Genomic DNA, 144179 nt, shown 5'->3' with positions numbered 1-144179 from the left:
CACATGCTGGGACAAGATTCAGTATCAGGGCATAATGTGCCTTCACCACAGGCCACAATTAGGTCACCTCGGAGCCTTCTCTTCTGCAGACTGAACAGCCCCAACTCCTTCAGTCTGTCCTCATAGGAGAGGTGATCCAGCCCTCTGATCATCTTTGTGGCCCTTCTCTGGACACGTTCCAGCACCTCCATATCCCTCTTGTAATAGGGGCTCCAGAACTGGACACAGTACTCCACGTGGGGTCTCACCAGAGCTGAGTAGAGGGGGAGGATCACCTCCCTCGACCTGCTGGCCTCACTTCTCCTGATGCAGCCCAGGATCTGATTGGCTTTGCGGGCTGCAAGTGCACATTGAGAGCTCATGTTGAGCTTCTTGTCCACCAGCACCCCCAAGTCTCTCTCCTCAAGGCTGCTTTCCAGCCAGTCACTGCCCAGCCTGGATTTGTGCCTGGGATTGCCTCGACCCAGATGCAGGACCCTGCCCTTGGTCTTGTTGAACCTCATGAGGTTGGCTTGTGCTCACCTCTCCAGCCTGTCAAGGTCCCTCTGGATGGCCCCCCTTCCCTCCAGCGTGTCTGCTGCAACACACAGCTTGGTGTCATCAGCAAACTTGCTGAGGGTGCACTCAATGCCACTGTCCATGTCACCCACAAAGATGTTGAACAAGACAGGTCCCAGGACTGATCCCTGAGGGACTCCGCTTGTCACTGGCCTCCACTGGGACATGGAGCCATTGACAGCCACTCTTTGGGTGCGGCCATCAAGCCAGTTCCTTATCCGTCTAGTGGTCCACCCATCAAACCCATATGTCACCAGTTTGGAGACCAGGATGTGGTGCGGGACAGTGTCGAAGGCTTTGCTCAGGTCCAGGCAAACGACATCAGTTACTCGCCCCTCCTCTATTAATTTTGTCACCTGCTCATAGAAGGCCACCAGGTTGGTCAGGCAGGATTTGCCCTTGGCAAAGCCATGCTGACTGTTCCCAATCACCTCTTCACTATTCTTCTGAGCCAATAGTGCCTCCAGGAGGATCTGCTCCATGATGTTTCTGGGCACAGAGGTGAGACTGACTGGCCTGTAGTTCCCTGGTTCCTCCTTCTTGCCCTTTTTGAAAATGGGGGCAATGTTTCCCCTTTTTCAGTCTGTGGGGACTTCCCCAGATTGCCATGACTTTTGAAATATAATAGAGAGGGGTTTAGCAACCTCATCTGCCAGTTCTCTCAGTACCTGTGGGTGTATCCCGTCGGGTCCCATGGACTTGTACACTTTCAGGTTCTTCAGGTGATCACGAACCTGATCTTCACTTACAATGGGCAGTTCTTCCTCCCCGTCCCTGGCATTGTCTTCCATAACATCAGGAGTGTGGCTAGAGGCCCTTGCAGTGAAGACTGAGGTAAAGAAGTTATTAAGTACCTCAGCCTTTTCCTCATCACTTGTGACCATGTCACCATTTTCCTTTCTGAGGGGGCCCACACCTTCCCTATTCTTCTTCCCATTAATATACCTGTAGAAGTTCTTAGTGTTCCCTTTAAACTCCCTGGCTAGATTCAATTCGAACTCTGCTTTGGCTTTCCTAACCAGGACTCTTGCTGCTCGGGCAGCTTCCTTATATACCCCCTGTTCTAGCTGTCCTTCTTCCCACTTCCTGTAGAGTTTCCTTTTAAGTAATAGTGTGTCCAGTAGCTCCTTGCTCATCCAGGCAGGCCTCCTAGCATTCTTACCTACTTTTCTCTTTGTTGGTATACAGAGCTCCTGGATACAGAGGAGGTGGTCCTTGAATACTGACCAGGTGTCCTGGGTCCCTCTTCCCTCCAGGGCTTTGTCCCACGACACTTTGGCTATCAGATCCCTGAAGCGATCAAAATCTGCACGCCTAAAGTCTAGGGTCGTGAGCTTGGAATACTTCCTCCTGATTGCCCTGAGGAGATTAAATTCAACTGCCTCATGATCACTGCAGCCAAGGCTGTCTCTGAGCCTCACATTGCTTACCAGCCCTTCCCTGTTGGTGAGAACAAGGTCCAGCATAGCACCATTTCTTTATGATTCCTCTACCATCTGCTTGGATCTGCTGGTCAGGTGGCCTGTAGGAGACCCCCACAGTAATATCTCCTTCCCTTGTCTTGCCTTTAATTTTAACCCATACACTCTCAACCAGCTCATCATCCCTCCGCAGGTGGAGCTCCACTGATTCCAACTGGTTATTGACATAAAGGGCAACACCTCCTCTCCTCTTCTCCTTCCCTGCCTATCCTTCCTAAAGAGTTTATACTCATCTATCCCTACATTCCAATCATGGGACTAATCCCATCAAGTTTCAGTAATATCCACTATGTCGTGGCATCCCAGCAGCACAGTGGCCCTTAACTCATCCTGTTTGTTGCCCAAGCTGCACGCATTTGCATAGAAGCACTTCAGCTGGGCTGGCCCTGTCCTCCTCTTGTGCCAGTTCCCCTTGGCGTCCACAGAATGTCCTGGTGGATCATTCGTGGCTTGGCTCAGGACAGCAAGTTGAGAGCCCTTACCAGCTCTCCTTCGCTCTGCTGCTGGTGAGCTGCCCCTCTGTTTGTCACTGGCCAGCAGGAGACTATTAACCCCTTCCCCCTTCAAATCTAGTTTAAAGCCCTATCAATGAGCCCTGCCAATTCCTGCCCCAGGATCCTTTTCCCCCTCTGGGACAAGTGTGTCCTGTAAGTTGTTTTCAGCTCTGGTGCCTTGAAAACCAATCCATGATTGTGGAACCCAAAGCCCTGTCGATGGCACCAGCCCCTGAGCCATGAATTGACCTGTCGGCCCTTCCTCAGTGTTTCCTCATCCATTGCTGACGTTAGAGGGATAGTAGAGAACACAACTTGAGCTCCTGATCCCTTTAACAGTTGCCCTAAGGTTCTGAAGTCTTTTTTAGTAGATTGTGAGCCTCTCATTGTTACATTGTCACTACCCACCTGAAAGATCAGACGTGGGTAGTAGTCTGAAGGACTCAGGAGGTTGGGAATTTTATCTATAATGTCTTTTTTTTGGGCACGAGGGAGGCAGCAGACCTCTCTATGAAATGGGTCTGGTCTGCATATTGGGCCCTCTGTTCCCTTCAGTAGGGTGTCTCCTATAACAATGACCCTACGAGGTTTCTTTTCTGGGTGAGATTTGATGGCTGGCCTGAGGCAACCTGTCACTGGTGCAGCTTCTGAACTTCTTGAGTTCTCGGCTGACTCAATCCTCTCTGGAGTTCCGTGTCTCCACAGGATCTGTCTCTCCAGACCGAGAATGGTGCTGCGTGCAGTTGCATGTGGAACTGGATAAGTCTCCAGCCATCCAGTGTTCGCCTCTGCCATAGTAAGCACGTATTGCATACCAGAACGAGAACTTGGTAGAGTGGTGTAGTCAATCTTCCAAGCTTCACCATACTTGTATTTCAACCAAGATTAGAGTCCATGTCTACTTGAGAAACTCTTGCAGCTAAATCTGCCTAATAGTTGTGTTGCTGTTCCTCAGTAGCTTTGCTCTTTGGAATGTGAGCATCAATGTGTCTCGCCTGCACTGGAATTCTCTCGACTCCATCAGCAATGTCCTGCCACAGGTTGGCTGCCCAAATGGGTTTTCCTTTCCTCTGCCAACCATTCCTCTTCCAGTTCTTTAGCCAAACCCATAGAGCATTGGCTACCATCCATGAGTCGGTGTAGAGATAAAGCTTTGGCCATCTCTCACGTTCAGCCACATCGAGAGCTAGCTGGATAGCTTTTACCTCTGCTAACTGACTGGATTCTCCTTCTCCATCCTTTGCCTCTGCAACTCGTCGTGTTGGACTCCACACTGCAGACTTCCACCTTCGCTTGTTTCCGACGAGACGACAGGAACTGTCTGTGAACAAAGCATATTTCTTTGCATCATCAGAAAGGTCATTGTAAGGAGGAGCTTCCTCAGCACGAGTTACTCTCTCCTCTGGAGTTTTAGCACAGTTGGTACCTTCAGGCCAACTTGAGATCACCTCCACTAGACCAGGCCTTTCAAGATTTCACATTTGAGCTCTCTGTGTTACCAGAGCCATCCACTTGGACCAGGTGGAATCTGTGGCATGATGTGGTGTGGAGCCTTTGCCTTTGAACATCCAATTCAAGACTGGTAATCTGGGAGGTAAGAGTTCCAATATATAGTGATATAGTTCCAATTACTTCAGAAGATGCTTTGTCTCCATCATAGGCAGCTAGAATCTCTTTCTCTGTTGGAGTACAGTTTGCCTCTGAACCTCTGTAACCTCTACTCCAGAAACCAAGAGGTCGTCCACGTATCTCAACTGGAACTTTTTGCCACAAGCACCAGCTTGGACCATTGTCACTTGCAGCTGTGCACAAAATATTCTTAATATCTGGACCATCTTGGACAGGTCCCAGACCCACTGCTTGAACTACCTCTTGTTTTATCTGGTCAAAGGCTGCTTGTTGTTCAGGTCCCCAGTGGAAACTGTTTCTCTTTCGAGTCATATCATACAGAGGTTTCACAATCTGACTGTATCCAGGAATGTGCAGTCTCCAAAATCCCACTATCCCCAAGAAACATAGGGTTTCTTGCTTGTTGGTGGGATTTGCCATGGTGGAGACTCTATTTACCACAGCCACTGGAATGTGTCGGCGTCCATCCTGTCACCGCACTCCCAGAACCAGGATCTCTGTGGTGGGTCCTTTCACCTTGTCTCTCTTGACGGCAAAACCTGCATCCAGAAGAATGTCAATGATTTTGTTACCTTTCTCGAAGACTTCTTCAGCAGTTTTACCCCAGACGATGTTACCATCGATGAACTGGATGTGTTCTGGAGCACCGCCTTTCTCCAGAGCATCGTGGATCACTGCATGACAGATGCTTGAGCTGTGGATCCAGCCCATTGGCAGTCTGTTGAAAGTGTACTGGATTCCTCTCCAGGTGAAAGCAAACTGAGGCCTGCATTCCTCTGCTATGGGAATAGAGAAAAATGCATTAGCAATGTCTATGGTAGCATACCATTTGGCCTCTTTGGATTCCAGCTCATACTGTAGCTCCATCATGTCTGGTACTGCTGCACTCATAGGTGGTGTCACTTCATTTAGGGCTCGGTAGTCGACTGTCAGATGCCAGTCTGCATTCTCCTTTCGCACAGGCCACACTGGACTGTTGAAAGGTGAATGACTTTTGCTGACGACTTTCTGACTCTCCAACTGACGAATCAGATTCTGAATTGGCAACAAAGAGTCACGGTTGGTTCTGTATTGTCTGTGATGCACAGTCTGAGAAGCAACCGGCAATTTAACGTCCTGTATCTTGTGTTGTCCCACAACTGCAGATTCATCAGAAAGCTCAGGTCTAGCAGATAGCTTCAATTTTTGTCCATCAATTTCTACAGAAGCTACTCCAAAAGCCCATTTGTAACCTCTAGGGTCTTTGAAACGCACTTCTCTCAGAAAATCAATTCCCAAAATACAAGGTGCATCAGGTCCGGTCACAACTGTATGCTTCCTCTATTGTTTACCAGTTAAACTAATATTCACCTCCACCTTACTTAACCCATTTTGGCTCAGTAGCTGATCGGGACCGCTCGTCCGGAACCGCTCCGCTTAAGCTGTGAGTTTCTCGGGGTTTTTCTTTTGCTTTTGCTTTCCTTTCGGGGCTTCGCGGGTCGGGAGGACTGCTAGTAGGGGGAGGAGCCGGCAGGATCGTGCTCACGAGAGCCTGCACGGGTCACGGGAGCCTGACGTCAGCCGCGGCAGTTTTAAAAGCCGCCCGGGCTGTGCGCGCGGCGCCATTTTGGCTCAGTAGCTAGGCTAGCAGCCGGGCGACAAAAAAAAAAAAAAAAAAAAAAAAAAAATTAAAAAAAAAAAAAATCCCAAACAGAAAACCCGAACCTTAAACATTGCATCATGGTCGTCACTCGGACGAAGGGTAAAAAAGCAGCGTCTGCCCAGACAGAGCTGTTTCACCAACATGCTGGAGTCCAGGCTGTCAGCTGCAGAGAGTGCTTCAGCCTGGCACTTGGAATAGAGGGGGAGGGAGAGGACAGCTGTGTCCGGTGTGAGCAGGTGAATTTTCTCCTCAGCATGGTGGCAGAGCTGAAGGATGAAGTGGCCGAGCTGAAGGAGGAGGTAGCTAGGCTAAGGACCATAAGGGAAAGCGAAAGGGAGTTAGACTTGCGGGAGAATGCTCTGCAGATCTCCCCTGCTGAGGGAAGGGTTCCTGGAGGCAGAGAGGGATGGATACGGGTCCCTGCCAGGGGTGGCAAGAGAAATCCACCCCGACCCTCTCCTCCTCCTCCTCTGCCCTTGCATAATAAGTATGAGGCCCTGCAGGCTGAGGGCAGTAAGGATGAGAGGGCTGAGGCTGAAGAGCAGCCATCCAGAGGGGAGCCTAAGGCCAAGCGGACCCCACCAGCTGTAACGGCCAGCTCTGGGGGGAAGCCTAAGCCCAAGCGGTCCCCACCGGCTATAACGACTAGCTCCACAAAGAAAGGGAGAAGGGTTATAGTTGTTGGGGACTCTCTCCTGGGGGGTACTGAGGGACCCATATGTCGTCCTGACCCATCCCACAGGGAGGTCTGCTCCCTACCAGGGGCAGGGGTTAGGGACATTGCGAAGAGATTCCCTGAATTAATCCAGCCCACTGACTATTACCCTCTGATGGTAATACAGGCTGGGAGTGATGAGATTGACAGGAAGGGCACTAGGACAATTAAGAAGGAATTCAGGGCCCTTGGACGATTGATTGATGGGGCAGGAGCTCAAGTGGTGTTCTGCTCAATTCCTTCAGTGTCAGGGGTGTACACTGAGAGGAATGGGAGAACCCACACCATCAACAATTGGCTCAGGGGATGGTGCCAGCGGCAGAACTTTGGGTTCTATGACCATGGGGCAACTTTCACTGCACCTGACCTGCTGGGTCCTGATGGGGTGCATCTATCTAGAAGGGGTAAAAGAGTCCTGGCACTGGAGTTGGCAGGGCTCATTAGGAGGGCTTTAAACTAGGTCTGAAGGGGGTGGGTGAGGCAATCGGTCCCTCTGCAGAGGTAAGAGTAGGGCGCAAGGTAGGGTCAGTTGAGAAGTCAGGAACCCAGCTGCGATGCATGTACACCAATGCACGCAGCCTGGGCAACAAGCAAGAGGAGTTGGAGGTCCTAATCCATCAGGGCGACTATGATGTAGTCGCCATCTCAGAAACTTGGTGGGACAGCACCCACGATTGGAGTGCTACAATGGGGGGTTACAGGCTCTTTAGGAGGGACAGGCGAGGGAGAAGAGGAGGAGGGGTGGCTCTGTATATTAGAGAGTCAATCTCTGCCACACAACTTGTGGTGGAAGATGAGGTAGTTGAGAGCCTGTGGGTCAAAATCAGAGGACAACCTAACAAGTCTGACATCCTGATTGGAATCTGTTACAGACCACCCAACCAGGATGAGGTGGCTGATGAGTTGTTCTACAAGCAACTGGAGGCTGTCTCAGGATCATCAGATCTTGTCCTTGTTGGTGACTTCAACCTCCCAGATATCTGCTGGGAACTTAATTCAGCAGGGAGGAGGCAGTCCAGAAGATTCCTGGAGCGAATGGAGGACTGCTTCCTGACACAGCTGTTAAGCGAGCCTACCAGGGGACAGGCTCTGCTTGACCTGCTGTTCTGCAATAGGGAAGGGCTGGTGGGAGATGTGATCGTGGGAGGCTGCCTAGGGTGCAGTGACCACGAGATAGTGAAGTTTTCAATATGCAGGGAGATTGGGAGGAGCACCAACAGAACCTCCACCTTGGACTTCCGAAGGGCGAACTTCAGCCTATTTAAAAAACTTGTCTGCAAAGTCCCCTGGGTACCAGCCCTCATGAACCAAGGGGTTCAGGAGGGTTGGACCTACTTCAAACAGGAGCTCTTGAAGGCACAGGAATTGGCGGTTCCCATGTGCCGGAAGGCAAGCCGGCGGGGAAGGCGACCAGCCTGGATGAGCAAGCAGCTCCTGGAGGATTTAAGGGGGAAGAGGAGGCTGTATCACCTTTGGAAGGAGGGGAAGGCTTCTCGAGGTATGTTCAAGGAAGCTGTTAGATTATGTAGGAATAAAATTAGGGAGGCTAAGGTCCTGCTGGAACTGAAGCTGGCCACCACAGTCAAAGATAATAAAAAGCATTTTTATAAATATATTAACAATAAGAAGAAGGGCAGGAAGAACCTGAACTCCCTAGTGGACCTGGAGGGGAACACAGTTACTGAGGATGAGGATAAAGCTGAGGTCCTGAACACCTTCTTTACCTCAATGTTTAACAGCAAGGCAGGAGTTCAGGACGAGTGGTCTCCGGAGCTGGGCGTTGGGGTCGGGGAGCAGAGTAATACCCTGGAAATCCATGAGGAGTTAGTTCGGGACCTGCTGAGCCACTTGGATATCCACAAGTCCATGGGACCAGATGGGATCCATCCTAGGGTGCTGAGAGAGCTGGCGGATGTGCTAGCTAGGCCACTCTCCATCATTTTCCTCCAGTCCTGGCTCACTGGTGAGGTCCCAGATGACTGGAAACTGGCCAACGTGGTCCCCATCCACAAGAAGGGTCGGATGGAGGAACCTGGAAACTACAGGCCAGTCAGCCTGACCTCAGTGCCAGGGAAAGTGATGGAGCAGATTATCCTGGCAGCAATAACTGCGCACCTGAAGGATGGCCAAGGGCTCAGGTCCAGCCAACATGGATTCAGGAAGGGCAGATCCTGCCTCTCCAACCTGATCTCTTTCTATGATCAGGTGACCCGCCTGGTGGATGTGGGGAGGCCTGTGGATGTGGTCTACCTAGACTTCAGCAAGGCCTTTGACACCGTCCCCCACAGCAAACTGCTGACTAAGCTGTCAGCCCGTGGCTTGGACCACTACACTCTGTGCTGGGTTAGGAACTGGCTGGAGGGCCGGGCCCAGAGAGTGGTCGTGAACGGTGCCGCATCCAGCTGGAGGCCAGTCACCAGTGGTGTCCCCCAGGGATCAGTGCTGGGCCCTGTCCTCTTCAACATATTCGTTGATGATCTGGATGAAGGGGTAGAGTCAGTCATCAGCAAGTTTGCAGATGACACAAAGTTAGGGGCAGATGTTAGTCAATTAGAGGGTAGAAAGGCTCTGCAGAGGGACCTCGACCGACTGGAAAGATGGGCAGAGTCCAATGGGATGGCTTTCAACAAGTCCAAGTGCCGAGTGCTGCACTTTGGCTATGGCAATCCCATGCAGAGCTATAGGCTGGGGTCGGAGTGGCTGGAGAGCTCCCAGACAGAGAGGGACCTGGGTGTGCTGATCAACAGCCACCTGAATATGAGCCAGCAGTGTGCTCAGGTGGCCAGGAGGGCCAATAGCATTCTGGCCTGCATTAGGAATAGTGTGGCCAGCAGGAGCAGGGAGGTCATAGTGCCCCTGTGCTCTGCTCTGGTTAGGCCGCACCTTGAGTACTGTGTCCAGTTCTGGGCTCCTCAGTTTAAGAAGGACATTGAGACACTTGAGCGTGTCCAGAGAAGGGCAACAAGGCTGGTGAGAGGCCTTGAACACAAGCCCTATGAGGAGAGGCTGAGGGAGCTGGGATTGTTTAGCCTGGAGAAGAGGAGGCTCAGGGGTGACCTTATTGCCCTCTACAACTACCTGAAGGGTGGTTGTAGCCAGGAGGGAGTTGGCCTCTTCTCCCAGGCAACCAGCACCAGAACAAGGGGACACAGTCTCAAGCTGCGCCAGGGGAGGTTCAGACTCGAGGTGAGGAGGAAGTTCTTCACCGAGCGAGTCATTCGGCATTGGAATGGGTTGCCCAGGGAGGTGGTTGAGTCATCGACCCTGGAGGCGTTCAAGGGGAGATTGGACGTGGCACTTGGTGCCATGGTCTAGTCATGGGGTCTGCGGTGTCAGGTTGGACTCGATGATCCTCGAGGTCCTTTCCAACCTAAGTGATACTGTGATACTGTGATACTGTGATACTGTAACTCTTGAAATCCACCAGTGACTCCCAGAATAGTTTTAGACTCTGATCCCTGATAATTTGATGGCATTATGGTGCACTGGGCTCCTGTGTCAACCAAGGCCCTGTGCTTCCGAAACTGTGAAGTGCCAGGCCACTGGATGTACACATCCCAATAGATTCTATTATCTCTGTTATCCCTCTCCTCCCCCTGGTGGGAGGCAGGGCACCCCTAGTTATGGGGAACATGCCCACATGTGCATTGCTCGCAGTGTGCAGTGTTATAACTGGAGCCACCGTTGGAGCTACTATAGTTGTTCTGGGGAACTGTGGAAGTAACAGCTACCCTTCTGGTATTGCTACCTCGGGTTCTGCCACTTTGCAGTTCTCTCAATCTGCTGAGAAGATCAGAAGTTGGTTGACCGTCCCATCTGTTCATGTTCTCACCAAATTGATCACGCAGAGTTATAGAAATAATCCTATGTGACTGCCTTGGTGGTCTGTTTTGGTTTGATCTGTTTTGGAATGACCTCCTTACAGATGAAACTTGTGTCCACCTGGAGGAAGAATTGGAATTATCTCTTTTTGCCAATTGGTATATGGAATCTTTCAGCTCTTTCATGCAATTCTCAAATTTTCCAGACAGAGTTTGAATGGCTGAAACCAAAGAAACAAGTGTCATGCTATCCTCCAATTGTCTCATTTGATCACTGAATTGGCCAACCGTAGGAGGAGCTCCACCATAATTTCTTGACACAATTCTGCTTGCATTTGCATTCTAATTATGCATTTGCATTTGCATAATTAGAAGGAGCAAGTTTGATGATCTTTTTTGCAAGACCGATACCCACAGAAATGTCATCAGGATTCAGAGTTTCATGTTCACCATAGAGTATCTCTCTAACAGCAAATTCTCTCAAGCACTTAATTCCCTCGTCTATGGTAGTCCAGGGTTTAGGATTCCATGGGAGATCATCTCGGGAAGGGTATCTCAGGGCAACCGTCATTAAAAGGCGTATCCACAGATTAACCTTACCGAGAGCCCTGCCTAGATGTCTATCTATTCCATTATCCCTCGAGAGAGTTCCTAACTGAGCTGTTGACTTGTCTCCAACCATTAGAGCTGGAGCACCTGTATCATAATACCTACTAAGCCAAGCTAGAACTGGCTCCTTATCTGCTCTGATGTAATCTTCACGGATGTTTCTGAGTTCTTCGTGAGGTGAAGAACATTCAGAAATATCATCTTCTTCCTCCTTTGCCCCTTCTTCCTCAACTTTTTGTCCCAATAATCCTGCTGTCACTCTCCTAAGGATCTCTTTAAGCTGAGAAGCACCACTGCTAGCTGCTGTCCTAGCTGCATCTCCATCCTGTAATGATCTCAATAACTCAGCTATATTTTTAAGACAAACCTTCTCTTCCTCCTCAGCAGGATCTTTTATGGCAGGAGGTCCCTCACCTGCATCAGCATCTTGGTCCTCTCCCCGATCAGCTCCTGGATCAGCTTTGGCTTTTCCACTTCTAGTCTTTAAAACTGCTACTTTCTTAATTGGAGCTGTGTTTGAATTTACAGCTACCTTAATAGAAGCTGACAGGTTTTGAGACGGTCCAGCTGCTTTGGAGGGGGCTTACGGTCCTGCCGAGAAGGAGGGTGGAAATGACTTTGTCTCGTTAATGGCGGCCGAAGATGGGGGAGCCGCCATATTGGAAGCTGCCGCTGCCCCTGGCTGCTTGCCAGAATCAACAACAGAACCGTTCGAAGCAGCCTTTCCAATAGACTTTTTAACTTTATCTTTAACTGATACAGATTCTCCATTCTCCTCATCACTGGACGTCTCTGGGGCTGAGCCAGAAGTATGCTTCCTTTTCTTTGATCTATGCTTAATAATGAAGCAGGTCTTAGATACTTTTCTCTCCTGGCGCAAAGAATATAACAAATACACATTAATTATCACCGATAGCAGGATTACACACATCTGTATTGTCTGTGATGCACAGTCTGAGAAGCAACCAGCAATTTAATGTCCTGTATCTTGTGTTGTCCCACAAATGCAGATTCATGAGAAAGTTCAGGTCTAACGGACAGCTTCAGTGGCTCAGTTGGTAGGGTATGGAATTATGAGTGTTGAGATCATGGGTTTGAATCCTGCAGTGGTCAACAGAAGCTGAATCTTATACTTGAACCATAAATATAATTTCTGCATTAAATATTTACCCATGTGTCCGACAAGGAGGCCCAAACAATATTTGTAAATCAGAACCGAACATATTGAAAAGGGCAATTGCTTAAAAATCCAAAGCACCTTCATATTTGCTTGTCCGACTTGAGCAAGCAATAAATCAAGCTATTTCTGTCCCACGTTGGGCGCCAATTAAAAAAATGTAGTGGGTTGAGAGAGAAGGCCTAGCTTTCTCTCCCCCACAAAGAGGAAAAAAAAACCCACAGCTAACTCAGTCGGAGAAGCAGAAGGGATGCTATATTTTACAAGAAATGTGGAAAGGCAGGATAGATATACACAATATACACAGTATTTACAATATATATACAGAAATATACAGCAAGGAAAAAAAAAAGAATACAGGAATGAAATTCCCTCCTCCGGACAGAGGAGGGTTCCCCCCCTGTACCCCCCTCTCTCCCCCTACCTCCCTTTTTTCCCAAAAAGGGCTAGAGAGAGAGAAAAGGTAATTAATAAGGATGAAATTTGGTTAGGCCTTAAAAGCACATGCAGTATTAGTACTTATCTTTATCCAAGGTCGCTCTGGCTAGGAGCCCAGAAGCAGGCAAGCTGGAAGGGAGAGGGAAAGGAACGAACAGAGAAAAAATTCCAACATGCACTAAAACTTAAAGTTGCATTCTACCAATCTACCAATGAAATTCATTTAGAATATCTGATTGTTTTCGTTATTATTCCAAAACATTCAGCCAGAGTGTCCCAGAACTGTCCCTTTCTTAAAGGAACAGACTCAAACGGTCGCACATGCATTATTGAGGGAGCCTAAGGCAGCTCTACGTCTAGTACAGGAGTTAGAGTTAAGCTAAAAGAATGAGAACCATGATAGCCTGCATGCCAGTGAGCTACAGCCTTTGAGTGCTTAGCCTGCCACTGTCATCAGAATCAATTAAATTCCTGAATAAATCAATTAAATGCTGATTAACCTCAACAGAAAGAAAGAAAAAGGACTATTGTGAGAAGGAGACTGGAACTAAGGTTGTTGATTTTTTTTTTCCATAGGAAAATGATGGCTAGACTCCAGTACATTTTATCAGTCGCTTTTCCTCACGTGTTCTTCTGGTACATTCATTTGCTTATTTGTTTAAGGGATGTGGTGCTGGAGAGCGATGCTAGATTGATTCCTTGGAGAGGGCAAGGTCCTTTTTTTGTCCGCAGGCATGCTAGAGCCATGCTTCACAATGACTTTGCCATCTCTCTGGCCTGAAAGGACCACCTTTAAGGGTGAAAAAGTTTAGTTTCCCGGGCTGCCCTAAAATTTCCTTATCCTCCAGATCTACAGAGGGTCATTAGTGCTTATTTTTATAGACAAGGGCACACTGTCAAGAGTTTCATTTCACATCCAAAGCTCACTCAGAAATTTTGTTGCCCTTGAAATCTCACAATATCAAGGTTTTGGGGGAGAAGAATGAGAGGAGAGGAGAGGAGATGAGAGGTTTGGAGAGGAGAGGAGGGGAGAGCTGAGATGAGCCGAGGGGAGAGAGAGGCAGAGAGGGAGAGAGAGAGGCCGAGAGACAGGGAAGGCTGTTCCCCTCCCATTCCTTCCCCTTCCCCTTCCCCTTCTCCTTCTTCTCGCTTTCTCTTTCTCTTTCTCTTTCTTCTCTTTCTCTTTCTCTCCACAGGCTGTGAGAGTTGGGGCTGTTCAGCTTGGAGAAGAGAAGGCTCAGGGAGGGTGTATTGAGGCCATTTGATATGTAATGGAGGGCTATAAGAAAGATGGGGACAATCTTTTTATCAGGGCCTGTTGCGACAGGACAAGGGGTCATGGTTTTAAAATAGAAGAGACAATCTGTAGACTACATGTAAAGAAGAAAGGGTGGTAAAACAGTGGCACAGGTTGCCCAGAGACGTGGTAGATGAACCATCTGTGGAAACACTTCAAGTAAAGTTGGATGGGGCTTTAAGCAATATGATATAGTTGAAGATATCTATGACTGCAGGGGGTGGGACTAGATGACCTTGAAAGGTCCCTTCCAACCCCAAATATACTATGATTGTACAATAATAATAAATAATAATAACAGCAAGAATGTTAAAACCCGCTCCAGAGCGCTCTCTAGATCTCACTTCCTCATACAAATGAGTGCAGACCTTAGTCATAGAATAGAATAGAATAGAATAGAATAGAATAGAATAGAATAGAATAGAATAGAACAGAACAGAATTAACTTGGTTGGAAAAGAACTTTGAGATCATCGAGTCCAACCTATCACCCAACACCATCTCATCAACTAAACCATGGCAACAAGTGCCTCATCCAGTCTCTTTCTAAACACTTCCAGGGATGGCAACTCCACCACCTTCCTGGGCTGCACATTCCAATGGGCAATCACTCTCTCTGTGAAGAACTTCTTCTTAACATCCAGCCTAAACCTCCCCTGGTGCAGCTTTGTGGTGAAGGCACATTATGCCCCGATACTGAATCTTGTCCCAGCATGTGGACAAGTTCCCCCTCCTCCTGGAGGAAGACAAAAGCCAAGGCATTAGCCAGGCTTGCACGCACCCAGCGCATGCAGTGCTCGTGCTGACACCAAGTATGGGCATAATTCTAGCTTCACTTTTTCTATAGGCTGAAGCCAGTTGTTTATGAGAGTGCCCATTGGTCAAGCCTAGCCTCGAGGAATCTATAAGTATCACCCCAGTTGGTAAACAAGTGGCCCCCTCATTCACTTTGTCTCTGTGCTTGCTCGAGAGAGCAACTCCCGAGCGACAGCCTTTGCCATTGAGCTTATTGTTGTTAGCTTCTGTTATACATGCACGCATACTGGAAGCCTCTGCATGGTGAAGAAGCCCAGAGGGAGGACCTCAGTGACGCTGAAGAGCCCAGCATCGCTACAGCCAGTTGTACCGACCAGGAGAGCCCACCGTGCCACCAGAGGACTGGACCGACCCCCGAGGGGAAGAACTGCCCAGTTGCCAGGGAGAAGGGACTTGATCGATACTGAGTCCACATATGCCTAGCTCCACCGTAGCGGGAGAGGAGCCTCCACATGTGCCGCTCTGAGCCCTGTGAATCTCAGGGAAGACTAAGGCATTTTTCGTGCCTATACTGCACAGAACTCGGGACCACTCTGAGAGTCCTGCTGCTCCTTTAAGCTCAGTAAACGAGAATCCGCCGCCTAACGCAGCCGCATTCTCTCCCCGAGGCTGTTTGCATCAGCCCTGAGAATCGCCGTGGTTGGGCCGACCCCGTAGCTTTGCCTGCTGCCGCATCATCCGAGCCCACCTACCGGCCACCATTGTCCCGCCCTGCCATGCGAGCCGACTTTGAGGGCCGACCCCACGGATCGACCCCAACCAGGACCGATCCCTGTTGTCTGGAGGGAACAGAATGTCGTTCACGTGCTTTCCCTCCACTAGCACTCAGTTCAAAGTATCCGCATCTAGCAGAATAAGCGCTGACGCATAGAAAGATTGTAATATTGCTGTGTATAGCCAGGTGTGACCGTTTGACGTTGTCCCCTTAAGAAAGGGAATATGGTGGACGGAAGTTGGTAAACGGAAAGAAGGATCTAAACTAATTTCATTGGTAGAGTGGGAGGAAGCACCTTCTGAACTGGGAGTGCAGGAGGGTATCCTGGGCACTCCAGCACTTTATCTTCAGTCCTTCTTCCGCTCCTCCACCGAGCAGCAGCTCTCTGTGCTGGGCTTTCGGCCAAGGCTTTGGCCTTGAAACTGATAAACCTGATAAGGCCTGTATTAACTGCTTTCCAGTTAACACATAACTGTTTCTAATTTTTTTTTTTCTCTTTTCTCTCTCTTTCTAACCCGCTCTGGGGAAAGGGGGGAGAGAGGGGAGAGCGGAGGTGGGGAACCCCGCCTCAGCAGAGGGGGAACTCTCATTTCTGTGCTACTCTGTTGTATATCCTTGTATATTGTAAATATTGTAAATTTGTATATATTGCCCTGCATATCCTACATTGCTTTGTAAATATACAGCTCCATTGCTTTGCTAATTCAGCTGTGAGGTTTTTTTTTCCCTTTCCCTTCAATTTTCTTTCCCTTTACTTTACAGGGGGGAGGGAGGAGGCTTCTTGGCCTTACCCTTCCAACCCTCGACATTTTTTTTTCTTGGCTTACCCAACATGCGGCAGATAATTAGTTTAATTTATAACTTGATTGATTTAGTGTTTTCTAGCTGAATTAGCAAACATGAAGGTGTTGTGGTTTGTGGAGCGATTATTCTTTTCAATTTTTGGGGCTCTGGTTTACGGATATTGTTTGGGTTTGGTTTTGCATTACCTGGGCAAATATTTGGTGTGGACAATTTATATGTGGGTTATGTATAGAGCTAGACTATGGTATGGAAAATGTATTGATTTATTACGGCCAGCGAGATACAGAAATGTTACCTCCATCACTCTCCCAATTGACATAAAGGGTTTTAGGATTCCACCTGAGGAGAGAGTAACTTTAGGTGATGCCTGGGATCCAAAGGTGATTTATGTGATGTGTATAAATGTGTTGCTGGTGATGGTAATTGCATATTTACTGTTGTCTCTGCTGCGAGAGAGAAAGGTGTCCAGAGCTTGTTTTGTTATTAAAACTAGATCAAAAAGAAAACGCCGTGGCTCTGGATCAGTCCCACAGTCATCTAGTGATGAGGACTGTGCAGAGTCTCTGTCAGTTAAAAAGAGGGCTAAAAAGTTAATTGGTAAAGCAGCTCTAAATGACTTTGCTGATTCTGGCAAGCTGCCAAAGGCGGCGGCTGGTATCAACATGGCGCCTACTCCTTCTCCTACTCCTTTTCCTCCTTCTTCTTCTCCATCGGCCATTAAAGGAGCAAAGTCATTTCCACCCACTCCCTCGGTGGGACCGGAAGTCACGGCCCCAGCAGCTGATTTATCTCAGGATCTGTCAGCTTCTATTAAGGTGGCTGTAAATTCAAACACAGCTCCAGTTAAGGTGGCTGTTTTAAAGACTAGAGGTGGAAAGGCCAAAGATGGAGAAGAAGAGCTGGAGACTGATCCTGGTGAGGGGCCCTCTACTCTAAGAAATCCTGCTGAGGAGGAAGAGAAGGTTTGTTTTAAAGATCTAGCTAACCTAGTGACATCAGAGCAGGATAGAGATGAAGTTAGGAAAGGAGATGGCAAAGGTGGTTCTCAACTTAAAGAGATCCTTGAGAAAATGACAGCAGGATTATTTAGACAAAAAGTTCAGGGAGAAGAAGAGGAAGATGATATTTTAGAGTGTTCGTCACCACGTGAGGAATTGCGAAATGTCCATAAAGATTTCACCAGGGCAGATAAGGAGCCAGTTCTAGCTTGGCTTAGTAGGTGTTATGATACAGGTGCTCCAGCTCTAACAGTTGGAGACAAGTCAGCAGCTCAGTTAGGAACTCTCTCAAGGGATAATGGAATAGATAGACATCTAGGCAGGGCTCTCGGTAAGGTTAATCTGTGGATACACCTTTTAATGGCGGTTGCCCTGAGATACCCTTCCCGAGATGATCTTCCATGGAATCCTAAACCCTGGACTACCATAGACGAGGGAATTAAGTGCTTGAGAGAATTTGCTGTTAGAGAGTTACTCTATGGTGAACATGAAACTCTGAATCCTGATGACATTCCTGTGGGTATTGGTCTTGCTGAGAAGATCATCAAACTCGCTCCTTCCAATTATGCAAACATTCTGGCAAGCAGAATTGTGTCAAGAAATTATGGTGGAGCTTCTCCTATGGTTGGCCAATTCGGTGATCAAATGAGACAATTGGAGGATAGCATGACACGTGGTTCTTTGGTTTCGGCCATTGAAACTCTGACTGGAAAAATTGAGAATTGCATGAAAGAGTTAAAGGATGAATTTAGAAATTCCATATCCCAATTTGCACAAAGGGATAATTTCAATTCTCCCTCCAGGTGGATACAAATTTCATCTGTGAGGAATACACGTCCTCCAAGGAGGTCATTCCAAAATAGATCAAATCAAAACAGACCACCAAGGCAATCACATAGAACAATTTGGATAACCCTGCGTGATCAGTTTGGTGAGAACATGAACAGATGTGATGGCCAACCAAATTCTAATCTTTTCAGGAGGCTGAGGGAATTGCAAAGTGGCAGAACCCGAGGTAGCAATACCAGGAGGGTAGCTGTTACTTCCACAGTTCCCCAGAACAAACCTAGTAGCTCCAACAGTGGCTCCAGTTATGCAAAGTTATAACACTGCACACTATGTGCAATGCACATGTGTGCATGTTCCCCATAACTAGGGGCACCCTGCCTCCCGCCAGGGGGAGGAGAGGGATTACAGAGATAATAGAATCTATTGGGATGTGTACATCCAGTGGCCTGGCACTTCACAATTTCGGAAGTACAGGGCCTTGGTTGTCACAGGAGCTCAGTGCACCATAATGCCATCAAATTATCAGGGATCAGAGTCTATAACTATTCTGGGAGTCACTGGTGGATCTCAGGAGTTAAGTAAGGTGGAGGTTAATATAAGTTTAACTGGTAAACAATGGAGGAAGCATACAGTTGTGACTGGACCTGATGCACCTTGTATTTTGGGAATTGATTTTCTGAGAGAAGGGCGTTTCAAAGACCCTAAAGGTTATAAATGGGCTTTTGGAGTAGCTTCTATAGAAATTGATGGGCAAAAATTGAAGCTCTCTGTTAGACCTGAGCTTTCTGATGAATCTGCAGTTGTGGGACAACACAAGATACAGGTCAGTACATTGCCGGTTGCTTCTCAGACTGTGCATCACAGACAATACAGAACCAACGGTGAATCTTTGTTGCCCATTCTGAATCTGATTCATCAGGTGGAGAGTCAGAAAGTCGTCAGCAAAAGTCATTCACCTTTCAACAGTCCAGTGTGGCCTGTGCGGAAGCAGAATGGAGACTGGCGTCTGACAGTAGACTACCGAGCCCTGAATGAAGTGACACCACCTATGAGTGCAGCAGTGCCAGACATGATGGAGCTACAGTATGAGCTGAAATCCAAAGAGGCCAAATGGTATGCTACCATAGACATTGCTAATGCATTTTTATCTATTCCCATAGCAGAGGAATGCAGGCCTCAGTTTGCTTTCACCTGGAGAGGAATCTAGTACACTTTCAATAGACTGCCAATGGGCTGGATCCACAGCTCAAGCATCTGTCATGCAGTGATCCACGATGCTCTGGAGAAAGGCGGTGCTCCAGAACACATCCAGTTCATCTATGATATCATCGTCTGGGGTAAAACTGCTGAAGAAGTCTTTGAGAAAGGTAACAAAATCATTAACATTCTTCTGAATGCAGGTTTTGCCATCAAACAAGACAAGGTGAAAGGACCTACCACAGAAATTCAGTTTCTGGGAGTGCGGTGGCAGGATGGATGCCAACACATTCCAGTGGATGTGGTAAACAGAGTCTCCACCATGGCAAATCCCACAAACAAGCAAGAGACCCTACGTTTCTTGGGGATAGTGGGATTTTGGAGACTGCACATTCCTGGATACAGTCAGATTGTGAAACCTCTGTATGATGTGACTCGAAAGAGAAACCATTTCCACTGGGGACCTGAACAACAAGCAGCCTTTGACCAGATAAAGCAAGAGGTGATTCAAGCAATGGGTCTGGGACCTGTCCGAGATGGTCCAGACATTAAGAACATTTTGTACACAGATGCAAGTGACAATGGTCCAACCTGGTGCTTGAGGCAAAAAGCTCCAGGTGAGACATGTGGACGACCTCTTGGTTTCTGGAGTCGAGGTTACAGAGGTTCAGAGGCTAATTATACTCCAACAGAGAAAGAAATTTTAGCTGCCTATGAAGGAGTGAAAGCATCTTCTGAAGTGATTTGAACTGAATCACAACTTCTCTTAGCTCCCAGATTACCAGTTTTGAATTGGATGTTCAAAGGCAAAGGCTCCACACCACATCATGCCACAGACTCAACATGGTCTAAGTGGATGGCTCTGATAACACAGAGAGCTCGAATGGGAAATCTTGAAAGGCCTGGTCTAGTGGAGGTGATCTCAAGTTGGCCTGAAGGTATCAACTGTGCAAAACCTCCAGAGGAGAAAGTAACTCGTGCTGAGGAAGCTCCTCCTTACAATGACCTTTCTGATGATGAAAAGAAATATGCTTTGTTCACAGACGGTTCCTGTCGTCTTGTTGGAAACAAGCGAAGGTGGAAGTCTGCAGTGTGGAGTCCAACACGCTGAGTTGCAGAGGCGAAAGATGGAGAAGGAGAATCCAGTCAGTTTGCAGAGGTAAAAGCTGTCCAGCTAGCTCTCGACGTAGCTGAACGTGAGAGATGGCCAAAGCTTTATCTCTACACCGACTCGTGGATGGTAGCCAATGCTCTATGGGGTTGGCTAAAGAACTGGAAGAAGAGTGGTTGGCCGAGGAAAGGACAACCCATTTTGGCAGCAGACCTGTGGCAGGACATTGCTGATTGAATCAAGAGAATTCCAGTGAAAGTGAGACACATTGATGCTCACGTTCCTAAGAGCAAAGCTACTGAGGAACAGCAGCACAACCATCAGGCAGATCTAGCTGCAAGAGTTTCTCAAGTAGACATGGACTCTAATCTTGATCTCGACTGGAAACACCGAGGTGAGATGTTCTTAGCTCGGTGGGCTCATGATTCGTCAGGACATCAGGGCAGAGATGCAACATACCAATGGGCTCGTGACAGATCTATAGACATTTCCATGGATGCTATCACACAAGTCATCCATGACTGTGACATTTGTGCTGCTATTAAGCAGGCAAAATGACTTAAGCCCTTGTGGTATGGTGACAGATGGTCCAAGTACAAGTATGGTGAAGCTTGGCAGATTGACTACATCACTCTACCACGTTCTCGTTCTGGTAAGCAATACGTGCTTACTATGGTAGAGGCAAACACTGGGTGGTTGGAAACTTATCCAGTTCCACATGCAACTGCACGCCATACCATTCTCGGTCTTGAGAGACAAATCCTGTGGAGACACGGAACTCCAGAGAGGATTGAGTCAGACAACGGAACTCATTTCAAGAACAACCTTGTCAAGAACTGGGCAAAAGAGCACGGTATTGAGTGGATATTCCATATTCCCTACTATGCACCAGCTGCAGGGAAGATTGAACGCTACAACGGTTTGTTGAAGACCACTCTGAAGGCCATGGGGGTTGGATCTTTGAAAAACTGGGAAAAACATTTAGCACAAGCAACCTGGAGGGTAAATAGTAGAGGTTCGGTGAACCGAGCTGGACCTGCACATTCAGAATTGCTACGGAAAGTAGAAGGTGATAGAGTTCCTGTTGTTAGAGAAAAGAATCTGTTAGGTAAAACTGTTTGGGTATTTTCACCCTCAGGAGAGGCTAAACCTGTCCGAGGGGTGGTTTCAGCTGAAGGTCCGGGTCACACTTATTGGGTAATGCAAGAGAATGGTGAAATTCAGTGTATTCCACAAAGAAATTTAACTTTATCTGAGAGAGGTTAATTTCAAACTGTTGTACAGCTATATCGCGTCCAAAGGAAGAATCAATGAGGAAATCTACGGTGCACGAACCCTGAGAGCCCTGAGTCAACTAAGAGACCCTGAGAATCCCTGTTTCCCTTTTCTTCGCTTCGTCGGTGAAGAAATGAACTGTTTTCCATTTTTCTCATTTTCTGATTTTCTTGAACTTTTGAATCATCTACATCTGAGCATAGCCGGAATGGACTATGAACTTTACTCACAAACTGTAAATATCGTTTTGGATTGGATGGACAGTATGAACGGCCAATGAAATTGTTTAGAAGGGGTGGACTGTGACCGTTTGACGTTGTCCCCTTAAGAAAGGGAATATGGTGGATGGAAGTTGGTAAACGGAAAGAAGGATCTAAACTAATTTCATTGGTAGAGTGGGAGGAAGCACCTTCTGAACTGGGAGTGCAGGAGGGTATCCTGGGCACTCCAGCACTTTATCTTCAGTCCTTCTTCCGCTCCTCCACCGAGCAGCAGCTCTCTGTGCTGGGCTTTCGGCCAAGGCTTTGGCCTTGCAACTGACAAACCTGATAAGGCCTGTATTAACTGCTTTCCAGTTAACACATAACTGTTTCTAATTTTTTTTTTTCTCTTTTCTCTCTCTTTCTAACCTGCTCTGGGGAAAGGGGAGAGAGAGGGGAGAGTGGAGGTGGGGAAACCCCCCTTAGCGGAGGGGGAACTCTCATTTCTGTGCTACTCTGTTGTATATCCTTGTATATTGTAAATATTGTAAATTTGTATATATTGCCCTGCATATCCTACATTGCTTTGTAAATATACAGCTCCATTGCTTTGCTAATTCAGCTGTGAGGTTTTTTTTTCCCTTTCCCTTCAATTTTCTTTCCCTTTACTTTGCAGGGGGGAGGGAGGAGGCTTCCTGGCCTTACCCTTCCAACCCTCGACACCAGGAGCCGCCCGCATCCCGCCGAGTCTCTAACTGGTGGCCAAGCGGTGGAACTGCACTCTTTGTTATATAAATATAGAAAGGGTTTGTAGATAGTTCAATTAAGTCCTAATCATAACACTAAGCCACTTGTGGAATGTATTTCTTGAACGTGCACTAGAACATGTATATAAGTTGGTGATTCATCAGTTATTAATAGTTTAATAGTTAATAAAAATAATATTTTCATAATTCATATTTCATATTAATAAATTTAATAATCTCTTCACCACAAGCTTGAGACTGTGTCCTCTTGTTCTGGTGCTGGTTGCCTGGGAGAAGAGACTAACCCCCTCCTGGCTACAACCTCCCTTCAGGTAGTTGTAGAGAGCAATAAGGTCTCCCCTGAACATCCCCCTCTGCAGGCTAAGCAACCACAACTCTCTCATCCTCTCCTCACAGGGCTTGTGCTCCAAACCCCTCACCTCTCACATGTTCCAGCAATGATTATATGCTGTACTTTTCTCTGATCCTGTTTCTGTTTTCTCCTTTCTTTTTCAGCACAGTTAACTACCTGTTTTGAAAGTTACCCACTTTTAGGTGTTTTCCTTCATCGTCTCTATCACTTGTGGCAGCAGAGACCTCATAAAACATTCCTAACCTTCAATACATAATCTTTCAGGCAAGGATTAATATTTGATGACACCCCATTTTTTTTGTACCAAGTCTTTGAAAAAACATTGTTAGAGAGGGAGTGAGAGAAGAAGGCTGGAGAAAGGGCGAAAACAAAGGAAAGAAGAAGGAGAGCAAGAAGGATAAACAAACTCCCCAAAACATCTTTGATGAATATTAGGATTTTTTTTTGGTTGTTGTTGTTCAGTTTTCTTGATCAATGAGTAAAGATGATTCAGACATGTAAAGGTCTGAAGTACCTATGGATTAAATCACTTTTCTGAAAGCGGGTCCCTGACTCAATTTTCCAACTTGGCTTGATAAACACCTTTCATCCTGAGACTCCCAACTGTGGGAAGCAGGAACAGAATCATAAACGGTTTTTCTTCTTGAATGAAAAGAACCTACGCTCCACTAATGTGGATTACCTTCCTCTGGCATCTTTCCTTCAAAGGATGGAGGCTGCTTTGAAAACAGTATCCCAAATCTCACACTCTCTATGGGTCTTCTTCAGTAGTCTGGGTTTGTGCAGAACTTCTGATTTTAAGTGTGTGCTAGTTCCACTTCTCTCTGTATGAACAGGTTTGAGGGTTTGAGTATCCAGGGCTTCAGGGGTAAATCTGTTGCAAGTGTTTTCTGCAACATCTCATTATGAGACCTGTAAAATCAGAGCTGCTCTGCCTTCCCCTCTTAATGTACTTCCTTATTGAATGTGTCGGTAAGCATCTCCCATTTTAATATTTGAGAAATATAAAGAGATAGCAGTGATACAAAATAGTTGCTACCACACATTCACAAATCTAGGGCATCCTCCTCAAATTATCATGGTCCATCCTCCTTCCATGTTTTTTTCTCTTTCCACCCCCTAATTTAAAAACAAACCAGGACATTTGTTAGAGGAGATAGTTGTTATTAGTGTTGCCATTATTAACATTGTTGCTATTTTTTCCCCTCCTTCCACTCAGTCAGGAGTGCAAAGCTAGATGATGGTGGAGAGTAATCTGCCTGGAAAGACAACATTTCAGGTGTGCTGCATTTTTAATACCCACCCCTCTGAACATGTTATCATTGAAACTCCATATCTAGAAATGCATATATGTATGTATGTATGCATTTAATTGTTAGCAGCACCACCACCAAGTTTGCTCGGCAGCGCTTCCTGCTTTTCGGATTTCAGCAAGTGCCTGACCCCATTTCAATCAATTTTCCATATCCTGCCTGTCTCGTAGCCGCCGAGGGAACACACTGATGCTGTGTTTATGCTAATTTTATGCTCTCTGAGTTGTGTCTGTTATTCAAAGCAGTTGAAGCAGTTATTGCCAGTAATCTTATTTCTGCGAGAGCCCCCGGGGCAGAGCAAGCTTCGGAGCCGGTCCTGCAGACCGCGTCAGAGCCATCGCAGCCTGCTGGTAAATGGGAACTCTTTCCTGCAGAATCTGATATCAGTTACTTCACAAACACAGTAATAAAATGAAGCAAGTCAGATTTTCAAGTAAATAAACCAGACTTCAATGGTAACAACAATGGTCAGGACAACATGATTTTAATAAGTGATCCTATACGGGGGAAAATATGGGAGTGCTGCATCTTTTCTTCTTCCTGCTTTCCTTCCCTGTTCCAACCCAAAATGAGCTGCCTGAACCCCTCACAGACTGAAAATGATGCAAACCAAATTACCACCAGAATGGGCTCTGCTCTCATGGTTGATAAAAAGGGGGCATTGACTCATGGCATGTATAGAAATTCTCCTGCAAAGGTGCCTTGAGGTATCACAATGGGCAACAGAAGAAGAAAATAAATTGCTATTCCTGATTTTCTAGTCCATAACATCCATCTGAAATTGCATGAGAACATCTGTGTTAAGGGTCAGGTGGATGGCACCCACCAAGAAAAATGTGCTGACTTTCTGTTCATGCTTTTGCTACCATTTTCTCAGGCACCTTGGGTGTGTGGTTTAAGCTCAGGTCTCGAAGTTCCCTTCACCTTTTCAATACAGCTTCAAAGCCAACAATCTCCCCTACTTTCTTTGTCCTTTCCCTAAACCCCACATTTTCAGGAGACAGAGGAGGTGAGGAGGTGTTTGCTTCTGAAATAACATTTAAAGAAAAACTTGGAATTCTACATTTTCAGATAGCTTTGCCTTGGAAAAGATGGAACAGATTGGAATCTGTTACAGACCACCCAACCAGGATGAGGTGGCTGATGAGTTGTTCTACAAGCAACTGGAGGCTGTCTCAAGATCATCTGATCTTGTCCTTGTTGGTGACTTCAACCTCCCAGATATCTGCTGGGAACTTAATTCAGCAGGGAGGAGGCAGTCCAGAAGATTCCTGGAGCGAATGGAGGACTGCTTCCTGACACAGCTGTTAAGCGAGCCTACCAGGGGACAGGCTCTGCTTGACCTGCTGTTCTGCAATAGGGAAGGGCTGGTGGGAGATGTGATCGTGGGAGGCTGCCTAGGGTGCAGTGACCACGAGATAGTGAAGTTTTCAATATGCAGGGAGATTGGGAGGAGCACCAACAGAACCTCCACCTTGGACTTCCGAAGGGTGAACTTCAGCCTATTTAAAAAACTTGTCTGCAAAGTCCCCTGGGTACCAGCCCTCATGAACCAAGGGGTTCAGGAGGGTTGGACCTACTTCAAACAGGAGCTCTTGAAGGCACAGGAATTGGCGGTTCCCATGTGCCGGAAGGCAAGCCGGCGGGGAAGGCGACCGGCCTGGATGAGCAAGCAGCTCCTGGAGGATTTAAGGGGGAAGAGGAGGCTGTATCACCTTTGGAAGGAGGGGAAGGCTTCTCGAGGTATGTTCAAGGAAGCTGTTAGATTATGTAGGAATAAAATTAGGGAGGCTAAGGCCCAGCTGGAACTGAAGCTGGCCACCTCAGTCAAAGATAATAAAAAGCATTTTTATAAATATATTAACAATAAGAAGAAGGGCAGGAAGAACCTGAACTCCCTAGTGGACCTGGAGGGGAACACAGTTACTGAGGATGAGGATAAAGCTGAGGTCCTGAACACCTTCTTTACCTCAATGTTTAACAGCAAGGCAGGAGTTCAGGACGAGTGGTCTCCGGAGCTGGGCGTTGGGGTCGGGGAGCAGAGTAATACCCTGGAAATCCATGAGGAGTTAGTTCGGGACCTGCTGAGCCACTTGGATATCCACAAGTCCATGGGACCAGATGGGATCCATCCTAGGGTGTTGAGAGAGCTGGCGGATGTGCTAGCTAGGCCACTCTCCATCATTTTCCTCCAGTCCTGGCTCACTGGTGAGGTCCCAGATGACTGGAAACTGGCCAACGTGGTCCCCATCCACAAGAAGGGTCGGATGGAGGAACCTGGAAACTACAGGCCAGTCAGCCTGACCTCAGTGCCAGGGAAAGTAATGGAGCAGATTATCCTGGCAGCAATAACTGCGCACCTGAAGGATGGCCAAGGGCTCAGGTCCAGCCAACATGGATTCAGGAAGGGCAGATCCTGCCTCTCCAACCTGATCTCTTTCTATGATCAGGTGACCCGCCTGGTGGATGTGGGGAGGCCTGTGGATGTGGTCTACCTAGACTTCAGCAAGGCCTTTGACACCGTCCCCCACAGCAAACTGCTGACTAAGCTGTCAGCCTGTGGATTGGACCACTACACTCTGTGCTGGGTTAGGAACTGGCTGGAGGGCCGGGCCCAGAGAGTGGTCGTGAACGGTGCCGCATCCAGCTGGAGGCCAGTCACCAGTGGTGTCCCCCAGGGATCAGTGCTGGGCCCTGTCCTCTTCAACATATTCGTTGATGATCTGGATGAAGGGGTAGAGTCAGTCATCAGCAAGTTTGCAGATGACACAAAGTTAGGGGCAGATGTTAGTCAATTAGAGGGTAGAAAGGCTTTGCAGAGGGACCTCGACCGACTGGAAAGATGGGCAGAGTCCAATGGGATGGCTTTCAACAAGTCCAAGTGCCGAGTGCTGCACTTTGGCTATGGCAATCCCATGCAGAGCTATAGGCTGGGGTCGGAGTGGCTGGAGAGCTCCCAGACAGAGAGGGACCTGGGGGTGCTGATCGACAGCCACCTGAATATGAGCCAGCAGTGTGCTCAGGTGGCCAGGAGGGCCAATAGCATTCTGGCCTGCATTAGGAATAGTGTGGCCAGCAGGAGCAGGGAGGTCATAGTGCCCCTGTACTCTGCTCTGGTTAGGCCGCACCTTGAGTACTGTGTCCAGTTCTGGGCTCCTCAGTTTAAGAAGGACATTGAGACACTTGAGCATGTCCAGAGAAGGGCAACAAGGCTGGTGAGAGGCCTTGAACACAAGCCCTATGAGGAGAGGCTGAGGGAGCTGGGATTGTTTAGCCTGGAGAAGAGGAGGCTCAGGGGTGACCTTATTGCCCTCTACAACTACCTGAAGGGTGGTTGTAGCCAGGAGGGAGTTGGCCTCTTCTCCCAGGCAACCAGCACCAGAACAAGGGGACACAGTCTCAAGCTGCGCCAGGGGAGGTTCAGACTCGAGGTGAGGAGGAAGTTCTTCACCGAGCGAGTCATTCGGCATTGGAATGGGTTGCCCAGGGAGGTGGTTGAGTCATCGACCCTGGAGGCGTTCAAGGGGAGATTGGACGTGGCACTTGGTGCCATGGTCTAGTCATGGGGTCTGCGGTGTCAGGTTGGACTCGATGATCCTCGAGGTCCTTTCCAACCTAAGTGATACTGTGATACTGTGATACTGTGAAAGTGTTTAACATTTTGTCAGAAAGCCAATAGTCGGGGGGGGGGGGGGAATTGAATCCTAGCCAATTTTCAGTTGCCAAAAATGCAAACGGTTTTCCACATAAGAAACATTTTCTATAGAAAATTCCAATTTAAGGAACATTTTTCAACAAGAAGACATTTCAAATGGAGCATTGTCATGATTTTCTACTGCCATCAACAGCACTCAGCTTTTATTGTGATGCTCAAGGCCATGTTTTCAGCATACTGTTCTCTTCAGAAACTTGCCCATTTACACTGAGCCCTCTGCAGCAGCAGGAGCTTCCATATATAACTTAATGCATGCATATATACCTGTCTGCATACATAAATTATATACAAAATCCTAGATTTAGTCTCTCTGTGTTGTTGTTTCCTATGTGTCGAGAGTGGTTAACAATGTATCCACTTCATTATTCTTAAATATGCTTTTTTTTTTTAAGTTTTCTGGAAGTCTTTGTCTTGTCTTCTGTGTACTACCTGAATAGAACTTGTACCCTGGTATCAGCATCCTCATATTTTGTAGATCTTACACAGACATTTTGAGCTCTATTTTTCTCTTTGGAATCATATAAGGCCAATTGAGACATCCAATTGATAGTATCATAGTATCATTCAGGGTTGGAAGGGACCACAAGGATCATCTAGTTCCAACCCCCCTGCCATGGGCAGGGACACCCTACACTAGATCAGGCTGGCCAGAGCCTCATCCAGCCTGGTCTTAAACACCCCCAGGGACAGGGCCTCGACCACCTCCCTGGACAACCCATTCCAGGGTTTCACCACTCTCATGGTGAAGAACCTCTTCCTCACATCCAGCCTGAATCTCCCCACCTCCAGCTTCATTCCATTCCCCCTAGTCCTATCACTACCTGAGATCCTGAGAAGTCCTTCCCCAGCCTTCCTGTAGGACCCCTTCAGATACTGGAAGGCCACAATGAGGCCACCTCGGAGCCTTCTCTTCTGCAGACTGAACAGCCCCAACTCCTTCAGTCTGTCCTCATAGGAGAGGTGCTCCAGCCCTCTGATCATCCTTGTGGCCCTTCTCTGGACACCTTCCAGCACCTCCACATCCCTCTTGTAATAGGGGCTCCTAAACTGGACGCAGTACTCCAGGTGGGGTCTCACCAGGGCGGAGTAGAGGGGGAGGATCACCTCCCTCGACCTGCTAGCCACACTTCTCCTGATGCAGCCCAGGATCTGAATGGCTTTGTGGGCTGCAAGTATCACAGTATCACAGTATAACTTAGGTTAGAAAGGACCTTGAGGATCATCGAGTCCAACCTATCAACACAGACCCCATGACTAGACCGTGGCACCAAGTGCCACGTCCAATCTCCTCTTGAACGCCTCCAGGGTCGATGACTCAACCACCTCCCTGGGCAACCCGTTCCAATGACAAATGACTCGCTCAGTGAAGAATTTCCTCCTCACCTCGAGTCTAAACCTCCCCTGGCGCAGCTTGAGACTGTGTCCCCTTGTTCTGGTGCTGGTTGCCTGGGAGAAGAGGCCAACCCCTTCCTGGCTACAACCACCTTTCAGGTAGTTGTAGAGGGCAATGAGGTCACCCCTGAGCCTCCTCTTCTCCAGGCTAAACAACTCCAGCTCCCACACCCTCTCCTCATAAGGCTTGTGATGATGACTGACCCTACGCCTTCATCCAGATCATCGATGAATATGTTGAAGAGGACAGGGCCCAGCACTGATCCCTGGGGGACACCACTAGTGACTGGCCGCCAGCTGGATGTGGCACCGTTCACTACCACTCTCTGGGCCCGGCCCTCCAGCCAGTTCTTAACCCAGCACAGAGTGTAATGGTCCAATCCACGGGCTGACAGCTTAGCCAGCAGCTTGCTGTGGGGGACGGTGTCAAAGGCCTTGCTGAAGTCCAGGTAGACCACATCCACAGGCCTCCCCACATCCACCAGACGGGTCACCTCATCATAGAAGGAGATCAGGTTGGAGAGGCAGGACCTGCCCTTCCTAAATCCATGCTGGCAGGACCTGAGCCCTTGGCCGTCCTTCAGGTGCGCAGTTATTGCTGCCAGGATAATCTGCTCCATCACTTTCCCTGGCACTGAGGTCAGGCTGACTGGCCTGTAGTTTCCAGGTTCCTCCATCCGACCCTTCTTGTGGATGGGGACCACGTTGGCCAGTTTCCAGTCATCTGGGACCTCACCTGTGAGCCAGGACTGGAGGAAAATGATGGAGAGTGGCCTAGCTAGCACATCCGCCAGCTCTGTCAGCACCCTAGGATGGATCCCATCTGGTCCCATGGACTTGTGAATATCCAAGTGGCTCAGCAGGTCCCGAACTAATTCCTCATGGATTTCCGGGGCATTACACTGCTCCCCGACCACATCGCCCAGCTCCGGAGGCCACTCGTCCTGAACTCCTCCTGCCTTGCTGTTAAAAATTGAGGCAAAGAAGGTGTTCAGGACCTCAGCTTTCTCCTCGTCTTCAGTCACCGTGTTCCCCTCCAGGTCCACTAGGGAGTGCAGGTTCTTCCTGCCCTTCTTCTTATTGTTAATATATTTATAAAAATCCTTTTTATTATCTTTTACTATGGTGGCCAGCTTCAGTTCCAGCTGGGCCTTAGCCTCCCTAATTTTATTCCTACATAATCTAACAGCTTCCTTGATCTGCAGAGCCTTCTCCCACAAGTCTAACTCCCTTTCACTTTCCCTTATTGTCCTTAGCCAAGCTACCTCCTCGTTCAGCTCAGCCACTTCATCCTTCAGCTCTCCAACCAGGCTGAGGAGTAAATTCACCTGCTCACACCTGACACAGCTGTCCTCTCCCACCCCCTCTATTCCAAGTGCCAGGCTGAATCACTCTCTGCAGCTGGCAGCCTGAACTCTAGCATGTTGGTAAAACATCTCTGTCTGGGCCGATGCTGCTCTTTTACCCTTCATCCGAGTGACGACCATGGTGCATCGTTTGAAGTTTGGTTTTTGTGTTTGGGTGGTGCGTTTTTTTTTGGTTTTCTTTTTGTCAACTAGCCGCTAGGCTAGCTACTGAACCAAAATGGCGCAGCGCGCACAGCCCGAGCGGTATTTAAAAGTGCCGCGACTGACGTCAGGCTCCCGTGCCCGTGCAGGCTCCCTACCAGGAGTCCTCCCAACCCGTGAAACCCCGAAAGAATGGTAAAAAAAAAAACCCGAGAAACTCACAGCCCAAGCAGACCGGTTCCGAACGAGTGGTCCCGATCGGCTACTGAACCAAAATGGTGCACATTGAGAGCTCATGTTGAGCTTCTTGTCCACCAGCACCCCCAAGTCTCTCTCCTCAGGGCTACTTTCCAGCCAGTCACTGCCCAGCCTGGATTTGTGCCTGGGATTGCCTCGACCCAGATGCAGGACCCTGCCCTTGGTCTTGTTGAACCTCATGAGGTTGGCTTGTGCCCACCTCTCCAGTCTGTCAAGGTCCCTCTGGATGGCCTCCCTTCCCTCCGGCGTGTCTGCTGCAACACACAGCTTGGTGTCATCAGCAAACTTGCTGAGGGTGCACTCAATGCCACTGTCCATGTCACCCACAAAGATGTTGAACAAGACAGGTCCCAGGACTGATCCCTGAGGGACTCCGCTTGTCACTGGCCTCCACTGGGACATGGACCCATTGACAGCCACTCTTTGGGTGCGGCCATCAAGCCAGTTCCTTATCTGTCTAGTGGTCCACTCATCAAACCCCTGTGTCACCAGTTTGGAGACCAGGATGTGGTGCGGGACAGTGTCAAAGGCTTTGCTCAGGTCCAGGTAAACGACATCAGTTGCTCGCCCCTCCTCTATTAATTTTGTCACCTGCTCATACAAGGCCACCAGGTTGGTCAGGCAGGATTTGCCCTTGGCAAAGCCATGCTGACTGTTCCCACTCACCTCTTCACTATTCTTTTGAGCCAGTAGTGGCTCCAGGAGGATCTGCTCCATGATCTTTCTGGGCACAGAGGTGAGACTGACTGGCCTGTAGTTCCCTGGTTCCTCCTTCTTACCCTTTTTGAAAATGGGGGTGATGTTTCCCCTTTTCCAGTCTGTGGGGACTTCCCCAGATTGCCATGACTTTTGAAATATAATAGAGAGGGGTTTAGCAACCTCCTCTGCCAGTTCTCTCAGTACCCGTGGGTGTAACCCGTCAGGTCTCATGGACTTGAACACTTTCAGGTTCTTCAGGTGATCACGAACCTGATCTTCACTTACAATGGGCAGTTCTTCCTCCCCGTCCCTGGCATTGTCTTCCATAACATCAGGAGTGTGGCTAGAGGCCCTTGCAGTGAAGACCGAGGTTAAGAAGTTATTAAGTACCTCAGCCTTTTCCTCATCACTTGTGACCATGTCACCATTTTCCTTTCTGAGGGGGCCCACACCTTCCCTAGTCTTCTTCTTCCCATTAATATACCTGTAGAAGTTCTTAGTGTTCCCTTTAATCTCCCTGGCTAGATTCAATTCAAACTCTTCTTTGGCTTTCCTATCCAGGACTCTTGATGCTCGGGCAGCTTCCTTATATTCCTCCTGTTCTAGCTGTCCTTCTCTCCACTTCCTGTAGAGTTTCTTTTTATGTAATAGTGTGTCCAGTAGCTCCTTGCTCATCCAGGCAGGCCTCCTAGCATCCTTACCTGCTTTTCTCTTTGTTGGTATACAGAGCTCCTGGACACAGAGGAGGTGGTCCTTGAATACTGACCAGCTGTCCTGGGCCCCTCTTCCCTCCAGGGCTTTTTCCCAATACACTATGGGTATCAGATCCCTGAAGCGATCAAAGTCTGCACGCCTACAGTCTAGGGTCGTAAGCTTGGAATACTTCCTCCTGATTGCCCTGAGGAGATTAAATTCAACTGCCTCATGATCACTGCAGCCAAGGCTGTCTCTGAGCCTCACATTGCTTACCAGCCCTTCCCTGTTGGTGAGAACAAGGTCCAGCATAGCACCATTTCTTGTTGGTTCCTCTACCATTTGGAGGAGGAAGTTGTCTTCTATGCAGTCCAGGAACATCCTGGATTGCTGGTGCCTTGCTGTGTTGTCCCTCCAGCAGATGTCCAGGTGGTTGAAATCACCCATGAGGACCAGGGCTTGTGACCTGGAAGCTGCTTCTATTTGCCTGTGGAGGGCCTCATCTGCTTGGACCTGCTGGTCAGGTGAAAAAGTAACAGCCACTATGTCGTGGCATCCCAGCAGCACAGTGGCCCTTAACTCATCCTGTTTGTTGCCCAAGCTGCACGCATTCGCATAGAAGCACTTCAGCTGGGCTGGCCCTGTCCTCCTCTTGTGCCAGTTCCCCTTAGTGTCCACAGAATGTCCTGGTGGATCATTCGTGGCTTGCCTCAGGGCAGCAAGTTGAGAGCCCTTACCAGCTCTCCTTCTCTCTGCTGCTGGTGAGCTGCCCCTCTGTTTGTCACCGGCCAGCAGGAGACTATTAACCCCTTCCCCCTTCAAATCTAGTTTAAAGCCCTATCAATGAGCCCTGCCAATTCCTGCCCCAGGATCCTTTTCCCCCTCTGGGACAAGTGTGTCCTGTAAGTTGTTTTCAGCTCTGGTTCCTTGAAAACCAATCCATGATTGTGGAACCCAAAGCCCTGTCGATGGCACCAGCCCCTGAGCCATGAATTGACCTGTCGGCCCTTCCTCAGTGTGTCCTCATCCATTGCTGACGTTAGAGGGATAGTAGAGAACACAACTTGAGCTTCTGATCCCTTTAACAGTTGCCCTAAGGTTCTGAAGTCTTTTTTAGTAGATTGTGAGCCTCTCATTGTTACATTGTCACTACCCACCTGAAAGATCAGACGTGGGTAGTAGTCTGAAGGACTCAGGAGGTTGGGAATTTTATCTATAATGTCTGTTTTTTGGGCACGAGGGAGGCTGCAGACCTCTCTATGAAATGGGTCTGGTCTGCATATTGGGCCCTCTGTTCCCTTCAGTAGGGAGTCTCCTATAACAATGACCCTACGAGGTTTCTTTTCTGGGTGAGATTTGATGGCTGGCCTGAGGCAACCTGTCACTGGTGCAGCTTCTGAACTTCTTGAGTTCTCGGCTGACTCAATCCTCTCTGGAGTTCCGTGTCTCCACAGGATCTGTCTCTCCAGACCGAGAATGGTGCTGCGTGCAGTTGCATGTGGAACTGGATAAGTCTCCAGCCATCCAGTGTTCGCCTCTGCCATAGTAAGCACGTATTGCTTACCAGAACGAGAACTTGGTAGAGTGGTGTAGTCAATCTGCCAAGCTTCACCATACTTGTATTTCAACCAAGATTAGAGTCCATGTCTACTTGAGAAACTCTTGCAGCTAAATCTGCCTAATGGTTGTGTTGCTGTTCCTCTGATCCCTTTATCAGTTCTATGTATGGTATGTATTCTATGATGGTTTTTGGTTTTTTAAGTACTATTTTTCCCCCCCCATAATACATGTAGAAATTCAGGCATCATGAACAAAAGCAAAAGGAGGAAGTGATTTATTTTTATTTACTTCTTTTCTACATGCCCTTGACACACCATTCACTCAGAATTCAGTAGGGCAAAACTGCACTTGTGACACGAAGCTGGGGAAGAATCCATGCAACCTGGAAAAGTGTTCCAACCAGTGGGACAGAGAATGAACCTGGGTTAATTGAGCTGGAGACAGCAGCTGTCAGGATAATGTCTAAACCATCAGGTTATTCAGGATTTCTCTCTTCTTAGAGCAGCCAGACAGAAAGGGACCTGGGAGTGCTGATTGACAGCTGGGTGAACATGAACCAGCAGTGTGCCCAGGTGGCTAAGAAGGCCAGTGGCATCCTGGCCTGCATCAAGAAGAGTGTGGCCAGCAGTAACAGGGAAGTCATTGTGCCCCTGTACTCTGCACAGGAGAGGCCACACCTTGAGTCCTGTGTCCAGTTCTGGGGCCCTCAATTTAAGAAGCACATTGAGACTCTTGAATGTGTCCAGAGAATGGCAACGAGGCTGGGGAGAGGTCTGGAGTACAGCCCTGTGAGGAGAGTCTGAGGGAGCTGGGGTTGTTTAGCCTGGAGAAGAGGAGGTTCAGGGGAGACCTTCTTGCTCTCTACAACTACCTGAAGGGCGGTTTTAGCCAGGAGGGGGTTGGTCTCTTCCCCCAGGCAACCAGCACCAGAACAAGAGGACACAGTCTCAAGCTGTGCCAGGGGAAGTTTAGCCTGAAGGTGAGGACAAAGTTCTTCACAGAGAGTTGTTAGCCATTGGAATGTGCTGCCCGGGGAGTTTATGGAGTCACCTTCCCTGGAGATGTTTGGGAAGGGGATTGGACATGGCATTTGGTGCCATGGTGTAGAAGTCTGTGGTGACAGGTTGGACTTGATGATCTTTGAGGTCTCTTCTAGCCTTATTGAATCTATGATTCTTCCAGACTAGAGTTCATTCTTTTAACTAACTGATGCAGCATGTGGAAGAGACAAGAAAGAAGGAAATCTTATGCAGAAATTGGACATCATAGAATCAAAGAAAAGAATCAATAAGGTTGGAAATGACCTCAGAGATCATCAAGTCCAACCTGTCACCCAACACCTCAGGACTAACTAAACCATGGCTCCAAGTGCCACATCCAATGCCCCCTTGAACACCTCCAGGGATGGTGACTCCACCACCTCCCCAAGCAGCACATTCCAATGGCCAGCACCTCTTTCTGGGAGGAAATTTCTTCTCACCTCCAGCCTAAACCTCCCCTGGCACAGCTTGAAACTGTGTCCTCCTCTTCTGGTGCTGGTTGCCTGCCTGGCAGAAGAGACCAATCCCCGCCTAGCTACAACCTCCCTTCAGGGAGTTGGAGAGAGCAATAAGGTCTCCCCTGAGCCTCCTCTTCTCCAGGCTAAACAATCCCAGCTCCCTCAGCCTCTCCTCCTAGGGCTTGTGTTCAAGGCCTCTCACCAGCCTTGTTGCCCTTCTCTGGACACGTTCAAGTGTTTCGATGTCCTTCTTAAACTGAGGGGCCCAGAACTGGACACAGTACTCAAGGTGCGGCCAAACCAAAGCAGAGTACAGGGGCACTATGACCTCCCTGCTCCTGCTGGCCACACTATTCCTAATGCAGGCCAGGATGCCATTGGCCCTCTTGGCCACATGGGCACACTGCTGGCTCATATTCAGGTGGCTGTCGATCAGCACCCCCAGGTCCCTCTCTGTTTGGCAGCTCTCCAGCCACTCTGACCCCAGCCTGTAGCTCTGCATGGGATTGCCGTCGCCAAAGTGCAGCAACTGGCACTTGGACTTGTTAAATGCCATTCCATTGGATTCTGCCCATCTGTCCAGTCATTCGAGGCCCCTCTGCAGAGCCTTTCTACCCTCTAACTGACTAACATCTGCTCCTAACTTGGTGTCATCTGCAAACTTGCTGATGACTGATTCAATCCCCTCATCCAGATCATCAATGAAGATGTTAAAGAGGATGGGGCCCAGCACTGATCCCTGGGGGACGCCACTGGTGACTGGCCGCCAGCTGGATGTAGCACCATTCACCACCACTCTCTGGGCCCGGCCCTCCAGCCAGTTCTTAACCCAGCACAGAGTGTAATGGTCCAAGCCATGAGCTGACAGCTTAGCCAGCAGTTTCCTGTGGGGGACGGTGTCAGAGGCCTTGCTGAAGTCCAGGTAGACCACATCCACAGGCCCCCCCACATCCACCAGATGGGTCACCTGATCATAGAAGGAGATCAGGTTGGAGAGGCAGGACCTGCCCCTCCTAAATCCATGTTGGCTGGACCCGAGCCCTTGGCCATCCTTCAGGTGGGCAGTTATTGCCGCCAGGATAATCTGCTCCATCATTTTCCCTGGCACTGAGGGCAGGCTGACTGGACTGTAGTTTCCAGGTTCCTCCATCCGACCTTTCTTATGGATGGGGACTACACTGGCCAGTTTCCAGTCATCTGGGACCTCACCTGTGAGCCAGGACTGGAGGAAAATGATGGAGAGCGGCCTGGCCAGCTCATCTGCCAGGTCTCTCAGCACCCTAGGATGGATCCCATCCGGTCCCATGGACTTGTGAGTGTCCAAGTGGCTCAGGAAGCAGTCCCCCATTTGCTCCAGGAATCTTCTGGACTGCCTCCTCTCTGCTGAATTAAGTTCCCAGCAGATATCTGGGAGGTTGAAGTCACCAACAAGGACAAGGTCTGATGATCTTGAGACAGCCTCCAGTTGTTTGTAGAACAATTCATCAGCCTCCTCATCCTGATTGGGTGGTCTATAACAGACTCCAACCAGGATGTCAGATTTGTTGGGCTGCCCTCTGATTTTAACCCACAGGCTCTCAACTCCCTCATCTTCCACCTCAAGTTCTGTGGCAGAAAGTGACTCCCTAATATACAGAGCCACCCCTCCTCCTCTTCTCCCTCGCCTGTCTCTCCTAAAGAGCCTGTAACCCCCCATTGTAGCACTCCAATCGTGGGTGTTGTCCCACCATGTTTCTGAGATGGCGACTATATCATAGTCACCCTGGTGGACCAGGACCTCCAGCTCCTCTTGCTTATTGCCCAGGCTGCGTGCATTGGTGTACATGCACTGCAGCTGGGCTCCCGACTTCTCAATTGACCCTACCTTGTGACCTACTCTTTCCTCTGCAGAGGGACCAATATCCTCACCCACCCCCTTCAGACCTAGTTTAAAGTCCTCCTAATGAGCCCTGCCAACTCCTGTGCCAGGACTCTCTTACCCCTTCTAGATAAATGCACCCCATCGGGACCCAGCAGGTCAGGTGCCGTGAAAGTTGTCCCATGATCGAAGAAACCAAAGTTCCGCTGCTGGCACCATCCCCTGAGCCAATTGTTGATGGTATGGGTTCTCCCATTCCTCCCAGTGTACTCCCCTGCCACTGAGGGAACTGAGCAGAACTCCACTTGAGCTCCTGCCCCATCAATCAATTGTCCAAGGGCCCTGAACTCCTTCTTAATCGCCCTGGTGCCCTTCCTGTCAATCTCATCACTCCCAGCCTGTATCACCAGCAGTGGGTAATAGTCAGTGGGCTGGATTAATTTAGGGAGTCTCTTTGCAATGTCCCTAACCCGTGCCCCTGGTAGGGAGCAGACGTCCCTGTGGGATGGGTCGGGACGACATATGGGTCCCTCAGTACCCCCGAGGAGAGAGTCCCCAACAACTATAACCCTTCTCCTTTTCTTTGTGGAGCTGGTCATTATAGCTGGTGGGGACCGCTTGGCCTTAGGCTCCCCTCTGGATGGCTGCTCCTCAGCCTCAGCCCTCTAATCCTTACTGCCCTCAGCCTGCAGGGCCTCATACTTGTTATGCAAGGGCAGCGGAGGAGGAGGAGAGGGTCGGGGTGGATTTCTCCTGCCACCCCTGGCAGGGACCTGTATCCATCCCTCTCCCTTTCCAGGGACCCTTCCCTCAGCAGGGGAGATATGCAGAACCTTCTCCCACAAATCTAACTCTCTTTCGCTTTCCCTTATTGTCCTTAGCTTAGATACCTCCTCCTTCAGCTCAGCCATTTCATCCTTCAGGTCTGCCACCAGGCTGAGGAGAAAGTTCACCTGGTCACACCTGACACAGGTGTCCTCTCCCTCCCCCTCTATTCCAAGTGCCAGGCTGAAGCACTCTCTGCAGCTGGCAGCCTGGACTCCAGCATGCTGGTGAAACAACTCTGTCTGGGTAGATGTTGTTTTTCTACCCTTCATCTGAGTGATGACCATGGTGCAAGATTTGAGTGAAAACAAAACAAAACTAATTTTTTTTTTCTTTGGCAAGCAGCTGATTGGCTATCGAACCAAAATGGCACCACAAGCACAGCCCAGGTGGGATTTAAACCTCCCGCGGCTGACATCAGGCTCCTGTTCCCACGCACGCTTGCGAGAGCACGATCCTGCTGGAGACCCTGCCTACCAGGAGTCCACCCAACCTGCAAAACCCTGAACGCAAGGTGAAAAGCTGAGCAGAAAGCTCACAATCTAAGTGGAGCGGTCCCGAAGCAGTGGTCCCGATCGGCTACTGAACCAAAATGGCCCATCCTTAAGTTGCCTCTGTAAGTCATGGAACTCTTGAACTCCAGTGTGAAATATGTCTACGCTGGGTGGAATTAATAACCTCTTGGAGGCCTCCTTTGTAATATCTCCATGTTACAAGCCCAACTTGAGATGTTGAAGAATCCAGTCATCTTCTCTGCTAACCCAAATCTCCTATTTCTTTTCAAGACAAAAAATTATCTTTGCCATAAAAAAAAAAAAAAGGAGGTTAATTTTCCTCTTACTGCTCAGTTCCTTGTTGCATCAAAGATATTACCTTATTTTAAACAAATTATTTAAACTACATGCATTTTCCTCTTCAATTTTCCCTCCCATTTAGTTCCTTTTACTATATTATTTATTTCCATGGCAGTAAGGAGGTTTTCCTAAGTATCAGCAATTTCTCATTGGAGAGGAATTTGTGCTACATAATGAAGTGACAGGCCAGCCAGCTTCACTGCTTTCAAAAATTCATCTCATTACAGCATTAAGTTCTTTGTCCCAGAGACATTTAGAATCATAGAATCAATAACGTCCAATCCCCTCTTGAACACCTCCAGGGATGGTGACTCCACCACCTCCCCAGGCAGCCCATTCCAATGACTAATGACTCTCTCTGTGAAGAACTTTCTCCTCACCTTGAGCCTAAACCTCCCCTGGCACAGACTGAGACTGTGTCCTCTTGTTCTGGTGCTGGTTACCTGGGAGAAGAGACCAACCCCCTCCTGGCTAAAACCACCCTTCAGGTAGTTGTACACAGCAATGAGGTCTCCCCTGAGCCTCCTCTTCTCCAGGCTAAACAACCCCAGCTCCCTCAGCCTCTCCACAAAGGGCTTATGCTTGAGGCCTCTCCCCAGTCTCGTTGCCCTTCCCTGGACAAGAGAAGCTGCTTTTAAAGGACAGATTCTTTTAAAGGACTTTCTCGTCTATCCATGTTGCATCTCCTGTCATAACCTAAGCTTTCACAATTGGAATTAATTGTTTAAATTGTACCTCAAATGTAACCATTGTTGCAGTAAAACAAAGGGGGAAAAACCATAATGTCCAGACTGGACATTTTAGAATAGAATAGAATAGAATAGAATAGAATAGAATAGAATAGAATAGAATAGAATAGAATAGAATAGACCAGGTTGGAAGATACCTTTGAGATCATTGAGTCCAACCCATCATCCAACACCACCTAATCAAGTAAACCATGCAACCAAGCACCCTACCAAGTCTCTTCCTAAACACCTCCAGTGATGGTGACTCCACCACCGTCTCATTCTTTCACATGGAGTCTGGGTGAATGTTCCTGTATTATTCTAAGGGCCCCCAATTTTTTCTATTGCACAGGCATCAAGCAGGACATTCATTTCTTTATGAAGGAATTTGGCAATCTTAAACATCAACTCTTCACCTGACCTTTAGTTCCAAATTACAGCACATCCTCCTCATTCCGCAACAAGAAATGGAAAACTGTAAATTTTTAAAAACCTGCTCCTATAGTGGACTTTTGGTAGTGTTAGGAAATGGCAATAATTTAAAGAAAGTCATATGTTTTTTTCTTATTGAATCTAAGAAAGATATATAATTTCTCAAACTCTCTTCCTGTCCAAAACATTTCTTATTTGCCGTAGTGTCAAGGGTTGAGGGGAAGGCCAGGCCTTCTCCCCCCCCGTAAAGTGAAGGGAAAGAAAATTGAAAGAAAGGAAAAAAAACCACAGCCGGATTAGCAAGGGAATGTGCTATATTTACAAGCGGGGCTGCAGGATATATATATATATATGTGCGCAATTTACAGTATTTACAATATATACACAGAAATATACAACAAAGTAACACAGAATGAGATTCCCCTCCCCCGCCAGGAGGAAGGGTTTCCCCATGTACCCCCTTCTCTCCCCTTTTTCCCCAAAGAGGGTTAGAGAGAGAGAAAAAAGAGCAAATGCTAATTAAAAGCAGTTATGTATTAGAAGAGGCCTTATCTGCTCAAGGTCAGTGTGGCCGAAAGCCCAGAAGGCACAAGCTGCGAAAGGAAAAAGTGCAAGACTGAGACTAGTCCCACTGGGAATCAAAACCTATGGCAATGCTTCTGCTTCTCCACCAATGAAATTAGTTTAGACCTGTCCTGCTTATAAAACATTGGGCCATGGTGTCCCTTTGTTAAAGCCACCGCCTCAAATGGTCACAGTCCACCCCTTCTAAACAATTCCATTGGCTGTTCATACTGTCCATCCAATCCAAAACGACATTTACAGTTCGTGAGTAAAGTTCATAGTTCATGCCGGCTATACTCAGATGTAGATGATTCAAAAGTCCAAGAAAATCAGAAAATGAGAAAAATGGAAAACAGTTTATTTCTTCGCCGACGAAGTGAAGAAAAGGAAACAGGGTTTCTCAGGGTCTCTTAGTTGACTCAGGGCTCTCAGGGTTCTCAGGGTTCGTGCACCGTAGATTCGTCATAGATTCTTCCTTTGGACACGATATAGCTGCACAACATTTTGAAATTAAACTCTTTTAGCTAAAGTTAAATTTCTTAGTGGAATACACTGAATTACACCATTCTCTTGCATTACCCAATAAGTGTGACCCAGACCTTCAGCTGAAACCACCCCTCGGACAGGTTTAGCCTCTCCTGAGGGTGAAAATACCCAAACAGTTTTACCTGGATTCTCCTTCTCCATCCTTCGCCTCTGCAACTCGGTGTGTTGGACTCCACACTGCAGACTTCCACCTTCGCTTGTTTCCGACGAGACGACAGGAACCGTCTGTGAACAAAGCATACTTCTTTTCATCATCAGAAAGGTCATTGTCAGGAGGAGCTTCCTCAGCACGAGTGACTCTCTCCACTGGAGGTTTAGCACAGTTGGTACCTTCAGGCCAACTTGAGATCACCTCCACTAGACCAGGTCTTTCAAGATTTCCCATTCGAGCTCTCTGTGTTATCAGCGCCATCCACTTGGACCAGGTTGAGTCTGTGGCATGATGTGGTGTGGAGCCTTTGCCTTTGAACATCCAATTCAAAACTGGTAATCTGGGAGCTAGAAGAAGTTGTGATTCAGTTCAAATCACTTCCGAAGATGCTTTTACTCCTTCATAGGCAGCTAAGATTTCTTTCTCTGTTGGAGTATAATTAGCCTCTGAACCTCTGTAACCTCGACTGACTCCAGAAACCAAGAGGTCGTCCACGTGTCTCACCTGGAGCTTTTTGCCACAGGCACCAGGTTGGACCATTGTGACTTGCAGCCGTGTACAAAATGTTCTTAATCTCTGGACCATCTCAGACCGGTCCCAGACCCACCGCTTGAACTACCCCTTGCTTTATCTGGTCAAAGGCTGCTTGTTGTTCAGGTCCCCAGTGGAAATGGTTTCTCTTTTGAGTCACATCGTACAGAGGTTTCACAATCTGACTGTATCCAGGAATGTGCAGTCTCCAAAATCCCACTATCCCCAAGAAACATAGGGTCTCTTGCTTGTTTGTGGGATTTGCCATGGTAGAGACTCTATTTACCACATCCACTGGAATGTGTCGGCGTCCATCCTGCCACCGCACTCCCAGAAACTGAATCTCTGTGGTAGGTCCTTTCACCTTGTCTTGCTTGATGGCAAAACCTGCATTCAGAAGAATGTCTATGATTTTTTTACCTTTCTCGAAGATTTCTTCTGCAGTTTTACCCCAGACGATGATATCATCGATGAACTGGATGTGTTCTGGGGCACGGCCTTTCTCCAGAGCATCGTGGATCACTGCATGACAGATGCTTGAGCTGTGGATCCAGCCCACTGGAAATCTGTTGAAAGTTTTTGAAACTCCCTTATCTCAGAAAATCAATTCCCAAAATACAAGGTGCGTCAGGTCCGGTCACAACGATATGCTTCCTCCATTGTTTACCAGTTAAACTTATGTTAACCTCCACCTTACTTAACTCTTGAGATCCACCATTGACTCCCAGAATAATTGCATAATTGGAAGGAGCAAGTTTGATGATCTTTTTAGCAAGACCAATACCCACAGGAATGTCATCAGGATTCAGAGTTTCATGTTCACCATAGAGCATCTCTCTAACAGCAAATTGTCTCAAGCGCTTAATTCCCTCATCTATGGTAGTCCAGGGTTTAGGATTCCATGGAAGATCATCTCGGGAAGGGTATCTCAGGGCAACCGCCATTAAAAGGCGTATCCACAGATTAACCTTACCGAGAGCCCTGCCTAGATGTCTATCTATTCCATTATCCCTTGAGAGAGTTCCTAACTGAGCTGCTGACTTGTCTCTAACTGTTAGAGCTGGAGCACCTGTATCGTAACACCTACTAAGCCAAGCTAGAACTGGCTCCTTATCTGCCCTGGTATAATCTTTACGGACATTTTGCAATTCTTCCCATGGTGAAGAACACTTGGAAAGGTCATCCTCTTCTTCCTCAACTTGTTGTCCTAATAATCCTGCTGCCATTTTCTCAAGGACCTCTTTAAGCTGAGAACCAACCTTAGCTGCTGTCCTAGCTGCATCTCTATCCTGTTTTGTTCTCACTAATTCAACTAGATCTTTAAAACAAATCTTTTTTTCCTCCTCATCAGGATCAATCTCCTGCTCTTCTCCTCCACTAGCTCCTGGATCAGCTTTGGTCTTTCCACTTCTAGTCTTTAATACAGCCACCTTAACTGGAGCTGTGTTTGAATTTACAGCCACCTTAACAGAAGCTGACAGGTCCTGAGATAAATCAGCTGCTGGGGCAGTGGCTTCCGGTCCCACCGTGCAAGAAGACGGAAATGACATGGCTCCGTTAATGGCCGAAGAAAGAGCGGGAGGAGGAGAAGGAGGAGGCGCCATATTGGCATCTGCCACTGCTCCTGGCAGCTTGCCAGAATCAGCAGCAAAATCGTTCAGAGCAGCTTTTCCAATTAACTTTTTAGCTTTCTTTTTAACTGAGACAGATTCTCCACACCCCTCATCACTAGACGTCTCTGGGACTGACCCAGAGCCACGCCGTTTTCTCTTTGATCTAGTTTTAATAACAAAACATGGTTTGGATACCTTTCTCTCCTGACTGTAGTGGATATGCCCTCAGAAATGCGCGGCAGATCCATCAATGAAAATGGTTCACAGAACTTATAATCTAAACTGAGTCAGAGAGTGGCGGGGGAGGGGTTGGTCAGTGACCGGCAACCCTCCACCCAGAGCAATATAAACGCTATCCTAACTGAAGCTCTACAAAAAGGGCTTGGCTTACTCACAAGCTGAGAACTTCGTGGAGTCTTTCCTTGATAATGTTTATAGTCCAAACAACGTGGCACGGATGTGCCGTAATAAGGAGACAGGAAATGGCACCGGCCGCGTGGCCGCACCGCGTGGCTCTGCTGTTCTCTCCCAGGATTCAAAAGGTTCCTCGCTCGGAGCGGGGCAGTGGCAGGTCAGCAACACTGGTTCACACGGTCTACCAGGTTTTTTCCTACGATGGATCACGCAGTGGTTGATCCCACGGAGTGCTGTCCACGGCACCGCACGCAGCTGGGTGACGGTGGCAAAAGGACCACGAGGCCTCCCGAAGCACTGGCTGGCACGCATGCGCACACACACAGGCTCCAACACCAAGGTGGGGGGGGCTCATTTACCAAACGACCCCTATTTACCATTTGCCCCAGTGAATACTGGTCCAATAAGCATCTGTTGCTAACGCAAAGATTAACCAATGAACTACCACCTACCAAATATGGCCTGAGTATATGCTATACCCAGGGAAACAAACATATAGTCTGCCTCTTGTACTACAGGGGTGAGACCACGCCCAGTTAGGCTGTTTACCTGGACTCAGTGGCGCCAGGATCCCCCCCCCTGCCACCTCCAGAAAGGAGGGGGAACAAAGGAGGGTTAACACATAGGGAAATATATCCTACACAAATGTTATGGGCACAATCCTGGCCATAAGCATCCTTCACTACACTGACGCAGAGAAATTAGCAGATACACATTAAGTATCACCAGCAGCACGATTATACACATAAAATAAATCTCCTTTGGATCCCAGCCATCACTTAAAGTTACTCTTTCTTCCACTGGGATCTTAAACCTTTTTATCTCAATCAGGACTGTGCTAGAGGTCACATTTCTGTATCTCGCTGGCCGCAAGAAATCTACACATTTTCCATACCATAGTCTGACTCTATACATAAACCACAGATAAATTGTCCGCACCAAATATTTACCCAGGTAGTCCAGAATCAAACCCAAACAATATCTGTAAACCAGAGCCCCCAAAATTGAAAAAAATAAATGCTCCAATATCCACAGCACCTTCATGTTTGCTAATCTGGCTATGAAACACTAAATCAATAAAGCAATAAATTAAGCTAATTATCGGCCCCACGTTGGGCGCCAAGAAAAAAAAAATGTCGAGGGTTGAGGGGAAGGCCAGGCATTCTCCTCCCCCGTAAAGTGAAGGGAAAGAAAATTGAAAAAAAGGAAAAAAAACACAGCCGGATTAGCAAGGGAATGCGCTATATTTACAAGCAGGGCTGCAGGATATATATATATGTACACAATTTACAGTATTTACAATATATACACAGAAATATACAACAAAGTAACACAGAATGAGATTCCCCTCCCCCGCCAGGAGGAAGGGTTTCCCCATGTACCCCCTTCTCTCCCCTTTTTCCCCAAAGAGGGTTAGAAAGAGAGAAAAACGAGCAAATGTTAGTTAAAAGGAGTTATGTGTTAGAAGAGGCCTTATCTGCTCAAGGTCAGTGTGGCTGAAAGCCCAGAAGCCACAAGCTGCGAAAGGAGAAAGTGCAAGACTGAGACTAGTCCCACTGGGAATCAAAACCTAATGCAGTGCATCTGCTTCTCCACCAATGAAATTAGTTTAGACCTGTCTTGTTTATAAAACATTCGGCCATGGTGTCCCTTTGTTAAAGGCACCGCCTCAAATGGTCACACGTAGACAGAACACAACTATTTAGGTGATTCTCAAATATTATTTCTTTTCTGTTTCTCTAAGTTTAGCTGGAGGTACAATGATCCAAGTGAACTGGAGCACTGAATTCCTAAAAAGAACATCCCTGACTCCTCTCTGGTGAGGCAGAGTCCTCATTCACATCCACACAAGCACATATGCACATACACCTTCTATTTTAAGTCCCAAATAATATATTGAAGCATTTCTCCCTCACATACAGGCTTGGGAATAATTTAGTGCTAAATAAATGCTGCCTCAAACCAGGCAAGATAAAATATAAATCATTGCATTAAAAACCTCTAACAAGTCTATCTGCTTTTTGAAATGACTGGGACATAAAAGAGAGGAGTCTCATTTAAGAAGGCCCAGCGGAATAGTTCTGCATTTATATAGCTGTTATCAAAAGCAATTCATTTGGAGATCAAATAGACTGACAGATAGGACAAGCAGGGGATCACTACTGCCTTCAGGCAGCCAAAAGCAAGGATGGTTTCCCAGTACCATCACTAATACTGGGTCTAGTCAATGCTCACGTCTATTATGGCTTTCAGTAACAGCCAGCTGAATGTTAATACACACTTCTTAGACTCCAATTCAAAGCTGATTTGTAGCTGAGGGAGTAAATAGTGTATATCCTTTTCTCTATTTTCTTTTCCTTTCCTTTTTCTTCGAGGAGTTCATCCTTTTTAGTCATTGTGTGTCTGGTTAGTATTTACTTCTCCAAAAGAGAAGGTTGCTGAAAACAAAAGCAAGGGTCCAGGGTCCAGTTTGCAAAACATGCACCTCTCTGCCTCACATGCTGGAGACATGCTGCTGCATACTTACAGACAAAGCTCAGAGTAGTTTAGTCTTTTCAAAATAAAAGCAATGCATCAGTTCAAGGCTGGCTACAATTTTCTCTGCTGCAACAAATCAGCACACCCATAAAAAGCTTTTTTGTCCCCCCATCTTCAAAACCACTATACACAACCACTGGGCTAAGCATGAAGACTCATCCTGATTTCAACAATATAAAATATGTTTACAGTGCTAAATAAGAAAGACTAAAGGAGTGGTCTCTGTTTGGGGGATCAAGTAGCCCAAGAATGTCATGTATTTACACACAGGTCCTCATAATTGATCTAACCCATACTACATCACAGCTAAGGAATAGAATAGAATAGAATAGAATAGAATAGAATAGAATAGAATAGAATAGAATAGAATAGAATAGAATAGAATAGAATTACCCAGGTTGGAAAAGACCTTTGAGATCATTAAGTCCAACCTTTCACCCTACATCATCTCATCAACTAAACCATGGCATCAAGTGCCACATCCAGTTTCTTCCTAAACACCTCCAGTGATGGTGACTCCACCACCTCCCTGGGCAGCCCATTCCAATGGCCAATCTCTCTTTCTGTGAAGAACTTCTTCCTAACACCCAGCCTAAACCTCTCCTGGTACAGCTTGTGTCCTCTCGTCCTGGCACTGGTTGCCTGGGAGAAGAGACCAACCCCCACCTGTATACAACCTCCCTTCAGGTAGTTGTAGACAGCAATAAGGTCTGCCCTGAGCCTCCTCTTCTCCAGGCTAAGCAACCCTCAGCTTAGCTCCCTCAGCTTCTTAGGGTCTTGTGAGACACTTCCATGGCCCTAAACCATGAATATTATTTTCTGATGTTGGTTTCTTTTTTGTTTATTTTGGTTATGTTTTGTTTGTTTGTTTTTAATGTGAGGTCTGCTTTATAGCCATAGTGATATTTTTATTCCACCACAAAGACTATATGTTGTATGCCTTGGGGTGTAGTGTGAAAAGGAATTTAGGATACTGCAGAGTATAAATTTTCTATGGATACTATTAGCAGATCCCTCCTAATCAAAGGTGGCCATAATTATACCCCAACCTCTGGTGATATATCTGAAAAAGGCATTTGGGAAACCTGTGGACTGGACTTACAGTTTACAGAAATCAGTGCTCTGTGAGGTGCAATTACCTTGATAAAGAGGGATTTCAACTCTCTGACTGATTAAAGTATCAAATCAGAACAGAACAAGGGGGATTGGAAAAAAAAAGCACTAGGGGGAATGGTAAAAAACCAGAAATGGGTAGATTCAGATTGGATATTAGGAAGAAGTTTTTCCCTGTGAGGGTGGTGAGACACTGGCATAGGTTGTCCATGGAGGTGGTAGAAGCCTCATGCCTGGAGGTTTTGGAGGCCAGGCTGGATGTGGCTGTGAGCAACCTGATCTAGTGTGAGGTGTCCCTGCCCATGTCAGGGAGGTTGGAACTAGATGATCCTTGTTGTTCCTTCCAACCCTAACGATTCTATGATTCTATGATTCTATGTATTGCCAAACATTTGGAAGATGACATGAGAGTGAAGAGAGTATTATTGGTGGTGACATTTGTAATCAACTTCTTTACTATGTCTTATATTTTTACTTATTTATTGTTAATTTTATATTGTCAGATGCAGCCATCCAGGTATGGAGACAACTGGAGACTTATTCAAGTGGTAGTTCAATGGGTGCTGCATGGGGAGAGCAAGGAACAGTTAAGCTAGACGATTTTTCCAGGGCAAAAGGAAACCAGGAGCTGTGGAAGGAGATGGAGTCTAAGGAACCAAAAATATATGGAAAAGGTAGAATGGGAAGTATGTGAAATGGAGTGAAACAGGTAAAAGCAATAGATAATATACCAACTCAGGATTTATGGCTTGATATTTCATTTGCCCAGAGAGGTGGAAGAAGGCTCTGAGCAACCTGATCTAGTTTAAGATGTCCGTGATTACTTCAGGGTTGTTGGACAAGGTGACCTTTAAAGGTTCCTTCCAACAAAAAAAGCATTTGGTGATTCTATGACTATATATTAAAAAAAAAAAAAAAAGTATTCACCTTCCTTACAGGCAATTAACCACCATTAAAAATTTTACTCCTGACTCCTACAAGGTGCCTTTCTTCTAGTAAGAAATTCTTCACAGAGAGAGTGATTGAACATTGGAATGGGCTGCCCGGGGAGGTGGTGGAGTCACCATCACTGGAGGTGTTCAGGAGGAGACTTGAAGGAGTGCTTGGTGCCATGGTTTAGTTGATTAGGTGGTGTTGGATGATGGGTTGGACATGATGATCTCAAAGGTCTCTTCCAACCTCATGAAGTTCAATAAGAGCAAGTGCAGGGTCCTGCATCTGGGTCAAGGCAATCTCAGGCACAAATACAGGCTGAGCAGTGACTGGCTGGAAAGCAGCCCTGAGGAGAGAGACTTGGGGGTGCTGGTGGACAAAAAGCTCAACATGAGCTCTCAGTGTGCACTTGCAGCCCGCAAAGCCAATCAGATCCTGGGCTGCATCAGGAGGAGTGTGGCCAGCAGGTCGAGGGAGGTGATCCTCCCCCTCTACTCAGCCCTGGTGAGACCCCACGTGGAGTACTGTGTCCAGTTCTGGAGCCCCTATTACAAGAGGGATGTGGAGGTGCTGGAACATGTCCAGAGAAGGGCCACAAGGATGATCAGAGGGCTGGAGCACCTCTCCTATGAGGACAGACTGAAGGAGTTGGGGCTGTTCAGTCTGCAGAAGAGAAGGCTCCGAGGTGACCTATTTGTGGCCTTCCAGTATCTGAAGGGGGCCTACAGGAAGGCTGGGGAGGGAGTTCTTAGGATCTCAGGTAGTGATAGGACTAGGGGGAATGGAATGAAGCTGGAGGTGGGGAGATTCAGGCTCGATGTGAGGAGGAGGTTCTTCACCATGAGAGTGGTGAAACCCTGAAATGGGTTGTCCAGGGAGGTGGCTGGGGTGCCGTCCCTGGAGGTGTTTAATACCAGGCTGGACGAGGCTCTGTCCAGCCTGATCTAGTGTGGGGTGTCCCTGCCCATGGTAGGGGGGTTGGAACTAGATGATCCTTGTGGTCCCTTCCAACCCTGAATGATACTATGATACTATTCTATTCTATTCTATTCTATTCTATTCTATTCTATTCTATTCTATTCTATTCTAGTACACAGTCCCTTTTTCAGTGCAGAACTACAAACTGAGTAGACCAACTTAGCCTGGAAAGGCACATACAGAGGGTGAAGAGGGAACAAGGTAGACAGCAAAAGTCTCTTCACTTTCTCCTCCAGTAGAACTAGAAAGTATATAGTAAATAGCTCCAGAGGCAAATCTGATACATCCAAAGAACCATTTCTGCAAAGAATACATCAGTAAGCTGATGTATCTATTGTTGTGTGATGGCAAGACAACACTTAAAGCTCACATGGGGTAAAAAGAACCACTAGGACAAACAAATGGCAAGAAACCATCAAAGAATGTTTAATAAAAATGGGCTGCTTCTGAGTTCCATATCACAGGAGAGCAGGAGAACAGGCCAGGGAAATATCAGTCTTTGATGTCCTGATTCTTCTGTTATTCCCTTGGCAGCCTGGCCACTGTTAGTCAGTAGGCTAAACAGGCCTTTGATGTGGACCAGACAGCCACATCACAAAACCTTTCTTTCCAGTTCTCTGTTGGGTCTTAATCTTTGTTCTATAGCCCAGTTGGCCTGCAGGTAGGTTTCCTGCAGAGTTCTTGATCTGCTGACCTGAGAATCTATTCATGGGTAAGAAAAGAAGCCCCCACTGTCAACAAAAGAAAACCACAGTCCTTCCAGTGCAGCCAGTTCCATCACAAGGAAATGAAGTGCAACACTTAGATGCCAAACAAGATGGGATGAAATACTAATTATGGCAAGACTTTACAAAAAAAGGCTATCTGCCCCCAGGAGAATCCAAGCCTCCAAGCTACTCTCTCATGGAACAAAAGTTGTCAGATTTGAATAATTTCCCTGCATGTAGATAAATCCTCACATTTCTACGTCTTCCCCCCTGCTCTTCCTCCTCCCCCCTCTCTCTTCAGTTTTGCAAACAAGAAAAGAAACACTAGGAGCTATTTCACTGGATAACCATGCAAATGAAACAGGAGATTTAAATGCCTTAGCAAGGAGATCAGAGACACAGTTGGAAACAGCTTTAAGGGGCATTGGAATGACTATAAGGGAAAAGGATGGGTGCATTATTTGGCTTGGTGACTTCATTAGGGATATTTGGCATCAGATGCTCAGCTGGTGTAAATCAGAAGAGCCTCTCTGTGCCTGCTTACCCCCTCTGAGGATTCACTTATTTGTCCTGAATATGGATTTCTACATTATTCTATTTTTCTCCACTGCATTGGTCTCCAGACAGCATTTTGAGAATAAGAATTTAAGCCATGAGAAGATATTTTGTTAAACAGAACAAAACCCAGGGTATATATGGTGCCTTGAAGATTTTGTGGATAAAATCTTGCCTTTTGATTCAGCTTGCCCAACAGCAGATGAAATGTAGGGATACAGGATCCTTTTACAGCCTAAACCCCCCCACCCCCAAAATTCCCAGTGTCTTATCACTCAAAATAATTGTGGAAAATGTATCAACTCTGGAGATTCTTGTCCATATAGCAACATTAAATACTTGCATAAATTTCAATAGAAATTGCCACCTAAGAATTTCATGGCCTCTCTTTAATATCGCCTGAAATGACATAAAAATGAGAGAGGAATATTTGTTAATTTTTAGTTTTTCTAGCTAATTTTACAACATATATGGAAGTATGGCTCTGCTCCAGAAGCTCAAGACTGTACAGGGCATCCTTCAAGCATCCTTCAAGCAACAACCCCATGCAGCCCTACAGGTTGGGGTCAGAGTGGCTGGAGAGCAGCCAGGCAGAGAGGAACCTGGGGGTACTGATTGACAGCAGGCTGAACATGAGCCTGCAGTGTGCCCAGGTGGCCAAGAAGGCCAACGGCATCCTGGCCCGCATCAGGAACAGCGTAGCCAGCAGGAGCAGGAAGGTCATTCTGCCCCTGTACACCGCACTGGTTAGGTCACACCTTGAGTACTGTGTCCAGTTCTGGGCCCCTCAGTTTAGGAAAGATGTTGACTTGCTGGAAGGTGTCCAGAGATGGGCAACAAAGCTGGGGAGGGGTCTGGAGCACAGCCCTATGAGGAGAGGCTGAGGGAGCTGGGATTGCTCAGCCTGGAGAAGAGGAGACTCAGGGGAGACCTTCTTGCTCTCTACAACTACCTGAAGGGAGATTGTAGCCAGGTGGGGGTTTCTTCTCCCAGGCAACCAGCAGCAGAACAAGAGGACATAGTTTCATACTTTCATAGTTTCATTCAGGGTTGGAAGGGACCACAAGGATCATCTAGTTCCAACCCCCCTGCCATGGGCAGGGACACCCCACACTAGATCAGGCTGGACAGAGCCTCATCCAGCCTGCTCTTAAACACCTCCAGGGACGGGGCCTCGACCACCTCCCTGGACAACCCATTCCAGGGTTTCACCACTCTCATGGTGAAGAACCTCCTCCTCACATTTAGCCTGAATCTCCCCACCTCCAGCTTCATTCCATTCCCCCTAGTTCTATCACTACCTGAGATCCTGAGAAGTCCTTCTCCAGCCTTCCTGTAGGCCCCCTTCAGATACTGGAAGGCCACAATTAGGTCACCTCGGAGCCTTCTCTTCTGCAGACTGAACAGCCCCAACTCCTTCAGTCTGTCCTCATAGGAGAGGTGCTCCAGCCCTCTGATCATCCTTGTGGCCCTTCTCTGGACACCTTCCAGCACCTCCACATCCCTCTTGTAATAGGGGCTCCAGAACTGGACACAGTACTCCACGTGGGGTCTCACCAGGGCTGAGTAGAGGGGGAGGATCACCTCCCTCGACCTGCTGGCCACACTTCTCCTGATGCAGCCCAGGATCTGATTGGCTTTGCGGGCTGCAAGTGCACATTGAGAGCTCATGTTGAGCTTTTTGTCGACCAGCACCCCCAAGTCTCTCTCCTCAGGGCTACTTTCCAGCCAGTCACTGCCCAGCCTGTATTTGTGCCTGGGATTGCCTCGACCCAGATGGAGGACCCTGCCCTTGGTCTTGTTGAACCTCATGAGGTTGGCTTGTGCCCACCTCTCCAGCCTGTCAAGGTCCCTCTGGATGGCCTCCCTTCCCTCCAGCGTGTCTGCTGCACCACACAGCTTGGTGTCATCCGCAAACTTGCTGAGGGTGCACTCAATGCCACTGTCCATGACACCCACAAAGATGTTGAACAAGACAGGTCCCAGGACTGATCCCTGAGGGACTCCGCTTGTCACTGTCCTCCACTGGGACATGGACCCATTGACAGCCACTCTTTGGGTGTGGCCATCAAGCCAGTTCCTTATCCATCTAGTGGTCCACCCATCAAACCCCTGTGTCACCAGTTTGGAGACCAGGATGTGGTGCGGGACAGTGTCGAAGGCTTTGCTCAGGTCCAGGTAAATGACATCAGTTGCTCGACCCTCATCTATTAATTTTGTCACCTGCTCATAGAAGGCCACCAGGTTGGTCAGGCAGGATTTGCCCTTGGCAAAGCCATGCTGACTGCTCCCAATCACCTCTTCACTATTCTTTTGAGCAAGTAGTGACTCCAGGAGGATCTGCTCCATGATCTTTCCAGGCACAGAGGTGAGACTGACTGGCCTGTAGTTCCCTGGTTCCTCCTTCTTACCCTTTTTGAAGATGGGGGCAATGTTTCCCCTTTTCCAGTCTGTGGGGACTTCACCAGATTGCCATGACTTTTGAAATATAATAGAGAGGGGTTTAGCAACCTCATCTGCCAGTTCTCTCAGTACCCTGATCTGCACTTACAATGGGCAGTTCTTCCTCCCCGTCCCTGGCTTTGACTTCCATAACATCAGGAGTGTGGCTAGAGGCCCTTGCAGTGAAGACCGAGGTAAAGAAGTTATTAAGCACCTCAGCCTTTTCCTCATCATTTGTGACCATGTCACCATTTTCCTTTCTGAGGGGGCCCACACCTTCCCTAGTCTTCTTCTTCCCATTAATATACCTGTAGAAGTTCTTAGTGTTCCCTTTAATCTCCCTGGCTAGATTCAATTCAAACTCTGCTTTGGCTTTCCTAACCAGGACTCTTGATGCTCGGGCAGCTTCCTTATATTCCCCCTGTTCTACCTGTCCTTCTCTCCACTTCCTGTAGAGTTTCTTTTTAATTAATAGTGTGTCCAGTAGCTCCTTGCCCATCCAGGCAGGCCTCCTAGCATTCTTACCTGCTTTTCTCTTTGTTGGTACACAGAGCTCCTGGACACAGAGGAGGTGGTCCTTGAATACTGACCAGCTGTCCTGGGCCCCTCTTCCCTCCAGGGCTTTGTCCCACGACACTTTGGCTAGCAGATCCCTGAAGCGATCAAAATCTGCACGCCTAAAGTCTAGGGTCGTAAGCTTGGAATACTTCCTCCTGATTGCCCTGAGGATATTAAATTTAACTGCTTCATGGTCACTGCAGCCAAGGCCGTCTATGAGCCTCACATTGCTTACCAGCCCTTCCCTGTTGGTGAGAACAAGGTCCAGCATAGCACCATTTCTTTTTGGTTCCTCTACCATCTGGAGGAGGAAGTTGTCTTCTATGCAGTCCAGGAACATCCTGGATTGCTGGTGCCTTGCTGTGTTGTCCCTCCAGCAGATGTCCGGGTGGTTGAAATCACCCATGAGGACCAGGGCTTGTGACCTGGAAGCCGCTTCTATTTGCCTATGGAGGGCCCCATCTGCTTGGATCTGCTGGTCAGGTGTCAGGCTGCACCAGGGGAGGTTTAGGCTGGATATTAGGAAGAAGTTCTTCATAGAGAGAGTGATTGATACTGGAATGGGCTGCCTGGGGAGGTGGTGGAGTTGCCATCACTGGAAGTGTTTAGGAAGAGACTGGAATGGGGTGCTTGGTGCCATGGTTTAGTTGATTAGGTGGTGTTGGATGATGGGTTGGACACGATGATCTTGAAGATCTCTTCCAACCTGGTCTGGTCTAGTCTAGTCTAGTCTAGTCTATTTTAATTAGCAGAGCTTGAAACAGAAAGAAAGGTTTTGGCTGCATGGGGTGAACAGAGCTTGTTCCTGATGAACTTTCAGAGTCATTAGTTCCTGAAGGTACAAGTTCAAGAAGCACTATTGCAGACAAGCCCCAGATCAGAAAGCATTAAGCAGACAATAGATGACGTAGGCATCCCTCAATGTGATGGTGCTATTAGAGGAGGTTTGTCATGTATAAGGTGTAAGGACTATTGTTAGTCCAAACTGAATCTCCACTGGGAAGTTCACTTTCATGTGGAGCCAGGAAGGCAAAATTTTCTCAGACACCTTATAAGCAGACAGCAGAAATGTACCATGTACCATGGCCCATTGTGTGCAAAGAAAATGTCCACACTTTAAGCCCTCAGCGCTTTCGTTTCACAAAACACTATTCACAAGATAACTACAGGCTGGATCCATGAATCCATTTTGCCTTATTTACATGAATTTTCCACAGAGTCCTTCAGGAGATATCATACTCAGCACTTCCCAGAGGAAATTATGTGTATAAAATTAATGAGAAACCCTGTTTTCTCTAGAGTATTAGTAGCCATCTCTCTATTATGCAACTCAGGAATATTATAAACCAATAAATAAGCCTTGAGATGAAGGATATTTGCCTTCCTGAACCAAACATCCTAAGAAGTGTGGGGGAAATACGTGCAGTGGGTTTAAAAGGCAATCTTGAGGGCTTTTTCATTTCTGAAATATCCATGGTGATTAAGATCAGGGCAATACTGGCTTAGCCTTTGCAACATTCTTGATACAAGAACACGATTCTAATCATAGAATCATTAAGGTTGGAAAAGACCTCTAAGATCATCAAGTCCAACTGTGTGGTGGTTTAGGCTGGGTGCTGGCCCGGATGTCACTGCACAGAACACACCTGGGAGGTCCCAAGGGGTGGGCCCAGCCCAGGGGGTGGTCACAGGCAGGTATTCCAATCCCACAATGCCCTGCTCCCCTATAAAATGTCCATGCGGGGTCTTCACTTCCTCTTTCGTCCCCAGCTGCAGCCTAGGTAAAATGGCGTGAGCCGCCTCCCTTGGGCCTGCCCAGGCCTAAGGCTGGGTTGGGGGGGGAGGAAAGAGCCCTGGGGGGGGCTTGGGTGTACCCCCAGGTGGGGATGGGATGTTCTTGGGCATGTTCTGGGATTTCTCTCTTTGTCACGGTGCTTGTGGTTCTCTGTAAAGCTTTCATTGTTGTTTGTTTTTAAATTGTCTTTCTATTTAAACTTTCCACCACTTTTGCAATCCCTTTGTCTGAGTCGTTGTTTCTGCCCTGTGGTGGGGAGGGCGTTTGCCCCAACCCATTACAAACTGTCAACCCAACATTAACCTACAATCATCCTTGTAATATGCCTATTTTATTAAGCAATTCTAATGAGCCTTGTGTATGTCATATATTGGTAGAGCAGAGGAGGAAGTGATGGCAAAGCAAGCAAGTCTTTCCAATTTTGGTCCATCTGAACAGAGTAGGAGCAGAGTTTTCATCTGAAAAGCAGGTTTGCATCTGAGCTCAGGCTTTCCAGCATGCCCATTAGAATGCTCAGCGTAGAATATACAGTTCTTGCAAGCTTTATAAAAGTGGGAGGTTATTTGAAGTTGTATCACAGTATCACAGTATCACTTAGGTTGGAAAGGACCTCGAGGATCATCGAGTCCAACCTATCAACACAGACCCCATGACTAGACCATGGCACCAAGTGCCACGTCCAATCTCCCCTTGAACGCCTCCAGGGTCGATGACTCAACCACCTCCCTGGGCAACCAGTTCCAATGCCGAATGACTCGCTCGGTGAAGAACTTCCTCCTCACCTCGAGTCTGAACCTTCCCTGGCGCAGCTTGAGACTGTGTCCCCTTGTTCTGGTGCTGGTTGCCTGGGAGAAGAGGCCAACCCCCTCCTGGCTACAACCACCTTTCAGGTAGTTGTAGAGGGCAATGAGGTCACCCCTGAGCCTCCTCTTCTCCAGGCTAAACAATCCCAGCTCCCTCAGCCTCTCCTCATAGGGCTTGTGTTCAAGGCCTCTCACCAGCCTTGTTGCCCTTCTCTGGACACACTCAAGTGTTTCAATGTCCTTCTTAAACTGAGGAGCCCAGAACTGGACACAGTACTCAAGGTGCGGCCTAACCAGAGCAGAGTACAGGGGCACTATGACCTCCCTGCTCCTGCTGGCCACACCATTCCTAATGCAGGCCAGTATGCCATTGGCCCTCCTGGCCACCTGGGCACACTGCTGGCTCATATTCAGGTGGCTGTCGATCAGCACACCCAGGTCCCTCTCTGTTTGGGAGCTCTCCAGCCACTCCGACCCCAGCCTATAGCTCTGCATGGGATTGCCGTAGCCAAAGTGCAGCACTCGGCACTTGGACTTGTTGAAAGCCATCCCATTGGACTCTGCCCATCTGTCCAGTCTGTCGAGGTCCCTCTGCAGAGCCTTTCTACCCTCTAACTGACTAACATCTGCCCCTAACTTTGTGTCATCTGCAAACTTGCTGATGACTGACTCTACCCCTTCATCCAGATCATCAACGAATATGTTGAAGAGGACAGGGCCCAGCACTGATCCCTGGGGGACACCACTGGTGACTGGCCTCCAGCTGGATGCGGCACCGTTCACAACCACTCTCTGGGCCCGGCCCTCCAGCCAGTTCCTAACCCAGCACAGAGTGTAATGGTCCAATCCACGGGCTGACAGCTTAGTCAGCAGTTTGCTGTGGGGGACGGTGTCAAAGGCCTTGCTGAAGTCTAGGTAGACCACATCCACAGGCCTCCCCACATCCACCAGGCGGGTCACCTGATCATAGAAAGAGATCAGGTTGGAGAGGCAGGATCTGCCCTTCCTGAATCCATGTTGGCTGGACCTGAGCCCTTGGCCATCCTTCAGGTGCGCAGTTATTGCCGCCAGGATAACCTGCTCCATCACTTTCCCTGGCACTGAGGTCAGGCTGACTGGCCTGTAGTTTCCAGGTTCCTCCATCCGACCCTTCTTGTGGATGGGGACCACGTTGGCCAGTTTCCAGTCATCTGGGACCTCACCGGTGAGCCAGGACTGGAGGAAAATGATGGAGAGTGACCTAGCTAGCACATCCGCCAGCTCTCTCAGCACCCTAGGATGGATCCCATCTGGTCCCATGGACTTGTGGATATCCAAGTGGCTCAGCAGGTCCCGAACTAACTCCTCATGGATTTCCAGGGTATTACTCTGCTCCCCGAAGCCAACGCCCAGCTCCGGAGACCACTCGTCCTGAACTCCTGCCTTGCTGTTAAACATTGAGGCAAAGAAGGTGTTCAGGACCTCAGCTTTATCCTCATCCTCAGTAACTGTGTTCCCCTCCAGGTCCACTAGGGAGTTCAGGTTCTTCCTGCCCTTCTTCTTCTTATTAATATATTTATAAAAATGCTTTTTATTGTCTTTGACTGAGGTGGCCAGCTTCAGTTCCAGCTGGGCCTTAGCCTCCCTAATTTTATTCCTACATAATCTAACAGCTTCCTTGAACATACCTCGAGAAGCCTTCCCCTCCTTCCAAAGGTGATACAGCCTCCTCTTCCCCCTTAAATCCTCCAGGAGCTGCTTGCTCATCCAGGCTGGTCGCCTTCCCCACCGGCTTGCCTTCCGGCACATGGGAACCGCCAATTCCTGTGCCTTCAAGAGCTCCTGTTTGAAGTAGGTCCAACCCTCCTGAACCCCTTGGTTCATGAGGGCTGGTACCCAGGGGACTTTGCAGACAAGTTTTTTAAATAGGCTGAAGTTCGCCCTTCGGAAGTCCAAGGTGGAGGTTCTGTTGGTGCTCCTCCCAATCTCCCTGCATATTGAAAACTTCACTATCTCGTGGTCACTGCACCCTAGGCAGCCTCCCACGATCACATCTCCCACCAGCCCTTCCCTATTGCAGAACAGCAGGTCAAGCAGAGCCTGTCCCCTGGTAGGCTCGCTTAACAGCTGTGTCAGGAAGCAGTCCTCCATTCGCTCCAGGAATCTTCTGGACTGCCTCCTCCCTGCTGAATTAAGTTCCCAGCAGATATCTGGGAGGTTGAAGTCACCAACAAGGACAAGATCTGATGATCTTGAGACAGCCTCCAGTTGCTTGTAGAACAACTCATCAGCCGCCTCATCCTGGTTGGGTGGTCTGTAACAGATTCCAATCAGGATGTCAGACTTGTTAGGTTGTCCTCTGATTTTGACCCACAGGCTCTCAACTACCTCATCTTCCACCACAAGTTGTGTGGCAGAGATTGACTCTCTAATATACAGAGCCACCCCTCCTCCTCTTCTCCCTCGCCTGTCCCTCCTAAAGAGCCTGTAACCCCCCACTGTAGCACTCCAATCGTGGGTGCTGTCCCACCAAGTTTCTGAGATGGCGACTACATCATAGTCGCCCTGATGGATTAGGACCTCCAACTCCTCTTGCTTGTTGCCCAGGCTGCGTGCATTGGTGTGCATGCATCGCAGCTGGGTTCCTGACTTCTCAACTGACCCTACCTTGCGCCCTACTCTTACCTCTGCAGAGGGACCGATTGCCTCACCCACCCCCTTCAGACCTAGGGGGGTGGGTGAGGCAATCGGTATCCTTGGAGTTGCTAACCTGCATTGCCGTCATCATTTGTATTACACAATTCTTTGTACTCCATAGATCTTTGAAGGACTGACCCTAATGGATGTCTTTGAAAGAGGGCTTGTATAAACCTAGGCAGGAAATTAACCAAGAATAGGATAGGATAGGATAGGATAGGATAGAATAGAATAGAATAGAATAGAATAGAATAGAATAGAATAGAATAGAATAGACTGGAAGAGACCTTTGAGATCATAGAGTCCAACCTATTATCCAACACTATCTAATCAACTAAACCATGGCACCAAGTCCCTCATCCAGTCCCCTCTTAAACACCTCCAGTGATGGTGACTTCACCACCACCCTGGGCAGCCCATTCCAACGGCCAATCTCTCTTTCTGGGAAGAACTTTGCTATTGAGACCTCAACTAAACCTCCACATCCACAGAACAGAGCTCATGGATATGGATGTGCTTTAGAGTCTGACCGAATGTGACAGAAGGGTCTGGTGCTACACCCATTACTTATAAGTTCTTCAGAGATAGGATCTAGCACATCACTGGGAATGTCTCTCACCTTGAGTGGAACTTTGTGAGGAGCAAGTTCAGAGATTCAGAGGAAAAATATGCCTTCTCTTCCTCATACTGAGTCAGAGCTTTCAAAGATAGCTTTTTTAATCAAAATATGTTCCAAGTCAAAATGCCTCATAAATGCCTCTTCCTTGAATATTGTCATCTTTACTGACTGAACTTGCAGTCTCATCAGAGAAAGAGAATCACAGAATATAGCTGCTTGGAAAAGACCTTCTATCAATTTAGGTTGGCAGGACCTATTTTCTACAAGTCTATATTAGGATGGAGGATTCTAGGGTACAAGGGAAGAGGGCTTGCCAGTGGCATTCACTAGTTATCCCTTTTTTATTTCTGAGGATGCAGCTTAATTTTAAAGGCATAGCCTAAAACTGCCACAGGAGGATTTTAGGGTACAAGGAGAAGAAGTCTTGTCAGTGGCTTGACGTGTCCAGAGAAAGGCAACAATGCTGGGGAGAGGCCTTGAGCATAAGCCCTGTGAGGAGAGGCTGAGGGAGCTGGGTTTTTTTTGCCTGGAGAAGAGGAGGCTCAGGGGAGATCATATTGCTGTCTACAACTACCTGAAGGGAGGTTGTAGCCAGGTGGGGGTTGGTCTCTTCTCCCAGGCAACCAGTACCAGAACAAGAGGACACAGTCTCAAGCTGCACCAGGGGAAGTTTAGGCTTGAGGTGAGGAGAAAGTACTTCCCAGAAAGAGTAATTGGCCACTGGAATGTGCTGCCCAGGGAAGTGATGGAGTTACTGCCCCTGTAGGTGTTCAAAAAAGGCTTGGATGTGGCACTTGGAGCCATGGTTTAGTTGTCATGAGGTGTTAGGTAATGGGTCATAGGTTGGACTTGATGATCTCTGAGGTCTTTTCCAACCAGGTTGATTCTATGATTCAATAAATGTCCCTTTTTTATTTCTGAGGATGGAGGATTCTCGGGTACAAGGGAAGAGGCTTGCCACAGCATATAAAACTGCAGCTCCAAATTCATCACCAATTGTCAACTTGTCTCCTGGAGACTGCAGCAGCCAGAAATAGCCCTGAAGTTATTTTATGCTTTGCTCTCTCCAAATCAAGACTGTCCTGTCTAGAAATCCAAGGAGGCCTTTCTCAGTCTTCTGTATAAATAATTCTTTCATACAGCCAACATTATTAGTCATAGCGTGCAATTGGTTCTGTATTAGAATAGTAAAGCAGCCCACTGGTGGTGTGAAATGACTGATCTCCGTTGTGGAAGTATCTAGAGAGCTGAGTCCCCAACAGCCATCTACCTTCAGGCACAGGAGAATTTAACTTGGTGAGGTATAGGAGGCATTGGTGATATTAGGGAAGGTGACAAAGTGTGTGACATGACAGCTCTTCTGCACAGACTGCCCTTTTCCTTTTTTTCTTTAACCCTCAGCACATGGCAAGTGAAACATGTCTAGGTGCACTTTCCTGTATCTATTCCTATTTCTCTTTATTTCCTATTTCTTTTTATTTCTATTTATTTATTATTTCTATTTATTTTTGTTTACTTTTATTTCACTTTATTTTTATTTCCACATTCAGTTTCTATTTATTTTTATTTCTATTTATTTTATTTCTATTTTAATGTCTATTAATTTTTATTTTTACTTATTTTTATTTCTATTTATTTCTACTTATTTTTATTTCTATTTTTATTTCTATTTGCTTTTATTTCTATTTATTTTTATTTCTATTTTTTATTTCAATTTCTTTTTATTTCTACTTCTGTTTAGGATTAGAATTACCAAACCACTTTCACAGTATCACAGTATCACAGTATCGCTTAGGTTGGAAAGGACCTCGAGGATCATCGAGTCCAACCTATCAACACAGATCCCATGACTAGACCATGGCACCAAGTGCCACGTCCAATCTCCCCTTGAACGCCTCCAGGGTCGATGACTCAACCACTTCCCTGGGCAACCCATTCCAATGACGAATGACTTGCTCGGTGAAGAACTTCCTCCTCACCTCGATTCTAAACCTCCCCTGGCGCAGCTTGAGACTGTGTCCCCTTGTTCTGGTGCTGGTTGCCTGGGAGAAGAGGCCAACCCCTTCCTGGCCACAACCACCTTTCAGGTAGTTGTAGAGGGCAATGAGGTCACCCCTGAGTCTCCTCTTCTCCAGGCTAAACAATCCCAGCTCCCTCAGCCTCTCCTCCTAGGGCTTGTGTTCAAGGCCTCTCACCAGCCTTGTTGCCCTTCTCTGGACACGTTCAAGTGTTTCGATGTCCTTCTTAAACTGAGGGGCCCAGAACTGGACACAGTACTCAAGGTGCGGCCTAACCAAAGCAGAGTACAGGGGCACTATGACCTCCCTGCTCCTGCTGGCCACACTATTCCTAATGCAGGCCAGGATGCTATTTGCCCTCCTGGCCACCTGGGCACACTGTTGTCTCATATTCAGGTGGCTGTCGATCAGCACCCCCAGGTCCCTCTCTGTTTGGGAGCTCTCCAGCCACTCCGACCCCAGCCTGTAGCTCTGCATGGGATTGCCGTAGCCAAAGTGCAGCACTCGGCACTTGGACTTGTTGAATGACATCCCATTGGACTCTGCCCATCTGTCCAGTCGGTCGAGGTCCCTCTGCAGAGCCTTTCTACCATCTAACTGACTAACATCTGCCCCTAACTTTGTGTCATCTGCAAACTTGCTGATGACTGACTCTACCCCTTCATCCAGATCATCAATGAATATGTTGAAGAGGACAGGGCCCAGCACTGATCCCTGGGGGACACCACTGGTGACTGGCCGCCAGCTGGATGTGGCACCATTCACTACCACTCTCTGGGCCCGGCCCTCCAGCCAGTTCCTAACCCAGCACAGAGTGTAATGGTCCAATCCACGGGCTGACAGCTTAGCCAGCAGTTTGCTGTGGGGGATGGTGTCAAAGGCCTTGCTGAAGTCCAGGTAGACCACATCCACAGGCCTCCCCACATCCACCAGACGGGTCACCTGATCATAGAAAGAGATCAGGTTGGAGAGGCAGGATCTGCCCTTCCTAAATCCATGTTGGCTGGACCTGAGCCCTTGGCCATCCTTCAGGTGCACAGTTATTGCCGCCAGGATAATCTGCTCCATCACTTTCCCTGGCACTGAGGTCAGGCTGACCGGCCTGTAGTTTCCAGGTTCCTCCATCCGACCCTTCTTGTGGATGGGGACCACGTTGGCCAGTTTCCAGTCATCTGGGACCTCACCTGTGAGCCAGGACTGGAGGAAAATGATGGAGAGTGGCCTAGCTAGCACATCCGCCAGCTCTGTCAGCACCCTAGGATGGATCCCATCTGGTCCCATGGACTTGTGAATATCCAAGTGGCTCAGCAGGTCCCGAACTAATTCCTCATGGATTTCCGGGGCATTACACTGCTCCCCGACCCCATCGCCCAGCTCCGGAGGCCACTTGTCCTGAACTCCTCCTGCCTTGCTGTTAAAAATTGAGGCAAAGAAGGTGTTCAGGACCTCAGCTTTCTCCTTGTCTTCAGTCACTGTGTTCCCCTCCAGGTCCACTAGGGAGTGCAGGTTCTTCCTGCCCTTCTTCTTATTGTTAATATATTTATAAAAATGCTTTTTATTATCTTTGACTGTGGTGGCCAGCTTCAGTTCCAGCAGGGCCTTAGCCTCCCTAATTTTATTCCTACATCATTTGCCAGCAGTCCTGGCTTACTGGGAAAATTCCAGTGGACTGGAGATTGGCAAATGTGATATAAGCAGAGACAGAAGTAGGATCTGGGGAGCTACAGGCTTGCTTGGGAAGGTCATGGAGCAGATCATCTCGAGTCTCATTGCACAGAATGTGTAGGGCAACCAGGTGGTCATTCCCAGTCACCACAGGTTCATGAAGGGAAAGTCCTGTTTGATGAACCTGATCCCCCTGCAAGACAAGGTGACCTGCTTAGTAGAAGAGGGAGCGGCTGTGTATGTTGTCTGCCTGCAGTTTAGTAAAGCATTTCACACTGTCTTCCACCTGGATCTTCCTGGAGAAACTGGCTGCTCGTGGCTTGGATGTGTGGACACAGTGGGTTAGAAACTGTCTGGATGGCTGGGATCAAAGAGTGGTGGTGAAAGGAGTTAAACCCACTTGGTGGCTGGTCACAGGGAGTGTTCCCCAGGGCTCAGTTTTGGGAGACAGTTCTCTTTAATCTTTATCAGTGATCTCAACAAGGAGATTGGGTGCACTCTCAGTGAGCTTGTAGTTGCCACTGACCTGGGAGGGAATGTTGATCTGCTTGAGAGTAGTAAGGGTCTACAGTTAGATCTAGACAAGCTGGGTTAATGGGATTAAGTCGGTTGCATGAGGTTCAACAAGTCCAAGTGCTAGTTCTTGCACTTGGGTCACAACAACCCAGTGCAATGCAACAAGCTTGGGGCAGAGTGGCTGGAAAGCTGCCCAGTAGAGAAAGACCTGGGGGTGTTGATCTACAGCCAGCTGAACATGAGCCAGCAGTGTGCTCAGGTGGCCAAGAAGGCCAACAGCATCCTGGCCTGGATCAGGAGTAGTGTGGCCAGAAGGACCAAGGAAGTGATTATCCAACCATTCTCAGCACTGGTGAGACCACACCTTGAATATTGTGTTCAGTTTTGGGCCTCTCACTACAAGAAAGATACTGATGTGCTGGAGTGGGTCCAGAGAAGGGTAGTGAAGCTGGTAAAGGGTCTGCAGAACAGGTCTTGTGATGATCTGGATGAGGGCATTGAGTCTATCATCAGTAAATTTGCTGATGACACCAAGCTGGGGACAGGAGTTGATCTGCTAGAGGGCGGAGAGGCTTTGCAGAGAGACCTCGACAGGCTGGACAGATGGGCAGAGTCCAACGGCATGAGATTTAACGCATCCAAGTGCCGGGTTCTGCACATTGGCCAAAACAACCCCATGCAGTGCTACAGGCTGGGGTCAGAGTGGCTGGAGAGCAGCCAGGCAGAGAGGGACCTGGGGGTGCTGGTTGATGGTAGGCTGAACATGAGCCTGCAGTGTGCCCAGGCAGCCAAGAGGGCCAATGGCATCCTGGCCTGCATTAAGAACAGTGTGGCCAGCAGGAGCAGGGAGGTCATTCTGCCCCTGTACACTGCACTGGTTAGGCCACACCTCGAGTACTGTGTCCAGTTCTGGGCCCCTCAGTTTAGGAAGGATGTTGACTTGCTGGAACGAGTCCAGAGAAGGGCAACGAAGTTAGTGAGGGGCTTGGAACACAAGCCCTATGAGGAGAGACTGAGGGAGCTGGGGCTGCTTAGCCTGGAGAGGAGGAGACTCAGGGGTGACCTTATTGCTCTCTACAACTACCTGAAGGGGGGTTGTAAACAGGCAGAGGTTGGTCTCTTCTCCGAGGCAGCCAGCACCAGAACAAGAGGACACAGTCTCAGGCTGCGCCAGGGGAAGTTCAGGCTGGAGGTCAGGAGGAAGTTTTACACGGAGAGAGTGATTGCCCATTGGAATGGGCTGCCTGGGGAGGTGGTGGAGTCGCCGTCACTGGAGGTGTTCAGGAGGAGACTTGACAGGGTGCTTGGTTACATGGGTTACTTGATTGGGTGGTGTTGGGTGATAGGTTGGACGCGATGATCTTGGAGGTCTCTTCCAACCTGGTTTATTCTATTCTATTCTAACCAATTGAGAGAACTGGGGTTGCTTAGTCTGAAAAAGAGGCTCTCTACAACTACCTGAAAGGAGGTTTCAGTGAGAGTGAGGTGGGTGTTAGTCTCTTCTCCCTAGTAACAACTGATAGGGTGAGAGGAAATGGCCTCAAGTTGCATCAGAGGAGATTTAGGTTGGATATTAGAAGAAACTTTTCACTGAAAGGTTTATCAAGCACTGGAATAGGTTCTCCATGGTGGTGGTTGAATCACCAATCCTGGAGGTGTTTAAACCTTGCTAAGGAACATGATTTAGCACCAGACTCACTAGAGTAAGATAATAGTTAGACACAATGATCTTAAAGGACTTTTCCAACTGATTCTATGATTCTCTGTTGCTATTGTCACTACCCTTTTGTTTCAAGGGTGGTTTCAGTGGCACCTGGGATGCCAGGACTGAACTACACTTGGAAAATTATTAATTAGAAAAAGTCTTAGGAATGAGGTTCCCTGAAGCCTGAGCGAGCAAAGTGGACTGAAGTATGGAGAAAAGCTGTATTAACATTCTTATTTTGCACGTGAGCAGCTCAGGGGCAGAGACATTAAAAGAGTGGCCTGAGGTCAGAGAGGGGAATTGGTGGTAGGATGCAGATTTGAACTGAGGTCAGCTGATATCCTGCATAAGCTTCCAGTCTTGCCCTGACTTCCTTACCTGTCTCCATTTTCCTCACCGAAACAACCTTAGGTAACAAAATGATGTAATGAATTTTTCTGAGGACAGATAGCTGAGGGAAACATCTGTTTTTCCTGATTTCTTTCCCACCTGTTCCCAGCGCAGGCTTTAGTGAGTTGCTTAACTCTTCCCTGTTTTGTGTCATCTTGTCCCTGATTTATGGACAATGGCGTAGCTTTTCCTCCAATAGGAATAAACCTTTATTTTTATAATAAACCTTTATTTAGAATAAACCAAACCAGGTTGGAAGAGACCTTCAAGATCATCGCGTCCAACCCATCAACCAATCCAACCCACCTAAACAACTAACCCATGGCACCAAGCACCCCATCAAGTCTCCTCCTGAACACCTCCAATGATGGCGACTCCACCACCTCCATGGGCAGCCCATTCCAGTGGGCAATCAGTCCCTCTGTATAGAACTTCTTCCTAACATCCAACCTGAGCCTCCCCTGGCGCAGCCTGAGACTGTGTCCTCTTGTTCTGGTACTGGCTGCCTGGGAGAAGAGACCAACATCCGCCTGTCTACAATCTCCCTTCAGGTAGTTGTAGAGAGTGATAAGGTCACCCCTGAGTCTCCTTTTCTCCAGGCTAAGCAGCCCCAGCTCCCTCAGTCTTTCCTCATAGGGCTTGTGTTCCAAGCCCCTCACCAACTTTGTTGCCCTTCTCTGGACTCGTTCCAGCAAGTCAACATCCTTCCTAAACTGAGGGGCCCAGAACTGGACACAGGACTCGAGGTGTGGCCTAACCAGTGCAGTGTACAGGGGCAGAATGACCTCCCTGCTCCTGCTGGCCACACTGTTCCTGATGCAGGCCAGGATGCCATTGGCCCTCTTGGCTGCCTGGGCACACTGCAGGCTCATGTTCAGCCTACCATCAACCAGCACCCCCAGGTCCCTCTCTGCCTGGCTGCTCTCCAGGAGTTAGGAAAAGCAATGATTAGGGCTGGCAGGAGTCTACAATTTCCCTTAGAAGGGAAAATTTGAATTTAAAAAAACAATTAAAAAAATTTACAAATGTATTTTCTTTTAAATGATGACAGTTTTTTTCCAGAGCTCCTTTTCATTGTGAAAAATTCTTTGCGTACCTGTAAGATAGGAACCCTGACTGACCTTGCAGTTTAGTCACAAGATCATGAGATGGTCAAAGCCTGAATCATCATAGAACCATCATCATAGAATGCTTTGGATTGGAAGTAACATTTAAAGGTCATCTTGTCCAACCCCTCTGTGGTGAGCAGGTACACTTTTAATTAAATCAGGTTGCTCAGAGCCCCTTCCAACCTGACTGGGAATGTTTTTAGAGATGTGACATCTACCACCTCTCTGGGCAACCTGTGCCAGTATCTCACCACTCCTTGTAAAAAAAATGTTCTTCTATATAGTCTAAATCTTCCCTCTTTCAGTTTAAAAGCATTACCCCATCCCTATTACCTCTTAGGGTCAGCCTCAAGTGGGAGAACAGGACAGTCTCAGGACCTCCAAGGTAAGGTGGTACTGGAGTTGTTGCTAAAGAGGGGCAATTACAGTGCTGAGAACTATCTACAGAGGGAAAAAATTATTCAAGACACCTACTTGTGTAGTATTTGTGCTTTTCCTGTCAGAAGATAGTTCATAATAAATTGGGAAGTGATCAGTAAAAGACCGCACTGGAAGTAGGGAGTTCATAGGCAGACTTAGCTGAAAGGCCTCCTTGAGAAGGTTATAGATGTCAGACATCTCATCAAACTATTGAGGTAACATCTACAGAGAGTCAGCTTCACAGGGAGAACTGACCCCTCTTTCAATATCTGTCTATGAAAAGTGGAATGAAGCATCCTCCTGAGTGTATACATGACTGTATTAACCACGCACAAGGGAGAAATTTGATCAGACTAGGCACCTAACTTTTAATAATTAGTGACAAAGAGTGTGAATAGAATAGAATAGAATAGAATAGAATAGAATAGAATAGACCAGGTGGAAGAGACCTTCGAGATCATTGAGTCCAACCTATCACCCAACACCATCTAATCAACTAAACCATGGCACCAAGCACCCCATCCAGTCTCTTCCTAAACACCTCAAGTGATGGTGACTCCACCACCTCCCTGGGCAGCACATTCCAATGGCCAATCTCTCTTTCTATGAAGAACTTCTTCCTACATGCAGCCTAAACCTCCCCTGGCACAGCTTGAGACTCTGTCCTTTTGTTCTGGTGCTGGTTTCCTGGGAGAAGAGACCAACCCCCACCTGCCTACAACCTTCCTTCAGGTAGTTGGAAAGAGCAAGAAGGTCTCCCTTGAGCCTCCTCTTGTCCAGGCTAAGCAACCCCAGCTCCCTCAGCCTATGCTCACAGGGCTTGTGCTCCAAACCCCTCACCAGTTTTGTTCTTTCTGTGTGTCCTTCTCTGGACACCTTCCAGCAACTCAACATCTTTCCTAAACTGGGGGAGCCATAACTGGACACAGTACTGAAGGTGTGGCCTACCCAGTGTGGTGTACAGGGGGAGAATGACCTCCCTGTTCCTGCTGGCCACACTGTTCCTGATACAGGCCAGGATGACATTGGGTTTTGCTCTTCCACTGAATGTCTCAGAGAGCAATGGCCCCGTGCTTCCAGCATCACACATGCAGACAAAGGATTGGTCAATCAGTGTGTATAACAAAAAAAATTCTCCAGCACCACTTCTAGAAACATGCAATTGGGACAGGGCAACTGAACAACCTGATCCAGTTGAAGAGGAGGGGCTCACTGCAGTGGGGTTGGATTAGATGACCTTTGAAGGTCCCTTGCAACCCTAACCATTCTTTGATTCTCTTGAGAGTAAAGGGTTTCTCTCATACATATATTGGCTCCATCTTAATTTTGGCATTTACACAGCCTGGATAAACAGATATGAATGAATTCACACTGTCACCAAAAGAAACATCATTTTATGGTCTGTCTGTGAATATCAAAGAAGACAAGTTAGCCATGGTTTTGCTCAGCAACAAGAAGCCTTTTCTGACAATTTAACTTCTCTCCCTGGTCCAAGCCTCTCATCCTTAGAGAAACAAAGGTATTAGGCCGCACTGCAAAGAACTTCTGATGCCATTCACTTTTCAACAGCATTTCCGATTTCAGTACATCATATAATTTACCATGCAATTTTAGATTAAACAAGTGAACACTGAATCATCTTTGCACTGGTAAGCTATTAAGCCCAGTGGTGGACATGGAGATAAAAGTCCCAATGGGCAAGTCTTAAAAGGGAGCTGCAATTTATGCTCCGGCTAATCATCATTGCTGTGTCTGAAAACAAGAAGAAAGCATGAGGCATAACAGAACAAAATGTAGCATCTTTCTCCCTGCAATGCACATTTATTTTTTTCTCTGGGATTAAAATAGGGTTTGCATTTTAAATTTTCATTTACTAAACAGAAAAATATTTTACTAGGAGGGAATGGTATTAAGGAGAAATTATTCTCTGAGTGCCCTCAGGCCTGGTGAAGACAGGATTTGATTTGCTGTGTTAGGCTGGAATCTGGATTGATACACAGAGATGAGGAGGTGTTTAATAAAATTTACATTTAATTTTCTTACTTGACACCAGTCTCCTGTCACTCACTGAATGAAGGGAATACAACAAATAACTTTTGTCAGCACCTAGACATGGAGAGACAGTTGAGGGGGGGAGGGAGAGCAAGGCTGGGATATTTTTAGCATCGTTCCCTTTGAGGGCTACAAGCTTTGGCGTGTCTTGAGCACCAGTTTCATCCTTAATGTATTTTGTAAGGGAGAAGTGTATCAAGAGGGAGAGCACAAATTAATCCAACCACACCTAACTCATCCCTTGGGATGTACAAATGACCTGCTGGGAAATTAATGAGATGACCTACACCAAAAAGCAGCAGAGCATTTCAGCACATGCTCCACGTTCAGCTTGCACGTAGCTCCTATCTCTGCAAACAGAGTCTGTTCTGTCTTGAGTCCATCTTCCACAGTGCTTCTGCAGAGATTCTTTGTCAAAGCACTGTCTTGGCCATGTCACCTCTTTCTGCTCTTCTTCTTTCCTACTGACCCCAAATGAAAGCAGTTTGGTTTAGAATTAACCCCTTCCATCCCTGATATTTTTTTCCCCTAGGAATTTAGATTTCTATTCTAGGACTCAAGATTGGGATCCAAGTCAGTCTAGTCTTGTTCTTAACCCAGTGCCTCAGAGAAAATATTTTTTTCCCAGAGAAAACTGAATCCCACTCTGCGTTCCTTCCCACTGCTGAGTACAGAGCAATCACAGGGTGGCTACACTGAACAGGTGCACACACGTACATGAGTGTCCTGCTCTGGAGATACTCAAAACCCATGTGAGCACAGAATGTTAGGGTCTGGGAGGGGACCTCAAAAGATCTTCCAGTCCAATCCCCCTGCCAGAGCAGGATCAACTATACCAGATCACACAGGAATGCATCCAAGCAGGTTTTGAATGTTTCCAGAGAGGGAGACTCCACAACCCACTCTGGGCAGCCTGTTCCAGTGTTCTATCATCCTCACAGTGAAAATTTTTTTCCTCATGTTTCCATGGAACTTCCTATGCCTCAGCTTCCACCCATTGCCCCTTGTCCTGGCATTGGGCATCACTGAGGAGAGCCTGGTGCCATGGTGCCATGGGTTAGTTATTTAGGTGGGTTGGATTGGTTGATGGGTTGGACGCGATGATCTTGAAGGTCTCTTCCAACCTGGTCTGGTCTGGTCTATTCTATTCTATTCTATTCTATTCTATTCTATTCTATTCTATTCTATTCTATTCTATTCTATTCTAGCTCCATCATCTTGGCACTCACCCTTTATATCTTTATAAACATTAATGAGGTCTCCTCTCAGTCTCCTTCTTTCCAAACTAAAGAGCCCCAGCTCCCTCAGTCTCTTCTCCTAAGGAAGATGTTGCACTGCCTTAATCACTTTTGTGGCTCTGCACTGGACTCTTTCAAGCAGTTCCCTGCACACATATACGCAAGTTTGAATCAGTGAAAAGCAGCTGTGATATCCATCAAAGGTGCCTCCTACCTTGACCTCATGCTCTTAGGATCATCACTGTTCTCCACTGCAGCCTCATATCCTGGTTGTCTTTTGTTATGTCACCTAATATATGAAATATTTTATATCAGGTAGCATCTACCTCCTGCCTATATCCCTCAAAAGCACACTTCTCACACATATCAGAGGAATCATACTTTGCTAGTGTTCTGAAATCATCCTAAGATGTATCTGGCTTTTGGTTTTGCAACCATCTTTATATTGCTGGAAATCATAGAATAATAGGAAAGAATCATAGAATCCTTCTGGTTGGAAGAGATTTTTCAGATCATCACCACTTCCAAGCTACCACTAAACCACCACCATAAATCCTCAACACCACATTCACAAGGCTTTTAAATCCCTCCAGGGATGGTCACTCCACCACTGCTGTGGGCAGCATGCTCCAGGGCTTGGCAAACCTTTTGGCAAAGAAATTTTTCTTGATGTCCAACTTAAATCTCCCTGACACAATTTCAGGCTGCTTGCTCTTGTCCTACTGCTTGTTATTTGGGAGGTAAGACTGAACCCCTCCTCACTACAACACTCAAAATCCCAACCACCCAACATTTCCTACATTTTAGTAGGTACAAAACCAGAATCATTTTAAGTCCTGGCAAATAGATAAGATTCTTGTTAGTGTAATTTCCCCCTTAATAAGGCTATTCACTGCAGAATCAAAAACAGAGGAAAGCCTTCTGACAGGACACTTGCCTCCTTGATTTGCCATTTATACCTCTTATCCTATAGAAACAAATGCCATGATAAATGTCATAATAAATAGGGACAGGGATTTCTCCCCTATAGAGGAGATAGAATAGAATAGAATAGAATAGAATAGAATAGAATAGAATAGAATAGAATAGAATAGAATAGAATAGACCAGGTTGGAAGAGACCTTCAAGATCATCGCGTCCAACCTATCATCCAACACCACCTAATCAACTAACCCATGCAACCAAGCACCCTGTCAAGTCTCCTCCTGAACATCTCCAGTGATGGTGACTCCACCACCTCCCCGGGCAGCACGTTCCAATGGGCAATCATTCTCTCTGTGTAAAACTTCCTCCTGACCTCTAGCCTGAACCTCCCCTGGCGCAGCCTGAGACTGTGTCCTCTTGTTCTGGTGCTGGCTGCCTGGGAGAAGAGACCAACCTCTGCCTGTCTACAACTCCCCTTCAGGTAGTTGTAGAGAGCAATAAGGTCACCCCGAGTCTCCTCTTCTCCAGGCTAAGCAGCCCCAGCTCCCTCAGTCTCTCCTCATAGGGCTTGTGTTCCAAGCCCCTCACCAACTTCGTTGCCCTTCTCTGGACACGCTCCAGCAAGTCAACATCCTTCCTAAACTGAGGGGCCCAGAACTGGACACAGTACTCAAGGTGTGGCCTAACCAGTGCAGTCTACAGGGGCAGAATGACCTCCCTGCTCCTGCTGGCCACACTGTTCTTGATGCAGGCCAGGATGCCATTGGCAATCCTGGACGCCTGGGCACACTGCAGGCTCATGTTCAGCCTACCATCAACCAGCACCCCCAGGTCCCTCTCTGCCTGGCCGCTCTCCAGCCACTCTGACCCTAGCCTGTAGCACTGCATAGGGTTGTTGTGGCTGATGTGCAGAACCCGGCACTTGGATGTGTTAAATCTCATGCCGTTGGACTCTGCCCATCTGTTCAGCCTGTCGAGGTCTCTCTGCAGAGCCTCTCTACCCTCCAGCAGATCAACTCCTGCCCCCAGCTTGGTGTCGTCTGCAAATTTACTGATGATTGACTCAATGCCCTCATCCAGATCATCAATAAAGATGTTAAAGAGGATGGGGCCCAGCAGTGATCCCTGGGGGACTCCACTACTGACTGGCTGCCAGATGGACGTGGCACCATTCACCACCACTCGCTGGGCTCGGCCCTCCAGCCAGTTCCTAACCCATTGCAGTGTGCTCCCGTCCAAGCCATGGGCTGACAGCTTGGCCAGCAGTTTGCTATGGGGGACAGTGTCAAAGGCCTTGCTGAAGTCCAGGTAGACTACATCCACAGGCCTCCCCACATCCACCAGGCGGGTCACCTGACTGTAGAAGGAGATCAGGTTGGTCAGGCAGGACCTGCCTTTCCTAAATCCATGCTGGCTGAGCCTGATCCCTTGGCCATCCTGTAAGTGTTGTGTGATTGCACTCAGGATGACCTGTTCCATAATCTTGCCTGGCACTGAGGTCAGGCTGACCGGCCTGTAGTTTCCAGGTTCCTCCATCTGACCCTTCTTGTGGATGGGCACCAAGCTGGCCAGCTTCCAGTCCTCTGGGACCTCTCCAGTGAGCCAGGACTTCTGAAAAATGATGGAGAGTGGCTTGGCCAGCTCCTCTGCCAGCTCTCTCAGCACCCTAGGATGGATGTCATCTGATCCCATGGATTTGTGGGGATCCAAGCGGCTGAGCGGATCACGAATGATGAAAGGGTTTATAATCTCATTACTGTAATTTGGTTTTTCTTTTTCACTTTTTCTACTTTTTTTAAAATTTTGTCTTAGGCACACAATTCCTCCAACCCAGACTGTAATTAATTTTACTACATCACCAGTTATCTCTGCTCCCTAACCAGGCTTGTCATTTTAATTTTTCACAGGCTTTCTTTCTTTTTTTTTCTATCCATGTGCCTCTTCCTCTATCTTCATGAAGTCTCATCAGCTCTGGCCCATAGCCTTAGGCAAATTTATCTGTAACACACTACTCTACTTCAGCCATAAGAGGGGAAAAAATACACTTCCACAAAATGGAGGGGAAAAAAAATAATAAATAAGGAAGAAGAATAATTTTGACCATTCGCTGTCTATTAGCTCAGACATGTCTGCAGAGCTTGGTTAAAAGCAAGGCATCCTTTCATCTACTCTCTTATGTATGTCAGTGTAGTGGGTTGAGAGAGAAAGGGCAGTTATTAAGGGAGAAAGGTTATAGTAGGCCTCATGCGAATTAATGAAGGATTAGTGCTTATCTTATCGAAGGTCAGAACTCCGGCAAGTTGCCCAGAAGCAGGAAAGCTGGAAAGGTAGAAGGAAAGGAACGAACCGAGAAAAATTCCAACTGCACTAAAACTTAAAGCTGCGTTCTACCAATCTACCAATGAAATTTGTTTAGACCTGTCTCTGTTTACAAAATATTCAGCCAGAGTGTCCCAGCACTGTCCCTTTCTTAAAGGCACAGCCTCAAAGGTCACAGTCCACCCCTTCTAAACTATTTCATTGGCTGTTCGTACTGTCCATCCAATCCAAAACAACATTTACAGTTCGTAAGTAAAGTTCATAGTCCATTCTGGCTATACTCAGATGTGGATGATTCAGGAGTCCAAGAAAATCAGGAAACAAGAAAAATGGAAAACAGTTTGTCCCTTCACAGATTCATAGTTTCATAGTTTCATTCAGGGTTGGAAGGGACCACACGGACCATCTAGTTCCAACCCCCTTGCCATGGGCAGGGACACCCCACACTAGATCAGGCTGGACAGAGCCTCATCCAGCCTGCTCTTAAACACCTCCAGGGACGGGGCCTCGACCACCTCCCTGGACAACCCATTCCAGGGTTTCACCACTCTCATGGTGAAGAACCTCCTCCTCACATCTAGCCTGAATCTCCCCACCTCCAGCTTCATTCCATTCCCCCTAGTCCTGTCACTACCTGAGATCCTGAGAAGTCCTTCTCCAGCCTTCCTGTAGGCCCCCTTCAGATACTGGAAGGCCACAATTAGGTCACCTCGGAGCCTTCTCTTCTGCAGACTGAACAGCCCCAACTCCTTCAGTCTGTCCTCATAGGAGAGGTGCTCCAGCCCTCTGATCATCCTTGTGGCCCTTCTCTGGACACCTTCCAGCACCTCCACATCCCTCTTGTAATAGGGGCTCCAGAACTGGACACAGTACTCCAGGTGGGGTCTCACCAGGGCTGAGTACAGGGGGAGGATCACCTCCCTCGACCTGCTAGCCACACTTCTCCTGATGCAGCCCAGGATCTGATTGGCTTTGCGGGCTGCAAGTGCACATTGAGAGCTCATGTTGAGCTTTTTGTCTACCAGCACCCCCAAGTCTCTCTCCTCAGGGCTACTTTCCAGCCAGTCACTGCCCAGCCTGTATTTGTGCCTGGGATTGCCTCGACCCAGATGCAGGGCCCTTCACTTGCTCTTATTGAACTTCATGAGGTTGGCTTGTGCCCACCTCTCCAGCCTGTCAAGGTCCCTCTGGATGGCCTCCCTTCCCTCCAGCGTGTCTGCTGCACCACACAGCTTGGTGTCATCAGCAAACTTGCTGAGGGTGCACTCAATGCCACTGTCCATGTCACCCACAAAGATGTTGAACAAGACAGGTCCCAGGACTGATCCCTGAGGGACTCCGCTTGTCACTGGCCTCCACTGGGACATGGACCCATTGACAGCCACTCTTTGGGTGCGGCCATCAAGCCAGTTCCTTATCCATCTAGTGGTCCACCCATCAAACCCATGTGTCACCAGTTTGGAGACCAGGATGTGGTGCGGGACAGTGTCGAAGGCTTTGCTCAGGTCCAGGTAAATGACATCCGTTGCTCGCCCCTCATCTATTAATTTTGTCACCTGCTCATAGAAGGCCACCAGGTTGGTCAGGCAGGATTTGCCCTTGGCAAAGCCATGCTGACTGTTCCCAATCACCTCTTCACTATTCTTTTGAGCGAGTAGTGACTCCAGGAGGATCTGCTCCATGATCTTTCCAGGCACAGAGGTGAGACTGACTGGCCTGTAGTTCCCTGGTTCCTCCTTCATGCCCTTTTTGAAGATGGGGGCAATGTTTCCCCTTTTCCAGTCTGTGGGGACTTCACCAGATTGCCAGATGAAGCGAAGAAAAGGAAACAGGGATTCTTAGTTGACTCAGGGCTCTCAGGGTTCTCAGGGTTCCTTCAGATATGATGTAGCTACACAACAGTTTGAAATTAAACTCTTTCAGCTAAAGTTAAACTTCTTTATGGAATACACTTAATTTCGCCATTCTCTTGCATTACCCAATAAGTGTGACCCGGACCTTCAGCTGAAACCACCCCTCGGACAGGTTTAGCCTCTCCTGAGGGTGAAAATACCCAAACAGTTTTACCTAACAGATTCTTTTCTCTAACAACAGGAACTCTATCACCTTCTACTTTCTGTAGCAGATCTGAATGTGCAGGTCCAGCTCGGTTCACTGAACCTCTACTATTTACCAGCCAGGTTGCTTGTGCTAAATGTTTTTCACAGCTTTTCAAGGATCCACCCCCCATGGCTTTAAGAATGGTCTTCAACAAACCGTTGTAGCATTCAATCTTCCCTGAAGCTGGCGTATAGTCAGGAATATGGAATATCCACTCAATGCCATGCTCTTTCTGCCAGTTCTTGACAAGGTTGTTCTTGAAATGAGTTCTGTCTACTTGAGAAACTCTTGCAACTAGATCTGCCTGATGGTTGTGTTGATCTTTCCTTTTCTCTGCCAACCATTCTTTTTCTCAGTTCGTTCCTTTGCTTCTCCCTTTCCAGCTTGCCTGCTTCTGGGCAACTTGCCAGAGTTCTGACCGTGGATAAGATAAGCACTAATCCTGAATTAATTTGCATGAGGCCTACTAAAACCTTTCTCCCTTAATAACTGCCTTTTCTCTCTCAACCCACTCCATTTTTAATTGGCGTCCCACATTGGTTCAGCTGCCTGTGGCTCAGCGATTGGCGGTCCCAAAGTGCGGCCCGAAAATAGCTTGATTTATTGCTTGCTGGAGTCGGACTAGCAAACATGAAGGTTATCGGACGACGGAGATTGGGAATCAATACGGCTGACCAATGTGATCGAGTATTGTTCCTTTATTGTTCCAGTGGTGCAGGCCAATGGTGCAGGCCTGAGGTGCAGGCCTATGGAGCAGGCCTGTAGTGCAAGTATAGCACAGTAAAGTGTAGAAGAACAGGAGACAGGAAAGGCAGAAGAAGAAGAACCCAGCGCGTGGCTGAAGAGAGAGGAGGCAGCTTGAGGAGCACAGCTCTGGGAGTTTGGCTTTTGGCTTTGATTCCCTTGCTTTTCAGGCGGTAAGGGGCTGGTGGCTCGGGACTTCCCGAAGAGGGGAGGAGGGGCAGCGGGCTCGGATTGCATACCTGCCGGAGGGCAGTGACGTAGCTGGGGGAGGGGTTGCCGCGGAGACCACGCGCAAACCAAACAGAACCCAGCGCGTGGCTGAAGAGAGAGGAGGCAGCTTGAGGAGCGCAGCTCGGCTTCTCACTGACAGGGGGAAAAAAAAAAAAAAAAAAAAAAAAAAAAGCAGCCGTGTGGAGAGGGTGGTTACTACAAGATGGTGACCACTAGAGCAAAGGCTAGCAGAAGGACAGTGGGCACCCAAACAGAGACCACACACAAGCATGCAGATGTTCAGGTAGGTGGCTGCAGTGAGTGCTGGAGCCTGGCACTCGACATGGAGGCTGGAGGGAGCAGCTCCTGTTTCAGGTGTGAGCAGGTCAGTGATCTGATGAGCATGGTGGTCAAACTAAAAGAAGAGGTGGAAAGGCTAAGAGCTGGAAGAGATGGCAAGCAGAAAATTGACGATTCCCATAATGTAATCTCTTCTAAACCAGAACAGGGGGTAACACTTAGGGGAACAGGGAGTTTGATACCTTCCCAGAAGCAAGATTCTCAACCTCCCTGTAGTAACCCACATGAGCAGGGCCAATGGGAACAGGTCTCTGCCCGACAGAAGAAATGCAAACAAAGGAAGTCTGCTCCTGTGAGCAGCACGCTGCCTCCAGTGCAGTTACAGAACAGGTATGAGGCTCTGCAGGAGGAACAGGTCATTGGTAAGGCCGAGGACTCAAGAAGGTCAGAAGCTGCACCAATGACAGGTTGCCTCAGGCCAGCCATCAAAACTTACCCAGAAAAGAAACCTTGCAGGGTCATCGTCATAGGAGACTCCCTACTGAAGGGAACAGAGGGCCCAATATGCAGACCAGACCAATTTCATAGAGCGGTCAGCTGCCTCCCAGGTGCCCAAGTAAAAGACGTTGTAGATAGAATTCCCAACCTCGTGAGTCCTTCGGACTACTACCCACTGCAGGTCTTTCAGGTGGGCAGTGACGATGTAACAATGAGAGGCTCACAATCTATTAAGAAAGACTTCAGAACCTTAGGGCAAATGCTAAAGGGATCAGGGGCTCAAGTCGTGTTCTCTGCCATCCCTCTAACGTCAGCAATGGATGAGGACACACTGAGGAAGGGCCGACAGATCAATTCATGGCTCAGGGGCTGGTGCCATCGACAGGGCTTTGGGTTCCACAATCATGGACTGGTTTTCAAGGCACCTGAGCTGAAAACAACTCATGGGACACACTTGTCCCAGAGGGGGATAAGAATCCTGGGGCAGGAATTGGCAGGGCTCATTGATAGGGCTTTAAACTAGATTTGAAGGGGAAAGGGGTTAATAGTCTCCTGCTGGCTGGTGACAAACAGAGGGGCAGCTCACCAGCAGTAGAGAGAAGGAGAGCTGGTAAGGGCTCTCAACTTGCTACCCTGAGGCAAGCCACGAATGATCCACGAGGACATTCTGTGGAAACCGAGGGGATTTGGCACAAGAGGAGGACAGGGCCAGCCCAGCTGAAGTGCTTCTATGCGAATGCGTGCAGCATGGGCAACAAACAGGATGAGTTAAGGGCCACTGTGCTGCTGGGATGCCACGACATAGTGGCTGTTACTGAAATTTGGTGGGATGAATCCCATGACTGGGATGTAGGGATAGATGGGTATAAACTCTTTAGGAAGGATAGGCAGGGAAGGAGAGGAGGAGGTGTTGCCCTCTATGTCAATAGCCAGTTGGAATCAGTGGAGCTCCACCTGGGGAGGGATGATAAGCTAGTTGAGAGCGTATGAGTCAAAATTAAAGGCAGGACAGGGGAAGAAGATATTACTGTGGGGGTCTCCTACAGGCCACCTGACCAGCAGATCCAAGCAGATGCGGCCCTCCATAGGCAAATAGAAGCAGCTTCCAGGTCACAAGCCCTGGTCCTCATGGGTGATTTCAACCACCCGGATATCTGCTGGAGGGACAACACAGCAAGGCACCAGCAATCCAGGATGTTCCTGGACTGCATAGAAGACAACTTCCTCCTCCAAATGGTAGAGGAACCAACAAGAAATGGTGCTATGCTGGACCTTGTTCTCACCAACAGGGAAGGGCTGGTAAGCAATGTGAGGCTCATAGACGGCCTTGGCTGCAGTGACCATGAAGCAGTTGAATTTAACATCCCCAGGGCAATCAGGAGGAAGTATTCCAAGCTCACGAGCCTAGACTTTAGGCGTGCAGATTTTGATCGCTTCAGGGATCTGCTAGCCAAAGTGTCGTGGGACAAAGCCCTGGAGGGAAGAGGGACCCAGGAGAGCTGGTCAGTATTCAAGGACCACCTCCTCTGTGTCCAGGAGCTCTGTGTACCAACAAAGAGAAAAGCAGGTAAGAATGCTAGGAGGCCTGCCTGGATGGGCAAGGAGCTACTGGACACACTATTACTTAAAAGGAAACTCTACAGGAAGTGGAGGGAAGGACAGGTAGAACAGGGGGAATATAAGGAAGCTGCCCGAGCAGCAAGAGTCCTGGTTTGGAAAGCCAAAGCAGAGTTTGAATTGAATCTAGCCAGGGAGATTAAAGGGAATACTAAGAACTTTTACAGGTATATTAATGGGAAGAAGAAGACTAGGGAAGGTGTGGGCCCCCTCAGAAAGGAAACTGGTGACATGGCCACAAGTGATGAGGAAAAGGCTGAGGTACTTAATAACTTCTTTACCTCAGTCTTCACTGCAAGGGCCTCTAGCCACACTCCTGATGTTATGGAAGTCAAAGCCAGGGACGGGGAGGAAGAACTGCCCATTGTAAGTGCAGATCAGGTTCGTGATCATCTGAAGAACCTGAAAGTGTTCAAGTCCATGGGACCCGAGGGGTTACACCCACGGGTACTGAGAGAACTGGCAGATGAGGTTGCTAAACCCCTCTCTATTATATTTCAAAAGTCATGGCAATCTGGTGAAGTCCCCACAGACTGGAAAAGGGGAAACATTGCCCCCATCTTCAAAAAGGGCAAGAAGGAGGAACCAGGGAACTACAGGCCAGTCAGTCTCACCTCTGTGCCTGGAAAGATCATGGAGCAGATCCTCCTGGAGTCACTACTCGCTCAAAAGAATAGTGAAGAGGTGATTTGGAACAGTCAGCATGGCTTTGCCAAGGGCAAATCCTGCCTGACCAACCTGGTGGCCTTCTATGAGCAGGTGACAAAATTAATAGATGAGGGGCGAGCAACGGATGTCATTTACCTGGACCTGAGCAAAGCCTTCGACACTGTCCCGCACCACATCCTGGTCTCCAAACTGGTGACACATGGGTTTGATGGGTGGACCACTAGATGGATAAGGAACTGGCTTGATGGCCGCACCCAAAGAGTGGCTGTCAATGGGTCCATGTCCCAGTGGAGGCCAGTGACAAGCGGAGTCCCTCAGGGATCAGTCCTGGGACCTGTCTTGTTCAACATCTTTGTGGGTGACATGGACAGTGGCATTGAGTGCACCCTCAGCAAGTTTGCTGATGACACCAAGCTGTGTGGTGCAGCAGACACGCTGGAGGGAAGGGAGGCCATCCAGAGGGACCTTGACAGGCTGGAGAGGTGGGCACAAGCCAACCTCATGAAGTTCAATAAGAGCAAGTGAAGGGCCCTGCATCTGGGTCGAGGCAATCCCAGGCACAAATGCAGGCTGGGCAGTGACTGGCTGGAAAGTAGCCCTGAGGAGAGAGACTTGGGGGTGCTGGTGGACAAAAAGCTCAACATGAGCTCTCAATGTGCACTTGCAGCCCGCAAAGCCAATCAGATCCTGGGCTGCATCAGGAGAAGTGTGGCTAGCAGGTCGAGGGAGGTGATCCTCCCCCTGTACTCAGCCCTGGTGAGACCCCACCTGGAGTACTGTGTCCAGTTCTGGAGCCCCTATTACAAGAGGGATGTGGAGGTGCTGGAAGGTGTCCAGAGAAGGGCCACAAGGATGATCAGAGGGCTGGAGCACCTCTCCTATGAGGACAGACTGAAGGAGTTGGGGCTGTTCAGTCTGCAGAAGAGAAGGCTCCGAGGTGACCTAATTGTGGCCTTCCAGTATCTGAAGGGGGCCTACAGGAAGGCTGGGGAAGGACTTCTCAGGATCTCAGGTAGTGACAGGACTAGGGGGAATGGAATGAAGCTGGAGGTGGGGAGATTCAGGCTAGATGTGAGGAGGAGGTTCTTCACCATGAGAGTGGTGAAACCCTGGAATGTGTTGTCCAGGGAGGTGGTCGAGGCCCCGTCCCTGGAGGTGTTTAAGAGCAGGCTGGATGAGGCTCTGTCCAGCCTGATCTAGTGTGGGGTGTCCCTGCCCATGGCAGGGGGGTTGGAACTAGATGATCCGTGTGGTCCCTTCCAACCCTGAATGAAACTATGAAACTATAAGAAGTGCGTAGCAAGGCAACTGCTACGACTTAGATAAACTCGGAGAGCCTCGTTGGCATAGCTCCATTGGTTCCCTATGAGTGACCACACATTGCATTACAGATTATTGGTCCAACTACTAATGACACAACGTGGTTGTTGATGCAGGTGCATATCCTGTTGTCCCAAGATAACTGTCCATGTTTATAGCTACCAGTGTCTTGTTTTAGTTACATGCTGCAGGCACAGCACTGTTTTGCTACACTGCTAGCTAACTCTGCATTTATGGCCTACCACCATGTAAGGTCTAGGCCTGCACTGCCAGATTGCTCACACTGCTCGTCACTGGCATTGCCACAGAAGGTGTTTTGGATTTTTAACCAATTGCTCTTTTCAGTATGTTCTGTCATGATCTACAAATATTGTTTAGGTTTGCTTCTCGATCACGTAGGTAAATATTTAATGCAAAAATTTTATTTATGGTTCAGGTATAAAATTCAGCTCTATTGACCGCTGCAGGATTTGAACCCATGACCTCAACACCCATAGTTTCATGCCCTACCAACTGAGCCACAGGCAGCTGCCCCACATTGGGGCCACAGGCCTCCCCACATCCACCAGGCGAGTCACCTGATCATAGAAGGAGATCAGGTTGGTCAGGCAGGACCCGCCCTTCCTAAATCCATGCTGGCTAGGCCTGATCCCTTGGCCATCCTCTAAGTGCTGTGTGATTGCACTCAGGATGACCTGTTCCACAATCTTGTCTGGCACTGAGGTCAGGCTGACAGGCCTATAATTCCCTGGCTCATCCAACTGGCCCTTCTTGTGGATGGGCACAACATTGCCCAGCTTCCAGTTCTCTGGGACCTCTCTTGTGGGGATCCAAGCATCTGAGCAGATCACCAACTACCCCATTCTGGAACAGAGGAAAACTATGCTGCTCCCTGGCTCCTTCTGCCAGCTCTGCAGGCCAGCTGTCTGGAAGACATTCTGTCCTGCTAGTAAAAATTGAGGCAAAGAAGGAGTTAAGTATCTCTGCCTTTTTCCTCATTCTGTGATACAAAATTTCCCTCCCTGTCAACCAAGGAGTGGAGGTTGTCCTTGCCCTTCCTCTTGCTATTAATGTATTTAGAGAAGGACTTTTTGTTGTCCTTCACAGTAGAGGCCAGTTTAAGCTCCAAATATGCTTTTGCCTCCCTAATTTTCTTCCTACATGATTTGGCAACATCCTTAAACATTCCGTGGGTTGCCTCACCTTTCTTCCAAAGGTGATACTCCCTCTTTTTTTGCCTTAGTTCCATTAAAATTTCATTAACCATCCAGGCTGGCCGTCTGCCCCGGCGGCTCATCTTCTGGCACATTGGCACAGCCTGTCCCTGCACTTTCAACAATTCTTCCTTGAATCAGGTCCAGCCCTCCTGAACCCCTTTATTATTAAGGGCTTTATCCCAAGGAACCCTCTGAATTACTTCCTTGAGTAACCTGAAGTCTGCCCTCCAGAAGTCCAGAGTGGAGGTCTTCTTGCTACCCTTCTTAGCTTGACCAAATACCAAAAATTAAATTATCTCGTGGTCACTGGACCCCAAACACCCTCTGACCACCACATCACTCACCAGCCCTTCCCTGTTGGTGAAGAGGAGGTCAAGCATAGCCTTGCCCCTGGTAGGCTCTCGCAGCACCTGGGATAAGAAGCTGTCCTCCATGCATTCTAAGAACCTCCTAGACTGTCTCCTCTCTGCTGTGTTGAGATCCCAGCAGATGTCAGGCCGGTTGAAGTCGCCCATGAGAACAAGGTCCGGAGATCTTGAGACAGCCTTAAGCTGCCTATAGAATGCTTCATCATGTGATTGGCTCCTGCCCTTTCATTCAGTGAAAAAGTAGATGGTGTCCAAGCGACATATTTCCCTTGAGTGGAAACATGAAGACTGTGAAGGAAACATGAAGACTGTGTGGAAATACAAAGCTCTGTGACCTGAGCTAGGTTGTGTCGTCCTGCTCTGGCAGGGGGTTTGGACTTGATGATCTCTTTGGGTCCCTTCCAACCCCTGACATTCTGTCATCCTGTTATCCGGTGAATGGTTCATTATAGAATATAGCTAGGGGCAATATGTTTGTGTTTTGACCACTGAGGAGGTAAAGTCTAAAAGTCAGAGGTGCTAGGTCTGGGAAGCAAATTGTAGCAAGTTTGGTGGATGGCAACACAGCAAAGAAAATAAAACCATGCTCTTCAGGATAACAAAATGTATACACAATTACATCACTGAAGGTAACCATACAGCTGTCAGTCATTGATACCACTGGAGACAGTCTCTGGTTGACCATACTGGGGTCCTGGTGTTTTAGGATGAGTGCATGATTTGGGCTATTCAGTCTGGAGAAGAGAAGGTTCTGAGGAGACCTTTTTGTGGCCTTCCAGTGTCTGAAGCAACCCTACAAGAAAGCTGGGGAGGGACTCTTCAGGGTGTCAGGGAGTGATAGCACTAGGGGAATGGGAAAAATACTAGAAATGGGTAGATTCAGATTGGATGTTAGGAAGAAGCTTTTCACCATGAGAGTGGTGAGACACTGGAACAGGTTGCCCAGGGAGGTGGTGGAAGCCTCATCCCTGGAGGTTTTTAAGGCTAGGCTGGATGTGGCTTTGAGCAACCTGATGTAGTGTGAGCTGTGTCTGCCCATGGCAGGGGGTTGGAACTAGAAGATCCTTGAGGTCCCTTCCAACCCTAACAATTCTATGATGATTCTATGACTCTATAATCTACCTGCTTGCAGAAGTAGCCTTGTACTGAGGGCTTGGAGATGCAATTGCTGTCTTCTCTGTAAATTCCTAGAAGACAATAGAGAGAGAAGAGGAAAGACAAAAATAAAAAGTTTCAAACATCATCACGTCACCTCAATATTTTGTGGTGTAGCTTCTGCTTTTCCCATTCAATGCTCAAAGCCACTTTAGTTGGTGCTAAAATTTTACATGGCTTTAAGAGGAGCCTGGACACTAAAGGATATTAAATAGGCAGAAATTGCCTCTACCTCAGGATGTCCGTGAGCTGACAATGGTTGAAGACTGATAATGAATGTCAGAAATGCATCACACACACTTATCTTTTTCTTTCTATACATCAAATCATGGCCACTGTTGGAAAAGCATTAGATGGACCTTTGGTCTAACCCAGCACTCTCTCCCTATGTCCTTGTTTCTTCTTTATTCTCCTGGTTCTAAACCTGCAGCAAGGCAACCAGTCAGGGCATGACTGCAATTCTCTCATAGGATAGTTTAAGCCTAAAGGAATCCATCTCATCCCACTCATATGGATTGTATCTCAAACAAGAACAACAAAAAAGCACCTAAAAAGTATTAGATCATCATTAATCAACTCCAGTGCTGAACTACCTCATTAAGTTTTAGAGCTGGACAAAAGCACCAGATTCAGCCACCTACAAATAGCAGAGCCCCTTAGGTGTGTGCCAAGTGTCTAAGCTCCCTTTGCAGTCAGTGATCTGGAATTTAAATAATTTACCCAAACACATTTAGATATCTGAGATATCTGAGACATAGGATCTACAGAAGACCTGTGCCCTTCAAGAGTAACAGCTGGAGGCCTGGTGGAACACCCTACTACACCTGAAATGATACTTGACACACATTTATGGTAACTGAAAGACTCCCATTTCCTCAGCCATCAATACAGGCAAAGCAGTTTAGAAAGCAATGAAGCTGGAACAGTCTTTACAGTCATCTAACTGACCAGAGGTAGATTCCTCTCACTTAAACACAAGTACATAATGTAACCCAGATTTCTTCTACATCATGTAACACATAATTTCATAGATTCATAGAATGGTTTAGAAGGGACCTTTAAGATAATCTAGTTCCAACCCACTTTGCATTGACAAGGACACCTTCCACTAGATCAAAGCCTTATCCAACCAGACCTTGAATACCTCCAGGGAGAGGCTATCCACAATCTCCCTGGGCAACCTGTTCCAGTGTCTCACACTTGGCCATCCTGTAAGTGCTGTGTGATTGCACTCAGGATGACTTGTTCCATAATCGTGCCTGGCACTGAGGTCAGGCTGACAGGCCTGTAATTCCCTGGCTCATCCAACCGGCCCTTCTTGTGGATGGGCACAACGTTGCCCAGCTTCCAGTCTTTTGGGACTTCTCCAGTGAGCCAGGACTGCTGGAAAATGATGGAGAGTGGCTTGGCCAGATCATCTGCCAGCTCTCTCAGCACCCTAGGATGGATCCCATCTGGTCCCATGGACTTGTGGAGATCCAAGCTGCTGAGGACAATTCCAACCACCTCCTCATGGAACAGAGGAAAACTATGCTGCTCCCTGGCTCCTTCTGCCAGCTCTGCAGGCCAGCTGTCAGGAAGACGTTCTGTCCTTCTAGTAAAAATTGAGGCAAAGAAGGTGTTAAGTATCTCTGCCTTTTCCTCATCCTTTGTTACAATGTTCCCCTCCGTATCCACCAAGGAGTGGAGGTTGTCCTTTCCCTTCCTCTTGCTATTAATGTATTTAGAGAAGGACTTTTTGTTGTCCTTCACAGTAGAGGCCAGTTTAAGTTCCAAATATGCTTTTGCCTCCCTAATTTTCTTCCTACATGATTTGGCAATATCCTTAAATATTCCGTGGATTGCCTCACCTTTCTTCCAAAGATGATACTCCCTCTTTTTTTCCCTCAGTTCCATTAAATGTTCATGAACCATCCAGACTGGCCGTCTGCCCCGGCGGCTCATCTTCTGGCACATTGGCACAGCCTGTCCCTGCGCCTTCAACAATTCTTCCTTGAATCAGGTCCAGCCCTCCTGGACCCCTTTATTATTAAGGGCTTTATACCACATCACCCACCAGCCCTTCCCTGTTGGTGAAGAGGAGGTCAAGCATAGCCTTGCCCCTGGTAGGCTCTCGCAGCACCTGGGATAAGAAGCTGTCCTCCATGCACTCTAAGAACCTCCTAGACTGTCTCCTCTCTGCTGTGTTGAGATCCCAGCAGATGTCAGGTAGGTTGAAGTCGCCCATGAGAACAAGGTCCAGAGATCTTGAGACAGCCTTAAGCTGCCTATAGAATGCTTCATCAACATCTTCCTCCTGGTTGGGTGGTCTATGACAGACTCCAACCAGGATGTCTGCCCTGCCAGTCCTCCCTCTAATTCTTACCCACAAGCACTCAACCCGATCGTCCCTAATCTCCGTCTCAATGGCATCTAGTGCCTTCTTGATATACAGGGCCACCCCTCCCCCCCTTCTTCCTTGCCTGTCTCTCCTGAAGAGCCTGTAGCCGTCAATTGCAGCACTCCAGTCATGTGAGTCGTCCCACCATGTCTCTGTGATGGCAACTACATCATAATTTTCCTGCTGCAACAAGGCTTCCAGCTCCTCTTGTTTGTTACCCATGCTTCGTGCATTAGTGTACATGCACTTCAGCTGGGCTGCTGGATAGGATAGGATAGAATAGGATGGAATGGAATGGAATAGAATTAACTAGGTTGGAAAAGACCTTTGAGATCATCAAGTCCAACCTATCATCCAACACCATCTAATCAATTAAACCATGGCACCAAGAGCCCCATCCAGTCTCTTCCTAAACACCTCCAGTGATGGTGACTCCACCACCTCCCTGGGCAGCACATTCCAATGGCCAATCACTCTTTCTATGAGTCTTTTAGCATGACTGCTAAGAAACACTTCAAGTTTCAGAGATTGAAGAGGTACAGACAGATGCAGAGACTTTTTGCATTCATTTTGCCTGCTCTTCGAAGGTTTCCTTGGTATTCAGTGCTGGGAGCTTAGCACGTTGCTAGGCCCTAGTAGGTTTTCTTAAAGGATTTAGTGTCCTTCACAGAGCTGGCCTGGATATGATCTGTGCTGTAGTATGAGTCTGCCACAACATGCTTACAGTCTTCCTCAAACAGCTGAGTCAAAATCCTGCTGCCGTCTTTTTATGTGCTGGACTATGCAGATGGAATGGGAAGAGGATCTGTGGTCAGTTCATCACGCATTGTCTCTCTTTCCTCCTCAGGGAGAGGAGTCCTCATGCTCTTCCCCTGCTCCAGTGTGAGGTCCCTCCCACAAGAAGCAGTCCTCCATGAACTCCTCCAAAGTGAGTCCTTCTCATGGGCTACAGTTCTTCATTACCTTCTCCAGTGTGGGTCTCTTCCACAGGGTGTAGACCTTCAGGAACAGACTGCTGCAGTGAGGGTCCCCCATACAGTCACAGGTCCTGCCAGCAAACCTGCCCCAGCCTGAGGTCCTCTATCCATGGATCCACAGGTCTTGCCAGAAGCTTGCTCCAGCAGTGGCTTTTCATTGAGTCACAGCCTCCTTTAGCAACCCACTTGCTCAGTGGGCTACAGATTGAAGTCCCCTTCACTGTTAACCTCCATGGACTTCAGGAGGATAGCCTGCCTCATCACAATCTTCAGCATAGGCTGCAGAGAAATCTCTGCTCTGATGCCTGGAACACCTCCTCCTCCTTTTTATTCACTGACCATGCTTCTTGGAGAGTTGTTCCCCTCATGCATTCTCATTCCCCTTTCTGAATCCTGGTCTACAGTTTTTCCCTCCTCTTGTTAAATATACCAGCATAGAAGTGCTGCCAGTATCACTGTCTGACTCAGCCTTAGTCAGTGGTCCATCTTGGAGCCATCTGGCATTGGCTCTATCAGACACTGGGGATGCTTCTAGTAGCTTCTTACAGGAGCCACAATTGTAGCCCCTTGACTGCCAAAATTTTGCCAAGCAAACCCAATGAAAACAGGATCACCCAAATTACTGATGGTAAGCCTAATGGCATACAGATGCCCCACAGGCCAAGACGCTATATATTGTAAAATGAAGCTTCTGCCTTGGGACATCTGATGTGAATTCTCTTACTTTGCCTTGCCCAGGACATCCTAGAGAAGCTTGAGCATGTCTCTTCATCTTACCACACATTCCCTGTAAGAGTGACAGGCTGCTTTTTTTTTCCTTTGCTTGTTTAGCCTGGAGAAGAGGAGGCTCAGGGGAGACCTTATTGATGTCTACAACTACCTGAAGGGAGGTTGTAGCCTAAGGTTAAACAGCCTAAGGTTAAACAGCCTAAGGCAAAGCAGCCTAAGGTCGAACAGTCTTCTGCTGGCATCAGGACCTGTTCCCTCAAAAAAAAGAGGAGGGTAATTGTTATTGGTGATTCCCTTCTGAGGGGAATGGAGGGCCCTATATGTCGGCCTGACCCATCTCATAGGGAACTCTGTTGTCTGCCAGGAGCCCAAGTTAATGATGTTACCTGTAGGTTGCCTAAACTGGTGCAGCCCTCTGACTACTACCCTTTACTAGTTATGCAGTTAGGGAATGATGATGTTGCAACCAGAACTCCCAGGGCTATCAAAGATGACTTCAGGGCCCTGGGAGACCTGGTTCAGGGGTCAGGGGCACAAATAATTTTTTCATCAATACCCTTAACTGCAGGAGGGAATACAGTAAGGAACAGGTCAGCAGCTATAGTTAACAAGTGGCTTAGAGGCTGGTGCAGTCAAAAGAATTTTGGGTTTTTTGATATTGGGAAACTTTCTACTGCACCAGGCCAGCTGGCAACAGATAGAGTACATCTGTCCCAGAGAAGGGGAAAGATCACTGTATATGAGAACGGACTGTCCCCCAAAGATAAAAAGATCCTGGGTAGGGAATTGGCAGGTCTCATCGACAGGGCTTTAAACTAGTTTCGAAGGGGGAAGGGGCTGAAAAGAGTCCTCTCAGACAAGAGTCTGGGGGCGACAAGCTAGAGTCGGAGGTGAAACCAGCAGCCCAGCTGAAGTGCATGTACACTAATGCACGAAGCATGGGTAACAAACAGGAGGAGCTGGAAGCCTTGATGCAGCAGGAAAATTATGATGTAGTTGCCATCACAGAGACGTGGTGGGACGACTCACATGACTGGAGCGCTGCAATTGACGGTTACAAGCTCTTCAGGAGAGACAGGCGAGGAAGAAGGGGTGGAGGGGTGGCCCTTTACATCAGAAAGGCACTAGATGCCATTGAGATGGAGATTAGGGACGATCGGGTTGAATGCTTGTGGATAAGAATTAGAGGGAAGACCAGCAGGGCAGACACCCTGGTTGGAGTCTGTTATAGACCACGCAACAAGGAGGAAGATGTTGACGAAGCATTCTATAGGCAGCTTAGGGCTGTCTCAAGATCTCCGGACCTTGTTCTCATGGGCGACTTCAACCTGCCTGACATCTGCTGGGAACTCAACACGGCAGAGAGGAGACAGTCTAGAAGGTTCTTAGAATGCATGGAGGACAGCTTCTTATCCCAGGTGCTGCGAGAGCCTACCAGGGGCAAGGCTATGCTTGACCTCCTCTTCACCAACAGGGAAGGACTGGTGGGCGATGTGGTGGTTGGAGGGTGTTTGGGGTCCAGTGACCACGAGATAATTGAATTCTCGGTTTTTGGTCAAGCCAAGAGGGGCGGCAAGAAGACCTCCACTCTGGACTTCCGGAGGGCAGACTTCGGGTTACTCAAGGAACTAATTCAGAGGGTTCCTTGGGATAAAGCCCTTAAAAACAAAGGGGTCCAGGAGAGCTGGACCTACTTCAAGGAAGAATTGTTGAAGGCTCAGGGACAGGCTGTGCCAATGTGCCGGAAGATGAGCCGCCGGGGCAGATGGCCAGCCTGGATGGTTCATGAACTTTTAATGGAACTGAGGGAAAAAAAGAGGGTGTATCACCTTTGGAAGCGAGGGGAGGCAACCCACAGAATGTTTAAGGATGTTGCTAGGTCTTGTAGGAAGAGAATTAGGGAGGCAAAAGCACACTTGGAGCTTAAACTGGCCTCTGCTGTGAAGGACAACAAAAAGTCCTTCTATAAATACATTAATAGTAAGAGGAAGGGAAAGGACAACCTCCAATCCTTGGTGGATATGGAGGGGAACATTGTAACAAAGGATGAGGAAAAGGCAGAGATACTTAACACCTTCTTTGCCTCAATTTTTACTAGAAGGACAGAACGTCTTCCTGACAGCTGGCCTGCAGAGCTGGCAGAAGGAGCCAGGGAGCTGCACAGTTTCCCTATGTTCCATGAGGAGGTGGTTGGAACTGTCCTCAGCAGCTTGGATCCCCACAAGTCCATGGGACCAGATGGGATCCATCCTAGGGTGCTGAGAGAGCTGGCAGATGAGCTGGCCAAGCCACTCTCCATAATTTTCCAGCAGTCCTGGCTCACTGGAGAGGTCCCAGAGGACTGGAAGCTGGCCAACGTGGTGCCCATCCACAAGAAGGGCCGGTTGGATGAGCCAGGGAATTACAGGCCTGTCAGCCTGACCTCAGTGCCAGGCAAGATCATGGAACAGGTCATCCTGAGTGCAATAACACAACACTTACAGGATGGCCAAGGGATCAGGCCTAGCCAGCATGGATTTAGGAAGGGCAGGTCCTGCCTGACCAACCTGATCTCCTTCTATGATCAGGTGACCCGCCTGGTGGATGTGGGGAGGCCTGTGGATGTAGTCTACCTGGACCTCAGCAAGGCCTTTGATACCGTCCCCCATAGCAAACTGCTGGCCAAGCTGTCAGCCCATGGCTTGGACGGGAGCACACTGCGATGGGTTAGGAACTGGCTGGAGGGCCAAGCCCAGAGAGTGGTGGTGAATGGTGCCACATCCAGCTGGCGGCCAGTCAGTAGTGGTGTGCCCCAAGGATCAGTGCTGGGCCCTGTGCTCTTTAACATCTTTATTGATGAGCTGGATGAGGGCATTGAGTCCATCATCAGTAAATTTGGTGACGACACCAAGTTGGGGGCAAGAGTTGATCTGCTGGAGGGTAGAGAGGCTCTGCAGGGGGACCTCGACAGGCTGGACAGATGGGCAGAATCCAACAGCATGAGATTTAACACATCCAAGTGCCGGGTTCTGCACATTGGCCACAACAACCCCATGCAGTGCTACAGGCTGGGGTCAGAGTGGCTGGAGAGCAGTCAGGCAGAGAGGGACCTGGGGGTGCTGGTTGATGGTAGGCTGAACATGAGCCTGCAGTGTGCCCAGGCATCCAGGATTGCCAATGGCATCCTGGCCTGCATCAGGAACAGTGTGGCCAGTAGGAGCAGGGAGGTCATTCTGCCCCTGTACACTGCACTGGTTAGGCCACACCTCGAGTACTGTGTCCAGTTCTGGGCCCCTCAGTTTAGGAAGGATGTTGACTTGCTGGAACGAGTCCAGAGAAGAGCAACAAAGTTGGTGAGGGGTTTGGAACACAAGCCCTATGAGGAGAGGCTGAGGGAGCTGAGGTTGCTCAGCCTGGAGAAGAGGAGACTCAGGGGTGACCTTATCACTCTCTACAACTACCAGAAGGGAGGTTGTATTCAGGCGGATGATGGTCTCTTCTCCCTGGCACCCAGTACCAGAACAAGAGGACACAGTCTCAGGCTGTGCCAGGGGAGGTTCAGGTTGGATGTTAGGAAGAAGTTCTATACAGAAAGAGTGATTGCGCTATGGAATGGGTTGCCCGGGGAGGTGGTGGAGTCGCCGTCATTGAAGGTGTTCAGAAGGAGACTTGATGGGGTGCTTGGTGCCATGGGTTAGCTGTTTGGGTGGGTTGGATTGGTTGATGGGTTGGACGCGATGATCTTGAAGGTCTCTTCCAACCTGGTTTGGTTTATTCTATTCTAATAAAGCCAGGAGGGGGTTGGTCTCTTCTCCCAGGCAACCAGCACCAGAAGAAGAGGACACAGTCTCAAGCTGTGCCAGGGGAAGTTTAGCCTGAAGGTGAGGACAAAGTTCTTCACAGAGAGAGTTGTTAGCCATTGGAATGTGCTGCCTGGGGAGGTGGTGGAGTCACCATCCGTGGAGGTGATCAAGAGGGGATTGGACATAGCACTTGGTGCCATGGTTTGTCATGATGTCTGTGGTGCCAGGTTGGACCTGATGATCTTTGAGGTCTCTTCCAACCTTGATGATTCTGTGATTCTGTCTGGATTGAAGTTTTCGGAATAAATCTGGATTTCCATCAGCCACAAAACAGTAGGATCCCATTTCACCCAAGTACTTCTGCATTTGGGCTAAACCAAATTATATTTAATATGTCACATCTTTCTTTCTGATTTCTAACAGGACATTTTTTTTCACTGCTACACAATGCAAGACCCCCTAAATTTCTTATTCATTCAAGATTCCTTTGCCTGTATAAATTTTTCATCATCTTTATTTCTCTTACTGCCTGAATCTTCCCCATGGTACACCACTCAATCAATTAATGCACAGCACTGTGGGAAATCAAGATCAAGAATGCTCCAGTTAAAAGGGTTTTTTTAGCCCTGCTGTTCCATTAGATTTCTAGACAGGCAAGGCATTAGTTATTCTGTAAACAAAGTATGGATAAATGAAAGGATTATGAATTAAAGGATTAATTAAAGTCCTTAACTGTTCCCAGTATATCTGATTCCCCCCCCCAAAAAAAAAGAAGGTTCCATTGTCTAAATTTTGCATATCATTTACATTCAATATTATCTGCATATTATTTGCATGCATTCTGACATTTGCAATTGCATATTATTTGCTTTCACACTGCTTAGCTCTGATAGAGTCACTTATTAGAAGCAGAACTCTGCAAGGGGAATAAGAGTTCAGGGGATGGAGGAATGGTGTTTCTGCAGAGAGGAAAGGATTGTGAAATGTGAAAGCATTTAAAACTGGGGATCATCTGTGGAGAAAGGAAAGGGTGCAGGAGGATATCCAACTCATTTCACCAAACCTAGATGTGTCTGCAACCTGTATCTTCTTAACCAGACCCAGAATCATGAGGCTTCAGGATCTACCACGCTGATTCACGTAAAGGAGTATTTTGACTTCTGCAGAATATAGAGTAACAAATTGGCTTTCCATAACATGGAAGAGATCAGAATCATAGAATCATAGAATGTTAGGGGTTGGATGGGACCTCCAGAGATCATTGAGTCCAACCCCTCTGCCAAAGTAGGATCACCTAGGGCACGCCACACAGGAACGCATCCAGGTTGGCTTTGGAAGTCTCCAGAGAAGGAGACTTGACAATCTCTCTGGGTAGTGGGTTCCAATGCTCTGTCACCCTTATAGTAAAGAAGTTTCTCCTCATCTTGAGGTGGAACTTCCTATGTTCTGCATTATAGCCATTATTCCTTGTCTTATTACTGGGTGCAACTGAAACAAATGCCTATCCCCTTCTTCTTGAGAAGGCCAGCCTCCTGCACTTAATAATACAAGACCCTCATCTTCAAAAGCTTTAAGCCAGAAAAGCTCCTGTGCTCTTAGCCAGAAGCCTGACTCACCATGGAATCAGTCTGATTTTACCAGATAATGGTGTGTATAAACACAGTGTATTGCAGAAGCCAGTGTTAATGACTCCATTCTTGTGCCCATAGATCTTTGTAACTTACTGCCCCTTAGCTCCTTTGGCTTGAAGTAAACTGGTTTGTGGATGCTTTTGGGTTCTTTAAATCAAAGTTTCCTACCTTGCCTTCCACTGCTGATCTGGACAAAAACTTCATCTTCCTGCCTAGGTATTTTTTCTGCAGAGGTCTGTAAAATTTATCTTATGCCACCAGGATGCCTTGCAACTAAGAATTTTATGGTACAGAGAGGGCATAATAAAGTCCCTCATCTTCCAGCTCAGTAAAGCAAAGCACATCGGAATTCTCTGAGCAGCCAAACAACATCAGCATTATTTTTATAATTCATAAAGAACAGTGATCATAACAAGCCAGTGATTTAAAAGCGTTTAGAAAACAGTGATGTGGTGAAGATTTAACTCATCAAAATACTTCAACTAAAAAAACCAAACACCACCAAAAATAAAACCCCTAAAAAACCAAACAACTAAAACCAAATCAAAACAAAACAAAAATCCAACCAAAAATCCAACCCACAAACAACACAGATTTAAGCAGTGAGGAATGGAAGCATTTACTCAAGCCAGGATGAAATAGAGGCTTTTAAGGCCAGGCTGGATGTGGCTCTGAGCAATCTGGTCTAGCGTGAGGTGTCCCTGCCCAAGGGATGGGGGTTGGAACTAGATGATCCTTGAGGTCCCAAACAATTCTATGATTCTAAGAATCTGTGAAATGGAATCACAGGGACTTAAGGGAGTTAAGGGGGTTGGACTGGATGATCATTCAAGGTCCCTTCAAGCTGCACCAGGGGAACTTTAGGCTTGAGGTGAGGAGAAAGTTCTTCACAGAAAGAGTAATTGGCCACTGGAATGTGCTGCCCAGGGAGGTAGTGGAGTCACTGTCCCTGGAGGTGTTCAAAAAAGGGATTGTCTGTGGCACATGGAGCCATGGTTTAGTTGTCATGAGGTGTTAGGTATTAGGTAATAGGTTGGACTTGATGATCTCTGAGGACTTTTCCAACCTGGTTGATTCTATGATTCTATGATCTTTTCTGTTCAAGATTTATGGAAAATTTTCCAAGGCATCAGCCTAAAGTTACCACAGAAAACAAGGGTTTTTTTGTGCTTTACAATAATTGCAAGACCCTACCTTCATGTTCTTTACCTTTCAATGCCTTTGTTATGTCTTAAAGACATTAACCAAAAGGGAGCTTTTATTAGAAAAATAATTGTAACTGAGAACAAATTATAGCTTAACAGAACTCCACAAATAAATACACAGCAGCTAAAACAGCTGGTTTGTTCTGTTGATATACTGGTGACTCCCAGAACATCTACCAGTTCTGGGCCCTTCAGTTTAGGAAAGATGTTGAGTTGCTGGAAGGTGTCCAGAGAAGGGCAACAATGCTGGGGAGGGGTTTGGAGCACAGCCCTGTGAGGAGAGGCTGAGAGAACTGGGTTTGCTTAGCCTAGAGAAGAGGAGGCTCAGAGGAGACCTTATTGCTGTCTACAACTACCTGAAGGGAGGTTGTAGACAGGTGGGGGTTGGTCTCTTCTCCCAGGAAACCAGCACCAGAAGAGGAGGACACAGTCTCAAGCTGCACCAGGGGAGATTTAGGCTGGATGTTAGAAAGAAGTTCTTAATTGAAAAAGTGATTGGCCATTGGAATGTGCTGCTTGGGGAGGTAGTGGAGTCACCACCACTGGAGGTGTTTAGGAAGAGACTGGATGGGGTGCTTGGTGCCATGGTTTAGTTGATTGGATGGTGTTGGATGATAGGTTGGACTCAATGATCTCGAAGGTCTTTTCCAACCTGGTTAATTCCAATTCCAATTCTAATTCTATTCTATTCTATTCTATTCTATTCTATTCTATTCTCGTGACTATCAAATACTTCAATAAATGCTTAATCCTAAAGTACACAGAAGACAGCTGGTTAATAAGCTATGTATTGCTAAGAATTATAATCATTTTAATACTGCACATCTACAGGGAGGAGTGCCACAAAAACAATCAGAAGACTGGAACACCTCTGTTATGAGGATAGTCTGAAAGAGTTTGGCTTCAACCAGGAAAAGTCTCAGAGGAGATCTTGTTGGGGACTTTCTGTAATTAGAAGGAGGCCTACAAATGGAGGCAGTCTTTTTAACAGGGCCTGTTTTGCCAGAACAAAGGATGATGGTTTAATACTTAAAGAGGGGAGATTCAGGCTAGATGTTTGGAGGAAATTTACAGTGAGGTAGATGTCTCATTCTTGGAAACATTCCAGCTGAAGAAGACATCTAAAGGTTCACTGCAACCCAATCCATTCTATGGTTCTATAAATTGCCACAATTCTTTATGAATCAGGCTTTAATATAAGGTAGAACTTAAATATAAAGTAGAACTTTGCATTTCCATTTTCAAGGCAGAGACTTTAACTTGCAAGGCTATTTTTTTAAAATGCCCTTGAATAATGCAGAAAAAAAGCAAATATATTTTTTTTTCATGTGGAAATAAAAAATATTTACATCTTAATAAACCAAATGGTTATCAAGGCAGAATCACTTGTAATGTTACAGCAGATGGCTTCTGAGTTGACAGGGTATGTTATCACATCACTGAGAGACTGTCAGTCTGCTTCATTTGGATTCTAAGCAGTCATAAAATTCTTGTAATCCTCTCCCTTCCACCCTGAAAATAAAATGAAGCCATCCCAGACCCAAATCTTGATTATTGTTCCAAATCCAGAACTAGTCTGTGGACCTCACTGGCTTTTGCAGACCATTCTTCAGCATATATAATATGCTGAGCCTATAATGATAGGTTTCCACCACAACTAATCCTAGAAAATCTATTGCTATACCCCCTGATTTTTTTCAGGTTTGTTCTTTAATCAGCAGCCTGCAACATTCAGCCTCATGGTTTCTCAGAGCTCAGATTACAGAATCACAGAATCACCAAGGTTGGAAAAAGATAGGCTTCTCTGCTTCCAAGGACCCACAGGACAAAAGCACAGAAGAAGACATCACCTACTCTGGAGAGGGGAGCAATTAAGTATACATGGAACTCAAAATATTTGATTAATATTTATCAACCTTAAGGTTACAGAAGCAAAAACCTACAGTAAGAAGATACTTTAGTGGGATCTTTCTAATATCCTTATATCCAGGATAAACTGGTAAGAAGGCTGAAGGTTGGAAGAGACCTCAAAGATCATCAAGTCCAACCTAGCACCACAGACCCCATGACTAAACTGTGGCACCAAGTGCCACGTCCAATCCCCTCTTGAGCACTTCCAGGGATGGTGACTCCACCACCTCCCTGGGCAGCACATTTCACATTTAACGGCATGAGATTTAACACATCCAAGTGCCGGGTTCTGCACATTGGCCACAACAACCCCATGCAGTGCTACAGGCTGGGGTCAGAGTGGCTGGAGAGCAGCCAGGCAGAGAGGGACCTGGGGGGTACTGGTCGATGGTAGGCTGAACACGAGCCTGCAGTGTGCCCAGGCAGCCAAGAGGGCCAATGGCATCCTGGCCTGCATCAAGAACAGTGTGGCCAGCAGGAGCAGGGAGGTCATTCTGCCCCTGTACACTGCACTGGTTAGGCCACACCTTGAGTCCTGTGTCCAGTTCTGGGGCCCTCAGTTTAGGAAGGATGTTAGCTTGCTGGAACGAGTCCAGAGAAGGGCAACAAAGTTGGTGAGGGGTTTGGAACACAAGCCCTATGAGGAGAGGCTGAGGGAGCTGGGGTTGCTCAGCCTGGAGAAGAGGAGACTCAGGGGTGACCTTATCACTCTCTACAACTACCTGAAGGGAGGTTGTAGACAGGCTGATGATGGTCTCTTCTCCCTGGCACCCAGTACCAGAACAAGAGGACACAGTCTCAGGCTGCGCCAGGGGAGGTTCAGGTTGGATGTTAGGAAGAAGTTCTATACAGAAAGAGTGATTGCGCGATGGAATGGGCTGCCCAAGGAGGTGGTGGAGTCACCGTTATTGAAGGTGTTCAGGAGGAGACTTGATGGGGTGCTTGGTGCCATGGGTTAGCTGTTTGGGTGGGTTGGATTGGTTGATGGGTTGGACGCGATGATCTTGAAGGTCTCTTCCAACCTGGTTTGGTTTATTCTAAATAAAGGTTTATTCTAAATGGGCAATCACTCTCTCTATGTAGAATTTTTTCCTAACATCCAGCCTGAACCTCCCCTGGTGCAGCCTGAGACTTTGTCCCCTTGTTCTGGTGCTGGTTGCCTGGGAGAAGAGACCAATCCCTTCCTGGCTACAACCACCCTTCAGGTAGTTGTAGAGGGCAATGATGTCACCCCTGAGCCTCCTCTTCTCCAGGCTAAACAGTCCCAGTTCCCTCAGCCTCTCCTCATAGGGCTTGTGCTCAAGGCCTCTCACCAGCCTTGTTGCCCTTCTCTGGACACGTTCAAGTGTCTCAATGTCCTTCTTAAATGGAGGGGCCCAAAACTGGACACAGTATTCAAGGTGCGGCCTAACCAATGCAGAGTACAGGGGCACAATGACCTCCCTGCTCCTGCTGGCCACACTATTCCTAATGCAGGCCAGGATGCCATTGGCCTTCTTGGCCACCTGGGCACACTGCTGGCTCATGTTTAGGCGGCTGTCGATCAGCACCCCCAGGTCCCTCTCTGTTTGGCAGCTCTCCAGCCACTCTGACCCCAGCCTGTAGGTCTGCATGGGGTTGCTGTGGCCAAAGTGCAGTACCTGGCACTTGGACTTGTTAAATGACTTCCCATTGGACTCCACCCATCTGTCTAGTTGGTTGAGGTCCCTCTGCAGAGCCCTTCTACCCTCTAACTGACTAACATCTGCTCCTAACTTGGTGTGCACCCATAGCTTTTGATTTCAAGATTGTACCTCCTGGAAATCCACTGAAAAGTTGCCAGTAATTTTTCAGTAGTCACACATGTGGTCTGTGTGTAACAGCTTTCCTTTTGAAGATTGCTTTAAGGTTAGGTAGGTGGCTGGTTTAAGGTCCAAATTACACACATCGCTAGGTTCAATATTCTTCTCGATGCATATAAATAAGAAGATCAGGTCATGACCTCCTATATCAAAGCTTTACATTAGTTCTTGATATGGATTGATGCCCTCTTCATTTCCAAAGGTGCCATTTTCTACAGGGAAAATAGGTCTTTTCAAACGAGTTTGAATTAATGGTGGAGACTAAACGTTTTCTTGATATAAGCAGTCTTGAGGATGAAATACTGCCTTGAGATTTATATGACACAGTAATCTAAAATATCCTGAATCCTTAAAATTAAATACAAACTATTTTACATCATTAAAGCCCACAATTAACTGGATTAAGTACCTGTTAACAGACTTGAGCTCAGACAGTAATTATGCATGGGAAATAAGTCTCAGAGGTGGGGATGTGTGGCTGTAACAGGCACGGGCAGTGAAATGGAAGATAATCAGTGGTTCCACCAGTGATTTGTAATTAAGGCTAAAATAGATGCTGATGAAATTTTACCAAAGGTGATAAAAAATGGCAAACTCGTAGAAAGAAAGAGAAGCTAATCTGAGCAACCTAGAACCCTATTTGTAGAATCACAGAATCACCAAGGTTGAAAGAGACCTCCAAGATCATCAAGTGCAACCTGGCACCACAGACATCATGACTAAACCATGGCACCAAGTGCCACGTCTAATCCCCTCTTGAACACCTCCAGGGATAGTGACTCTACCACCTCCCTGGGCAGCCCATTCCAATGGCTAACAACTCTCTCTGTGAAGAACTTTCTCCTCACCTCCAGCCTAAACCTCCCCTGGCACAGCTTGAGACTGTGTCCTCTGGTTCTGAATTGGACAACCTCTTCAGGAATGCAACAGGGATTTATGAGTGATGGTCACCAAGGATTTCAGGATAAGGATCAGTAAGGTACAACATCTGAAAGGATCAGAACAATGTTTTAATAGTGGAGCAGTGAGTGATATCCGGGAAGTTATTTTATTTTGGGGGTTACACACATCAGACATCCAAGCCAGGTCTGAGTAAAGCAGAGTGTGGAAAAGAAAGAACCAGAAGAAGGATTTCAAATGGCCAGGACTTGTGAGACTTAGAACTACAATTTGAATCTAGTGACCAAGTATTTTCACACAAATGAAAAATCCTCATAAAAAAAGGTTCTGTAATATAAGAAATGAATCATCTAGATTAGGCCCCAAAGCTGGAAACTAATGTTCAGAAGAGGGCTGGAACTCCTCTCCTATGACAAAAGGCTGGGAGTGTTTGGAATAGAATAGAATAGAATAGAATAGAATAGAATAGAATAGAATAGAATAGACCAGGTTGGAAGAGACCTTCGAGATCATCGTGTCTATCCCATCATCCAACACTATTTAATCAACTAAACCATGGCACCAAGCACCCCATCAAGTCTCCTCCTAAACACCTCCAGTGATGGCGAGTCCACCACCTCAGCCTGGAGAAGGTTCCAGGCAGACCTTATTGCAGGAGAGCTATCAGAAAGATGGGGACAGACTCTTTTTTTCAGGGCTTGGTGTGACAGGATGAAGGGTAATGTTTTTTTACTAAAAGAGGGGAGATTTACACTAGATTGAAGGCAGAGAGTTTTTCACAGGTGAAACAGTGGACCAGGTTATCCAAAGGGATGGTAGAAACCCTATCTCTGGAAACATTCCAGTTCATGCTGGACAGGGCTCTGAGCAACTTGATCTGTTTGAAAATGTCCCTGCTCACTTCATGGATGTTGAACTAGATGACCTTCAAAAGTCCCCTCCAACCCAAGCAATCCTATGATTCTATGATTTTAAGGTGGTGAACCATCAGAAAGAGTATGTTCCTCTAACTCCAGGTGCTGTTCTGTTAACCATGCTTTAGTCACTTAAAGGTTATGTAATTCAAGAGAGAGAGAATTCCATGAGACTGTGGATAATTTTTTTTGTTGTTGTTGCACCAATGTCAAAGTAGTATCTTGAACCCTTTTTCCTTGCACTGCTGTACATCTGCACACAGAGGTTTCTTCCTTATCTGCATCTTCTCCTCCTTGTACTGGGACAACAACCAAGGTTCCCTACCTTTGCACTGTATAAAAATATACAAACAGAAACACTCTGCCTTGCAAGGCTTTCTGTGGTGACTAATAATAAACACTTTGAACACTTAATTGTATTAGAAAGGCAGGATTTCTTATGGGGAGAAGGCAAATAAAGCAGAAACTAAACAAAAAGACTGTGGCTTTGATTTCCTCTCTCCCTCTCTCTCCAAAACCAACAGCACTTTAAATAAGGGGAAATCAAACACTAGACATTTCCAAGTCCTGTGTATTAAATTCACTTAAGATATTGTTATCCTTGTTGGGGTTTGAACATATCAGGGAAATCTTTTTGTCTTGAAACTATTCCTAAAAGACTCTAAGTGGCTGGATTGCCTTTTTCTGACAAAAAAGAAAAGAGGAAAGGGGAAAAAAAAGGGAGAAGAGGGGAAAAAAAAGTATCTTTCCATGAATTATTTATATGATGGCTCCAATCAACTCTATACCTGTCAGCCTCCCCAGCCAAAATGAAAGTTCACTATGTAAAGGTGCCAAGGGAGAATGGCAGCCTCCCACTGCGAGTTTATAGACAGAACTAAGTCAGCACGTATTATGTGTCAGAGCCGACATCAGACAGAATCAGATCCTTTGATCTCAGACCTCCACAGGAAGCTTAGATCTCAGACAAATTAGATAAAAAATGAATTTATAGCAGATATATATCCTAAGGCACACAGCTGAATGCTGTGTTTTGGAGGAGTACAGCAAATATCAAAACACATAAACTGCAGAATTTCCTTTCTCCTTCTCTCCCCCTCTCTCTTTCTCTCCCCCTCTGCTTTTGTGATAGATGTTAATTAAAAAGAGATAAAACTCCAGCTCATTTCTTCCTGTCTCTTATGTAATCCACAGGCTTTGGGAAGGAGAAGGAAAAATTAATTTCCAAACCAGTAAATGGATGGTTCAGCAGGGTTATCTGAATGCCCTTAGATCTGCACTGCTGGCAGGTAAGAGGGGAAAAAAAAAAGCAAACAACCAACCAGCTACTGTAAGAACATTTCACACTTGCAGAGAGGGAAGCCAGTGCTTTATGCTGCCAGCCACATGCCCCCAAGGCTGTCTGCTTTTCTGTGACCTCAGAAGAAGTCGTGTTTGATCAGCAGATGATGAAAAGACAAGTCTCAAGGAGGTGTGCAGAAGAGGAGTGTTTGTGGCAGGGCCCCTGGGGAGTAAAGGAGGACAGTGAGTGAAGTGGGTGGGAATGGAGATGCTTTGGGGGGGTGCTGGCTTGCACTTACTGCTCAGAAAGCATAACATGAAGGTCTAGTGAGTGGGGGAGGTAAAGAAGATTGTGCAAATGAGCCCTGAGTGTTTTATGTACCTCCAGTGTATGTTGCTGCAGTCCTTCACTGCCTGAAAACTTACCCAGAGCTTTTTGGAGCACTACAGCAGTTGAAGACCTGGACAAGAAGGAGGTCTGTTGCTGCAGTTATACTGGGGACACTGCAGGAATATTGATCCCTTATCCTACTCCAAAATCACTGGGTGAAATTATGGACTCATTGAGCACAAGGGGCATTATGTTGCTGCTTTCAGCAGAGCTAGGATTGCACATGAAGTTTCTAAAAGGTGATACAATGGCAAATAGAAACATACTAGGGAGGAGGGAAAGAAGTTAATAAAGTGAAAGGCCTGCTAGGAAGAACAGTGACATTGTTCCTATACAATAGACTGACTCTTTTGAAGTTTGACTGTTTATAAATGTGAATTATTGTCAAACTGCTGTCTCACCACCTGCTACAGGCAAGCTACTTTTATTTTCTCCTTGACTGTAGCAAGGCTGGATGTGAGCTGCATGAGGCTGTGCTTGTTTATGGGGTGCCTTGGTACTGGCTTGTGGTGTATCAGCTCGCTCAGTCCTCATTTCTGAAATGAAAAATACAGTCACATCACTCTCAATTCATCCTCAGCTCAGCAGCAATTATTAATACAAAAAACAGAATGTTGCTGGTGAGTTAACAGGTAATCTAGAAGTGTTTTTTTCTGTCCAATAGCAGAAAGAGTTGCTTTATGTTCATACCCACATATGTTTTACCATTAAGGTTCTTACCTCTTCAGTAGAAGCTTTCCTTATGTTGTCACCATGTTCAGTAATAGCAGAAATCCAGACCTTATTGCAGCTGCTGCTCATGGTGCAGTTTAGGAGAAAGACCCTTCAGCTTGGATTTGCAAAGATGCTTGAAAGTAAACGTTTGGAGCAACTTGGGGGAAGGTCTTAAGAATAGAATAGAATAGAATAGAATAGAATAGAATAGAATAGAATAGAATAGAATAGAATAGACCAGATTGGAAAAGACCTTTCAGATCAAGTCCAACCTATCATCCAACACCATCTCATCAACTAAACCATGGCACCAAGTGCCATGTCCAGTCCCCTCTTGAACACCTCCAGGGATGGTGACTCCACCACCTCCCTGGGCAGCACATTCCAATGGCAAATCTCTCTTTCTATGAAAAACTTCTTCCTAACATCCAGCCTAAACCTCCCCTGGTGCAGCCTGAGACTGTGTCCTCTTGTTCTGGTGCTGGTTGCCTGGGAGAAGAGACCAATCCCCACCTGGCTACAACCCCCCTTCAGGTAGTTGTAGACAGCAACATGATCTCCCCTCTGAGCCTCCTCTTCTCCAGGCTAAGCAACCCCAGCTCCCTCAGCCTCTCCTCACAGGGCTGTGCTCCAAACCCCTCCCCAGCTTTGTTGCCCTTCTCTGGACATATTCCAGCAACTCAACATCTTTCTTAAACTGAGAGGAAACTAGTGTGAGATGTATTATTAAGGATTTGCATTTACCCCTCCACTACAGGTTACCTGTACATTTGGCTAGGTTTCAACTCCAGTTAGCATATCTGAAAGGCCAAGTTACTGGTGAATTTCAACATACCCAGAAGTTTGAAATGGCTGTTGGGCAAACAGTTACAGTCACATCCTTTTCTCTTCAGTTCTCTTACACAAAGCAGAGTCCACAGCAAAAGAAAGGCAGGGACCTATTGGAGCAGGTACAGAAGAGGCCACAAATATGAGCAGAGGGCTGGAATACCTCTGTTGTGAGGACAGGCTGAGGCAGATGGGTTTGTTCAGCCTGGAGAAGAAAACTCTCTGAGGAGACCTCATCATGGCCTTTCAGTACTCAAAGGGAAAATATCAGACGGGGACATTCTTTTTAGCAGGGCCTGTTGTGACAGGACAAGAGGTAATGGTTTTAACCTGAAAGAGGGTAGGTTGAAGCTGGACACAAGGAAGAAAATTTTTCTGATGAGAATGATGACATACTGAAATGGTTTTATCCAGAGAGGTGGTAGATATCCCATCCCTGGAAACATTCCAGGTCTGGCTTGATGGGACTCTGAGCAATGTGATCTAGCTTAAGATGCCCCTTCTCACTGCATGGGGGTTTGAATAGATGTCCTTTAATGGTCCCTCCCAACCCAACCCATTCTATGATTCAAAAGAGCCTTATGCATTCTGCAGCGGGAAAGCCTCTCTGGGCTATCTATATTTAAGATCAATGCTAAAAAGAAAGCAACCTAAAGGTAAGGCAGTTGAGGCATGGGTTTGCTTGGGGGAGAACTCCAGAGAAGCTGTAGCCCTCCCATTCCCAATATAACTTCTAGGATGCTGACAGTCTGATGTGAGCATGGCTGTGCTGCCATGTCTGTCACATTCCCACTGCAGCTGTGTCTGTGTGACCTTTTGAGGCTGTGCCTTTAAGAAAGGGACAGTGTTGGAACACTCTGGCTGAATGTTTTGGAATAATAATGAAAACAATCAGATATTCTAAACTAATTTCATTGGTAGATTGGTAGAATGCAACTTTAAGTTTTAGTTCAGTTGGAATTTTTCTGTTTCTCTCTGTCCTGCTTTTCCAGCCTGTCTGCTTCTGAGCAGCCGGAGTTTGACCTTGGATACCAGATAAGCACTAATCCTGCATGCGCTTTGAGGCCTAACAAAATTTCATCCTTATTAATTACCTTTTCTCTCTCTATAGCCCTTTTTGGGGAAAAAGGGAGGTAGGGGGAGAGAGGGGGGTACAGGGGGGAAGCCCTCCTCTGTCCGGAGGAGGGAGTTTTGTTCCTGTATTCTTCTTTGCTGTGTATTTCTGTATATATATTGTAAATACTGTATATTGTGTATATATACAACCTGTATTTCATTTTTGCTTGTAAATATAGCATATACTTTTGCTTTTCTGCCTGGGCTAACTGTGGTTTCTTTCTTTTGTGGGGGAGGGAGAGCTAGGCCTTCTCTCAGCCCACCACAGTCTGGTTCTCAGCCAGCACCAAGGCTTTGCATAATCTCTTCGCAGAGATATTTTGCTATGTCACCCTTCATCAGGCAAATGCAGTGGCTGAAGAGATGATCTAAATCATAGCAAATGATTCCTCTGTTTCTCAATTCCTTGTCTGCATTGCAAAAACCTGGTTTTCATCATATTTCACATAGGGTTAAAAGTTTTTCAGACTTTATATTAGAAAAAAAATTCTTCACAGTAAGGATGGTGAGACACTAGAACAGGTTGCCCAGGGAGGCCATGGATGCTTCTGGCCTGGAGGTGTTCAAGGCCAGGTTGGATAAGGCCTTGAGCAATCTGGTCTAGTGGAAGGTGTCCTGCCAATGCCAGGGGAGTTGGAACTACATGACATCCAAGCTCCCTTCCAACTCAAACCATACTGTGAATCTATGAATTTGTTACAGGCACAAAACTGTATAACCCTGAACTCCAAACTATGCTGCTAATTAGTGAACTTTCCTGAGCTTTCTCCAACTACCATTGTATGAATCCTGTTGTGGCCAGTCTGAGGCTTTGTTAAATCAAACAAAGAATCTAGAAGAATAAATTTTAGTATTCCCAACATACTGCTCTTCTTGAACCAGCAGACTGCAAGAGAGAGGATGAATGCAGATGCTGCAGAACTCAGTATCACAAGTATGCTGGCCTTCGCTCCCACGGGGCCAGGGAAGATGGTAAATGTCTGAGACAGCACAGTAAACTTAGCCCCTGAGAATTTAAAGCAGTCAGAGTTTATTACAAAAGGAAAAACATTAGTTTCACAGCTAAAACACCAAGTTACAGCCTTTCAACAGTGATGCTGCCGTTAAAAGTGAATGCATGAACAACCTGTAAGTTTGTCTACCTCCAGATCTGACACTTCTCAAGACAGAGAAACTGTTTGCAACCAGAAAGGTGTTTAATGATATACAGTTTTTGCAGGCTACACCTGCTTTGTATGAATGTAAGCTGCAGAGAACCTAGAAAGATTCCCTAGCATGAAGCTTAAGTGCATGATACAGAAAACTCCCAATGAACTTGTTAACATTATCTGCCATGTCAATAAAGAGCATTATGAATTAAAAAACACAGAATCACAGAATAAATCTGGTTGGAAGAGACCTCAAAAATCATCCAGTCCATCCCCTGATCCAGCAGTGAAGAGTCAACACTAAAATATGTCCCCAAATATCCTTGCTGTTAGCATGGCAGATGGCTTCTCAATGCACACAATCTTGGAGTACTGCTCTTCACCAAGACACAGTAGAATAGAATAGAATAGAATAGAATAGAATAGAATAGAATAGAATAGAATAGAATAGAATAGAATAGACCAGACCAGGTTGGATGCGACCTTCAAGATCATCGAGTCCAACCCATCATCCAACACCATCTAATCAACTAAACCATGGCACCAAGCACCCCATCAAGTCTCCTCCTAAAGATCTCCAGTGATGGCGACTCCACCACCTCCCTGGGTAGCAGTTTTTTCTGTAAATAAATCCAGATGAAGCCAGCTACTATTCATAGTTTCTGTGGTGAAGAGTTTATTGGATCTAAGCATCTGAGCTTCAAGGACTGGAAGATGATTAATAATGCCCTCTTAAAGATCAGAACTAGAGAGAGGTTTTAGTTCCCTTAACCAATTCCAAAGTGCATTTTGGATAGAGGTGTGTCTAGGAAGGGATAGAAATTTAACCAATTTCAAGGATGTGAATTAGCACATCACAGGACCACAGGATCACAGGATGTCAGGTGTTGGAAGGCACCCAAAGAGATCATTGAGTAGAACTCCCCCTGCCAGAGCAGGACCATACAATCTAGCTCAGGTCACAAAGGAATGCATCCAGAGGTGCCTTGAAAGTCTCCAGAAAAAGAGACTCCACAACCTCTCTGGGGAGCCTGCTCCAGTGCTCTGTGACCCTCACAGTAAAGAAGTTCCCCCTTGTGCTGAGGTGGAACCTCCTGTGCTGTAGCTTACATCCATTGCTCCTTGTCCTATCACAGGGAACAAGTGAGCAGATCCTGTCCCCTCCCTCCTGACACCCAGCCCTCAGATATTTATAAACATTTATTAAATCTCCTCTAAGTTTTCTCTTTTCCAAACTAAAAAGTTCCAGATCCCTCAGCATCTCCTCACCAGGCAGTGCTCCAGTCCCCTAATCATCCTTGTAGCCCTCCACTGGACTCTCTCTGTCAGATCCCTGTCCCTCTTTAAACTGGGGAGACCCAAACTGAACACAGTACTCCAGATGAGGTCTCACCAGGGCAGAGAAGAAAGGGAGGAGTGTGTCTGCTGGACACACTCTTCTGGATTCCATTGCCCTTCTTGGCCAACAGGGCACGTTGCTGTCCCATGGATAACATCAACTCATTACCTGTCTTGCTACCTGGCTCATTATCAGTCACAACCCCAAGACTCTAATCACTGTGATGGATGGATATTTCTTTTACATGCTTGAGTTCCATTTTCAATAAAAATCTAAAAGTTGGGGTCTTTTTTCATCAATTCATTAAAAAAAATAAATTAAGAAAAATCAGAAACACTGTCAGATGGAGGCTTGGAGACTAGGGTAAGTATCTGTAAGTCCTTTTATCTGAAACTAATTAGGTTTGTGTCAATATTGTCCACTTGAACAAAGCAAAGCTTCATCAGAACAATGTGGGAATCATGTTCCAGTTGGGAAAAAGTTGCCTACATGTACAAACACATACAAACTTCAGCTGAGAGGAGAAAAGTAATCTCACTAATATCAAGGTGCTTTGCACTCCTCTAATAGTTTGCAAGTAGACTGCTGTTGGTTTAAATGGAAAGTGGATGGATCAAACCCATTGGGATCCATATCAGCTGAGTGAATATTATTGTAAAACAAGGAACAAGCCTATGCAGCAGTGCTATGAATAGTCTATAGTCCCCGGGAGCTACCACTGAAACATTTGGGATTATTGAATTCAACATCAGCTGCATCTTCTGAGCTGTCTCCAAACAGCAAACTCTGCCAGGGTGCCCAGAGAGACCTGAGACTGTATCCCAAACATTTACTATACGATTGCTTACATTTTGTTTGCTTGTCTCAAACAATAAACAAATATCTTCATTAAGAGCCTGGCCGTGTAAAAGCCTTCAGAATAGAATAGAATAGAATAGAATAGAATAGAATAGAATAGAATAGAATTGAATTGAATTGAATTGAATTGAATTGAATTGAATTGAATTGAATTAACCAGGTTGGAAGAGACCTCAGAGATCATCAAGTCCAACCTATCATCCAACACCATCTAATCAACTAAACCATGGCACCAAGCACCCCATCCAGTCTCGTCCTAAACACCTCCAGTGATGGTGACTCCACCACCTCCTTGGGCAGCACATTCCAATGGCAAATCTCTCTTTCTATGAAAAACTTCTTCCTAACATCCAGCCTAAACCTCCCCTGGTGCAGCTTGAGACTGTGTCCTCTTGTTCTGGTGCTGGTTGCCTGGGAGAAGAGACCAAGCCCCTCCTTCAGGGAGTTGTAGAGAGCAAGAAGGCCTCCCTTGACCCTCCTCTTCTCGAAGCTAAGCAACCCCAGCTCCCTCAGCCTCTCCTCATAGGGCCTGTGCTCCAAACCCCTCATCAACTTTGTTGCCCTTCTCTGGACACATTCCAGCAAGCCAACATCTTTCCTAAACTGAGGGGTCCAGAACTAGACACAGGACTCAAGGTGTAGCCTAACCAGTGCTGAGTCCAGGGGCAGAATGACCTCCCTGCTCCTGCTGGCCACACTGGTCCTGATACAGGCCAGGATGCCAATGGCCTTCTTGGCCACCTGGGCACACTTGCTGGCTCCGGCATAGCTCCCAATTGCAAATAAGCAAAGGTGCTTTATATTTCAGTGTATTAGTTTGCAATGCAGATTGAAAGTCTACAAGACTCACAGAATCACATAATCAACCCCAGAGATCATCAAGTCCAACCTATTACCTAATATCTAACACTTCATGACAACTAAACCATGGCTTCAGCTGCCACGTCCAATCCCTTTTTGAACACCTCCAGGGATGGTGACTCCACCACCTCAGATTTGTACAGGAGATACCTACACAGATGCATCATCCATCTGCATCACTAGCTGTGAACATGTCTTTGCAACACTCTGGCTAAATGATCATAAATGGAAGAAAGATTTTGTGACTTCCCCGAAAGAGCTTTCAAAACACTGTACTGCCCACTGTGGAGTTGGTGCAATCTGTGAGCTGCTGCTTTTCCATCTGCCCTCCCTGAAGTGAAGGCAATGGGCAGCCTGCAGCCTGCACCCTCAAAACAGATAGAGGTCCCACCTTTCAAGGCTCAACTCCAGCTACTCCCTGCACGCCAATCCTCCCTTTGCAAAGCCACGGGCAACACTTGCTGTTGATTAGCCACTTGTGACTAGGAGGAGTAAATACTTCTCACTTAGAAAAATATCTGGATCTTAATTTAATCCCAAATTAGGAAGGGATTTCTTGTCTTATAAATCATAGATTATGCTATTGTGTGTAGCCTGTTGTACAAAATCATCTGTAAGTGTATTGAGCTCTACCCCAAAGCAGTTTGATCTGCTCTAACACTTCCCATCTATTAAGGCAAGCTGTTCAGAACAATACAATCTAAATATTAGTAGCCTAGCTTTTTAGCTCAGATTTTTTTCATTAGCTACTTCCTTTTGGCTACTTAACCTGGTTGATGTGTTTGCTCCTTCTGAATTTGGTTGGCTTGTTTGTTTTTCTGCCTGAAAAAAGCCACACTCTCTTAGAGTTTTCTCATTACAAATGCTCTGTCTGTACTTACTGTAATTTGAGATCATCTCTAAACATGCATAAACATAATTATGTTTAGCACTGCAAAGGGATTCATATCAGGGCTTCATGCAATGACACATACTCTGCCTTATATCTCCTGGAGATATTTCTATCTGTCCTTCCTAGGTTTCTTTCTATCTGAAGGCTCTGGTTTTATATATATATATATATATATATATATATATATATATATATATTTGGAGATGTTGATATCTATCAACAGTGGTGAGACACTGAAACAAGTTGCCCAGGGAGCTGGTGGAAGCCTCATCCCTGGAAGTTTTTAAGGCCAGGATGGATGTGGCAACCTGATGTAGTGTGAGGTGTCCCTGCCTATGGCAGGGGGGTTGGAACTTGATGATCCCTGAGGTCCCTTCCAACCCTAACAATTCTATGATTCTATCTATGGATATCTATCTAAATCTATATATCAATAAATGTATGCATGCAATACCAGAAGAGATACTTGACACATGGTCTTACAACACTCGTGTCTTTAGACTATATGCCAGACAGCACATTCTTGCTTCTCCATTGGCTTGCACTTATTCTAAGACAAGAAAACAGTACTTTGATCCCTATATAATATGGGAGCCACAACTGCAGATAAATTTAAGCCTCCAAACAAGCTTCTCTTGTATAGATGCCCCGAGGCTTTTATAAACCAGAGTTTATATGCTGCCTTATCCCCAAGGTGCCAATGTTCCCCCCACCCCCCAACTTCAGCTGGTATTTCTGAGACGTAAACACACCTGCTTCTTCACTGTTACTGGGTTGCTCAGAGACCCTGTGCAAGCTGCAAGATCCTGGAGGAGCCAAAATCTTCTCTGTAAACTGTCAGGATATCCCTAGCAGAGCCCAGTCCTGGAGGCGTGTTCTGAGTACGCATAACCTATTGCTCCCATAAAGATAACCAGGTGTAGCCAGACAGCCAGAGAAAGGCACTGTGAAAATAACTGGGAGCACAGATGGAAAATTCCTGAATACAAACAAGGAAAAAAAAAAGAATGAGGGGACTCAATTTGCAGGAAAATGTTTGCTCTGGCAGCTTAGCTGACCTTAAGTACTCGATTCCTACACAGGATACATATCTAGGGAATCCAGGGAGAAAGAGGCACCTTTCTCCATACCAACTTGGGGGATCTTGAATGAGCAGCACAAGAATCATAGTATCATAGTATCATTCAGGGTTGGAAGGGACCACAAGGATCATCTAGTTCCAACCCCCCTGCCATGGGCAGGGACACCCTACACTAGATCAGGCTGGCCAGAGCCTCATCCAGCCTGGGCTTAAACACCCCCAGGGACGGGGCCTCGACCACCTCCCTGGACAACACATTCCAGGGTTTCACCACTCTCATGGTGAAGAACCTCCTCCTCACATCTAGCCTGAATCTCCCCACCTCCAGCTTCATTCCATTCCCCCTAGTCCTATCACTACCTGAGATCCTGAGAAGTCCTTCTCCAGCCTTCCTGTAGGCCCCCTTCAGATACTGGAAGGCCACAATTAGGTCACCTCGGAGCCTTCTCTTCTGCAGACTGAACAGCCCCAACTCCTTCAGTCTGTCCTCATAGGAGAGGTGCTCCAGCCCTCTGATCATCCTTGTGGCCCTTCTCTGGACACCTTCCAGCACCTCCACATCCCTCTTGTAATAGGGGCTCCAGAACTGGACACAGTACTCCAGGTGGGGTCTCACCAGGGCTGAGTAGAGGGGGAGGATCACCTCCCTCGACCTGCTAGCCACACTTCTCCTGATGCAGCCCAGGATCTGATTGGCTTTGTGGGCTGGAAGTGCACATTGAGAGCTCATGTTGAGCTTTTTGTCCACCAGCACCCCCAAGTCTCTCTCCTCAGGGCTGCTTTCCAGCCAGTTACTGCCCAGCCTGCATTTGTGCCTGGCATTGCCTCGACCCAGATGCAGGACCCTGCACTTGCTCTTAATGAACTTCATGAGTGTAAAGGGTTGGGGCAAACCCCCTCCCCACCACGGGCAGAAACAACGACTCAGACAAATGGAATGCAAAAGTGATGGAAGGTTTAAATAGAAAAACAATTTAAAAACAAACAACAATGAAAGCTTTACAGAGAACCACAAGCACCGTGACAAAGAGAGAAATCCCAGAACATGCCCAAGAATATCCCATCCCCACCTGGGAGTACACCCAAAATCCCCCAGGGCTCTTTCCTCCCCCCCAATCCAGCCTTGGGCCTGGGCAGGCCCAAGGGAGGCGGCTCACGCCATTTTACCTAGGCTGCAGCTGGGGACGAAAGAGGAAGTGAAGACCCCGCATGGGCATTTTATAGGGGAGCAGGGCATTATGGGAAATGGAATACCTGCCTGTGACCACCCCCTGGGCTGGGCCCACCCATAGGGACCTCCCAGGTGTGTTCTGTGCAGTGGCATCCGAGCCAGCACCCAGCCTAAACCACCACAATGAGGTTGGCTTGTGCCCACCTCTCCAGCCTGTCAAGGTCCCTCTGGATGGCCTCCCTTCCCTCCAGCATGTCTGCTGCACCACACAGCTTGGTGTCATCAGCAAACTTGCTGAGGGTGCACTCAATGCCACTGTCCATGTCACCCACAAAGATGTTGAACAAGACAGGTCCCAGGACTGATCCCTGAGGGACTCCGCTTGTCACTGGCCTCCACTGGGACATGGACCCATTGACAGCCACTCTTTGGGTGCGGCCATCAAGCCAGTTCCTTATCCATCTAGTGGTCCACCCATCAAACCCATGTGTCACCAGTTTGGAGACCAGGATGTGGTGCGGGACAGTGTCAAAGGCTTTGCTCAGGTCCAGGTAAATGACATCAGTTGCTCGCCCCTCATCTATTAATTTTGTCACCTGCTCATACAAGGCCACCAGGTTGGTCAGGCAGGATTTGCCCTTGGCAAAGCCATGCTGACTGTTCCCAATCACCTCTTCACTATTCTTCTGAGCCAGTAGTGGCTCCAGGAGGATCTGCTCCATGATCTTTCCAGTCACAGAGGTGAGACTGACTGGCCTGTAGTTCCCTGGTTCCTCTTTCTTACCCTTCCAGTCTGTGGGGACTTCCCCAGATTGCCATGACTTTTGAAATATAATAGAGAGGGGTTTAGCAACCTCATCTGCCAGTTCTCTCAGTACCCGTGGGTGTATCCCGTCGGGTCCCATGGACTTGAACACTTTCAGGTTCTTCAGGTGATCACGAACCTGATCTGCACTTACAATGGGCAGTTCTTCCTCCCCGTCCCTGGCATTGTCTTCCATATCAGGAGTGTGGCTAGAGGCCCGTGCAGTGAAGACTGAGGTAAAGAAGTTATTAAGTACCTCAGCCTTTTCCTCATCACTTGTGACCATGTCACCAGTTTCCTTTCTGAGGGGGCCCACACCTTCCCTAGTCTTCTTCTTCCCATTAATATACCTGTAGAAGTTCTTAGTGTTCCCTTTAATCTCCCTGGCTAGACTCAATTCAAACTCTGCTTTGGCTTTCCTATCCAGGACTCTTGCTGCTCGGGCAGCTTCCTTATATTCCCCCGGTTCTACCTGTCCTTCTCTCCACTTCCTGTAGAGTTTCCTTTTAAGTAGTGTGTCCAGTAGCTCCTTGCCCATCCAGGCAGGCCTCCTAGCATTCTTACCTGCTTTTCTCTTTGTTGGTATACAGAGCTCCTGGACACAGAGGAGGTGGTCCTTGAATACTGACCAGCTATCCTGGGTCCCTCTTCCCTCCAGGGCTTTGTCCCACGACACTTTGGCTAGCAGATCCCTGAAGCGATCAAAATCTGCACGCCTAAAGTCTAGGGTCGTAAGCTTGGAAAACTTCCTCCTGATTGCCCTGAGGATATTAAATTCAACTGCTTCATGGTCACTGCAGCCAAGGCCGTCTATGAGCCTCACATTGCTTACCAGCCCTTCCCTGTTGGTGAGAACAAGGTCCAGCATAGCACCATTTCTTGTTGGTTCCTCTACCATTTGGAGGAGGAAGTTGTCTTCTATGCAGTCCAGGAACATCCTGGATTGCTGGTGCCTTGCTGTGTTGTCCCTCCAGCAGATGTCCGGGTGGTTGAAATCACCCATGAGGACCAGGGCTTGTGATCTGGAAGCCGCTTCTATTTGCCTGTGGAGGGCCTCATCTGCTTGGATCTGCTGGTCAGGTGGCCTGTAGGAGACCTCCACAGTAATATCTCCTTCCCCTGTCCTGCCTTTAATTTTAACCCATACACTCTCAACCAGCTCATCATCCCTCCCCAGGTGGAGCTCCACTGATTCCAACTGGCTATTGACATAGAGGGCAACACCTCCTCCTCTCCTTCCCTGCCTATCCTTCCTAAAGAGTTTATACCCATCTATCCCTACATCCCAGTCATGGGATTCATCCCACCAAATTTCAGTAACAGCCACTATGTCGTGGCATCCCAGCAGCACAGTGGCCCTTAACTCATCCTGTTTGTTGCCCAAGCTGCACGCATTCGCATAGAAGCACTTCAGCTGGGCTGGCCCTGTCCTCCTCTTGTGCCAATTCCCCTCGGTTTCCACGGAATGTCCTCGTGGATCATTCGTGGCTTGCCTCAGGGTAGCAAGTTGAGAGCCCTTACCAGCTCTCCTTCTCTCTACTGCTGGTGAGCTGCCCCTCTGTTTGTCACCAGCCAGCAGGAGACTATTAACCCCTTTCCCCTTCAAATCTAGTTTAAAGCCCTATCAATGAGCCCTGCCAATTCCTGCCCCAGGATTCTTATCCCCCTCTGGGACAAGTGTGTCCCGTAAGTTGTTTTCAGCTCAGGTGCCTTGAAAACCAATCCATGATTGTGGAACCCAAAGCCCTGTCGATGGCACCAGCCCCTGAGCCATGAATTGACCTGTCGGCCCTTCCTCAGTGTTTCCTCATCCATTGCTGATGTTAGAGGGATAGTAGAGGTGGGGTGTCCCTGCCCTTGGCAGGGGGGTTGGAACTAGATGATCCGTGTGGTCCCTTCCAACCCTGAATGAAACTATGAAACTATAAGAGTCTGTTTCCCTGTCACTTTATCCCTAGTTCTAAGCTAGCAGGGAATGCATTAGGACCCAACATTTAGACTCGCCACAGTTTTTAGTTTTGCAGGCTCTTTTTGAAGGTTATAATTTACTTTGCTACTGGAACTCCATTTTACTGTGTGTATCTCTGAGCACCAGCCAAGTTCCTGGCCCTTAAGCAATGTTGACCAGGTCTGGGCTTCACTCAGGCTCTTGGGGTGAGAGGGATAAAATCCTAAAGAGTGACACATTTCAGCATGTTGGTTCAGGTGGGAGTGAGAAGTCAGAAATTCTTAGAATGCTGGACTTGGTCCAGTGATCACAAGCACAGACTTTTGCCTGCTCCAAGACAACATGTAATATCTATTAGCTTTATGAAGCAGGTGGTTTAGCATTTTATTGCTGTTAGGCAGCACAGGTGAAGCTGCATAAAGTGTTAATGTGAGGACATTTACACTCTACCATCCCTGTGTCCAGAATATTGAGCAAACTGATGAAGTATCAAACACCTTTGTAAGACATTTTGCAATCACAAATAGAATAGAATAGAATAGAATAGAATAGAATAGAATAGAATAGAATAGACCAGGTTGAAAGAGACCTTCAAGATCATGGAGTTCACCCCATCATCCAACACCACCTAATCAATTAAACCATGCAACCAAGCACCCTATCAAGTCTCCTCCTAAACACCTCCAGTGATGGTGACTCCACCACCTCCCCAGGCAGCACATTCCAATGGCCAATCACTCTCTCTATGAAGAATTTCTTCATAACATCCAGTCTGAACCTCCCCTGGTGCATCTTGAGACTGTGTCCTCTTGTTCTGCTGCTGGTTGCCTGGGAGAAAAGACCAGCCCCCACTGGGCTACAACCTCCCTTCAGGTAGTTGTAGACAGCAAGAAGGTCTCCCCTGAGCCTCCTCTTCTCCAGGCTAAGCAACCCCAGCTCCCTCAGCCTCTCCTCACAGGGCTGTGCTCCAAACCCCTCCCCAGCTTTGTTGCCCTTCTCTGGACACCTTCCAGCAACTCAACATCTTTCCTAAACTGAGGGGAGCAGAACTGGACACAGGACTCAAAATGTGGCCTAACCAGTGCAGTGTACAGGGGCAGAATGACCTCCCTGCTCCTGCTGGCCACACTGTTCTTGATGCAGGCTAGGATGCCATTGGCCCTCCTAGCCACCTGGGCACACTGCAGGCTCGTGTGCAGCCTACCATCACCCAGTACCCCCATGTCCCTCTCTACCTGGCCGCTCTCCAGCCGCTCTGACCTCAGATACATTGGAGCATTCAGCAGTCGGGGATTTTGATTTCAGTTCAGACTGCAGGACAATTTCTGTCTATTTTTATGTCTCTCTCTTTTTATTTGGTCATTTTGTTTGGTTGGTTGCTTGCTTGCTTGGGTTTTTTTGTCTCTACCTACATGATACAAACAGTGCCAGGATCTATTCTTTGGCACTATAAACTGGTATGCCCTGAAAAAACTTTTTACACCTTTACAGCCTCCAGCCAGAAATACTGCAGTGCTAACCAAGATTGCTTCCTTGCTGTGTTGACTACTGAACTGTGGCCAGAAATTGCCTGAGACAAAGTCTTGGGCAAAAGCATTTCACATTTTAATGATTTAGTAACAGAACTGATAAAGTTTGTTTTCTTCATGATCTGGTACTATATACTTTACTAATATTCCAGTTAGTTTTGACTGACTTACATGTTTTTCCATTTTTTTGTACAGCATCTAGCACATGAGCCCCCAAATTTCATTGTAAGTCTCCAGGACTACATGCAGTTTGTAAATAAGTAGTAATTTTTACTGAGAATAGACTTGGTGGAGATGTGGGAATCTAGATTCCTCTAATTACTCCAGCCTGATCCTGGCTCCTCTATTTATCTACTATCCTGGGTTCTGCACTTTGGCCACAACAACCCCATGCAGTGCTACAGGCTGGAGACAGAGTGGTTGGAGAGCAGCCAGGCAGAAAGGCACCTGCGGGTACTGGTTGATAGTAGGCTGAATGTGAGCCATCAGTGTGCCCAGGTGGTCAAGAGAGCCAGTGGCATTCTGGCCTGCATCAGGAATAGTGTGGCCAACAGGAGCAGGGAAGTCATTCCCCCCCTGTACTCAGCACTGGTTAGGCCACACCTTGAATCCTGTGTCCAGTTCTGGGCTCCTCAATTTAAGAAGGACATTGAAACACTTAAACGTGTCCAGAGAAGGGCAACGAGGCTGGGGAGAGGTCTGGAGCACAGCCCTATGAAGAGAGGCTGAGGGAGATGGAGGTGTTTAGCCTGGAGAAGAAGAGGGTCAGGGGAGACCATATTGCTGTCTACAACTACCTGAAGGGAGGTTGTAGGCAGGAGGGGGTTGGTCTCTTCTCCCAGGCAACCAGCATCAGAACAAGAGGACACAGTCTCAAGCTATGCCAGGGGAAGTTTAGGCTTGAGATGAGGAAAAAGTTCTTCCTAGAAAGATTAATTGGTCATTGGAATGTGCTGCCCAGGGGGGTAGTGGAGTCACCATCCCTGGAGATGTTCAGAAAAGGATTGAATGTGGCACTTGAAGCCATGGTTTAGTTGTCATGGGGTGTTAGGTATTAGGTAATAGGTTGGACTTGATGATCACTGAGGTCTTTTCCAACCTGGTTGATTCTATGATTCCATGATACTACGCCTTACAATCTTCTTTATGACAGAATCAGCCCAGATTACCAAACTTTTCTTGGCTCTGATACTGATTGCAATGCTGCTTTTATAGAGGGTCTTTTCAGTCACGTTCAAATACTTTATAATTGCCATTTCAAGTCTATGATGAAGCCTGGAGTACTGTACTGCCCTTCTCAACAGAGACTATCACAGCTTTCAGGCACATATGCTTCAAAGCTCAGAATATTACAGATATATATGGGAGTCTTCACGAAGATCTCTCAGGCAAGCTGGTATTTAACGTAGAAGCAAGCTAATTTGGAGCTAAACTACTTTCCATGAGGCAGTTTGGCTGCTGTCAGATGAAGCAGCCTCAGTGTGCTAGACGGGAAGCATTTTGATTAAATGCTGCTTTCGTATGCTTCCAAAGATGAGAGCAATAAGGACATTTGTCAAAGGAAAAACTGCAGCAAACTATTACATGCACAACATCTGTACTGTGCACTTCTTTCTTTGCTGGAGTTTATTGACTATTAATTTGATGCATGAATCTTTTAAAGAATGTGAAGTGCATTTCTCTTCAATGACTTTTTTTTTCCTTTTTTCTCTTCTTTTTCTCCTTCTCTCTCCTTTTTATTCTTTCTTCCTTCTCACCTTCCTTCCCTCTTTCCTTCCTTTGTTCCATCTGAATTCCTTCCAAATTCCTTCCTTCTTTCCTTCCAAATTCTGAAGTCCTTCTTTCCAAATTCCTTTTTCCTCCCTTCCAAATTCCTTCCTTTCTTCTTTCTTTCCAAATTCCTTCCTTCTGAACTACTTCCTTCCTTCCTTCCAAATTAATTCCTTCCTTCTGAATTCCTTCCTTCCAAATTCTTTCCTTCCTTCTGAATTCCTTCCTTCAAAATTCTTTCCATCCTTCCAAATTTTTAAGTCCTTCTTTCCAAATTCCTTCTTCCTTCCTTCCTTCTTCCTTCCTTCCTTCCTTCCTTCCTTCCTTTCTTCCTTCCTTCCTTTCTTCCTTCCTTCCTTCCTTCCTTCCATATTCCTTCCTTGCTACTGAATTCTTTCCTTCCTGATTCCATCTTTCCTTCCAACCAAATAATTTACCTGTAATAGAAAGCTACAGTTCTCAGTGTGTATGGTTCTTACTTACACTTAAAGATTTTAGCAATGAAAATTAGGATATTTTATAATCAATATAATTTCCACTTTCTAGTTTACAAGCATATGATCATCCACAGGGTTTTGGTTCAGTGCTATACTTAATGTGTTGTAGCTCAGTACATTCAGAACCTCAATAACCTCCAGGGAAATACTTGCATTCTTAGAGTTAATCACAAGCTCAGGTTGTTCAATAAATGAGGACCAGAAAGGAAACATTTAGATCCCTCATGAAAAACATTTTCACACTGAAGTATGTTAATTACAAACAATAGGCAGTTGTTTCTGTCTGTACTTGGCCAGGCCCTTTGCTGGAACAAACAAGATGTCACTGACTTCAAGGAAATCTCCCCAGTTAACATTAGCTGAAAATCAAGTATTAGGATTTCTAATTTTTCATTCTTTTATTTTTTATTATTTTTTTTACCTAAGATATGTCTTTTCAAGACAAACTAATTGATACACTCCCTTTAAGTGGCCAGAACATGAAAATACTTTTTATAAGCTACCCTTTCTCCAGCATATGACTGGAGAGTCAGACGACACAGTCTCAAGCTGTGCCAGGGGAAATTTAGGCTTGAGGGGCAGAGAAAGTTCTTCACTGAGACAGTTGTTGGCTATTGGAATGTGCTGCCCAGGGAGGCGGTGGAGTCACCATTCCTGGAGATGTTCAAGAGGGGATTGGATGTGGCACAAGAGAAGTTGGTGAGGGGTTTGGAACACAAGCCCTATGAGGAGAGGCTGAGGGAGCCTCAGCTTAGCCTGGAGAAGAGGAGGCTCAGGGGTGACCTTATTACTCTCTACAACTACATGAAGGGAGGTTGTAGACAGGCGGAGGTTGGTCTCTTCTCACAGTATCACAGTATAACTTAGGTTGGAAAGGACCTCGAGGATCATCGAGTCCAACCTATCAACACAGACCCCATGACTAGACCATGGCACCAAGTGCCATGTCCAATCTCCTCTTGAATGCATCCAGGGACGGTGACTCAACCACCTCCCTGGGCAGCCCGTTCCAATGACGAACAACTTGCTTGGTGAAGAACTTCCTCCTCACCTCGAGTCTAAACCTCCCCTGGCGTAGCTTGAGACTGTGTCCTCTTGTTCTGGTGCTGGTTGCCTGGGAGAAGAGACCAACCCCTTCCCGGCCACAACCACCCCTCAGGTAGTTGTAGAGGGCAATGAGGTCACCTCTGAGCCTCCTCTTCTCCAGGCTAAACAATCCCAGCTCCCTCAGCCTCTCCTCATAGGGCTTGTGTTCAAGGCCTCTCACCAGCCTTGTTGCCCTTCTCTGGACATGTTCAAGTGTTTCGATGTCCTTCTTAAACTGAGGGGCCCAGAACTGGACACAGTACTCAAGGTGTGGCCTAACCAATGCAGAGTACAGGGGCACAATTCTCCCAGGCAGCCAGCACCAGAACAAGAGGACACAGTCTCAGGCTGCGCCAGGGGAGGTTTAGATTGGATGTTAGGAAGAAGTTCTATACAGAGAGAGAGATTGCCCATTGGAATGGGCTGCCCGAGGAGGTGGTGGAGTCACCATCATTGGAGGTGTTCAGGAGGAGACTTGATGGGGTGCTTGGTGCCATGGTTTAATTGATTAGGTGGGTTGGATTGGTTGATAGGTTGGATGTGATGATCTTGAAGGTCTCTTCCAACCTGGTGTCTCGGTCCAGAGAGGGAAAGTTCTTTTGAATATTCCCATGTTTTGAAATTAGAGGCACAAATGAGGCCAAAATATCAACAGCTAGACTATTTATTACATATTTATTACATAAATAAAGTGGAAATAAGAAGGGGAGAGGGAGAAAATAGAGAGGGAAAGAGAGAAGAGAGAGAGAAGAGGAAAGGAATTATATTACCACACCCCTGACCCCCCCCGAGACAGTTTGAGTCTGTGGAGGAAAGGTGCTGCAGGAGATGTTGGGTTTGTAGAGAAACGGTGATGAGGCTTTGGCTAGAGAAGAGATGTGGTCCTCTGGGCAGCCTCTTCAGCTCCATGAGTTGCAGCAGGCAGAACTTAGGACACGGAGAGAGGGTTCAGTCTGCTTCTTCCAGGCTCCACGGCCTCTTTTCTCCAGAGCAGCATTGTCCCAGGCTTTTCCTTCTCAGGAGCATGGTCCTTCTTCTGTGTTTTCCTTCATCTCCATTTGTCTCCTGCGTTGTTCTTCTTTAAAGCCAGTAGTTGTTCAAGTCTTTTATACAGTTTTTAGTCCTTCGGTATGTGTCCTCAGGAATTCAGGGGCCAGGAAATCATCCTTAGGTAAATATCCAGGTATCGTTCCCCAGGAAATCTTTCTGTGTATTCCTGTGTGTTTAGGCAGGGGTCTGGATGGAGGGGGGGGGCTTCCGCCTCCTCCTTCTCCACCTACATGCCCCCACACTCATTACACATCAGGAAACAGGTGGTGAATCCATTGTTTAGCCTTTCCAGGGTACTTGATGGATGGAGATTATCTTGTCCTGAAGGTGTGATGGCTGGGTCCTTGGGCCATTGTTGTAGGCCAGCTGCAGTCAAATTATCATGATGTTATCTTTTCACCTTCCAAGAGTCGTTCCAGTGGCTCTGCCCAACACATATCAGCTATTGTCTGGGCAAGCAGCAAGTGATTTTATCTTTGTTGAGTCACACCAAGAGAGACAAACTTTTAGTCTCTCACACCTGTTCTATTCTATTCTATTCTATTCTATTCTATTCTATTCTATTCTATTCTATTCTATTCTATTCTATTCCTTGGTGCCATGGTTTAGTAGTCATGGTCTGTGGTGACAGGCTGGACTTGATGATCTTTGAGGTCTCTTCCAACCTTGGTGATTCTGTGATTCTGTGACAGTTCATGAAACTCCTACTTTCTTTATTCAGCCCAAAGACAAGTTTTCAAATCCAGTACTTCTCAGGGAGAACTCCTGCTTTTACCATCATTCTCCATAGCTTCCTTGTCATAGCTCTTGCCATAAGAAAACAAAATCAAACCTTTCAAAAGAGCTTCAGAGGAGCCTTTGAGGTGAGCTGAAACAACCCAGGGCTCTGAGGGAGGCCCCAATTTGTCAACACTTTGACCCTAGGAAGAAGAAGAAAAATAGAATTATGGTCTTGTCTCTTCAACATGATGAAAGTTTGATAGTTTTAACAACTGCAGTGTTTTTTAGTGGTCAGTTGGAGGGCAGTTTGCATCTACATGTTACACATTGGAAATGTCACAAATCTCACCTTAACTCTTTCAGATGAGCTCAGTGGGACCAATTCTGACAGCTTCAGATCTATTTCAATAAAGTCTGGCAAGGTTTGCTGCTTCACTTGAATCATCTGGGGTCACATTCCCATCACCTATGAGATGTAGCTAAGTTTTGACATTGTGGCTTCTATGTCATCTTAGCTCACAGAATAACAACATGGTTAAGGTTGGAAGGCATCTCTGGAGGTCCAACCCTCTGCTGAAGCAGGGACACATAAAGGGAGTTTCCCAGGATTATGTCCAGATGAGTTTTGAATATCTCCAAGGATGATGACTCCACCATTCAAGGAAACTGTGTAGATTCAGTCTATTTAGTCAGGCTGTTAAAAAAATAATAATTAACCCCCCAATAAATTAATTCTATGAAAACAACTGCTGCTGTTCCCAGATGTAATTCACATCTTACCTAGGTGTGCCTCACCTGGAGTACTGTGACTAGCTGTGGACCCCCAACACAAGAGAGACATGGACCTGCTGAAGCAGGTTCAGGTGAGGACCACAAAGATGATCAGAGGGTTGGAGCACCTCTGCTATCAAGACAGGCTGAAAGAATTAGAGCTATTCAACCTGCAGGAGATCAGGCCCTGGGGAGACCTCATAGTTGTTTTTTAACACCCAGTTTACAGATGGAAAACTGAGAAATTAACCAGACAAACCATTTCCCTGGTATCACATCAGAAGTATGTGACGCACGTGCCTTCTGATAGACTATATAACTTTGCTGTATAGCGTAATAAATGTCTTTGCCTGCTTACATCTGTCCAGAAAGCATTGCTCTGGGTGCTTACAACATCTATACTATGACAGGGACCTTGGTGCCACTGAGTCCAGGTAAACAATGTGCCTGGATGTGTTTCCACCCCTGTGGTAAACAAGGGCCAGGCTACATGTTGTTTACCCTGTTTATGGTGTACGCTTATGCCATGTTTGGCAAAATATCATTGCAATGGGTCCCTGCCACCTGACTAATGCCTTGGCCTTTGTTTCCCTCATGAAAGAGGGGGACCTTGTCCACATGCTTGGACAATTTCAGTATCTGAGCGTAATGTGCCTACACCACAACATATCCCCACAAAAACCCAGCACCCCCAGCCATTTAACCCTTTGCTCATGAGATTCCTGCAGACAAAGCATAGAATCACAGAATTGTCAGGGTTGGAAGGGACCTCAAGGATCATCTAGTTCCAACCCCCCTGCCATGGGCAGGGACCCCTCACACTACATCAGGTTGCTCAGAACAAGTGGAAGAATTTTTCTCCCTTTTCCATCCAATACGCAGCAGTGGTTGAGAGCAGGATGCAACGGCAAAGTGACCTGGCCTGAGAGCCACCACAGCTGTCACTCAACGCAAATGTCACACCGGAAGAGCTCTGCTGATAGAGGTGACAATACGCATGTCTTAAAGGGGGTAGAGCAGGGAAAGGATCAGTCCCTTGGAGGCTCACAGCTCCTCTCTACCATGTGCATGTGTCATGTAAATCAGCTTTCACTGCAGGTCCCATTAATTGTCAAGGGAGAAAATGGATCCACGTGTGACAGGAGCAAGACAGGTTTTGTCTAACAGCACTGGGGTACTGCTGGGGCCAGATCTCTTTCCAGTCCCTGAGAAAGACAATGAGGACACTCCCAGCTCTGTAGCCTGCATCCAAACATCCTGTCCCGGGTTGAGGGGAAGGCCTCAGCCTTCTCCCCCCCCGTAACTGAAGGGAAAGAAACCACAGCTAAGCACACCCGGATGAGAAAGAGAATGTGCTATATTTACAAAGCAGTTAAGGAAAATGCAGGGGAATATTGGGGTGAAGAGGTTATTAAATTTATTAATATGAAATATGAAAATATTATTTTTATTAATTATCAAACTATTAATAACTGATGAATCACCAACTTATATACATGTTCTAGTGCATGTTCGTGAAATACATTCCACAAGTGGCTTAATGTTATAATTAGAACTTAATTGAACTAGTTGCAGACTATTTCTATATTTATATAACGAAGGGTGTGGTTCTGCTGGTTGGACACTAGATGGCGACTCGGAGGGACGCGGGCAGTTTCTGGCTATACACAGAAATATTACAATCTTTCTATGCGTCAGCGCTTACTCTGCTAGACGCGGATACTTTGAACTGAGTGCTAGTGGATGGAAAAAACGTGGAAGATATTTGATTCCCTCCAGACAACAGGGATCGGTCCTGGTCGGAGTCGGCCCGTGGGGTCAGCCCTCAAAGTCAGCTCACACAGCAGGGCGGGACAATGGTGGCCGGTAGGTGGGCTCGGATGATGCGGCAGCAGGCAAAGCTACGGGGTCGGCCCAACCACGGCGATTCTCAGGGCTGATGCAAACAGCTTCGGGGAGAGAATGCGGCTGCATTAGGCGGCGGATTCTCGTTTATCACAGTATCACAGTATCACAGTATAACTTAGGTTGGAAAGGACCTCGAGGATCATCGAGTCCAACCTATCAACACAGACCCCATGACTAGACCATGGCACCAAGTGTCATGTCCAATCTTCTCTTGAACGCCTCCAAGGATGGTGACTCCACCACCTCCCTGGGCAGCCCGTTCCAATGACGAATGACTCGCTCGGTGAAGAACTTTCACCTCACCTCAAGTCTAAACCTCCCTTGGTGCAGCTTGAGACTGTGTCCTCTTGTTCTGGTGCTGGTTGCCTGGGAGAAGAGACCAACTCCTTCCCGGCCACAACCACCTTTCAGGTAGTTGTAGAGGGCAATGAGGTCTCCCCTGAGCCTCCTCTTCTTGAGGCTAAACAATCCCAGCTCCCTCAGCCTCTCCTCATAGGGCTTGTGTTCAAGGCCTCTCACCAGCCTTGTTGCCCTTCTCTGGACACGTTCAAGTGTTTAGATGTCCTTCTTAAATGGAGGGGCCCAGAACTGGACACAGTACTCAAGGTGTGGCCTAACCAAAGCAGAGTACAGGGGCACAATGACTTCCCTGCTCCTGCTGGCCAGGACGCCATTGGCCTTCTTGGCCACATGGGCACATTGCTGGCTCATATTCAGGTGGCTGTCAATCAGCACCCCCAGGTCCCTCTCTGTTTGGGAGCTCTCCAGCCACTCTGACCCCAGCCTGTAGCACTGCATGGGATTGCCGTAGCCAAAGTGCAGCACTCGGCACTTGGACTTGTTGAATGCCATTCCATTGGATTCTGCCCATCTGTCCAGTGTGTCGAGGTCCCTCTGAAGAGCCTTTCCACCCTCTAACTGACTAACATCTGCTCCTAACTTGGTGTCATCTGCAAACTTGCTGATGACTGACTTGACCCCCTCATCCAGATCATCAATGAAGATGTTAAAGAGGATGGGGCCCAGCACTGATCCCTGGGGGACGCCACTGGTGACTGGCCGCCAGCTGGATGTGGCACCATTCACCACCACTCTCTGGGCTCAGCCCTCCTGCCAGTTCCTAACCCAGCACAGAGTGTAGTGGTCCAATCCACGGGCTGACAGCTTAGCCAGCAGTTTGCTGTGGGGGACGGTGTCAAAGGCCTTGCTGAAGTCCAGGTAGACCACATCCACAGGCCTCCCCACATCCACCAGACAGGTCACCTGATCATAGAAGGAGATCAGGTTGGAGAGGCAGGACCTGCCCTTCCTAAATCCATGTTTCCAGTTTCCAGGTTCCTCCATCCGACCTTTCTTATGGATGGGGACCACATTGGCCAGTTTCCAATCATCTGGGACCTCACCAGTGAGCCAGGACTGGAGGAAAATGATGGAGAGCGGCTTCGTTTACTGAACTTAAAGGAGCAGCGGGACTCTCAGAGTGGTCCCAGGTCCCAGTGGACCAGGTGAATTTTCTCCTCAGCCTGGTGGCAGAGCTGAAGGACAAAGTGGCTGAGCTGAAGGAGGAGGTAGCTAGGCTAAGGACAATAAGGGAAAGTGAAATCTGGCCTGCATTAGGAATAGTGTGGCCAGCAGGAGCAGGGAGGTCATAGTGCCCCTGTACTCTGCTCTGGTTAGGCCGCACCTTGAGTACTGTGTCCAGTTCTGGGCCCCTCAGTTTAAGAAGGACATCAAAACGCTTGAGCGTGTCCAGAGAAGGGCAACAAGGCTGGTGAGAGGCCTTGAACACAAGCCCTGTGAGGAGAGGATGAGGGAGCTGGGATTGTTTAGCCTGGAGAAGAGGAGGCTCAGGGGTGACCTCATTGCCCTCTACAACTACCTGAGGGGTGGTTGTGGCCGGGAAGGAGTTGGCCTCTTCTCCCAGGCAACCAGCACCAGAACAAGAGGACACAGTCTCAAGAGGCGCCAGGGGAGGTTCAGACTCGAGGTGAGGAGGAAGTTCTTCACCGAGCGAACCGGTTGCCCAGGGAGGTGGTTGAGTCATCAACCCTGGAGGCGTTCAAGGGGAGATTGGACGTGGCACTTGGTGCCATGGTCTAGGCATGGGGTCTGTGTTGATAGGTTGGACTCGATGATCCCCGAGGTCCTTTCCAACCTAAGTGATACTGTGTGATACTGTGATACTGTGAAAGGTAGTTAGATTTGTGGGAGAAGGCTCTGCAGATCTCCCCTGCTGAAGGAAGGGTCCCTGGAAACAGAGAGGGATGGATACAGGTCCCTGCCAGAGGTGGCAAGAGAAATCCACCCCGACCCTCTCCTCCTCCTTCGCTGCCCTTGCATAATAAGTATGAGGCCCTGCAAGCTGAGGGCAGTAAGGATGAGAGGGCTGAGGCTGGGGAGCAGGCATCCAGAGGGGAGCCTAAGCCCAAGCAGTCCCCACCAGCTATAACGACCAGCTCCGGAGAGGAGCCTAAGCCCAAGCGGTCCCCACCAGCTATAACGACCAGCTCCACTAAGAAAAGGAGAAGGGTTATAGTTGTTGGGGACTCTCTCCTGGGGGGTACTGAGGGACCCATATGTCATCCCGACCCATCTCACAGGGAGGTCTGCTCCCTACCAGGGGCACGGGTTAGGGACTGACGAGAACGGAGACAGGGACGACAGCACTCAATATGAGTGATAGTAATCATCCACTTTTATTGTTCCACACTTCATTATTTATAGTCTTATCTTATGCATAGTTAATTCTATTCTAATTTAACACATACTATTGGTTTCTCTCTAAAAGGTTACATCATTGTTTTCACAACTCTGTGGAATTCTTTCCTACTCAGTCTAATTGCTCTTTTTCCCAGATCTCGCCTCCTCCTTATCTTGCTTGCCTCCCTTCTCAGGGGCAGCTGGACTTCAGAATACAAAGCAATCAGCACTTTCCCACATGTCCTACTCCACCGCAATATTATCAACAGAGAATTCTTCAAGGCCTGAATTGCACAGGTGTTCCTGGGACCCATGTCCCCTCTTGCTCAAAACAAACCCCAACAAGGGACATTGCAAAGAGACTCCCTAAATTAATCCAGCCCACTGACTATTACCCACTGCTGGTGATACAGGCTGGGAGTGATGAGATTGACAAGAAGGGCACCAGGGCGATTAAGAAGGAGTTCAGGGCCCTTGGACAATTGATTGATGGGGCAGGAGCTCAAGTGGAGTTCTGCTCAGTTCCCTCAGTGGCAGGGGTGTACACTGAGAGGAATGGGAGAACCCACACCATCAACAATTGGCTCAGGGGATGGTGCCAGCGGCAGAACTTTGGGTTCTTTGACCATGGGACAACTTTCACCGCACCTGACCTGCTGGGTCCTGATGGGGCGCATCTATCTAGAAGGGGTAAGAGAGCCCTGGCACTGGAGTTGGCAGGGCTCATGTCAAGGTCCGGAGACACAGTTCTTTTAAATATTCCCGTGTTGTGAAATTAGAGGCACAAAAGAGGCCAAAGTATCAACAGCCAGACTATTTATTACATAAATAATGTGGACATAAGAAGGGGAGAGGGAGAAAAGGGAGAGGGAGAGAGAGAAGAAAGAGAGAAGAGGAAAGGAATTAAAGTGGACATAAGAAGGGGAGAGGGAGAAAAGAGAGAGGGAGAGAGAGAGAAGAGGAAAGGAATTATATTACCACACCCCTCATCCCCCCCAAGACAGTTAAAGTCTGTGGAGGAAAGGTGTTGCTTTTTGTCCACCAGCACCCCCAAGTCTCTCTCCTCAGGGCTACTTTCCAGCCAGTCACTGCCCAGCCTGTATTTGGGCCTGGGATTGCCTCGACCCAGATGCAGGACCCTGCACTTGCTCTTATTGAACTTCATGAGGTTGGCTTGTGCCCACCTCTCCAGCCTGTCAAGGTCCCTCTGGATGGCCTCCCTTCCCTCCAGCATGTCTGCTGCACCACACAGCTTGGTGTCATCAGCAAACTTGCTGAGGGTGCACTCAATGCCACTGTCCATGTCACCCACAAAGATGTTGAATAAGACAGGTCCCAGGACTGATCCCTGAGGGACTCCGCTTGTCACTGGCCTCCACTGGGACATGGACCCATTGACAGCCACTCTTTGGGTGCGGCCATCAAGCCAGTTCTTTATCCATCTAGTGATCCACCCATCAAACCCATGTGTCACCAGTTTGGAGACCAGGATGTGGTGCGGGACAGTGTCGAAGGCTTTGCTCAGGTCCAGGTAAATGACATCCGTTGCTCGCCCCTCATCTATTAATTTTGTCACCTGCTCATACAAGGCCACCAGGTTGGTCAGGCAGGATTTGCCCTTGGCAAAGCCATGCTGACTGTTCCAAATCACCTCTTCACTATTCTTCTGAGCCAGTGGTGACTCCAGGAGGATCTGCTCCATGATCTTTCCAGGCACAGAGGTGAGACTGACTGGCCTGTAGTTCCCTGGTTCCTCCTTCTTACCCTTTTTGAAGATGGGGGCAATGTTTCCCCTTTTCCAGTCTGTGGGGACTTCCCCAGATTGCCATGACTTTTGAAATATAATAGAGAGGGGTTTAGCAACCTCATCTGCCAGTTCTCTCAGTACCCGTGGGTGTATCCCGTCGGGTCCCATGGACTTGAACACTTTCAGGTTCTTCAGGTGATCACGAACCTGATCTGCACTTACAATGGGCAGTTCTTCCTCCCCGTCCCTGGCATTGTCTTCCATAACATCAGGAGTGTGGCTAGAGGCCCTTGCAGTGAAGACTGAGGTAAAGAAGTTACTAAGTACCTCAGCCTTTTCCTCATCACATGTGACCATGTCACCATTTTCCTTTCTGAGGGGGCCCACACCTTCCCTAGTCTTCTTCTTCCCATTAATATACCTGTAGAAGTTCTTAGTGTTCCCTTTAATCTCCCTGGCTAGATTCAATTCAAACTCTGCTTTGGCTTTCCTAACCAGGACTCTTGCTGCTCGGGCAGCTTCCTTATATTCCCCCTGTTCTAGCTGTCCTTCTCTCCACTTCCTGTAGAGTTTCCTTTTAAGTAATAGTGTGTCCAGTAGCTCCTTGCCCATCCAGGCAGGCCTCCTAGCATTCTTACCTGCTTTTCTCTTTGTTGGTATACAGAGCTCCTGGACACAGAGGAGGTGGTCCTTGAATACTGACCAGCTATCCTGGGTCCCTCTTCCCTCCAGGGCTTTGTCCCACGACACTTTGGCTAGCAGATCCCTGAAGCGATCAAAATCTGCACGCCTAAAGTCTAGGGTCGTAAGCTTGGAATACTTCCTCCTGATTGCCCTGAGGATATTAAATTCAACTGCTTCATGGTCACTGCAACCAAGGCCGTCTATGAGCCTCACATTGCTTACCAGCCCTTCCCTGTTGGTGAGAACAAGGTCCAGCATAGCACCATGTCGTAGTTTGGGCTGGGTGCCCTTCTGCTACAGGGGTGTTTCCTGTGTCCAGAAGTCCAGCCCAGTGGGTGGACACAGGAAATTAGGTTATTTCCTACCATGATCCCTTGCACCACTGTAAGTCTCACGGCGGGGTCTGGCACTTCCTCTTTCCTTCCTCCTCGCCACCTGGTAACTGGGGGGGCAGATGTCCCGGCCATGGGCCTGGTTAGGCCCAAGGCCACGGGGGGATGGGCAGTCTCAGATTTGGCCAGCTGAGACTAGCCTAGCAGTGGGGGGGGGAAGGAGGAGCCCTGGGGGTTTGGGTGCACCCCCAGGTGGGGATGGGATTTCTCTGGGTCTGTTTTTGGGTCTCTCTCTCTCGTCACTGTATTTCTAGTTTTTTTTTCTGCACGCACTCACCGTTCTATTTAAACTTTCCATCACCTTTGCAATCCGTTTGTTTGAGTCATTAATTCTGCGCGTGGTGGGGAGGGGGTCTGCCCCAACCCATTACACACCATTTCTTGTTGGTTCCTCTACCATCTGGAGGAGGAAGTTGTCTTCTATGCAGTCCAGGAACATCCTGGATTGCTGGTGCCTTGCTGTGTTGTCCCTCCAGCAGATGTCCGGGTGGTTGAAATCACCCATGAGGACCAGGGCTTGTGACCTGGAAGCCGCTTCTATTTGCCTATGGAGGGCCTCATCTGCTTGGATCTGCTGGTCAGGTGGCCTGTAGGAGACCCCTACAGTAATATCTCCTTCCCCTGTCCTGCCTTTAATTTTAACCCATACGCTCTCAACTAGCTTATCATCCCTCCCCAGTTGGAGCTCCACTGATTCCAACTGGCTATTGACATAGAGGGCAACACCTCCTCCTCTCCTTCCCTGCCTATCCTTCCTAAAGAGTTTATACCCATCTATCCCTACATTCCAGTCATGGGATTCATCCCACCAAGTTTCAGTAACAGCCACTATGTTGTGGCATCCCAGCAGCACAGTGGCCCTTAACTCATCCTGTTTGTTGCCCAAGCTGCGCGCATTCGCATAGAAGCACTTCAGCTGGGCTGGCCCTGTCCTCCTCTTGTGCCAGTTCCCCTCAGTGTCCACAGAATGTCCTGGTGGATCATTCGTGGCTTGCCTCAGGGCAGCAAGTTGAGAGCCCTTACCAGCTCTCCTTCTCTCTGCTGCTGGTGAGCTGCCCCTCTGTTTGTCCCCAGCCAGCAGGAGACTATTAACCCCTTTCCCCTTCAAATCTCGTTTAAAGCCCTATCAATGGGCCTTGCCAATTCCTGCCCCAGGATTCTTATCCCCCTCTGGCACAAGTGTGTCCCATATGTTGTTTTCAGCTCAGGTGCCTTGAAAACCAATCCATGATTGTGGAACCCAAAGCCCTGTCGATGGCACCAGCCCCTGAGCCATGAATTGATCTGTTGGCCCTTCCTCAGTGTATCCTCATCCATTGCTGACGTTAGAGGGATGGCAGAGAACACGACTTGAGCCCCTGATCCCTTTAGCATTTGCCCTAAGGTTCTGAAGTCTTTTTTAATAGATTGTGAGCCTCTCATTGTTACATCGTCACTGCCCACCTTAAAGACCAGAAGTGGGTAGTAGTCTGAAGGACTCACGAGTCTGGGAATTCTATCTGCAATGTCTTTTACTTGGGTACCAGGGAGGCAGCTGACCTCTCTATGAAATTGGTCTGGTCTGCATATGTTAAGATCCGGAGACACAGTTCTTTTAAATATTCCCGTGTTGTGAAATTAGAGGCACAAACGAGGCCAACGTATCAACAGCTAGACAATTTATTACATAAACAAAGTGGAAATAAGAGGGAGAAAACGGAGAGAGAGAGTGGGAGAAGAGGGAAGGAATTAGAAGGAGAAAGTGAGAAAGAGATTATATTACCAACGGTCAGGGGTGGTGAGAGTCCAAGATGCGTTGTGTTGCCCTGTGATGTTATGGTGCCGTCTTCTCTCTTCTTCTTTGACAGTGTCACTCAGGTCTTTTATACAGTTTTTTAGTCCTCAGGCAGGTGTTGGTATGTCAGGTATTCCAGAGGCAAGGAAATAATCCAGGTATCTGTTCCCCCGGAAATCTTTCTGTGTATTGCTGTGTATGTGGGCAAGATTTTTGGATGGAGGCGAGGGGGGCCTCCGTCCCCCCCCCTCCATTCAGACAAGTCCTCCCACATTCCTTTACACAGGTGGTGGAAAACATCGTATCACCCTGCCCAAGGTACTTGATGGGCGGAAACCACCCTGCTCAGAAAGCATGATGGTTGGGTCCTTGGGTCCATTGTTGTAGTCCAGTGTTATCACGATGCAATCACAAGCTGATTTGCATCCAGAATTGGTAGACAGGATTCTTTGCATCTTTCCAGTGGCTCTGCTATCAGTTTATCTTTGTTGATTTACATTAGGAGAGACAAACTTGTCGTCTTCCACAGCATATTGGGCCCTCTGTTCCCCTCAGTAGGGAGTCTCCTATGAAGATGACCCTGCGAGGTTTCTTTTCTGGGTAAGTTTTGATGGCTGGCCTGAGGCAACCTGTCATTAGTGCAGCTTCTGACCTTCTTGAGTCCTCGGCCTTACCAATGACCTGTTCCTCCTGCAGAGCCTCATACCTGTTCTGTAACTGCACTGGAGGCAGCGTGCTGCTCACAGGAGCAGACTTCCTTTGTTTGCATTTCTTCTGTCGGGCAGAGACCTGTTCCCATTGGCCCTGCTCATGTGGGTTACTACAGGGAGGTTGAGAATCTTGCTTCTGGGAAGGTATCAAACTCCCTGTTCCCCTAAGTGTTACCCCCTGTTCTGGTTTAGAAGAGATTACATTATGTGAATTGTCAATTTTCTGCTTGCCATCTCTTCTAGCTCTTAGCCTTTCCACCTCTTCTTTTAGTTTGACCACCATGCTCATCAGATCCATCCTCCATGTCGAGTGCCAGGCTCCAGCACTCACTGCAGCCACCTACCTGAACATCTGCATGCTTGTGTGTGGTCTCTGTTTGGGTGCCCACTGTCCTTCTGTTAGCCTTTGCTCTAGTAGTGACCATCTTGCAGTAACCACCCTCTCCACAGGGCTTTTTTTTTTTTTTTTTTTTTTTTCCCTGTCGGTAAGAAGGCTGAGCTGCGCTCCTCAAGCTGCCTCCTCTCTCTTCAGCAACGCGCTGGGTTCTGTTTGGTTTGCACGCGGTCTCCGCGGCAACCCCTCCCCCAGCTATGTCACTGCCCTCAGGCACGTAGGCAATCCGAGCCCCCTGCCCCTCCTCCTCTCTTCGGGAAGTCCCGAGCCACCAGCCCCTTACCGCCTGAAAAGCAAGGGAATCAAAGCCAAAAGCCAAACTCCCAGAGCTGCGCTACACAAGCTGCCTCCTCTCTCTTCAGCCACGCGCTGGGTTGGAGTTGGAGGTCCTGATTCATCAGGGCGACTATGACGTAGTCGCCATCTCAGGAACTTGGTGGCACAACACCCACGATTGGAGTGCTACACTGGGGGGTTACAGGCTCTTTAGGAGAGACAGGCGAGGGAGAAGAGGAGGAGGGGTGGCTCTGTATATTAGGGAGTCACTCTCTGCCACACAACTTGAGGTGGAAGATGAGGGAGTTGAGAGCCTGTGAGTTAAAATCAGAGGGCAGCCCAGCAAATCTGACATCCTGATTGGAATCTGCTACAGACTACCCAAACAGGATGAGGAGGCTGATGAATTGTTCTACAAACAGCTCTTGTCACCGAGCAAGTCATTCGTCTTTGGAATGGGTTGCCCAGGGAGGTGGTTGAGTCATCGTCCCTGGAGGCGTTCAAGAGGAGATTGGACATGGCACTTGGTGCCATGGTCTAGTCATGGGGTCTGTGTTGATAGGTTGGACTCGATGATCCTCGAGGTCCTTTCCAACCTAAGTTATACTGTGATACTGGGATACTGTGGTCCCGGGTTTGGTGCAGTGTAGGCATGAACAATGCCTTAGTCCTTCCTGAGGTTCACAGGGCTCAGAGCGGCATACGTCGGCTCCTCTCCCGCTACGGCGGGGCTAGGCATACGTGGACTCGGTATCGATCAAGTCCCTTCTCCCCGGTAACTGGGCAGATCTTACCCTCGGGGGTCGGTCCAGTCCTCCGGTGGCACGGTGAGCTCTCCCGGTCGGTACTACTGGCTGTAGCGACGCTGGGCTCCTCAACGTCGGTCGCTAAGGTCCTCCCTCTCTGCTTCTCACGATGCAGAGGCTTTCAGTATGTACAACAGAAGCTAACAACAAAAAGCTTAATGGCAAATGCTGCAGCTCGAGAGTTGCTCTCTCGAGCAAGCACAGTGACAAAGTGAATGTGGGGGGCAACTTGTTTACCAACTGGGGTGATACTTATAGATTCCTTGAGGCTGGGCTTGACCAATGGGCATTCTCATAAACAACTGGCTTCAGCCTATAGAAAGCGTGAAGCTAGAATTATGCCCATACTTGGTGTCAGCACGAGCACTGCATGCGCTGGGTGTGTGCTGGCCTGGCTAATGCCTTGGCTTTTGTCATCCTCCTGGAGGAGGGGGAACTTGTCCACATGCTGGGACAAGATTCAGTATCTGGGCATAATGTGTCTTCACCACAAATATATACACAATTTACAGTATTTACAATATATACACAGAAATATACAACAAAGTAATACAGGAACAAAATTCCCTCCTCTGCTGAGGAGGGTTCCCCCCCCTGTACCCCCCTTTTCTCCCCTTTTTCCCCAAAGAGGGTTAGAAAGAGAGAAAAAGAGCAATTGTTAGTCAAAGTAGAATATGTTAGTAGAGGCCTTATCTGTCCAAGGTCAGTCTGGCCGAAAGCCCAGAAGCTGTAAGCTGCGAAAGGAGGGGGGAAAAGTGCAAGACTGCCCGAAATCTCTGCGGGACTCGTATCTTAAAGTTGCTTTCTACCAATCCACCAATGAAGTTAGTTTAGACCTGTCCTTTGTCTATAAAACATTCAGTCACAATGTCCCCTTAAGAAAGGGAATATGGTGGACGGAAGTTGGTAAATGAAAAGAACAATCTAAACTAATTTCATTGGTAAAGTGGGAGGAAGATCCTTCTGAACTGGGAATGCAGGAGGGGTATCCTGGGCATTCCAGCACTCTATCTTCAGTCTCGCTTCCACTTCTCCTTCGGGCAGCAGCTTGCAGCTCCTGGGCTTTCTGCCAAGGCTTCGGCCTTGAAACTGATAAAGGCCTGTATTAACTCCTTTCCAATTAACACAAACTGCTTCTAACTTTTTTTTCTCTTTCTCTCTCTTTTCTAACCCACTCTGGGGAATAGGAGGAGAGAGGGGAGAGCGGAGGTGGGGAATCCCCTCTGCTGAGGGGGGAACTCTCATTTCTCTGTTACTTTATTGTATATCTTTGTATATATTGTAAATATTGTAAATTTGTATATATTCCCCTGCATATCCTACATTGCTTTGTAAATATACAGCTCCACTGCTTTGCTAATTCAGCTGTGAGTTTTTTTTCCTTTCCCTCCAATTTTCTTTCCCTTTACTTTACTGGGGGGAGGGAGGAGGCTTTTTGGCCTTACCCTTCCAACCCCACGACATTTTATTTTCTTGGCTTACCCAACATGCGGCAGATAATTAGTTTAATTTATTACTTGATTGATTTAGTATTTTCTAGCTGAATTAGCAAACATGAAGGTGTTGTGGTTTGTGGAGCGATTATTTTTTTCAATTTTTGGAGCTCTGGTTTACAGATATTGTTTGGGTTTGATTTTGGATTACCTGGGCAAATATTTGGTGCGGACAATTTATATGTGGGTTATGTATAGAGTCAGACTATGGTATGGAAAATGCATGGATTTCTTATGGCCAGTGAGATACAGAAATGTTACCTCCACCACTCTCCCAATTGAGATAAAGGGTTTTAAGATTCCGCCTGAGGAGAGAGTAACTTTAGGTGATGCCTGGGATCCAAAAGTGATTTATTTGATGTGTATAAATCTGTTGCTGGTGATGGTAATTGCATATTTACGGGTCTCTCTGCGGCGAGAGAGAAAGATATCCGAAGCTTGTTTTGTTATTAAAGCTAGATCAAAAAGAAAATGCCGTGGCTCTGGATCAGTCCCAGAGTCATCTAGTGACGAGGACTGTGCAGAATCTGTGTCAGTTAAAAAGAGGGCTAAAAAGTTAATTGGTAAAGCAGCTCTAAATGATTTTGCTGCTGATTCTAGCAAGCTGCCAAGGGCGGCGGCTGGTATCAACATGGCGCCTACTTCTCCTCCTTCTTCTTCTTCGTCGGCTATTAACGGAGCAACATCATTTCCGCCCACTCCTTCGGTGGGACCTGAAGTCACTGCCTCAGCAGCTGATTTATCTCAGGACCTGTCAGCTTCCATTAAGATGGCTGTAAATTCAAACACAGATCCAGTTAAAGTGGCTGTTTTAAAGACTAGAGGTGGAAAGGCCAAACATGGAGAAGAAGAGCTGGAGACTGATCCTGGTGAGGGGCCCTCTACTCTAAAAGATCCTGCTGAGGAGGAAGAGAAGGTTTGTTTTAAAGATCTAGCTAACCTAGTGAGATCAAAGCAGGATAGAGATGAAGTTAGGAAAGGAGCTGGCAAAGGTGGTTCTCAGCTTAAAGAGATCCTTGGGAGAATGACAGCAGGATTATATGGACAAAAAGTTCAGGGAGACGAGGAGGAAGATGATATTTCAAAGTGTCCGTCACCCCGCGAGGAATTGCGAAATGTCCGTAAAGATTTCACCAGGGCAGAAAAGGAGCCAGTTCTAGCTTGGCTTATTAGGTGTTATGATACAGGTGCTCCAGCTCTAACGGTTGGAGACAAGTCAGCAGCCCAGTTAGGAACTCTCTCAAGGGATAATGGAATAGATAGACATCTAGGCAGAGCTCTCAGTAAGGTTAATCTGTGGATACGCCTTTTAATGGCGGTTGCCCTGAGATACCCTTCCCGAGATGATCTTCCATGGAATCCTAAACCCTGGACTACCATAGATGAGGGAATTAAGCGCTTGAGAGAATTTGCTGTTAGAGAGCTACTCTATGGTGAACATGAAACTCTGAATCCTGATGACATTCCTGTGGGTATTGGTCTTGCTAAAAAGATCATCAAACTTGCTCCTTCTAATTATGCAAACATTCTGGCAAGCAGAATTGTGTCAAGAAATTATGGTGGAGCTTCTCCTACGGTTGGCCAATTCAGTGATCAAATGAGAATATTGGAGGATAGCATGACAGGTGTTTCTTTGGTTTCAGCCATTGAAACTCTGCCTGGAAAGATTGAGAATTGCATGAAGGATCTGAAAGATTCCATATCCCAATTGGCACAAAGGGATAATTTAAATTCTTCCTCCAGGTGGATACAAGTTTCATCTGTGAGGAATACACGTCCTCCAAGGAGGTCATTCCAAAACAGGTCGTTCCAAAACAGACCACCAAGGCAGTCACGTAGAACTATTTGGATAACTCTGCGTGATCAGTTTGGTGAGAACATGAACCGCTGGGATGTCCAACCAACTTCTAATCTTTTCAGGAGACTGAGGGAATTGCAAAGTGGCAGAACCCGAGGTAGCAATACCAGAAGGGTAGCTGTTACTTCCACACTTCCCCAGAACAAACCTAGTAGCTCCAACAGTGGCTCCAGTTATAACATGCAAAGTTATAACACTGCAAACTATGTGCAATGCACATGTGCACATGTTCCCCATAACTAGGGGTGCCCTGCCTCCCGCCAGGGGGAGGAGAGGGATAACAGAGATAATAGAATCTATTGGGATGTGTACATCCAGTGGCCTGGCACTTCACAATTTCAGAAGTACAGGGCCTTGGTTGACACAGGAGCTCAGTGCACCATAATGCCATCAAATTATCAGGGATCAGAGTCTATAACAATTCTGGGAGTCACTGGTGGATCTCAAGAGTTAAGTAAGGTAGAAGTTAATATAAGTTTAACTGGTAAACAATGGAGGAAGCATACAGTTGTGACCAGACCTGATGCACCTTGTATTTTGGGAATTGATTTTCTGAGAGAAGGGCGTTTCAAAGACCCTAGAGGTTACAAATGGGCTTTTGGAGTAGCTTCTATAGAAATTGATGGACAAAAATTGAAGCTGTCTGCTAGACCTGAGCTTTCTGATGAATCTGCAGTTGTGGGACAACACAAGATACAGGACATTAAATTGCCAGTTGCTTCTCAGACTGTGCATCACAGACAATACAGAACCAACCGTGACTCTTTGTTGCCCATTCAGAATCTGATTCGTCAGTTGGAGAGTCAGAAAGTCGTCAGCAAAACTCATTCACCTTTCAACAGTCCAGTGTGGCCTGTGCGGAAGCAGAATGGAGACTGGCGTCTGACGGTAGACTATCGAGCCCTGAATGAAGTGACACCACCTATGAGTGCAGCAGTGCCAGACATGATGGAGCTACAGTATGAGCTGGAATCCAAAGAGGCCAAATGGTATGCTACCATAGACATTGCTAATGCATTTTTCTCTATTCCCATAGCAGAGGAATGCAGGCCTCAGTTTGCTTTCACCTGGAGAGGAATCCAGTACACTTTCAACAGACTGCCAATGGGCTGGATCCACAGCTCAAGCATCTGTCATGCAGTGATCCACGATGCTCTGGAGAAGGGCGGTGCTCCAGAACACATCCAGTTCATCGATGATATCATCGTCTGGGGTAAAACTGCTGAAGAAGTCTTTGAGAAAGGTAACAAAATCATTGACATTCTTCTGAATGCAGGTTTTGCCATCAAGCGAGACAAGGTGAAAGGACCTACCACAGAGATTCAATTTCTGGGAGTGCGGTGGCAGGATGGACGCTGACACATTCCAGTGGATGTAGTAGATAGAGTCTCTACCATGGCAAATCCCACAACCAAGCAAGAGACCCTACGTTTCTTGGGGATAGTGCGATTTTGGAGACTGCACATTCCTGGATACAGTCAGATTGTGAAACCTCTGTATGATGTGACTCGAAAGAGAAACCATTTCCACTGGGGACCTGAACAACAAGCAGCCTTTGAGCAGATAAAGCAAGAGGTGATTCAAGCAATGGGTCTGGGACCTGTCCGAGATGGTCCAGACATTAAGAACATTTTGTACACGGCTGCAAGTGACAATGGCCAACCTGGTGCTTCTGGCAAAAAGCTCCAGGTGAGACACGTGAACGACCTCTTGGTTTCTGGAGTCGAGGTTACAGAGGTTCAGAGGCTAACTATACTCCAACACAGAAAGAAATTCTAGCTGCCTATGAAGGAGTAAAAGCATCTTCTGAAGTGATTGGAACTGAATCACAACTTCTCTTAGCTTCCAGATTACCAGTTTTGAATTGGATGTTCAAAGGCAAAGGCTCCGCACCACATCATGCCACAGACTCAATATGGTCTAAGTGGATGGCTCTGATAACACAGAGAGCTCGATTGGGAAATCTTGAAAGACCTGGTCTAGTGGAGGTGATCTCAAGTTGGTCTGAAGGTATCAACTGTGCTAAACCTCCAGAGGAGAAAGTGACTCGTGCTGAGGAAGGTCCTCCTTACAATGACCTTTCTGATGATGAAAAGAAATATGCTTTGTTCACAGACGGTTCCTGTCGTCTTGTTGGAAACAAGCGAAGGTGGAAGTCTGCAGTGTGGAGTCCAACACGCCGAGTTGCAGAGGCGAAGGATGGAGAAGGAGAATCCAGTCAGTTCGCAGAGGTAAAAGCTGTCCAGCTAGCTCTTGACGTAGCTGAACGTGAGAGATGGCCAGAGCTTTATCTCTACACCGACTCATGGATGGTAGCCATGGGATTGGCTAAAGAACTGGAAAAAGAGTGGTTGGCAGAGAAAAGGAAAACCCATTTGGGCAGCAGACCTGTGGCAGGACATTGCTGATCGAATCGAGAGAATTCCAGTGAAAGTGAGACACATCGATGCTCACATTCCTAAGAGCAAAGCTACTGAGGAACAGCAACACAACCATCAGGCAGATTTAGCTGCAAGAGTTTCTCAAGTAGACATGGACTCTAATCTTGATCTCGACTGGAAACACCGAGGTGAGATATTCTTAGCTCGGTGGGCTCATGATTCGTCAGGACATCAAGGCAGAGATGCAACATACCAATGGGCTTGTGACAGATCCATAGGCATTTCCATGGATGCTATCACACAAGTCATCCATGACTGTGACGTTTGTGCTGCTATTAAGCAGGCAAAACGACTTAAGCCCTTGTGGTATGGTGACTGGTGGTCCAAGTACAAGTATGGTGAAGCTTGGCAGATTGACTACATCACTCTACCACGTTCTCGTTCTGGTAAGCAATACGTGCTTACTATGGTAGAGGCAAACACTGGATGGTTGGAAACTTATCCAGTTCCACATGCAACTGCATGCAACACCGTTCTCGGTCTGTAGAGACAGATCCTGTGGAGACACGGAACTCCAGAGAGGATTGAGTGTGACAACGGAACTCATTTCAAGAACAACCTTGTAAAGAACTGGGCAAAAGAGCACGGTATTGAGTGGATATTCCATATTCCCTACTATGCACCAGCTTCAGGGAAGATTGAATGCTACAATGGTTTGTTGAAGACCACTCTTAAAGCCATGGGGGGTGGATCTTTGAAAAACTGGGAAAAACATTTAGCACAAGCAACCTGGCTGGTAAATAGTAGAGGTTCAGTGAACCGAGCTGGACCTGCACATTCAGATTTGCTACAGAAAGTAGAAGGTGATAGAGTTCCTGTTGTTAGAGAAAAGAATCTGTTAGGTAAAACTGTTTGGGTATTTTCACCCTCAGGAGAGGCTAAACCTGTCCGAGGGGTGGTTTCAGCTGAAGGTCCGGGTCACACTTCTTGGGTAATGCAAGAGAATGGTGAAATTCAGTGTATACCACAAAGAAATTTAACTTTAGCAGAAAGAGTTTAATTTCAAACTGCTGTACAGCTACATCGCGTCCAAAGGAAGAATCAACGACGAATCTACGGTGCACGAACCCTGAGATCCCTGAGAGCCCTGAGTCAACTAAGTGACCCTGAGATTTTCCTGTTTCCTTTTTCTTTGCTTCGTCGGCGAAGAAATGAACTGTTTTCCATTTTATTCATTTTCTGATTTTCTTGGACTTTTGAATCATCTACATCTGAGCATAGCCGGAATGGACTATGAACTTTACTTACAAACTGTAAATATCATTCTGGATTGGATGGACAGCATGAACAGCCAATGAAATTGTTTAGAAGGGGTGGACTGTGACCAGTTGACGTTGTCCCCTTAAGAAAGGGAATATGGTGGGCGGAAGTTGGTAAATGAAAAGAACAATCTAAACTAATTTAATTGGTAAAGTGGGAGGAAGCACCTTCTGAACTGGGAATGCAGGAGGGGTATCCTGGGCATTCCAGCACTCTATCTTCAATCTCGCTTCCTCTTCTCCTTCGGGCGGCAGCTTGCAGCTCCTGGGCTTTCTGCCAAGGCTTCGGCCTTGAACCACCCGGACATCTGCTGGAGGGACAACACAGCAAGGCACCAGCAATCCAGGATGTTCCTGGACTGCATAGAAGACAACTTCCTCCTCCAAATGGTGGAGGAACCAACAAGAAATGGTGCTATGCTGGACCTTGTTCTCACCAACAGGGAAGGGCTGGTAAGCAATGTGAGGCTCATAGACGGCCTTGGCTGCAGTGACCATGAAGCAGTTGAATTTAACATCCTCAGGGCAATCAGGAGGAAGTATTCCAAGCTCATGACCCTAGACTTTCGGCATGCAGATTTTGATCGCTTCAGGGATCTGCTAGCCAAAGTGTCATGGGACAAAGCCCTGGAGGGAAGAGGGACCCAGGACAGCTGGTCAGTATTCAAGGACCACCTCCTCTGTGTCCAGGAGCTCTGTGTACCAACAAAGAGAAAAGCAGGTAAGAATGCTAGGAGGCCTGCCTGGATGGGCAAGGAGCTACTGGACACACTATTACTTAAAAGGAAACTCTACAGGAAGTGGAGGGAAGGACAGGTAGAACAGGGGGAATACAAGGAAGCTGCCCGAGCAGCAAGAGTCCTGGTCAGGAAAGCCAAAGCAGAGTTTGAGTTGAATCTAGCCAGGGAGATTAAAGGGAATACTAAGAACTTTTACAGGTATATTAATGGGAAGAAGAAGACTAGGGAAGGTGTGGGCCCCCTCAGAAAAGAAAATGGTGACATGGTCACCTGTGATGAGGAAAAGGCTGAGGTACTTAATAACTTCTTTACCTCAGTCTTCACTGCAAGGGCCTCTAGCCACACTCCTGATGTTATGGAAGTCAAAGCCAGGGACGGGGAGGAAGAACTGCCCATTGTAAGTGCAGATCAGGTTCGTGATCATCTGAAGAACCTGAAAGTGTTCAAGTCCATGGGACCCGAGGGGTTACACCCACGGGTACTGAGAGAACTGGCAGATGAGGTTGCTAAACCCCTCTCTATTATATTTCAAAAGTCCTGGCAGTCTGGTGAAGTCCCCACAGACTGGAAAAGGGGAAACATTGCCCCCATCTTCAAAAAGGGCAAGAAGGAGGAACCAGGGAACTACAGGCCAGTCAGTCTCACCTCTGTGCCTGGAAAGATCATGGAGCAGATCCTCCTGGAGTCACTACTCGCTCAAAAGAATAGTGAAGAGGTGATTGGGAACAGTCAGCATGGCTTTGCCAAGGGCAAATCCTGCCTGACCAACCTGGTGGCCTTCTATGAGCAGGTGACAAAATTAATAGATGAGGGGCGAGCAACGGATGTCGTTTACCTGGACCTGAGCAAAGCCTTCGACACTGTCCCACACCACATCCTGGTGTCCAAACTGGTGACACATGGGTTTGATTGGTGGACCACTAGATGGATAAGGAACTGGCTTGATGGCCGCACCGAAAGAGTGGCTGTCAATGGCTCCATGTCCCAGTGGAGGCCAGTGACAAGTGGAGTCCCTCAGGGATCAGTCCTGGGACCTGTCTTATTCAACATCTTTGTGGGTGCCATGGACAGTGGCATTGAGTGCACCCTCAGCAAGTTTGCTGATGACACCAAGCTGTGTGGTGCAGCAGACACGCTGGAGGGAAGGGAGGCCATCCAGAGGGACCTTGACAGGCTGGAGAGGTGGGCACAGGCCAACCTCATGAAGTTCAATAAGAGCAAGTGCAGGGTCCTGCATCTGGGTCGAGGCAATCCCAGGCACAAATACAGGCTGGGCAGTGACTGGCTGGAAAGTAGCCCTGAAGAGAGAGACTTGGGGGTGCTGGTGGACAAAAAGCTCAACATGAGCTCTCAGTGTGCACTTGCAGCCCGCAAAGCCAATCAGATCCTGGGCTGCATCAGGAGAAGTGTGGCTAGCAGGTCGAGGGAGGTGATCCTCCCCCTCTACTCAGCCCTGGTGAGACCCCACCTGGAGTACTGTGTCCAGTTCTGGAGCCCCTATTACAAGAGGGATGTGGAGGTACTGGAACGTGTCCAGAGAAGGGCCACGAGGATGATCAGAGGGCTGGAGCACCTCTCCTATGAGGACAGACTGAAGGAGTTGGGGCTGTACAGTCTGCAGAAGAGAAGGCTCCGAGGTGACCTAATTGTCGCCTTCCAGTATCTGAAGGGGGCCTACAGGAAGGCTGGGGAAGGACTTCTCAGGATATCAGGTAGTGATAGGACTAGGGGGAATGGAATGAAGCTGGAGGTGGGGAGATTCAGGCTGGATGTGAGGAGGAGGTTCTTCACCATGAGAGTGGTGAAACCCTGGAATGTGTTGTCCAGGGAGGTGGTCGAGGCCCCGTCCCTGGGGGTGTTTAAGAGCAGGCTGGATGAGGCTCTGTCCAGCCTGATCTAGTGTGGGGTGTCCCTGCCCATGGCAGGGGGGTTGGAACTAGATGATCCTTGTGGTCCCTTCCAACCCTGAATGAAACTATGAAACTATGAAACTATGAAACCTGATAAAGGCCTGTATTAACTCCTTTCCAATTAACACAAACTGCTTCTAACATTTTTTTCTCTTTCTCTCTCTTTTCTAACCCACTCTGGGGAATAGGGGGAGAGAGGGGAGAGCGGAGGTGGGGAACCCCCTCTGCTGGGGGAGGGAACTCTCATTTCTGTGTTACTTTATTGTATATCTTTGTATATATTGTAAATATTGTAAATTTGTATATATTCCCCTGCATATCCTACATTGCTTTGTAAATATACAGCTCCACTGCTTTGCTAATTCAGCTGTGAGTTTTTTTTCCATTCCCTCCAATTTTCTTTCCCTTTTCTTTACTGGGGGGAGGGAGGAGGCTTTTTGGCTTTACCCTTCCAACCCTACGACACCACCTAGTCAACTAACCCATGTAACCAAGCACCCTGTCAAGTCTCCTCCTAAACACCTCCAGTGACGGCGACTCCACCACCTCCCCGGGCAGTCCATTCCAATGGGCAATCACTCTCTCTGTGTAAAACTTCCTCCTGACCTCCGGCCTGAACTTCCCCTGGCGCAGCCTGAGACTGTGTCCTCTTGT

The sequence above is a fragment of the Melanerpes formicivorus genome, unplaced genomic scaffold (genome assembly GCF_026170545.1).
Source record: "Melanerpes formicivorus ecotype bairdi unplaced genomic scaffold, bMelFor1.0.p_v2 SCAF_9, whole genome shotgun sequence".
NCBI classification, from domain to species: domain Eukaryota; kingdom Metazoa; phylum Chordata; class Aves; order Piciformes; family Picidae; genus Melanerpes; species Melanerpes formicivorus.
This window is presented reverse-complemented; position numbering follows the sequence as displayed.